Source organism: Jatropha curcas, chromosome 5 (genome assembly GCF_041381405.1).
Source record: "Jatropha curcas cultivar XTBG-Jc1 chromosome 5, XTBG_Jcur_1.0, whole genome shotgun sequence".
Taxonomy (NCBI): Eukaryota; Viridiplantae; Streptophyta; class Magnoliopsida; order Malpighiales; family Euphorbiaceae; genus Jatropha; species Jatropha curcas.
The window spans coordinates 18,533,270-18,677,448 of record NC_143155.1 but is presented as its reverse complement, the minus strand read 5'-3'; the positions used below and the strand labels follow the sequence as shown (position 1 = coordinate 18,677,448).

Sequence of the window (144,179 nt, the reverse complement as noted above, 5' to 3'; positions counted from 1 at the left end):
TGGCTACCGTTATATTGTTAGAAATTAGCCTACCAAGGATAAAAGCGCTATGAGAAGGGGAAAATATAGTAGATAAAATCACTTTTAAACGATGCGCTAGAGCCTTGGACATCACTTTGTACAAGACATTCCATAGCGATATAAGTTAGAGCTCTGCTATGGATTGAGAAATTTTCTTCTTTGGTATTAAAACAACGAATCTGATTAAGCCTTGTCGGAAAATACCATAGTTCAAAAAATCCAAAGAAGCTATGCTACATCACCAACCATAACATCCCAGAAAAACATTCACAAAAAATGGTTTCATTCCATCCGACCCAAGTGATTTGTTTGAGTGGATGGAAAATACTGCCTCTCTTATATCATCTAGAGTAGACATCTGTGAAAGAAGATTTGATTATGCTCATTAGTAACTTTACTCTCAACACAATTGAAAACAACTTGACCCTTAAAACCATCAGACATGAAAACTTTAAGAAATGTGCAAACTATTAAGACCTCTAAAACCCAATCCTCTCTTGCCAAATTCTGTCTTCATTTTGAATTTGTTATGATAAACTGCTCTCATACCACTTGTTATCGGAAACTCAACAACTTGCTATGATTAAATTATTTTCCAATAAATTCAACGTTGAGAAAATAAATTGTAACGCGGTCCGATAAATTGTCTACGTCCATGGATGACATTAATCTTTCCCTGTATGAGAATAAAATAATACATACAAATATTATAATTTTTCCTTGAGGTATGCCCATTCAAAAATCCCACAATATTTATATACCCTTCATATAAACTCTAAAGAATTGCTATCAAAACCTGAGAGTAAACTCACTCTTAAGCCCAGTGTTTAAGCCAACCTTAATGAAGCACTTGCCCTTTAAATCCTAGAGTAAATTATCCGGAATCCAATGTTTAAGCCAAATCCACTAAAGCAAACCACTCCCTAGAACCCCAGAGTAAAATACTCACATTAATCATATTACCAATTAATTGCATCGAGAGCAAATACCATACTCTATAAACCTATTTTCCTTATCCAGCTGAAATCACATGCACACACAAAGAATGACCAAATGCCCATTATTTATAAACTTCCATAATAAGCTTTGCACCCAAGCAGAGCAATGGAGGAGTTTTGCTTGAAGAAAAAGTCACAAAATTCAAGGCCCTGATCAACAAATCTCCACTTGACTTGAATTTTTCCTTTCGTCGCGTTTCTCAAGACTCTTGAGCTTCTTGTGCTTGGTCCATTGTCAAAATATCCTTTCCAGTAAGCTCGTCCTATTTTACATCTATCATTTTCTCAGGCTTTCCTATCTCTTTACCTTTCAACACTTTTGTTAGACCTTGTTCAATAAGGAGATCCTTCACTCTTATTTGCCAAAGAATGAAACTAGTTTTCCTGTCAAACTTTTCCACTGAGATAAGTGATGAACCGCTTCCCATCCTATTGAATTTAATTTTTTCCACCAAGTTGTAAATACCCGTTGCCCTATCGAACCAACGACTTTGATATCACTTGTTATTAGAAACTGGGTAACTCACCACGATTAACTAATTGTCCAATAAATTCAATAAGATCAAATAAAAAATATTGATGAGAAAATGATAGTAGACATGAGATTTTAATGTGGTTCAACAAATTGCCTATATCCAAAAATAACATTAAGTCTTTCACTGTGTGAGAATAAAATAGCACATATAAATACGATAATTTTTCCTTGAATTATGCCCACTAAAAAATCTCACAATATTTGTCTAACGCTCATACAAAGGATTGCTATCAAACCCGAGAATAAACTCACTCTCTAGTGTTTAAGCCAATCCCACTGAAACACTCATCCTCTAGAACTCTAAAGTAAATTCGAAATTCAGTGTTTAAGTCAACCTCACTTAAGCAACCATGCTCTAGAAACCTAGAGTAAATACTAAATCCAATGGCCCACCCCACTGAAGCAACCACCCTCCAGAATCCTAGAGTGAATTATTCAGAATTCAATGTTTAAGGCAACCCCATTGAAGTATCTTATTCTTTTTAGTATATATATAAATGTAAATGAAATGAAATCGATCCGGAATGTAACTGTGTTTCAATTAGGTTCATGCATTATGAAACCATTTGCAATGAATGAATTAGCATAATTGTAAAACAAAAATTTATATTGTTATATGTACTTTTCCTATATATATATATATATATATATATATATATATATATATGTGTGTGTTAAAATGGAAGGAGTTTTTGACCCTACTTCTAAGTAATGCTTTTGAAAATAAATTAGCTAATAAAAATATGAATTGAAATTATTTTATTTAATTCCCATGTAGTACATTTATTGAGTTCTTATATACAGTAAGTTCTTAATAAGCATATTGTGGAGTAAGGTGTGACAAAGTCAGTGGTGTTGAGTTTTTGTTGAGTTTTATGAACCATATGGAACCTATTTAGTTAAAAATATTGCATGTACCATGTTCGTATAATTAAACGTGTTACATGGCATTTCAAAACAAAAGCTCGATTTTCAAAATTGACGTTTGTAGCTTTTGTCGTTTGGGTTATCCTTCGTTGAGATAGAGTTTGAGCATTTGAATGAACCACATTAGAAGCAATTTGTCTCGCTTGATTCCAAATTATTGTGATTTTTTCAAATAGTCCATGCTACTGAAATCACAATTGCAAAGTATTCTAAATTACATGCTTGCAATATTCATTCAAACCACTAAAGTATAGACAAAGCATGTCATCGAGCGCCAATAACTAACACCCAACATCTATTAGCAAAAGGAAAAGTCACCTAGTGTATGAAAAGACGATTTCGATAACTTCATGACAAACTCTCTAACTAAATTCTTTCATCTTGGGTGGGACATGAAGGCTGTATAACTGAAAACTGAAGAACTTGCTACTATTATAATTGTTAGGAGAGGAATCTCACATTGAATAATGAGAAAATAACAAAAAGAACTCAAAGAAGCTAATGATTCTATATTTTGTGCAAGTGGGTTTCAACTCTCATTAAAGTATATGTATATGTACACACACACACACACGAAAGACAGAGTTTGTTATCTCTCTACCATAGTTGCACGAAACATAGGTATTGACTAGTTTAATTAAAAGGCTATATCATAATTAGTTTGTAATGAAAAGTTCTTCATTAAATTGTAATATATACAATGATAATAGTAAAGGCTATACCACAGTTAAAATTACCAAAATAGTTGGCTTATAATGAGCTTGGATCATTCCCTTTCAATATTCATTTTATCTTGATCATTATTATTAAATTTTTCATTTTTCATTTTCATTTTCAGTGCACATGGCATTTACTTTTCAACCTTTCCTTCAACCAATTATATATATTTTAATTTTTTTCCCTCTAATATTAAAGTGAGAGTTTCAAGAGGAAAAAAAAATTTTAAATTTTAAAATGTTTAAACGTTCAGAACATGTAAATTGCTAAACTTTACTATTGATTTTAAAATTTTAACACCTTTCTTAATTTGTCATGTAATGTGGTGTCAAATGTTAATCTTGTAAAACTAATACATCATATATTAATTATAAAATAATGTATTTCCTATCAATAAGTTAATAAAATCGATTTAATATATTATATACAATGTAAATTATTAGATTCTAATTCCTCCCCCTTTCTATTTAGATAGAGAAAACTGAATTTTCACAAAGATTAAGGAGGTGATTTAACTGTAATTTTCCCCTTTTCTTTCCTAATTTACCCATAAAATACCAATAACTCCTGTCTAAATTTCTATGCAAGCCCACTCATGCATAAGGGATAAGGAGAAGAGAAATGCACTAAATTTTTAAAACAAAAAGAGTTCCATAAAACAACCTCATATAAATTAAGAAGAGCTCAACATTGTCCCTGCAAACGAAGAAGATGTGCCTATATATACCAATGTGTTCTTAGATATAAACTTTTTGCCCACTGCAGAATAATTGACTTCTATAAACAATCCAATTATATAACCCTCCAACAATTTTCCAAAAACAACAAGAAAGGGAAACTAAAGAAAAATACTACTTAAAAAGTTAAAAATATTCTTCGTAAAATATTGTTTGCTAACATTGAAAAGGGAGTGCCAAATGCATGCAGTATTAAACAAGTTGCAGACAATTTTTCTATTTCTATGAAGTTAGTTTCTCTATTGTTTATTTTTATCGTTTCAACTAGTTGTATGCATGTTGAGTGGATCGTGCTCATTTACGCAGCAATTTGACTTTAAAAATTAAAAACGTTAACCCTAGTGCACAAGTGTATCAAATATTCTTGTAATGTTTACGACGATTGTAACACCCCTTCCCGGTCCACCCGTAAACCCGAATAAACCGAGTCGAGACGTTACAAACTGGTTGACTGTATGGCCTGTCATGCTTAAATCATAATGTATGTTGAATATACTAGCATGCTGATACTGTTAACAAAAATAATGTAATTAATATTTACAAAACATGATACTAGTGTTAAAATGAAATGGGCCCAACTGTGTGCCCTGTACATGCCATGAAAAGGATAAACAAAAATACACATCCGTACGAGTAGCTACCCTGAAGACTGAGTCTTCTACAGATGAACTGCAGCAGTTGTAAGCCGACTCTCTACGGTCCAAACTCAAAACCTGCGAGTTAAACAGGTAACTCGCTGAGCAATAAAGCTCAGTGGATATCTCAACAGATAAAGAAACAATTAAACACATACATGTATAGAAAGAACCATGTAAATATATATGGCACACATAAACACACACATCATGGTACTTTCATGATACCTTGATTATCTCTTGTACTGTTTATAATACTGTATAATTCATGAAATGTTATGTCAAGATATCTGTATGGCTCCATAAGGTTATAGTGAAACCGAAGTGATAAGAAAACTGTATGAAACTGGATGAATACTGTATGCTTGGCTGCTATGGCCCATATATAATCATATCCACTCAACGGCCTGTAGCCGGAGTACCAAACTGTATGAGGTGCAGATCTGCTATCCTATGTCGCGACATAGCCTTATCTACATAGTTTCTACCTAACCTCAATGGAGCGTAATGTTGGTATGTCAATAATATAACACAACATCACATTAATAGTTCATAACTTCATAATTCATAATGTATATTTGATTTCACATCATTTGCATGCTTGAATGTTGTTTTGATACATGTTCTAATGTTGTATTTGATGTTAAAATGATTGGAGGCATATAAGTGAAGCAAAGGAATACAATTGCATTGAAAAAGAAGTCCAAAAATGCATGAAAACATAAGTCGCGAGCGCGCCTTGCAAGGTCGCGAGCGCGTAATGCACTAGATGAGAGACAGTGAGTTATCAGGCACAAGTCGCGACCGCGTACTTGAAAGTCGCGAGCGCGAGAAGTGCCAAATGAGAGACAGTAAGTTCTCAGGCTAAATTCGCGAGCTCGCGATGAAGGTCGCGAGCGTTTACAGGCCAAGGGCCGAGTACGCGAGCGCGAGATGTGCCAAATGAAAGTCAGAGAGTTTGCGAGCACAAGTCGCGAGCGCGTACTTGAAAGTCGCGAGCGCGAGATGTGCTAAATAAGAGTTAGAGAGTTTCAGGTAAAAGTCGCGAGCGCGCATGTGAAAATCGCGAGCGCGAGAAGGCAACGCGAGCATTCGCGCGCGCGCTTCCAGCCTGCACTGTCTGTACTCTTTTGGTCATATCTCTCAATATACAACTCCAATTTGGATGATTCAAAAACCCATGTAAAGCTAACACATAGAGGAACAAATAACTCTTGTATGACACTTCCTAATTCCATCACTAAATGGGGTCAAAATCAAGATGAAGTTACTGGTAAAATTTCCAGCAAAACCTGTTTCAACATAAACTCAATATTCACTTCATTTATTCAATACCTCCCCTGTTTTCCCCTGTTTTCTCACCATTACCAGTCCTCCCACTCAACATGAAGCAAGATTTGTCTCAATAGCAACACACCACACAATTCTCATGCAAAGAAAATGAAAAATAACAAGAGATATCAAACCTTTACTCCAAAAGCTTGAGCTCCTCTTTAGCTTCTTTTTTCTACACTCTTAGAACTCCCTTCACCTATAAATAAGAATTCTTATGAATTCTAAAATAATAGCACCAAATGATTCAATTATGAACTTCAAGAAGGTTTACTTACTTGGATAGAAGAAAAATTGAAGTTAAGGCTTGACTACCATTAAAATTGAAAGTAAGGTGGAAGAGGAAAGGAAGAAAAATGAAGAAGATGAAGATAAACATGAAAATGGGAAAGTGAAATGGGTATGCACGGGTAGGCCATCAAAAATCAAGGGATTTGTGTGTAAAAGTTCTAAATGGTACCTCAATTGTAAACAGGCTACAACTTAATACCCAAGCTCAATCTTTTAATGCAAATCACTCCTCACCCATGTGCTTGATCTTTTTCTCTCACTCAAATAAGTCCACTTATAATCTCATTCTACCCCAACCGGGTTTGGTTCAACTCGACTCAACTCGACTACTCAACACTATGCTAAGACTCGACTCGGAGTAGGATGTCACAATTCTCCCCTCCTAATTAAAAACTTCGTCCCGAAGTTTACCTGTTGTAAACAACTGCGGATACTGTTGTCGCATGGTGTCTTCAAATTCCCAAGATACTTCTTCTGTCTTATGATTCCTCCAAAGAACTTTTACCAATGCTATCTTCTTGTTCCGCAATTCCTTAGTTTCTCTGGCTAAGATCTGAATTGGTTCTTCTTCATAAGTGAGATCCGGCTGAATTTCAATCTCTTCTGCTGATAACACGTGTGATGGGTCTAATCTGTATCTCCTTAACATTGATACGTGAAAGACATTATGAATTCAATCTAAGGTTGAAGGTAACGCTAGGCGATAGGCTAATGGTCCTACGCGTTCAACAATCTCGTATGGACCTATGAACCTAGGGCTAAGCTTACCCTTTCGTCCAAACCTTAGGATCTTTTTCCATGGTGAAACTTTCAGAAATACCTTATCACCCACCGAGTACTCAATATCCTTTCTCTTTAAATCAGCATAAGACTTCTGTCGATCACTTGCTTCTTTCAGCCGTTTTCTGATGATTTCCACTTTCTCTTCTGTTTCTCTAACCAAATCTGGACCCAAAATCTTCTTTTCACTCAGTTCTGTCCAACACACAGGGGTCCTGCATGGTCTACCATAAAATGCTTCATATGGTGCCATCTTGATGCTTGATTGGTAGCTGTTGTTGTAGGCAAACTCCATGAGAGGTACATATCTGTCCCAACTGCCTTCAAATTCTATAACACATGATCTCATCATGTCTTCTAGAATTTGAATGACTCTCTCTGATTGGCCATCTGTTTGAGGATGAAATGCAGTACTGAAATGCAATCTCGTCCCTAATGCTTCCTGCAGTTTACCCCAAAACTTCGATGTAAACCTTGGATCACGATCAGATATAATGGATGATGGAACTCCATGTAGTCGAACTATTTTGCTCACATAAATGTCCGCTAACTTGTCCAGAGAATAGTCCATCCGAACTGGTAAAAAGTGTGCGGGCTTAGTTAATCTGTCCACGATCACCCATACTGCATCATGCTTCCGCTGCGTCTGAGGTAATCCAGTAACAAAATCCATCGTGATCTGATCCCACTTCCATGTTGGCACTGTTATTGGATGAAGTAACCCAGCTGGCAGTTGATGTTCTGCTTTTACTTGTTGACATGTTAAACATCTTGTTACAACATGTCCGATATCTTTCTTCATGCCCGGCCACCAATAGCCTTTCTTCAAATCTTGATACATCTTGGTACTACCTGGATGCATTGTATATGGACTGTTATGAGCTTCATGCAGAATCTTTTGTCTAAGCTCCCCTATCTGTGGTACAATAACTCTGTCTTCATAGAATAAGACTCTACTGTTATCCAATCTGAATTTCCCACCATGATCTTCCTGTACTTGTTTTACCCATAGTGCTGTTTGTGCATCTTTCTTCTGTGCCTCTGCAACTTCCTGAACCCAAGATGGCTGTACTTGCATCTGTGCTAGAATAACTCCCTGCTGTTGCAACTCCATACTAATTCTCATTGCTTTCAAAGCAAATAATGATTTCCGGCTAAGGGCATCAGCTACCACATTAGCTTTGCCCAGATGGTAATTAATAACATAATCATAATTAGCCAAAATCTGTATCCACTTCCGTTGTCTTGAATTCAAGTCCTTCTGTGTCGGTAAATACTTTAAACTCTGATGATCTGTGTAAACGTAACACTTTTCACCGTACAGATAATGCCGCCATACTTTGAATCCTAGAACAATGGCTGCCAACTCTAGATCATGGGTTGGATAATTCAATTCATGTGGCTTCAACTGTCTGGAGACATAAGCTACCACTTTTCTGTCTTGCATGAGTACACATCCTAACCCAATATGAGAGGCATCACTGTAAATCTCAAAGTCTTTACCTGACACTGGCTGAGTCAACACTGGTGCTTCAGTCAACTTTTTCTTCAAAGTGTCAAAACTCTGCTGACATCTATCATCCCATTGGAATACAACTGCTTTCTTCAATAATCTTGTTAAAGGTGATGCAATGATGGAGAATCCTTTTACGAACCTTCTGTAATAGCCGGCTAAACCCAGAAAACTTCGAACTTCTGTGACATTTCTGGGTGGTCTCCAATCAACAATAGCTTCAATCTTATGAGGATCCACTCTGATACCCTCCGATGACACCACATGTCCTAAGAAAGAAACTTCTTCCAGCCAAAACTCACACTTACTGAGCTTGGCATACAGCTGTTTAGCCCTCAGTGTCTGAAGTACAATCTGCAAATGTTTATCATGTTCGACCTTATCTTTGGAGTAGACCAAAATGTCATCTATAAACACCACCACAAACTAATCCAGATATGAATGAAACACACGGTTCATGAGATCCATGAAAACCGCTGGTGCATTTGTGAGACCGAATGGCATGACTAAAAATTCATAGTGACCATATCGGGTCCTGAATGCAGTCTTAGCGATATCTTCTTCCTTTATCCGCAACTGATGGTATCCCGACCTAAGGTCGATCTTAGAAAACATACCTGCACCTTTTAACTGATCAAACGAATCATCGATTCGAGGCAATGGATACTTATTCTTGATTGTCAGTTTGTTCAGCTGTCTGCAGTCAATGCACAGTCTGAATGATCCATCTTTCTTCTTTACAAATAATACCGGTGCTCCCCAAGGTGATACACTGGGTCTGATAAAGCCTTTATCCAATAACTCCTATAGCTGAATCTTTAACTCTTTTAACTCTGCTGGTGCCATTCTGTAAGGTGCAATTGATACTGGTGCTGCTCCAGGATAGACATCTATAGTAAACTCCACTTCCCTCCTTGGTGGTAACCCTGGTAACTGTTCTGGAAATACATCTGGATAATCACACACTGTTGGTATATCTTGCACTTCTGACTGTTCTTTCTCTGCTTGTAATGCACATACCAAGTATGCTTCACAACCCTTCTGAATTAATCTCTTTGCTGTCATGGCTGATATCACATTACCCAGAAACTCTCGCCGCTTCCCGACTACTGTAATCTCTTCCCCTGCTGTTGTATATAATGTCACCCTTTTCTTTGCACAATCAACTATAGCCTGATGTCTGGATAGCCAATCCATACCCAGAATAACATCAAATTCTCTAAATGGCAACTCCATAAGATCTCCTGGAAACTCTTTGCCATGAATAACAATTGGACATCCTTCGACCACTGTATGAGTTTTTACTACATCTCCTAATGGATTAGTAACTACCATACCCTGACTCACATATGCAACTTCTATCCCTTTAACCCAAGGTTTAGGTACACTAATGTATGAATGAGATGAGCCAGGATCAATTAAAGCATAAACTGTATGATCACATAAGGAAAACTCACCAACTATTACATCTGGAGCTTCCTCATCTTCTCTGGTTCGCATAGCATAAACCCTGGCTGGACCTCTTGTATCAGGTCTGTCCACAGTCTCTGACTGCTGTCTCTGCCCTCCGGAGCTCTCACCTCTACCTCTGCCTGCTATGAACTGTATAGGAACTTTTGCCCTCTTCGGACAATCCTTCTTCTGATGGTCTGATGCTCCGCATATCCAACATTTACCAGTCACCAACCAACAATCTCCACCATGCCGTCTGCCACAATGCTCACAAGGTGGAAAAGTATAACCGGCTGACTCTGCACCTCTACTGGTGCCTCTACCAATTCCTCTGCCTGAACCTCGACTACCACCAGCAGAACTAGCCACAACTGATACCGCTGGCACGTTAGCACCCCTAGCTGCGCCTTGGCTAAAGGAAGGTCTAGCACTAGCTGAACTACTAGCACCTCTGAATCTCTTGCTTTCTGACTGATAGGTACTGGGTGCACTCTGAGTTTGGTCTCTCCTCTGTTGAGACCACTGGCGTCTGGTACGCTGACTGGCCTGAATTCGCTCTATCTCCTGAGCTGCCTCTACCAAAGCTGAAAACTCTCTGAATCTGGAAGCTACCACTCCCATCTGAATCTCATCATTCAAGCCTTCTTGAAACTTTTTACACCTCTCGGCTTTTGTAGCCACTATCCCCTTACCATACCTGTTGAGTCTGGTAAACTCTCGCTCATATTCGGCAACTGACATTTTGTTCTGTCTCAGGTATAATAATTCTTTCCTTCTTGCATCTAAGTAAGCCTCTGTGATGAACTTTTTCTTGAATTCATCCAAGAAGAATTGCCATGTACGCTGTTCTGCTGATACCCGCTGCTGAACAGTAGTCCACCAGGTATATGCCTCATCTATGAGCAATGATGTGGCACAAACCAACTTGTCCTCTGGTGTACATTGTAATTGTTCCAGAACTCTCGATGTCCCATCTAACCAATACTCAGCTCTTTCTGGACTATCATCCTTGTTAGCACTGAATTCTTTCGCCCCATATTTCCGAAGCTTCTCTAGTGGGGGCTTTCTTTCCCTTTCTACTACTATTGGTGCTTGAGGCATCACCCCTGCAATCTGTCGAAAAGTATCTGCAAGTTGCTTTAACAACACCTCTTGACCTGGTGCTACTGGAGCCTCACCCTCCACTGCTCTGGAGGCGTGTGACTCGTTCTCACCTTCTTGTGACATCCTCCTAAAAGAACAACAACTGCTTAGTTCATCAGGGTAGACATAGCATGTACACTATACTGACTTATGCATGCAAGCCCGAGGAAACTAAACCTAGGGCTCTGATACCAAAATTTGTAACACCCCTTCCCGGTCCACCCGTAAACCCGAATAAACCGAGTCGAGACGTTACAAACTGGTTGACTGTATGGCCTGTCATGCTTAAATCATAATGTATGTTGAATATACTAGCATGCTGATACTGTTTACAAAAATAATGTAATTAATATTTACAAAACATGATACTAGTGTTAAAATGAAATGGGCCCAACTGTGTGCCCTGTACATGCCATGAAAAGGATAAACAAAAATACACATCCGTACGAGTAGCTACCCTGAAGACTGAGTCTTCTACAGATGAACTGCAGCAGTTGTAAGCCGACTCTCTACGGTCCAAACTCAAAACCTGCGAGTTAAACAGGTAACTCGCTGAGCAATAAAGCTCAGTGGATATCTCAACAGATAAAGAAACAATTAAACACATACATGTATAGAAAGAACCATGTAAACATATATGGCACACATAAGCACACACATCATGGTACTTTCATGATACCTTGATTATCTCTTGTACTATTTATAATACTGTATAATTCATGAAATGTTATGTCAAGATATCTGTATGGCTCCATAAGGTTATAGTGAAACCGAAGTGATAAGAAAAACTGTATGAAACTGGATGAATACTGTATGCTTGGCTGCTATGGCCCATATATAATCATATCCACTCAACGGCCTGTAGCCGGAGTACCAAACTGTATGAGGTGCAGATCTGCTATCCTATGTCGCGACATAGCCTTATCTACATAGTTTCTACCTAACCTCAATGGAGCGTAATGTTGGTATGTCAATAATATAACACAACATCACATTAATAGTTCATAACTTCATAATTCATAATGTATATTTGATTTCACATCATTTGCATGCTTGAATGTTGTTTTGATACATGTTCTAATGTTGTATTTGATGTTAAAATGATTGGAGGCATATAAGTGAAGCAAAAGAATACAATTGCATTGAAAAAAAAGTCCAAAAATGCATGAAAACATAAGTCGCGAGCGCGCCTTGCAAGGTCGCGAGCGCGTAATGCACTAGATGAGAGACAATGAGTTATCGGGCACAAGTCGCGACCGCGTACTTGAAAGTCGCGAGCGCGAGAAGTGCCAAATGAGAGACAGTAAGTTCTCAGGCTAAATTCGCGAGCGCGCGATGAAGGTCGCGAGCGTTTACAGGCCAAGGGCCGAGTACGCGAGCGCGCACTTTAAAGTCGCGAGCGCGAGATGTGCCAAATGAAAGTCAGAGAGTTTGCGAGCACAAGTCGCGAGCGCATACTTGAAAGTCGCGAGCGCGAGATGTGCTAAATAAGAGTCAGAGAGTTTCAGGTGAAAGTCGCGAGCGCGCATGTGAAAATCGCGAGCGCGAGAAGGCAACGCGAGCATTCGCGCGCGCGCTTCCAGCCTGCACTGTCTGTACTCTTTTGGTCATATCTCTCAATATACAACTCCAATTTGGATGATTCAAAAACCCATGTAAAGCTAACACATAGAGGAACAAATAACTCTTCTATGACATTTCCTAATTCCATCACTAAATGGGGTCAAAATCAAGATGAAGTTACTGGTAAAATTTCCAGCAAAACCTGTTTCAACATAAACTCAATATTCACTTCATTTATTCAATACCTCCCCTGTTTTCCCCTGTTTTCTCACCATTACTAGTCCTCCCACTCAACATGAAGCAAGATTTGTCTCAATAGCAACACACCACACAATTCTCATGCAAAGAAAATGAAAAATAACAAGAGATATCAAACCTTTACTCCAAAAGCTTGAGCTCCTCTTTAGCTTCTTTTTTCTACACTCTTAGAACTCCCTTCACCTATAAATAAGAATTCTTATGAATTCTAAAATAATAGCACCAAATGATTCAATTATGAACTTCAAGAAGGTTTACTTACTTGGATAGAAGAAAAATTGAAGTTAAGGCTTGACTACCATTAAAATTGAAAGTAAGGTGGAAGAGGAAAGGAAGAAAAATGAAGAAGATGAAGATAAACATGAAAATGGGAAAGTGAAATGGGTATGCACGGGTAGGCCATCAAAAATCAAGGGATTTGTGTGTAAAAGTTCTAAATGGTACCTCAATTGTAAACAGGCTACAACTTAATACCCAAGCTCAATCTTTTAATGCAAATCACTCCTCACCCATGTGTTTGATCTTTTTCTCTCACTCAAATAAGTCCACTTATAATCTCATTCTACCCCAACCGGGTTTGGTTCAACTCGACTCAACTCGACTACTCAACACTATGCTAAGACTCGACTCGGAGTAGGATGTCACAACGATTCCTAAAAAGTGTGAATGAATATAAATTTTTGCAACCATTTGAAATTGTTATCCCAATTATATCGATAATCATACTACAAAATAATGCACGTTTACTGATCAATATTCCAAGATAGTGCACGTTTACTAATCGAGAGGGATTGAAATTATACACAAATGTTCTTCGATATTATAAGTGCATTAAATAATTATCCAATTTTTTATTTACCACTACCTTGTGATTCTTCCACACTTAAAAAAGCTTTACTCAAAAACTAAATAGAACACCTAAACAAGAAAGTTTCTCTATTTAAATAGAATGGAGGGAGTATTAGTATTATCATTAGATATTTACACTTTTTAGGATAATTAATGGTATTAGTTTGATGAGTCTCCGCTTTCACTCATTGGAATTTAGACTTTAAAGTTTAGGGTTCGGGAATAATATTTGGAATTCCTATCAATAAAATCGAATGAATTCTTAAACAGTGACTTCTTTTTATCATTGCTGGAACTTGTACTAACATTTTCAACCAAGCATATACTTTCCAATACCAAATGCATTCAAACAGTGTGTTCTTTTTTTATCATTGCTGAAACTCCTAATCACTTTTCCAACTAAGCACATACTTTTGAATACTAAATGCGTTTAAGCGAGAATTTATTATTATCCAATAGTTCATTCCATCAACATTTGTTCTGTAACCAGTAATCACTAGAGCGTGCGTTAACGAGAGTTATTAGAAATAAGATAAAATTTAATAAAAATATAATAAATAATTTAAGAATTAACTATAATATAAAAAAGAAAAGTGGACAATATTTTGGGACAAACCAAAAAGAAAATATGGATTATCTTTTTGGAACGTAGGGAGTAATTTTTATGAAATAATGAAGTTATAAACTAATAAATTTAATGGATGATTTAATTATAATTAATATTTTTTTATATGTAATAAATACTAATTTTTATTAAATAGTTTTTATCTATAAAAAAAACTAATGAAGTTATAATAGAGTCCTAATTAATAAAAATGAATTAAATAATATAGTTATATTAACAAATAGAATTAAAATATTAATTTCAATTCACTAAAATTTTATTTCATTAAAATTAAATATTTTTATACCTCATATATAATTTGAATATAGGAGAATTTTAGAGAGAAAAAAATAATTAACTATATCAGTTTAATTATAATGATCTCTTACAATGATTAATTGTGCTAATTAATATTTCAGTGCATTACTTGAGAGTTTTAAAAAAAACTTATAATTTTACTTTTTATTTTTAATTAAAAATAATAAGTAAATTATTTAAATTAAAGCAGCATAAATATAACGCCCAATGACAAAAAAAAAAAAAAAACCCTGAACTTTGACCTTTTTTATCAATTTTAGCCAGTTCTTTTAATTTTATCAATCAATACCACGTACTTAATTTTCTGTATCAATTCTAGCCTCCGTTTGTCTTTCGTTGATTTCATGCTAATGTGGCTGTTATCTTTCATAAGTGGGCCCTACAACAGCCAATGTCAGCGCTAAGTCATATATTCACGTATACTTAGTGAAACACCCTGAATTTTTATTTTCAAAACTTTTAAATTTTTATTAAATCAAAAATCGCAAATTTTGGCCGCGTGGGTTGCAATTGTAACATAGTCCCAATTCGAGCCCAAATTTTCGAATTGGGCCTAAGCCCAAAACAATTCATTCGGGAATTTTCGATTTGAGGACAGTTAAAAATTTTCGAGAATAACGTGAAACACCAGGATTAATCTATTATATATATATATATATATATGAATTAATTATTCTAAATTAAAAATCATTACTATTAATACTTGTATTATTAAGTAAGTGGAGGAAAGGTTGCAAAACATAATAAAAATAATTAAAATAAATCAAACCGGACCTGGAAATTTAATCGATTTATCGAAAACCACACGAATAATAGGAAAAACACGAAAACCGAACAAATGAGATCAGATCACTAATCGGACCGAACCGGTTCGAATCGAACCGGAATGGCCCAGCCCACTTTCCTTCCTTCCTTTTCTTTTTCCTTTCTTTTCTCTCCTTCTTTTTCCCTTCTTCTTCCTCGCGCGCGCGACAGTCTCTCCTCTCCCTCTCCTTCGCGTTTCCGGCCACCGCTCAACAAGATGAAGGCGGCGATCGGTTCTTCTGGCGATGCTGGTCACGTTTCCAACTTCCCCTCGCTCCGATTGGACCTCCAGCGGCGCGAATCGAGACCATCTCCTCCGACAGTCATACTCTTCGATCTCCGGCGACTTCTCGCCATTTTCGACGGGCTCAAGGTGAACTGAAGGTCTCGATTGACTCCTCTCCTCCACGTGAACAATTCCCCTCCATTGGTACGTGATTTTGCTTGAGTTTTGATGAACCACCATGGATGGCGGCTTGAAGGTGGCTGTGGAGGTCGATCCGGCCAAACGAGCCACTGCCTCATCAAACCGATGGTAGATTTGGACTCCTCGCGAAAATTGGAGTCAGGTGGTGGTGACCTTGCAATTTTCTGGGCGGTTTAGCTTTTCCGGCCACCGTGCACGGCGGCCGGCCGGCGGCGGTCCGGTGACCGGCCGACGGCACTCCGGCGAGGCCCCGAGAGACAGAATCCTCTTCCCTTCGCGCTGATCATGGAATCGTCGCCCGATTCCCAATGGGTACGTTCTAAAACTCAGTTCTCAATTTTTATATATAAAGAATTAATTGAATTATTTAATAGACTAAATTGAATAACAAGAGATTAACTTATTGGATTAACTTGAAAATATATGAACATTTATAGTCTTTTGTAAATAAATTCTCAACCTTTTCTAGTATATTTCATGAATTTTGTGATTTAGTGGGTGATTTGGTGTTATTGAGGTAATTTTTATTTATAGGCTAAGAATTGGATAGATGGCAACAACTTGTGATTAGAGAAATTGTAGTTTTCGGTTTAATTAAGTTCATATATATGAATTTTTAATTACTGTTGAGGCAGCAGCTAGTTTAGTTATTTTGGTTAAATTTTGCTTAATGAGTAGCAAAGGCTATAGTGTATTGAGTTACAAATTCAATTCGTGCTAAGACTTGATTAGCTAGAGTATACCTATTTAGTTATGCTTAATAGATAATTTAAATAGGACGTTTCCTATAATCTTGCTTGGTGAGGATAGTGATTCACGGATTATTAAGTTGTTACATAAGATTCTAGTTAATGTTGGTCAAAGAAATATGAATCATAACTTGTATGATTATTGAAGGTATATATGATTGGATAGTTTAAAGAAGTAGAATGTGGAGATTAAACAAATAACCATTTTCATTTAATTGCGTATTTATTTACTTATTTGTTTAATCTTAGTAAAGCTATGAATATTTTTGTATTAGTAGTAAACTAATTTGTATCGATGTTGAAACCATGGATTAAGTAAAGCTAAGGTTTTGTATAGATGGTTAAATAATTATTTGTTACTTAGTTGGAGGAAGGGAGAATAAATTGATTGATTGCCCGACGGATGGGCTGTGTGCTTTAATTGATAAAGATATAATGATATTGTGATATGTGAGCAGGTAAATAGTCCAATTTTTAGGGGAGGTGCTGCCGAAATTTTGACAGAAATTAAACTAAATTTTAATTAACAACATAATTAATAAGTTTATTTAGATTAGTTCTATAATTTGGTACATAATAAATATAGTGCTCTGGTTGTTTATAATCTTTATTATTCATTTAACTATTTACATATTCATTTATTTATTTTATTATTGTTGTTAATTGCTAATACTATTTATTTATTTATTTATTTGCATTGATTTTGGATGTTTAATTGTGCATTGCATTACGATGTCTAATTGAATAATATGTCTGAATTTGAATGCAATGTTTGATTTATTGTGTTGTGATATTGCTGTGCTTTGTTTGTGTGGAATTGGGATGAAGTGGGTCACCATGGGTTTGTGAGACTGTTTCTGTTATACGGATCCTGATTCTGATTTCTGTTATATGGATCCTGATTCTGTTTCTGTTAGCCGGGTAAATGGGAGATCGGCGCCCCCGTGTGCACCTACTGTTACCGTTACTGTTAACCACAGGTTGGCTTCTTTATTGGGCGCACCGGATAATCTAGATTTGATCGCAGCCCGCAGGGTGGCCTCCTGTTGTGAGCGCCTGATGATCTAGATTTGATGGAGACGACCGGGTTGCCTCCTGTTGGTATGGAAAAGAAAAGAGAGAATGGAAAGAAAAATGAGAGGGCTGGTCAAGTGAGGATTAGACCGGTCGGCCAGTATGGGGGATCGGCTCCCTGGTGCACATGTGAGAGGATGAGCCATGCGGGAGGACGGCTCATCGGGGGTTCGGTGACTTCACTGACTAATTTCCACGTGATGTGATTATATGAAGATGTTAATAATTGTGAGTGCTGGTGATATGCCATTTGTGTGACTGGCTGTGTGAGCATATACCTAGTCGGATGACTAGGTTGATATATTTATACAATGGTGTGAATGCTTGTGTTGTGCAATAATTATTATTCATTAATAAACTCACATCTCTTTTGTTTAAATCTTTCAGGAAGTAGCATTTTCTAAATCCCAGCTATAACTCTGCTCTTCACTATAAAAAAAAGAAATTCGCTAATTTTCGTATTGATCAATTAAATAGATAAATGTCCGAAGACTTATATGTATACATCTGTCAATGAACTCCGCAGTTATAGAATTTGTATACTTTTAAGTTGTGTATTATTATAGATGGAATAATTCTGTGAGCCTGTTTTATTAAATATAGTGAAATTTGTAAATGTTTAAAATTATATTGAGATAGCAAATTTGTAGTGTTTCAGGCTTACTACGGGCCTCGGAGGCCTTAAGCCTACCTGGGCCCTAGTGCCGGTCCGGCCCATGGAAATGGGTCGTGACACTTAGAAAAAAAAAAAAACCTGAACTTTAACGTTTTTATCAAATCTAACTAGTTCTTTTAATTTTATCAATTAATATCGCATACTAATTAATCTCTATCAAATGATTTTGTTATTATATTGATATTTATTCAATTAAATATTTTATTAATTAACTATATATATTAAGTGTATAATGGGTTTAATAAATTAGAATTCAATTTTACTGAAAAGTCTTTTAAAAATGTTATTTAAATATACTAATCAATATACTTGCTCTCTTAACAATCGAAAACGAAAGATAACTTGAAAAAGATCACGATCTTAATGGGTATAACTAGTAGATATATTCTTATAGTAATTTTCTAAAACTTCTCTGATCAATATAAGAAGTTAAATTCTATATTGATTAGTATATTTAAAAATAACATTTTTAAAATATTTTAGTAATATATTTTTGTTAACATTTTAGTAATAGACATGCAACAATAATAAATTCAAAAAGCAAGTAGGAAATGTAAAAGTCATCTATAATTAGTTCCAAACCATACAAGCAAAATATAAATCTAGAATAAAAACAGGATTCTTCTATATCTGAATGCAGCACCATTAACTCATTTGATCTCCTTTAAAACAACTCTTGTTTCATTAATGCAGTTTGTTAAATTCCTTTATCTTGAAAACACAATTCAATTCATTTAATAATAGTTATCAATCTACCAAATTTATTTTCTTGAAGTGTATCACAATCATCACCAAACCCAAAATTGATGTTTGAATTGGGTGAACTTTGTATCTGAAATTAAAAAGAAAATATAATTAATTATTATATCAAATTAGATGAATTAAAACAACTAAATAAATAAATTAATTGATTTACCTCCTTGAACTCAGAACAACGATCTGATTTATTTTGGAATTCAATATTTTGATTTTACTGGATAAAAAATAAGACAAATCAAGATAAAAAAATAAAAAAAAAATATATGTACCATAAATTCATTACACTTATAAACACATCAAACGAGAGCCAATCATGAAGCTTTTGACGTAGAAATATACAATAATATTATTTAATTCAACTATATATAGCTAGATTTTAGGTTAAAAATTTAAAAGATAATGTTTTAATTGAATTAGATTAGATTTTTAAAAATGATGTTTTAATTGCATTAAATTAGGTTTTAACAATTATCATTACTATATATTAAATATTAAATTAGAGAAATAATTATGTTGGCCAATTAAAATACAGAAAATATTCAAAAAAAACGAAATGTGACAAAAAGAACGTTTGAAACTTTCTCCGGCATGTGCACGCACGTATATAGTTGTTTTAGTATATTGCATAAAGATGATTTTTGATTTGTAAAAACAAAATTTCATTACACATTTAATAAATTAAAAAATTTATTCTAAAGATAAATTTAGAATAGATATTCAATGGAGAATGAGTACAATATTTTTTTATTTATATCCAAAAGAAATATTATGTCGTATTATCAACTTTATTTTTTGATTTTTTTTATTAAAATTGTATATTTAATTATTTTTATAAGAAATTAAAATTCAAGCTTTTAATTTCATAGCTATTGTAAAGGCTGTAAAAATACATTCTCAAAATAAATTTCTATTACGAAAGTATAAAATAGTGGAATATAATAGCATTATTTTTAAATGAAAAATTTTACCAATCAATTAGCTAACTGAAAATCGGAGTACTTTAAATGTTAATAACTAAGATCATTTAACGTTTGACATCTTAATGAACCAATTGTGGAAAAGTATATAATTATTTTTATAATTATTAAAACAAATTATTAATATTTTCAAGAATGATTCTAAGAATTTAAAAAATAGTTCAATTTTATAATTTGGATCATTAATTATCACTCAAATTTGAATTAATTATTGTATTATAGATAAAAATTACATTTTATATATATATATATATATATATATATATATATATATATATATATATATGAAAAATCAAAAACTGGATGCTGGAAAACAAGTTGCAGGATGCCGTAACAATGGGTGGACAGCAAAGCCGAAACAGAGCCACCATGCATAGCCCTGATACTGCCATCTGTCAAAGTGCATGTAATTCCATCAACAAACGACACCTCATTCAACACCCGAGACGATAACGTTAACCAGACAAATAGTTTCTGTCGTTTTCGAATTTGTCCAAATTACGCGGCACTCCGCTGTTGCAATCCGCACCCCCTCCTCCTTAATTTGCGTGTCCAAACACCCTATCTTTTTTTATATCAAACAAAGCTTTCTTTTTTAATAAAATATCGAGTAAGTTGTTTAGATGTAAAAAGCAATACAATTTTAATTCTAGTAATCATCAAATTAACAGGTTTTCGAGTAAAACAAACCTTTGCCAATGAATCTTGGATTAGTCAATCCATTGATGTATTTGTTTATAATAAGAATAAATTAAAAATCGAATGGCCAATGATATTGTTTTTATGCAGCGCTAATTGTATAATTGACAAATTCTAGCAATATTAAAATCTTTTTTATACTTATAGGGCTTTTAGGTCTTTATTCTTTCTCTTCATTTTTCTAAATCATTTAAGATTTTTATATAATGACTTATGAAACTATTAGGTTGTGCAACTATTTGTGACTCAGATGGCAATAGAGGCTGTGCAAATAGGAAGAATTCTCCGATTCGATCCCCACTAAACGCACCTGCCAAAAATGGAGAGGAGTTTTAACCGTGACTAAATTTTGAACCGGATTAAGTGGTCCCTAGTAAGAGAGTCCGGATACTCGTAGTTTACACAAAAAAATAATCTAAATTATATTAAAATATTATTTAGTTTGATTATATTTCTCCTTATTTTATCCAATTGAGATAAAAGTAAGACTAAAAAAAACAGTTAATACTCGTTTTATCTTCTAAAAAAATAATTTTAAACAAAACAATTTCTAAAAGGACAAATAAAACTAAATTAAATAAAAATTATTACACTATTTAATAATTTTTGAAAAATTAAAATTTCACTCGGTAATTTTAAATTATTTAATAACACTTATTTCCGTATCACTTGAAACTAATAAAAAATTAAAAATTATTTAGATTTTAAAATTTACACTAAGGCTTATATAAAAAACATTTATGACATCAAATGTATGTAAAATTTAATTATTTAATATGAAAATTAGATATTTTTATAACTAATCAAGGTTATAAGATATTATATTTTTGTTGTTCAAATGGGATTATAAGATATTATATTAAAAAGAGAGTTTAATTTAAAAAAATATATTATATGTTTTGTGGACCCACCCCATCCGCGACATTGTTAAGACTCACGGCTCCGTGAGGCCTCACATTTTCCTTATAAATACACAACGAAACACCATCATCACAACATATGATACAGTACAAGAAACAGAAAAGAGAAATGGCAAAAATTGTTGAGCTTCTTCTTCTTCTGGCCTCTGCATTTCTCTTTGTTTCCTTAGCAAATGGTTACAGAGGAATGGTTGGAGGCAGAACGGAAGTGAAGGACGTAGAGACTAATCAAGAGGTGCAAGATCTGGGCAAATTCTCCGTCGAGGAGTTCAACGAGCAGATTCACCGCCACGGCAACGGCGGAGAAGAACTAATATTCTCGGAAGTAGTGGAGGCGCAGAGGCAGGTAGTTTCTGGAATAAAATATTATCTGAAAATTGAGGCCGCAACAAAAGTTAATGGAGAAATGAAGGTTTTTGATTCTGTTGTTGTTGTTAAGGCTTGGCTGGAATCCAAGGAGTTGATTTCATTTGAGCCTGATGTAAAATTGAGGGTTAGAAAATAGAAAAAGGGAATTAAAACGTTTTGTCGTACGATCAATTTTGGCAGTGTAGTACCGGTAGGTGTTTTCTTTCTCCCTTGTCTATCATTATCAAATAATAGAAAAAAATAAAATCAAGTGGAAATGTATGCAAATCCATATATAAATAAAATTATATATATATAAGACTTGAATGTATAGTTGCATAGTAAGATCCGTTAGTAAATTCAGTTCGAATTTAAAATTTTCAATAATTAGAAAATAGAGTATTACTTCCTTTTCTTTATTCTTTTTTTAAATTTCGGATTTAAATCCAAATTATGAAATCATTAGTCTAGCTAAGATGCCTTTACTCTATCAGCAACGACAGCAACCACAGATAATACGTTCTTTCTATAATGTTTTTAAAACGATGACATGTTATAACGTTATTTTTTAGTACAACTTATCAATCATTTTGTTTTTTAAATTTAAGAACTTCCTTAATCAGTATTTTAATTTAGAAACACTCATTGGAGAATTTGTTGTATAAATATTTTAAAAATAATATAATTATATATAACGCAAGTTTCAGTCTTTAATATCTCAAGTATGTCTCATCTTGTCCAACTCTAAATTGGTTTATCCTTAGATGTCCTAACGACAGCGAATGTATAAATCGTTTTTCTGAACTTTTACTATTTGTAATAATTGCATGCTGACGCACTGTAGAGAGGGTGATGGAGAAAGAAGTGTGTAGCATGGACTCCGCCATAACATATATTTTTTAATCTCTTTCTCAGAATTGAAAATTGAAAAATGAAAAATGATAGATGTGTATAACTCGACCAAAGCAATCTGGTGATAACTCACTGAGTCAATCGGATGAGTCTGCCACAGATAATGCTCACAAAACCAAACAACATCAAACAATCAAATCCCTCATTTATCAGGTACTTCCAAAATCTAAAACCCTCACTCTGTTCTAGATTCCATAATTCAAGTTCTAATTATCGTTTTCCTTTTTTAAATGTTTTGTGGCACTGAAGGCCTACGGAGCATACAGACACTATAATCCATGCACCGGACCAACAACTCAGATCCCATTGAGGAATAATTCAAACGAGTCTGACGTATAATTGAAGAGGTTCTGGTGGTCGTTACAACGGGCTCGACGGCACAAGCTGGTGGTCCTCCTCCACTTTTCTTTATCGTTGGTCTTTTCCATTTTCTCTGCTCTTCTTTTTATATCAATTTCTTGTGATTTTTCCTTCTTAGTTTCTTTTGCCTGTCTTGTGAATCATGCACGAGGTAAAGTGAAGAAGGATTGGCTTTGGGTTCGTCTCCCTTTGTTGCTTTCTCGGGTTTCTTGGCTTTTGTTCTTTGTTCTAATCATGACTGAGAGAAGCGGTAGTGCTTGAAGAAGGGATAAAGATGAAGATGGCGGTGTTGGTGTTGATGATAGGGTAGGTGAATGGTAGAGATGAGATGATGTGGCAAAATTAATTGCCATTTGGAATAATAATTTTCCACGTCATCACACGTGTATTCCACCATGCATTTTTTACTATAGGGAGGAGTGTTAGTAGTATAAATAGTAAAGTTTAGTGTATAATTATTACAAGAAGTAAAATTTAAGGGGTTTTAAGGTCATTTGAAAAGTTGAAAGAATCATAAAGTTTTTTTATGAAAGTTGAGGGAGCAATTTATGCGTTCGCTTATAATAAATCAACATAACAAATGTGACAAAAAATATTTATCTTTTTTTTTTCTAATTTTAAGATTATGATTTCTAATTAAATTCAAATATAGCCCATTATTATTGAAATTCCTAATCGAGTAATATTTATTATTTTTTAATTTTAATATTAAATCTAAATATTAGCCATAAACATAATTATAATATATTATGGATATGAATTTGAATTTAAATATTAGTCATTTAATATTATAATATTAAATTATCAAAGATAAGTAAAAAATAAAATGTATCTTACAATATTATTTCTATTCTGTTTGTTTTTTCAAGATTCTATCATATTTTAATATAGAACGCCTTTTTATTAGATCTATCAAATCATTCTTTTTTTTTTTTTGCAATCCCAACAAACAATTTAAGAACACAAATAAAAGAAAGATTAAAACCTTGTTTGAGCAAATGAATTTCACTACATTTATTTATAAATCTATATTTTTATGTTTAGAATAAAAAAAATGTAAATTTCAATTTTATGAAAATGAATATAACTACACGAAATTTCACAAAAATAGATGAAATTTCCAAATAAATTTCACGAAACTAAAGAATTCAATTTTTATGACAAAACTAACATTCTCCTTCTACAGATAATTTTTTTTTACTTATTTAAGTTATTTACTTTATAAAAAATTGGCCAAAATCATTTAAAAAGATTATTTTTTAGAAAAATATTTTCTTATTATCGTATTTTTTATTTTAATATTTTATTTTAGTATTTTAATATTTTTTTATTATTGAGGAGAGAGATTTAAGTTAATTGTACATTATCACTAAATTAATGTAATCATTTTATTAATATTATTTTTGTTTATATATTTTATTTTAATAAAAATATAAAATATTATATAGCAATAATATAAATATAATTGGTATAAATATAAATATAATTTATATAGCAATAATATAAACTCAATATTTTAAATTCATCTATAACAAATTAACGAAGCATAAAAAACGAAGCATAAAAGATCAAAATATAAAATATTCTATATTTTTTAACACTGACGAACAAATCAAGAGCACAAATCAAAGAGATTAAAGAATCAAAATAAAAATTTATAATAAAAACTCTACTTCCAGTTGAAGTAAGAGTGTAGCTAATCCCAGGGGAATTTACATAAAGCATCTATATAATTTCCAAGATTAATTAGGATATTCAACTAGAGCTCCTCTTAGGATTTTCATCTTCCTAAATAGAGGATGACTTGCCTCCTAAGAAAAGACTCTATATATACATATTAACTCTTTAAAATGGGGGATCAAACCCTAGACATAAAATTTTTACTTTTTAATAATCTTAGAAATTTTGGAAGCTATCATTTGGTGCAGTGAGCGTGGATACATCTTATTTTTCTATTTTTACAAATAAAAAACCTTTAATCTTCATAAACATCAACAAATTCTCAATTCATATTCAACTTAAATGTAAACTATCATCATACCAAATTTCTAAGAGCAATCGTGGGCTAACTCTCCTCACAGTGAGAGATCAGAAGCTGCAAGTCACGATTATTCAATCTGGATTATTTAACCTATTTCAAATATCTTATTCCCTATAATGAACAAGTTCCAAATTAAGGAGGAACCACAGGCTACACATCATGTAAAGACCTGAGATGAATTCATATTAGTTATATGCCTTGTAGACCAATTTAATTGGTTATATTTTGGATATAATATTTTATGTAATAAATATTTTATTATTAATAAAAAATATTTATTTATCTTTTATATTCTATTTATTGAATTTCAGTAGAAGATAAAGTTCATAAGACAATATTGTTTTGCAAAGTAAATATGGTTATAATTATGAGTGTTTTTTGCATGATAATGTCTCTAAATATTTCTGATCAATGTTCCTCATTATTGGATGATGATTAGACTTGTTGAAACTGGTACATATTATGTTATTTCCTTAAAGAAGCAGTTGTTCTCATAAACTGAGATGTATGTGATATCTAGAACTAATATATAAGTACTTGTAATTTGAACAAGTCTACTGTAATACCCCGAATTTTTATTTTCAAAACCTTCGAATTTTTTTTAAATCAAAAATCGCAAATTTTGGCCGTGTGGGCTGTAAATGTAAAACAGGCTCAATTCGAGCCCAAATTTTCAAATTGGGCCCAAGCCCAAAAATCGAAAACCACAAGAATAATTCAAAAACCAATTGAAAAACTTGAAAATCGAGCAAAAATCGAGCCGAATCATTAAATTAGACCAAACCGGTTCGAATCGAACCGGAATGGTCTAGAAGCCCCAAGATTTTTTTTCTTTTTTCTTTTTTTCTTTTTCTTTTTCCTTTTCTTTTACTTTTCTTTTTTCCCTTCTTCTTCCTTGCGCTAGCACCAAGCGCGCGACCTCCTCTCCCCCTTTCCTCCTCCGTTTCCGGCCACCTGAGCCGACCGAACCTCCATCGTGCCACCATCGAACGGCAGCGACCTCACTGCCTCTCCTCTTCCCGTTTTTCTGCGGCGCAGCGACCTCACTGCCTCTCCTCCTCTCGTTTTTGTCCGACCACCAGAACCAGCGCCACCTCGCCGTCGCGTCACCGCCGCAGATGCTCAAGCCTCCTTCTCCTCCTCTCTGGCGAGCGCAACGATGGCAGAAGTCGCAGTTCTGCTCCACCGCCAGATCGCGTCTCCTGCTCGATTTCCAGCGACCTCATCGTTTTTCGGCGATCCACGTTAGCAAGGTGAGTCCCAAAATGCCTTCTCGTTATCTTTAGATAAATAATTAATGGACAAATTGAATTTGAATGAGCCACTTGAGATGATTGAAGATTTAGGTTTTGTCAATTGATAAAATTTGGGGTTTTAGTAATTAATTGCCATATTCTGTAGATATTGATCTCAAAATCGAACTTACAGGAAGCATTCTTTATTTTCAGTATACTGTTATTTGATCTCAGGCCTGCTGGCCGTCGGGCCACCGTGGCTTGTGGCGACGGTTGATGTTTCCGGTAACCGGAAAGTGCTAAATAGGCAGAATTTTGCACTCAACCAGTAGAGTATGACTATAATGTTAGATTTGTAATCTAACATTGATTGATATTCAAACTATTGTTTGACTTGAATTTATAATTAGGCTTAGAAAGTATAAGACTGCAGAAAATTTGTTAATTAAGGATATTAGCTACATAATTACATGAATAATACCTAAGAATGAATTAGTTATACAAAAGTAATGTTTAAGATAGGAATCTATCTCCTTGTGGATCTGTTAGTTATTAAGCTTCAATATATTAGTTAATAGTAATCTTTAGTAATCAAAGCTGAAGTAATGCTTAATTCTATTAGAAAATGGCTTAAGTCAATTTGATCTGGGTCTGAATTTATTTGTGATTATTTTCTTGTTTGAATTTTATAGCTTTATATGGATTTTTAATGTTTTCTAAGCATGAAAATTGACATGAATTGGGATAAGAGGGGTTTTAATTTTATGTTGAAAATAGGAGTGATCGAATAGGCCTAGTTAAAATTATTATGATTCTTGTTAGAGAACCTTGATAGGTAAATACATTTAATTCTGAACTCATGAATGCGAAACATTCAGAATGATTATTATGAATCCAAACGCGAAAGATAAACTGAAACATTTGAAATAGTAGGTTTAATTCTCGCTAGGAATAGTTAATCGATATATTTTAAGCTGTAAGTTAAATCTCTTAGTATATGTATTCTTTAGATTTTAATTTAATAAAAGCATTTGTTCGTATTGGCTAATATAAAATTTAACAAAGGTATAAATATGTGGCTATTATCTTTAAGCAAGAATGAAGAAATGAAAGATTGATAAAGAGTACTATAATAGTTAGACACTACGAAACTATCTAGTGAAAGTAATTGAAATTAACTTAATGATATTGTTGTTATGGAAGGAGGATGGGATTTTAAATTGATTGATTGCCCGACGGATGGGCTGTGTGCATTGATTGATAAAGATATAATGATATTGTGATATGTGAGCAGGTAGATAGTTCAATTTTTAGGGGAGGTGCTGTCGAAATTTTGATAAAAATTAGACTAAATTTTTATTTAACAACATAATTAATAAGTTTATTTAGATTAGTTCTATAATTTGGTATATAATAAATATAGTGCTCTGATTATTTACTATCTTTATTATTCATTTAATTATTTACATATTTATTTATTTATTTTCATTATTATTGTTAATATTGTTATTTATTTTATTATTGTTGATTATTGTTAATACTATTTATTTATTTATTTGCATTGATTTTGGATGTTTAATTGTGCATTGCATTATGATGTTTAATTGATTAATATGCTTGCATTTAATTGCAATACTTGATTAATTGTGTTGTGATATTGCTGTGTTTTGTTTGTGTGGAATTGGGATGAAGTGGGTCACCATGGGTTTGTGAGACCGTTACCGTTATATGGATCCAATATGATTACCGTTAGCCGGGTAAATGGGAGATCGGCGCCCCCGTGTGCACCTACCGTTACCGTTACCGTTAACCACGGGTTGGCTTCTCGTCGTTGCGCACCGGACAGTCTAGATTTGATCGCAGCCCGCAGGGTGGCCTCCTGTTGTGAGCGCTTGATGATCTAGATTGGATGGAGACCACCGGGTTGCCTCCTGTTGGTATGAAAAAGAAAAGAGAGGATAGAAAAACAATGAGAGGGCTGGTCAAGTGAGGATTAGACCGGTCGGCCAGTATGGGGGATCGGCTCCCTGGTGCACATGTGAGAGGATGAGCCATGTGGGAGGACGGCTCATCGGGGGTTCGGTGACTCCACTGACTAATTTCCACGTGATGTGATTATATGAAGATGTTAATGATTGTGAGTGCTGGTGATGTGCCATTGTGTGACTGGCTGCGTGAGCATAAAACTAGTCGGATGACTAGATTGATATGTTTACACATTTGTGTGACTGTGTGTGTTGTGCAATAATTATTACTCCTTAGAAAATTCACATGTCTTGTTTAATTTTTCAAGAAGTAAGTTTCTCTTTAATTCGAGTTAGGTTACGTTTCTTTGACGCAGGGCACTAAAGAAATTTTCCCTAGTTCCATAATTATTTTACTATGTAACTGTATGTATAAAAGGCTATGTATATCAAACAATTAGTGACTCTGCAGTTGTAGAATTTACTTACATTTAGTCGTGTATTATCATAGACGAGATGATTTTGTGAGCCCATATTAGAAACGTGATGTATTGTAAATTGGGCCTGAACTGTGGAATTTTGTAAAAGATAAATTTGGGCCGAGATGTAATAAAATCTTGAGGTTTGTTTTTTTTTTAGTAATATGGGCTGAATATTTGAAATTTATATTGAGATAGCAAATTTTAGTGTTTCAGGCTTACTACGGGCCTCGGGAGCCTTAAGCTTACCTGGGCCCTAGTGCCGGTCCGGCCCATGGAAACGGGTCGTGACAAAGTTGGTATCAGAGCTTAGGTTAGAAATTTTAGGACACAACTGCGGAGCATAGGAAATTTCTTTATGTTGGGATCGGCCGTAACCAACATAAGGAAGGAAACTTTGTGATTTTCCTCCCTAGGGATGGTGGACGCACTAGACCCTATGAGGTGGGAAAATATCACACTTATTATGTAGATTGTTAGACTATAGAGGTTCGAAGTGAAAGTTGGGAACAATAGGATAAGTCTATCACAATACTTACAGGGGCCTGAGCTAATATCAATCTTTAGGTTAGGGAATAGAGTAATACCTGGATGGTAGTGGATTGGCCTGATCACCCAGTGCACTACTTTTCATGTGAGCTCTATTCCTATCAGTGAATAGGTTAGTGTAGAGAATAAATAGGTTTTTCATTTGTATGGTGGATTGATGAACTTTGGGTGGTTAGGAATCGGTATTTTAGCATTCAGCTCAGCTACTGACTTTCTTTAGAATTTATTCAAAAAAAAAAAAAAAAAAAATCTTTTTAACCGTTTTACTTACTTGATATTTGATATTTGATATTTAAAACCCCATTTTGATTTGAATTTAAATTATGTTATGACAAATAATCTGAAATTGATTAATTATGTAAAAAGTTATTTTCGTAAGTTGTCTATTTTTATCACAGGGCCAGTTAGGTGAAATAACAAGGTGAGTCGATCATGAGTGTGGTTAGAACTTAAAAAGAATGTTTTGAGAAGAACAAGATAAAAGGTAGTAATAAGAAATGGTGGTAATTAGTAGTTGAATTAAGGACACAAACGTTGGAAAAGTTTGAGGAGACAACTTTAGTTTAGAAGCTAGGTTGCAAAATAAATGGAAAGAATAACATTAGGAATGGACTTGAATGGTTTAAGGATATAGAAATGGTATATATAACAAAGTGTAATATATGTTAGGAGCAAGTGGTAGACAAATTAGAGTAATTTATAAATATCTTACTCAACTTGAATAAGAGAATATTGATTGATTAAGGACAAATGAGATAGGAAAGTTAAATATAAAGTCGACTCAAGTTAGTGATAGGTAGATGTATGGCTAATTAAGACTTTTAAATAAATGTTTAAGACTATAGTTTAGAAAATTCTAGTCCATGAGAGAGAGAAGTTGTTAGTATATATGCATTAGGCGATAAGATGCTAATGAGATTGATTTGATGTGATATTTGGGTGTTAAGATAGCATTAGGTCAGGACTTAAGAAAATTTTTGTAGGAATGAGATAGCTAAGGGCTGTCGTGATCTAGGAGCTATATAACATATGAACTAGTCTATGGTAAAGATATTATAGGGACAATCGAATTTGTATAGATGAGAAACAAAGACAGTTATTTCGAAGTGCCCTATGATATAATAGACAACGGAAGTCGCAGACGATTTTTCTTAAAGTTTTGAATTAAAGTAATAAGTTTTTGAATTTTTAATCAATAAGAGTTTTAGTAAGTCTATATGTAAATTAAATGAGATAATTCTTATCACTATAAAAAAAATCAAATTTCAATTAATCGCTTTTTGTAAAATTATATGCTTGGTTTTCATGAAGGAATGTTTAAATTTTCAAATGAATCATATAATCTTGAATATATATATATATATACATATACACCTATAAATGTGCAACTTATTGCTAAACCAGTTTTAAGATAAAATATTATTCAAAGAAAGATTTCCTAAAGATTTCAGTAGCTGTCTAAAGATAGTAATTGGAGATTAAGGCAATAAACGCGAGTTTCTTATAAGTTTCAGTCAGGTGGCACTAAGTAGGATGATTGACGGTAGAAGTACTATCAGAACGCCCTAACTATTCCCTTTACTCGGTCTATCTTATTCTCTTTTGAGCAGACTTTTTAGTATTTGGAATATCACTTCTGACTTTAGAATCACCTATTCTTCTGTTCTTATTACCCCTGTTAGATTTCAATTCGAGGACGAATTGTCTTAAGGAGGGGAGATTGTAATACCCCGAATTTTTATTTTCAAAACCTTCGAATTTTTTTTAAATCAAAAATCGCAAATTTTGGCCGTGTGGGCTGTAAATGTAAAACAGGCTCAATTCGAGCCCAAATTTTCAAATTGGGCCCAAGCCCAAAAATCGAAAACCACAAGAATAATTCAAAAACCAATTGAAAAACTTGAAAATCGAGCAAAAATCGAGCCGAATCATTAAATTAGACCAAACCGGTTCGAATCGAACCGGAATGGTCTAGAAGCCCCAAGATTTTTTTTCTTTTTTCTTTTTTTCTTTTTCTTTTTCCTTTTCTTTTACTTTTCTTTTTTCCCTTCTTCTTCCTTGCGCTAGCACCAAGCGCGCGACCTCCTCTCCCCCTTTCCTCCTCCGTTTCCGGCCACCTGAGCCGACCGAACCTCCATCGTGCCACCATCGAACGGCAGCGACCTCACTGCCTCTCCTCTTCCCGTTTTTCTGCGGCGCAGCGACCTCACTGCCTCTCCTCCTCTCGTTTTTGTCCGACCACCAGAACCAGCGCCACCTCGCCGTCGCGTCACCGCCGCAGATGCTCAAGCCTCCTTCTCCTCCTCTCTGGCGAGCGCAACGATGGCAGAAGTCGCAGTTCTGCTCCACCGCCAGATCGCGTCTCCTGCTCGATTTCCAGCGACCTCATCGTTTTTCGGCGATCCACGTTAGCAAGGTGAGTCCCAAAATGCCTTCTCGTTATCTTTAGATAAATAATTAATGGACAAATTGAATTTGAATGAGCCACTTGAGATGATTGAAGATTTAGGTTTTGTCAATTGATAAAATTTGGGGTTTTAGTAATTAATTGCCATATTCTGTAGATATTGATCTCAAAATCGAACTTACAGGAAGCATTCTTTATTTTCAGTATACTGTTATTTGATCTCAGGCCTGCTGGCCGTCGGGCCACCGTGGCTTGTGGCGACGGTTGATGTTTCCGGTAACCGGAAAGTGCTAAATAGGCAGAATTTTGCACTCAACCAGTAGAGTATGACTATAATGTTAGATTTGTAATCTAACATTGATTGATATTCAAACTATTGTTTGACTTGAATTTATAATTAGGCTTAGAAAGTATAAGACTGCAGAAAATTTGTTAATTAAGGATATTAGCTACATAATTACATGAATAATACCTAAGAATGAATTAGTTATACAAAAGTAATGTTTAAGATAGGAATCTATCTCCTTGTGGATCTGTTAGTTATTAAGCTTCAATATATTAGTTAATAGTAATCTTTAGTAATCAAAGCTGAAGTAATGCTTAATTCTATTAGAAAATGGCTTAAGTCAATTTGATCTGGGTCTGAATTTATTTGTGATTATTTTCTTGTTTGAATTTTATAGCTTTATATGGATTTTTAATGTTTTCTAAGCATGAAAATTGACATGAATTGGGATAAGAGGGGTTTTAATTTTATGTTGAAAATAGGAGTGATCGAATAGGCCTAGTTAAAATTATTATGATTCTTGTTAGAGAACCTTGATAGGTAAATACATTTAATTCTGAACTCATGAATGCGAAACATTCAGAATGATTATTATGAATCCAAACGCGAAAGATAAACTGAAACATTTGAAATAGTAGGTTTAATTCTCGCTAGGAATAGTTAATCGATATATTTTAAGCTGTAAGTTAAATCTCTTAGTATATGTATTCTTTAGATTTTAATTTAATAAAAGCATTTGTTCGTATTGGCTAATATAAAATTTAACAAAGGTATAAATATGTGGCTATTATCTTTAAGCAAGAATGAAGAAATGAAAGATTGATAAAGAGTACTATAATAGTTAGACACTACGAAACTATCTAGTGAAAGTAATTGAAATTAACTTAATGATATTGTTGTTATGGAAGGAGGATGGGATTTTAAATTGATTGATTGCCCGACGGATGGGCTGTGTGCATTGATTGATAAAGATATAATGATATTGTGATATGTGAGCAGGTAGATAGTTCAATTTTTAGGGGAGGTGCTGTCGAAATTTTGATAAAAATTAGACTAAATTTTTATTTAACAACATAATTAATAAGTTTATTTAGATTAGTTCTATAATTTGGTATATAATAAATATAGTGCTCTGATTATTTACTATCTTTATTATTCATTTAATTATTTACATATTTATTTATTTATTTTCATTATTATTGTTAATATTGTTATTTATTTTATTATTGTTGATTATTGTTAATACTATTTATTTATTTATTTGCATTGATTTTGGATGTTTAATTGTGCATTGCATTATGATGTTTAATTGATTAATATGCTTGCATTTAATTGCAATACTTGATTAATTGTGTTGTGATATTGCTGTGTTTTGTTTGTGTGGAATTGGGATGAAGTGGGTCACCATGGGTTTGTGAGACCGTTACCGTTATATGGATCCAATATGATTACCGTTAGCCGGGTAAATGGGAGATCGGCGCCCCCGTGTGCACCTACCGTTACCGTTACCGTTAACCACGGGTTGGCTTCTCGTCGTTGCGCACCGGACAGTCTAGATTTGATCGCAGCCCGCAGGGTGGCCTCCTGTTGTGAGCGCTTGATGATCTAGATTGGATGGAGACCACCGGGTTGCCTCCTGTTGGTATGAAAAAGAAAAGAGAGGATAGAAAAACAATGAGAGGGCTGGTCAAGTGAGGATTAGACCGGTCGGCCAGTATGGGGGATCGGCTCCCTGGTGCACATGTGAGAGGATGAGCCATGTGGGAGGACGGCTCATCGGGGGTTCGGTGACTCCACTGACTAATTTCCACGTGATGTGATTATATGAAGATGTTAATGATTGTGAGTGCTGGTGATGTGCCATTGTGTGACTGGCTGCGTGAGCATAAAACTAGTCGGATGACTAGATTGATATGTTTACACATTTGTGTGACTGTGTGTGTTGTGCAATAATTATTACTCCTTAGAAAATTCACATGTCTTGTTTAATTTTTCAAGAAGTAAGTTTCTCTTTAATTCGAGTTAGGTTACGTTTCTTTGACGCAGGGCACTAAAGAAATTTTCCCTAGTTCCATAATTATTTTACTATGTAACTGTATGTATAAAAGGCTATGTATATCAAACAATTAGTGACTCTGCAGTTGTAGAATTTACTTACATTTAGTCGTGTATTATCATAGACGAGATGATTTTGTGAGCCCATATTAGAAACGTGATGTATTGTAAATTGGGCCTGAACTGTGGAATTTTGTAAAAGATAAATTTGGGCCGAGATGTAATAAAATCTTGAGGTTTGTTTTTTTTTTAGTAATATGGGCTGAATATTTGAAATTTATATTGAGATAGCAAATTTTAGTGTTTCAGGCTTACTACGGGCCTCGGGAGCCTTAAGCTTACCTGGGCCCTAGTGCCGGTCCGGCCCATGGAAACGGGTCGTGACATCTACTGAATTGACTCGCATGAAAATTTCATATAGAGAGTTACCGGTGTTTATGGAATATTCAAGTCATGGTTATGTAAGTGATCCTTTAAATTGAAATTACTAAACTATCTTATATGAGGATGATTATATTTTGATTTTTTATTCACATTATTTATTTATGAATTATAAGCAATGATTAAATGGACATAGTAAGAACTGTACAAATATACTTGTCTAATTAAGATAGGATTCATTATCCAAGGTAAATTAGGAAAAATGTTCTAATTGTTCTCTATAGGTATTGATTAAGAAATCCTTATGTAAGGTAAAATGAAATTAGCAAATCAGATTTGATATTTCATTGAAATGACCAATAGTTAAGATTAAGAGAATTAACATAATTTAGTAAAACAGACACACTACATGCCTAATTACTAAATCAGAACGTTAATGATGAATGAATATTAATTACACTGATAAATCATGCACTGAAAGGTTAAATTAAACAACTTTGACTTTTCAAATATTTGCATAGTCATGACATATTGCAAGACAATATACTTGACATTCAAATATTAATTAATCATAACTTGTCCTGCATTCGTGCAGCCTATCTCCTGATATCTAAAACTACTCCATATACCAAGATAATCATTAAAATAAGAAATTAAGTATTTCTTATTTTATAGCTTGAGTTATTTATATTTTAATTAAATTTTAATTTAATTCAATGTATTATCTCGATGAATATAACTAAGAAATATTATCATAATAAAGACATTATTTAAAAATATAAAATAATTTATCTTCATGCAATTGCTATTATTACATTTATTTTTTTACAAATATGCTAAATAATTTATTGTCCTCTTCATACTGGTAATTTCAAAGACTTACACTTGATTTATATATATATATATATATATATATATATATATATATATATAATTGAATTCTCAATTATATAACAATTTAGGCAAAATAAGAAAATGTATACATATAAAATACATAATTTAAATTTTACTTACAAATTATACTTGCAAACTGAGGATAATTGCCTTTTCTTTATACATACAAACCTAGGTTAATTATATTTTCTTTTTGAATATTGTATTTCTTTTTGAATATTAGGGAGAGAAATTCAAATCTGAATCTATTATTAGGCATTCTATTTTAATAAATGAATAGATAATTTTAACCGCAAACAAATTTACAACCAAGTGTATTGTGCTTTGATAGACAGTCAGAAAATCACGCCAGAAGGGTTGAATTCCATATTTTTATTTGATTTTTGCTAAATGAACACAAGCACGCCACATCAGCCTCTATTGTTTCAAATGACTTATTTGGCCCCCTTTCTTTCCGATTTGGTGTCAAACAGACCGTCTAATTTAAGCACCCATTATTCCATTACTGTTAACAACTGGAAAGTGAATCTCCATTTTCTATACCACCTAACGAGTCAAACATGTCCAAAAGAATCAAGTAGAACAATTTGTCTGCTGAAAATGAGAATGAAAAACATGCTTCTGAAAAATCAAATGCAACCTGCCATGCCATGCCATCATGACTCTCCAATTAAGCACAAAATACACTTAGTCTTATCATACAATACTATTAGGGACCTTGTTACACTGGTTAGTCCTATCAATTGTTCTACATAATTATATGTTACTCAACAATCTAATATTAATAATTAACAAAAAAATAAATAAAATAAAAAGAATTTGGTACGAAAATACCCTTATAGCTTGTTTGAATAAAAACTCCATAAACTATAAAATTATTGACCCGGTCTGGTAAACTTGTGATCTTCACAAGTAAATCATAAGCCATGAACACTTAGAGGTTGAGAAGAGCACTGAAGGAGTATAATTACAGAATCCAGGCCTCCGCTATCACAAATACAAATTACTCCTCTTACCCTTTGTTTTTAAGGGATTTCTATTTAATCTTGGTAGTGTAGTTTTGAGCTCCAATAGAGAATAGAGAGAAAGTGAGACACATATTATATCCTACTTTAATTTGTTGTAAGATTTCTTATTCATTTGTTGTTTTTTATAATGCAAACAAGAGACCTATGAAGGATACTGAGGAGAAAAGCAGAAACAAACAAAGCATACATACTAACAGACTCGAGATTTTACAAAATGGTTATCTTATTACATGCCTTCCCTTCAGGAAGCAATATACAGGACTTCAGAACACAACCCATTACATATTCAATACATGATTCTCTTCTACTGAGTTCGTAAGACGGAGAGGAAGTGAATAAGCAGAAGCTAACCTTGCCTCAAGCCTTGCTGTCTACTGCCATTGGCATTGGATCCTGCTTGCCAGTCCCGTTCTGCATTTCAATAATCAAAATGGAGAATCAGAAGGGAAATACATCAGTAAACAACATCACAAAGGCAATTTTTCTTTTACAAAAAGTTCCAGATTCTGCCAACTTACAGCTGATTTTGTTTGCTCCAATTTACTTATCTTTGAAAATATGTTGCTATAAAATTGTGCATCCTTCTTGTTGTACTCCCTTACTTTTTCCTTCAAAATTTTGTACTCCAGCTTCACATCCCTGATCAAAATAATAAAAGAAAAATCAGCAATGAACAGAAAGGAGAAAACTTAATTTTCTGCCAACACAATGGTAGACAAAAAGCTAACTCTCCAATGTTATGATTTTTAACAAGGAGTTGTTTCACCAAGTTCAAACTGGATGACTTACCGATTGTCAGGATCAATCTCGAGCGCCTTCTTGATGTCCATCTCTGCTAAGTCTAAGTCAACAAGTTGTATATATGCTTGTGCTCTTCTATACAAAGCTTTCACATTTCTGATATCCAGTTCCAACACCTACATAGTCAAATCCCATTTCATGTTAGCATATGGAAGCTGGTATAAAAAGAAAATTTAGTAGATCTTGAATTCAAAGAGCTCAAACCTTGGTGCATAGCTTCACCGCCTCCTTGTAGTCTTTAAGCTTAAGTTTGCATGCTGCATTATTGAGCTTGCACGTAATTTTGAGTGCCTTAGTTTGCTTCTTCTCTTCATCACTGAAAGAGGAGTCGTACTCAATAAAGCTGACAGCCTGCCATACCATTACAAAACGTGTCAAATGAACAACTTTATAAGCGCAATATATGATTCGAGATTGATTGTGGAGTAATATACCTTTTCATATCTCCTCGAGGCTCTTTCGTACTTGCCAGCCTTGAATAGTGCATTTCCTTCTTCCTTCTTTTTCCCTGCTGCTTCAATCTTTTCTTGTGTATTCATTTCCCATGATTCCTTTTCCTGCAGCCAATTAATTAGCAATTAAGCTTTATAAAACTTGTACATACTGAACAAAAAAAAGTACTTTAAGGAGCAAGTATTCAACACCAACCTTGGTGAAAGATATCATTTCAACTTCATAGTATAAAGTTGAGTTGGCAGGAATTGAAGCCAATTCTTGACGTGATTCGAATTGACCGAATGCATATTCTGGCTGAATTATCACCAGTGCAACTTCCCCTTTCTTCATGCTCTTCACAGCTTTATCAAGTCCATCAATAACTTGTTCTACACACAAACCATTGCAAATGTAGTTAGTTTTCGAAAAGATTACAGAATTAAAACAATGTCCGCCACTAAAGAAATAGGATATCAACATGCACGTGCGTAGCATCCAAACTATAACCAAAAAATTAATACCTTCATCTATCTTGAATTCTAATGGTGGCTCCTCATCATGGCCCTTCTTCACAAAAATGGTTCCATCATGCAGCTTCCCAATTAGTTTCACTGAAACAAACGACTATTGTGAGAAAATATGTTCCAACTTCCAAGCATATCTAAGGAAAAAAAGCATTTCTGATGTTATTACCTTGAACAATAGTTCCATCATTTGGCCGTTCATATCCCTCTCCTTCCTTCAAGATCTTTTTCAGAACCTTTTTGTCCTTCGTAACATCAGTTACAGTCTTCCATGAAACTAACTCGAGCATAATCTCAAGTGTAGCGTTTGGAGGAACAGCACCTTCACTACCAAGTGCTGGCCTGCCATTCTCTCCAAATCCATCTGCAAAACCCAACTAACAGTAAATAAACAATTGAATTAATCAGAAAAATAAAAGGAAGAAAAAAAGAGTTGAACTGACATTGTGGCTTCACTGTCAATAGCACTTTCTCTCCCTTTTTCATCGTTTTAACAGCTTTTGCCAAGGCGGGACAGAAATAGCCTGCACAAGAGATAAATCATTAATTTCCTTGAACAATGGATTGAGGAGAACAAATCACATATTTTAGAGGTAAGAAACAAACCATCTCCAACAGTGAACTCAACTCCATCAGACTTTGAGATTACAGTTCCATGTTCCAGCCGAGCTTCGTACTTGACTGCATCAAAATCATGAGAAAGCATTAGGTAAAAATGACAAATGTCACCACTGCCGTCTAATTAACAGCCAGTAGGTAGCATACCAAGCACTTCATCAAGGTCTTTGGGATTATCCCATTTCTCGCCTTCAACAAGTATTTTCTTGAAAATCCCTCCATCTTTACAGATGTCCTTGACACTTGTCCAAGACAGCAACTCCACATTGAATTGAAGAGTTGCATTAGCAGGAATTGTTGGAGGAGATCCAGATTCACCATATGCTAATTCTGGAGGTATAGTGAAAATGGCATTCTCACCCTTCTTCATAGTCTTGATGCCTTCATCCCATCCCTTAATTACTTGTCCTGTAATAAGATTGCCCACATTTAGGCAGCTGAATCATCAACAAGAACAACCTTTGGAAGCACCCAGTGTGCTTCTCCTAATCAAATAGCCAAACCAGCATAAGAAGCAAAAGAATAGATACATGATTAAGGATGATATTTGTTCATTTCCAGTTAAACCGTAACTCACTCATAAAGGCCTGAGAGAACTCGCCCCTAGAAGCTATTTATTTAGAGGATAGCACCTAAGACAATTATATCCACCTCAAACACTCCAGAATACTAGCATATTTCTACTCAAGATTGTTCCTGCTAGAATATCTTTTTGTTAATAAAGAATTCTGAAGAAGATGAGCCTCTCGCATTAAATGTCTTAATAAATTCCCATCCTTTTAGGAAATCGTTAAAAAGTACACTCCTCTTTAAATGAACTTCGTGCTAATTAGAATTTAGCTAGCTTACCACCCTTGTATTCGTTTGTAAATTTGATATTTAGTCAGTGTGAGATTCTTAACATATCTAAAAGTCAAAAAAAAAAAAAAAAAAAAAAAAAAAAAAGATTTTGCTCCCTTCCAGAAGTCATGAAGAGCATTAAAACAAATTCCACGGCTCTCAATTCTCGAGTGTAAGTTAACAAATTGGAGAACGTACAAATGCACTTTAGCAATCATTCTCATAAAATTAAATTCAAATTTCAGTAACATGGGAAAAAGATACCTTGGCCAAGCTTGAATTTGAAGGGCGTTCCCCTATCACGACTTGAATCGAACTGTGTCCCATCAAGCAAAGTCCCAGTATAATGCACTGGAATTAAGAAGATAAAATCAATTCCAAAACAACAAATCAATTTCATAATCAGCGAAAACTATGACCAAAGTCCATCTAATACCCAATTAATCAGGAACCAAAAAAAATAATTACCTTCAACTTCATCACCGATACCAGGAGTCTCCCATCCTTCACCCTCTTTAATTAGCTTCTTCTTAAGCCCATTCTTTCCAATCTCTTTCTCCTCACCAACCTTAACAACTGGAGCAACTGGATCCTCCTCTTCTGGAACATCCATCACATCATCATCCTCCATCTTGTTGTTTGCAGTTGGGAACTCAAAATCGTCCTCCATTTCTCAAAAACACAGATAGGATTTGTTTTCTTAAAAAGAAAATCGAAGCAAGTTTTGGAATTTGCGAGCTCAGAGACTGATTTCTTCACGATATCCATGGTAGATGCAAACTAGGGTTTTATATAGCAATGGCGTGAAAGGATTAGTGAACGATGAAGTGTAGTCTAGAGAGTTCTAAAATGTGACACAGTCCCGATTGTTCCAGAAATGACTCCCTTTTTTCAGTTATTATATTAACCGTTTTAGAGGTTTTCAAGATCTAATTGCGCCATTGTTCCGCGTGGCAAATGTTTGGTAATACAGTTATACTTTAAAAGTAAATAAATAAAATAAAAGTAAGAAGGATAAAGAAAATAAAATAAAAGAGAAATTAAAAAAAAAAAAGTTTTCTTTTAGAAAAATGTTTATATGAATCGCATCCATGACCATATTTATGGATTAAATCAATAAAATTAAGAATTTTATTGAAAATGGAGTATTTTTAACTACACACTTATAAAAAAAAAAGATAAAATTGAAAAACTTTTTAAAAAATATTTAGACCATGTTTGGTTTGATGTAATACAATGTAATAAAAAGTGTAATGTAATAGAATGTAATTAAGATTTTATTACTATGTTGAATAATATAATTGAAAAAGTTTGTAGAATGTAATCATCATTCAATTTTTATGTTTATTTGTAAATATGTAATGTAATAAGTACACCACCGCTACCATCACCACCATCGCTACAACTGCAACTCTACCACCACCACCATAACTATCACATTATTATTAATAAAAAAAAATATTTAAATCAAAAGTTATTCATTATATCAAGCTATTAAAGACTATTTAGATCTATAAACTATTTGGACTAGAAAATTAAAAAAAAAAAAGTTAAGCCAAAATAATGGATGTTAAAAAAAAATAAAAGTTAAAGTCATTGAAAATTAATTTTCTTTTTACACAATTTTGTATATTTTTATTGAATAAATTAAATTACAATATAAAATTATGGTATTTTGATCTTTTTATTGATTTTTCATTCCATTCTTCCTATTCCTATAACAATACAAATGAATAATTAACAACGATGCGATAGTTGTAGTGGTGGTGGTGATGGAGCGATGGTTGAGGTGGGGGTGGTGGCGGTGGTTGCAGTGATGTTGGTGGTAGAGTGGTGGTGGTGGTGATGATGGTGATTGTGGTGGAGTGGTGGTGATATGCGCCGGTGGTGATTGCAATGGTGGAGTGATGGTTGCGATGATGGTGGTGGTTAAGTGGTGTGGTATAATGGTGGTTGAAAATAGGGATGACCTTTGAGAAATGCAATGGGTTATATATAGATTTTTTTATGTAATGAACATTACATCAATTTAAGTAATAAAGATTATATGTGTAATCACAATTATATTACAAGGTTAAAAAAGAGTCTATCCAAATAATATAATGAATTATGTAATGTAATTCTCATTTCATTACATGGTTGATTACATCATACCAAACATATATCCAAATAATATAATGAACTATGTAATGTAATTCTCATTTCATTATATGGTTGATTACATCATACCAAACATAGTTTTAGTTTCTTTATTTAGTCGCACACTAAGATATAGTCTAGTGGTAAGTACATGTATGATTTGACAATAGATTTATGTTCAAATTTCCTCTCCAATATACCAAAAAAAAAAGTTTCTTCATTTAGTCCTTAAATACGGCGATGGCCAGGTCCAAGCAATTTTTTTCCGTTCTTTTATGTAAGAGGAAAATATAATTATCTTTTTATTTGAAAATTTTCTCTTTAAATTACTAATAAAAGAAATAACATTTATTTTCTTTCCCTTTTTATTCTCCTTCTAAATAAAAGAAAATAGTATTTCCTCATCAATTTTTTCCTTTATTTTACCACCATCTAAATATACCTTAGAGGATAAAGTAAAATAAAGCCAACAGATTAAAATCACTATTTTATTTTATTTTAAACTAACCCGGTTCCATGGACCAGATTCACACTAGCATCCAGTTAATTTAAAACCATCGAGCCAAATAGTAAACCTAAAGATAACTAAGCCTAATCATCAAGCCCATATGTGAATTTTCGTAGCAAGCCCAAAGTATACATATGAATAACATTACAAATTCACATATGTAATTAATTTTACTTTTACAAATAAATCATGCTCACAAACATGGGGGTGTGCAAAATAACTTTTCGGTTTGATTCGATCAGTCTGCTCAAATGGAATTTGGTCTAGTTGGTTTGCAATTGGTAGTCCGGTTCAATTTTACAGAAACTAATATCCATATTTATTATCCAACTCATCATGAAACACATTAGAGGATTTTAATAGCTAAATAATGCTTTACCAAGTATAAGTTTATTTTATTCAACCTATCCATTCAACAACTCATAATCTAGTTTTGTCAAAATTTCTACAACAGTATAAATAATTTCTCTAACCATTCTAACATGTCAAATACTTTATAATATAACTACTTAGCACTTTAAAATACTAATTTCTATGATTATACATTTATTTCCATGAATCCTTATATTTGAGCTATTACAAAAAATAAATTTCCTGCCATAAAACCTAATTACTACCTAACTATCAAGCTTTTAATATTCTAATTATGCTATTAAAATGTGCCATTAATATAAAATTTTAAAACCAAAAATTCTAGAGAAAATGAACACCATGGTCAAACCTCCATAGAACATGATTTAGGATTTTTACTCAAATTTTCATCAACACTATAAACCTTAGTTTATTCCACAATTTTTTACATCGTAATTCAAGTTTAACCACTTAATCTAGGCTTAATACCTAAACCATATAAAATTCCCAACTAGGAGCTTTTTAATCCAAAAACATTAGTATTTGATGTAATTTCTTTGCAATGATCCAACTTAATAGGTAATAAGTGTTAAACCAACAATATTATCTTAGTGTAGATTGCAAATTTGAATTTAGAACCTTGTATATAATCTCTTTTAAATTCAAATGTATAGTTTCAATGTAGGAAGTGGTAGTAACAAACACGCTCTGTAAATTCTATATATGGGTTCAGCAACTTAATAAAATTATTCACTTCTTCTGCTAATAAAATCTTCTCAATCTCTTTATGGTATCAGAGCGTTAAGCTCTTGAGCTTAACGATCCAAAGAATTTCTTTTCTAAAATGGCTTCTTCAAATATCACCCATCCTTCTAGAAAAATTTGAATTGTTATTGACGCATCTCAACTTCCATTAAAACTCACTCCTCATAATTATCCTACTTGGCGAGCACAAATTACTCCCGTTCTTCACGCTATAATTTGATTGGCTATATGGATAGAACGGCTCCACCCCTCCTACTATAATTCATAAAGATGGCCAGGATGTGGCTAATCTTGATTATGAATTTTGTTATTATCAAGACTAGTTGATTTTGGAGACCATAATTACTTCCCCTAGTTTCTCGGCTATGCACATTATTGCTTCGGTAAAAACCTTTGCAGAAGCTTGGGTAAAAAATTCGAGTATCTTTTGCTAATAAGTCCTTAATAAGAATTCTTTCTCTCCATGAGAAACTTTTTGATGCTAAACGACAGACAAAACAGTATCGGAGTACCTGTAATTTATTAAAACTGTGGCTGATGATCTTGCTCTTTATGGTAGCCCTATCTCTAATGTTGATATGGTAGTTCATGTTTTGAATGGCGTTGGTGCTCAGTTTTGAGATATTGCGGTGGCAGTCCGTGCTCGAGATACCATGATCATGTTTGAAGAGCTTCAAAATAAGCTTTTAGCACATGGTTATATCTTTAAAAAGGTGATCCTTCTTATGATCCTATTCCAAGGACCGCAAATCAAGTTTAAAAGGGGCTCTCTAATAAACAGAAATTTCAGAGCTCCGGTTTAGGTAACTCCAGCTTCTCTATGCATTCTACTGTCATGTCTTCTTCTCAAGTGTTTAGAAATTCTGACAATAATTTTGGTTCTGCTCCATCCAAGAAAGGGTCTTTTTCTACAAAGGTCCAATGTTTTTCTGACAAAGTTGGGCATAATGCTCGTCAATGTTTTCAAGCTAAGGATTATTTCAAAAATAATTTTCCATATCTACGTGCAAATTATGTGAATGCAAATGGCTCTTCTGATCCAAATTGGGTTCTTGATACAGGTGCTTTGTATCATGTTACTAATGATCTTCAAAATCTCTCGCTCCATGCACCATACGATGGCTTAGACGAACTTCATCTCACTGATGGTTCAAGTTTGAGGATCACTCATGTTGGCTCAAAATTTCTTTCTTTTCATGTCATCTTGTTCTTTCACTGATGTTTTGTGTTCCTTGTGCTAAAGAAAATCTTATGTTTGTTTCTCAATTTTGTTGTGTCAATAATATTTCTATTGAATTCTTTTTTATGTTTTTGTTGTTAAGGACCTGTCCACGGAGGAGATAATCATAAGGGGGCAATTGAGGTCTCTCTTTATCATTTATCATCTTCTATTCTACCCTCTCATCCAATTGCTCATCTTAGTGTTTATACTTCTTCTACCTTTTGGCATCAGCGTTTAGGGCATCCGACTGCTAAAGTTTTTAATTATGTCTTGTCTTGATTTAAATTACCAGTATCTTCTATTCAAAATTTAGTTCGTGATTCCTATCGTTGTGATAAAAGTCATAGACTTGCATTGATATTTCTTCATTGTCAAATACTCATCCTTTGGAATTATTGTACTCTGATTTATAGGGACTAGCTCTCATCCAATCTATTAATGGGTTTAAATATTACCTCGTAATTATTGATCATTATACCAAGTATATTTGGTTTTATCCTTTGAAGGCTAAATCTAATGTTTTCTTTGTCTTTCCAATATTTCAAAAATTGGTTAAAAATACATTTCGCTCTAAAATTGTTTCTGTTTATAAAGATGGGGGTGGTGAATTTCAAACTCTTAAAACATTTTTCTGCTCCCATGGTATTAATCATTTACAAACACCACCACACACTCTGCAACATAATGGTGCTGCTGAGCGTCGACACTATCATTTGGTCGAAACTAGTTTAACCCTTCTTCAAACAGACTCCTTACTTTGCACATATTGGTCTTATGCTTTTCAGGCTATAGCATATCTTTTTAATCATTTACCTACTCTTGTTCTTCAGTATTCTTCTCAATTTTTTAAGCTTTTTCAAAAAACCCCCTCATTATACGATTCTTCGTGTGTTTGATTGTTTGTTTTATCCATGTCTTCACATTTATAGTAAAAATAAGTTTGATGCCAAGTCTGTCCCGTGTTTCTTTTTAGGCTATTCCTTAAATCAAAGTGCTTATTTATGTTATGATCTTACTCGACGACAATTATATATTTCTCGTCATGTGGTTTTCATTGAGGATCAATTTCCTAACGTCTTTGACTCCATCTCTACCTCTACTTCTAATTATAGTTCTTGGTATGATTTCTCTAGCGATAATTCTAATACTATTCATTCGATGGTCCCATTCCAGTTTATTGCTTCATCTGTGTCACGTTCAAATGAATCATTCCCATCTTCTCTACCCCTTTAAGCTTTGTCTTCACATGTCCTTTTGTTTCGATTTCAATTTTGTCTCAAACCTCTCTTATTTCAGTTTCATCCCAATCACGTCTTCTTCCTTTAACATCGTGCCTTCTGGTGTTCCCTCAGTGCCTGCTCCTCATGCTCGTACTCATCCAATGCCTATTAGGTCTCAAAGTAATATTTTCAAGCTAAAAGTTCATCATGTCATAAAACATCCTCTTCCTTCTCTTTTTGAGTTGACGTGTGTGACCCAGGCTATGTGCCTTCCTAAATGGCATTCTACCATGTCGGATGAATATAATGCTTTGATAAAGAATGGTACTTGGATCCTTGTTCCACTTACTTTGGATCAAAATTTGGTTGGGTGTAAATGGATAGTTTGAATCAAACAGAAAACAAATGATTTAGTTGACAAGTATAAAGTCCGGTTAGTTGTGAAAGGCTAAAATCAACGACTTAGGGTATATTATGGATATACTTTTAGTCCTGTTTTAAAGCTTGTTACTATTTGTGTGGTGTTAACTCTTGCTGTAACATATCATTAGCCTATATTTCAATTGGATGTAAATAATGCTTTCTTATATAGCCCCTTGCAGGAACATGTTTTCATGAGGCACCCCCCTAAGTTTATTGATCAAGCTAAACCTGATTATGTGTGTAAGCTTGTTAAAGCGTTATATGGCCTTCATTAGGCTCCTGGGCTTGCTATCATGCTCTACAGAATTGTGCATTACATCTTGGTTTTATGTAAGCTAACAATGATTATTCCTTATTTTTTTATCAACAGGCTTTTATGGTTTGTTATTTTTTGGTATATGTTGATGATCTTCTTCTCACAGGCAATGATAAACTGTTTATTGATAAGTTCATTATCGATTGGCCTAACATTTTTCTCTAAAAGACCCATAACCGCTTCATTTGTTTCTTAGTAGTAATGTTCATTCTAGCTCTAAAGTCTTGTTTCTATCTCAACATCATTATATTTGCAAGCTCCTAGATAAAAATCACATGGATGGAGCCAAGCTAGTATTAATTCCATTTGCTTCAGCGACTTTTCCTTGCACACACTCTGGCTTTGTCTATTGACGCTACTGCTTACTGTCAAACCGTTGGTGAGCTTCAGTATTTAACTTGGACTTAGCCGAACATATGTTTCTCTGTGAACAAGTTGTTTCAATTTATGTAACATCCCACACAACTCACTGGGATGCTTTGAATAGGTTGTTGTGGTATCTCAAATCTGTTATTGACTATGGTATTTTTATATCTCCTCAATCTTTTTTGTTTTTTCATGCTTTTTCGGATGCCGATTGGGCATGGGACCTTACTGATCGCACTTCTACTTCTGGGTATATTCTCTACCTTGGTGTTGTCCCTATCTTTTGGTCTTTTCGCAAACAAAAATTTGTTGCTTGAATCCTCCACTAAGGCCGAATATAGGGCTATGGCTTCTACTGTATCTGAAGTTATGTGGGTCAAGTCTCTTTTACATGAGCTTGGTGTTAACATGGGATCTTTCAATCCGCCTATTTACTGTGATAATATTTCTACCACCCATACTTGTCAAAATCTAGCATTTCATTCGAAGATGAAATGCATATAGATTGATGTGCATTTTGTTCGCGATCTTGTTCAAAAGGGAAAACTTCAGGCATCTCATGTTTTCTCTAAAGATCAACTAGCAGATCTTCTTACCAAGCCTTTGTCCAAGAAATTATTTGTGGTCAATCGTCTCAAGATTGGTGTTAATGGCAGTGCCCCAATCTTGCGGGGGAGTGTTAAACCAATTGTATCTTCTTAGCATAGATTGCAAGTTTGAATTTAAAACCTTGTATATAATCTCTTTTGTATTCAAATGTATAGCTTCAATGTAGGAAGTGGTTGTAACAAACACCCTCTGTAAAGTCTATATATGGGGTTCAACAACTTATTGAAATTATTCACTTCTTCTTCTGCTAATATAATCTTCTGCATCTCTTTAATAAGAAGATGATTTATTATTCATTTGCTTAAGGAAAATCAATGAGTTGAAAAATCCATAATTTCTGTAGGCATTCAAAGAGAGAAATCTCTACCATTTATTGCACCAAATGCAAGAAATCACAAGAGGGAGAGAGAGTGTTGGCCAGACAGAATTGGTTGGTGGTGGTTAGCCGATGAAGAGGTGGAGAGCGAGAGGAACGAGGAAAAGAAAAATAAAAAAATGGGAGGGGAGGGGAAGAGAAAATTGGCATAGAACTTTAGCTTTGTTATTTTTTCATTATTTGCTTTATCGTTTAATGGATTAATTGCGTGTGAAGATGGTTTAGGTTCAATAGGTTTGATACAAATCAACTTAGTAAGTCTTTAATTTTCATTTGGTTCAACTAAAATTAAATCAATGGAATTTATGGATCCTTGAAATAGTTGAATCTGGAGAAAAACTATTTTCATGGCATTTTGATTTAATTTTAAGTGAGAAATAAAAAAACCTTCCTAAATTATAGTTGTGACATCCTACCGAGTCGAGTCTTAGCATAGAGTTGAGTAGTCGAGTTGAGTCGAGTTGAACCAAACCCGGTTGGGGTAGAATGGGTTATTAAGTGGAGTTACTTGAGTGAGAGAAAAAGATCAAGCACATGGGTGAGGAGTGATTTGCATTAAAAGATTGAGTTTGGGTATCAAGTGATAGCCTTTTGCCAATTGAGGTACCATTTAGGAAGTTTTACATAACATCCCTTGATTTTTGATGGCCTACCCGTAATACTCATTTTCACTTTCCCATTTTTCATCTTTATCTTCATCTTCTTCATTTTCTTCCTTTCCTCTTCCACCTTACTTTCAATTTTAATGGTAGTTAAGCCTTAACTTCAACTTTTCTTCTATCCAAGTAAGTAAACCTTCTTGAGGTTCATGATTGAATCATTTGGTGTTATTATTTTAGAATTCATAAGAATTCTTATTTATAGGTGAAGGGAGTTCAAGGAGTGTAGAAAAGAAGCTAAAGAGGAGCTCAAGCTTTTGGAGTAAAGGTTTGATATCTCTTGTTATTTTCCATTTTCTTTGCATGAGAATTGTGTGGTGTGTTGCTAGTGAGACAATATATTGCTTCATGTTGAGTGGGAGGACTGGTAATGGTGAGAAACAGGGGAGAACAGGGGAGGTATTGAATAAATGAAGTAAATATTGAGTTTATGTTGACACAGATTTTGCTGGAAATTTTACCAGTAACTTCGTCTTGATTTTGACCCCATTTATTGATGGAATTAGGAAGTGTCATAGAAGAGTTATTTGTTCCTCTATGTGTTAGCTTTACATGGGTTTTGAATCATTCAAATCGGAGTTGTATATTGAGAGATATGCCCAAAAGAGTACAGACAGTGCAGGCTGGAAAACGCGAAGCGCGCGCGCGAATTGCATGAAGAGTTCGCGTTGCACACCTCGCGCTCGCGATTTTCAAATGCGCGCTCGCGACTTTCACCTGAAACTCTCTGACTCTTATTTGGCACATCTCGCGCTCGCGACTTGTGCTCGCAACCTCTCTGACTCTCATTTGGCATTTCTCGCGCTCACGATTTGCAAGTGCGCGCTCGCGTACTTGGCCTTTGGCCTGTAAGCGCTCGCGACCTTCATCGCGCGCTCGCGCATTTGGCCTGGGAACTCACTGTCTCTCATTTTGCATTCTACGCGCTCGCGACTTTGAAGTACGCGCTCGCGACTTGTGCCCGATAACTCACTGTCTCTCATCTGATGCTTTACGCGCTCGCGACCTTGCAAGGCGCGCTCGCGACTTGTGTTTTCATGCATTTTTGGACTTTATTTTCAATGCAATTGTATTCCTTTGCTTCACTTATATGCCTCCAATCATCTTCATACCAAAATACAACATTAAATCATGTATTAAAACAACATTCAAGCATGCAAATGATGTGAAATCAAATGAACATTATGAATTATGAAGTTATGACCTATTACTATGATGTTGTGTTATATTATTGACATACCAACATTATGCTCCATTGAGGTTAGGTAGAAACCATGTAGATAAGGCTATGTCGCGACATAGGATAGCAGATCTGCGCCCTATACAGTTTGGTACTCCGGCTACAGGCCGTTGAGTGGATATGATTATACAGGCCATAGCAGCCAAGCATATAGTTTCATCCAGTTTCATACAATTTCCCTTATCACCTCGGTTTCACTATAACCTTATGGAGCCATACAGATATCTTGACATAACATTTCATGAATTATACAGTATATTATAAACAGTACAAAAGATAACCAAGGTATCATGAAAGTATCATGATGTGCGTGCTTATATGTGCCATATGTGTTTACATGGTTCTTTCCATACATGTATGTGCTTAATTGTTTCTTTATATGTTGAGATATCCACTGAGCTTTATTGCTCAGCGAGTTACCTGTTTAACTCGCAGGTTTTGAGATTGGACCGTAGAGGGTCGGCTTACAACTGCTGCAGTTCATCTGTAGAAGACTCAGTCTTCAGGGTAGCTACTCATTTGGATATGTATCTTTGTCTACCCTTTTTATGGCATGTACAGGGCACTCAGTTGGGCCCATTTCATTTTGACATTAGTATTATGTTTTGTAAATATAAATTACATTATTTTTGTATACAACATCAGCATGTTATTATATTCAATATACATTATGACTTCAGCATGTCAGGCCATACAGTCAACCAGTTTGTAACATCTCGGTTCGGTTCATTCGGGTTTACGGGTGGACCGGGAAGGGGTGTTACAATAGTGAAAAAAATACATGCGACCTTCAACATTTGGACACTAACTCAAGTCTATCTAAATTAATATTCCGTCACGTAATCACCTCCCTCCATCCAAAATCATCCCAATTTTCATTGGATGACTAAGGAAATGACTATACTAACCCTTGATTATAAATAAAATTGCTATTAGTTTCTGGACATTTGATTAACAATAATTAGCAAATTAAAATAAATAAAAAGTAAAAGAAAAAAAGAGCTTGTCATTGCTCTTTCAACTTCACACACGACACACCTATGAAAATAATAATAAAAAAATCTCAACACAAAACATGAAAGAAAATAAACAAAAAAAAAAAACGGAAACTAGATCGCAAAAGAGAATAAACAAAAAAAAATTAAAAAATTAAAATCAACAAAAAGGAAAGAAAGAGAGTCGTAGATGGCTCTTTCAACTCCAATGCCATGGAAACCAGATTGCAAAAATCTCATGCAGCAACCATCAAATAGGAAAAAAAAAAATTCCTTCCTTTCTCTCTCGCTCCTTCCTTTTGCCTCCAACGCCCATGGAACCCCAGATCGAAAAAACTCAATCCATCAACACCCATTCATAATCTCAACCTATATCAAGCCCAAGTCTCCATCCTAGAACCACCACAACCTCCGCCACAACAACCCAAACCTCTTGTTCTCGCAAAATTTGATAGGCAACAATAATATACAGTTTTCGTGTCAGATTTCAAGAATCTTTACTTCATTTGTTCACAAAGGATCCATTCCTCTTGGTCTTCAAGCTGTCAAATTTCTTCTTCTCCATATTTTCCATCTTAGAATTCAACTGGGTTTTGGATGAGTAAGAAATTATGAATATTTGCTCTTCTATCTTCGAATGCGCAATACATGGAAGCTGAGCCCACCATTTGCTTTTGATTGTCTAATTTGGGTTTGATTTTTGTTATGTGCTTGTCAAAACAAAAGATCAAAAGAAATTTTACTTGTGAAAGTATGGATTGATTTAGAAGTGCATGAACTAATTTAAATTCTCAAAGGGCATTGCTTTGTCTTTTTAAACTCTTTCTCTCTCCTCTTACCTTAATTTCCTTAGTCATTTGAAGGAAACAAGTATGATTTTGGACGGAAGTTGTAATTATGTAATTGGAATGTTAATAGAGGGAGGTTTGAGTTAGTGTCCAAACGTTAAAGTCGCATGCGTTATTTTCACTATAATTTAGGGAGATGTTTTTATTTCTCCCTAATTTTAGTTCTAAGGGTTTTATTTTAAAACTTCAACTTGTTTTAATCTTTTCCCTTTAAGAAAATTTATCCTCAAATTTTTGTAGAACAAGCCAAAAATGATAAGAACCAAAGTCAAATCAAAGAACATGTCAAAGAAGAAATAGACTCATAATCAATTGCGTTATAAAAACGGATATGACTCAAAATCAAAAGAAGAAAAGAGTTGTGGATGTATCTCTTTCATCTCGGCCTCTAGATCCCAAGTACCACTCCTTAATTAAATGGTTATCTTAACCATATGATCTCTTTTGGATCAGAGCTTAGCATTTTGGAATTTTAAAATATCAACTAGTACATCTTCAAAAGTCAAGTCCTCGAACACTTGGATATCCTATGACACTATCGTGTGGGTAGGATTGGAAATGTATCCCCTTAACATAAATACGTGGAACATAAGATGTATATGAGAATATTTATTTGGTAGATTCAACCGATATGCTAATTTCCTAATCCATTTGATGGTGGTAAATGGATTGATATAATATAGAGCCAAGTTTCCTTATTTACCTAAACATAGGACGTCCTTCATAAATGACGACTTTAAAAGCACTTGGTGCCCACCTAGAAGGTCACATCTCTATGTTTAGGATCAATGTAGCTTTTATTTCTATCAAAGGTGACCTTAATCCTCTCTGATGATTGGTACTCTTTCTAAAGTAACCCATATTAGGTTTTGTCTTACTAACCGCTTATCTCCTACTTCATTTGAATATATTGGAGGTCTATACTTTCTTCTATATAATTTCTTATAAGAAACATTCCTATACTAGTTTAATAACTATTTGGTAAGCAAATCCAACTAATAATAGGTATGAATCCCAATATCATTTTGGGTCCAATGCACACATTTTAAGCATGTCTTTTAATATCTAGATGATCCTTTCAGATTGTCTATCCATCTGAGGATGAACAATAATACTAAAATCAAATCTGGTGCCCAAAGATGCGTGTAAGGCTTTTCACAACCTAGAGGTAAATTGTGGTCCTTTATCAAAGATGATAGAAATAAGAAATCCATGTAATTTCACTATCTGGAGATGTAGAGTTCCAGTAATTCATCAACTAAGTACTTGGCTTTGATGGATTGAAATAAGTTGACTTAGTAAGATGATCCACTATAACTCATATTGAATCATACCCTTTCAGGGTCTTTGGCAATCCTACAATAAAGTCGTCCTCTCCCATTTTCACTATGATAAAGGTAACTCTTGCATCGGTCAAGGACGTCTCTAATGTTTTGCCTTTACTTATTGATAAGTTTTGCATCTAAATGCAAAACTCAGTTACATCTTTCTTCATTACATACCACCAATAGTTATTCTTCAGTCCTTGATATACCTTGATGGTTCTCAAATGTGCATTCTAACAACATAATGGGATTCATCCATAATTTCCTTTCTAATTATCTCATCCACATCTAGTAAACACAATCTAATTCTTTTTCTAAGAATTCCATCACCACCAATCTCAAAATCACTAGATCCACTTGTAGCTACTTCCTTCATAATTGTAATTATGGATCACAAGATTGCGCAATTTTGATCTTATCAAGCAATAATGGCCTAATCCTAAAATTAGATAGGTAAGTATTAGAAGGAGAAACTTTTAGCTTAAGGCCTTTATCAAATATTTAATCTAATTCTTATAGTAAAAGCCTTCTCTTTATATAAATACTATTCAAACTCAGCATGGACTTTCGACTCAAAGTATCTGCCACTATGTCGGCCTTTCCTAAATGGTATTGGATTGTGCAATCATGATCTTTAAGATACTCCATCTAATTTCTTTGCCTCAAATTCAAAACTTGCTGGTCAAAATATGTCAAGCTCTTGTGTTTAATGAAGATCTCACATGTGACACCATACAAATAGTGTCTCCATAATTTAAGAGCAAAAATATTACTACCATTTAAAGTCATAAGCAGAATAGTTTTACTCATGTTTCTTCAACTGCCTTGAAGCACAAGTGATGCCCTATCAAGTTGCATCAACACATAACCCAATCCTATTATAGAAGCATCACAGAATACTACATAGCCTTTTAAACTTGAAGGTAAGGCTAACACCGAGTAGTGTTTAGATATACCTTAAGTATCCGGAAACTTGCTTTACATGCATTAATCCAATTAAACTTCGCATTCTTCTATATCAACTTAGTCAAAAGGAGCTGCAACTTGCACAAATCCCTGGTTGTAACCGGCTAGACTAAGAGATCTATGCACTTTTAGGGCCAAGAGGGCCTTGGGCCTGATACCCATAAAATGTAAATATTGAATAATGTATAAGACATTTTTGGATTTTTACATAGCTTTTCTTGAAGATGCACCTTACTTGAAGGACACTCTTACAACCCCTAAAAATAGGGGAAGCTAACATTGAAAAAAAAAAAAAACATGCAAATCGATATAAACATAGCACGATTGCCTCGTACATTCAAGTTAACTTGTGTCTCCCTTTTTTTTTTTCCCAATCCCCTAATTTCTTATATTTCTCTCCAGTCCCTTTCATCTTTGCTTTTCCTTCTTCTGAACTTTTCTTATTCTTATTTCCTTCTTTGGAACCAAACAGGCTTCGACCCGTTTGTCCATCTATCCCAAAGCACTCTTGATAAACACAGACCCAACGAACCATAACTAATTTTAGAGCGAGCAGTACACAAATGAATTCCATGATTGGTGCTTAAATTAATCTTGTGGACTCAATGAAACTTTGTGAATTCCATTGTCTATTTATCTCAACATCAATATGGTGATTAGAATAAGAAGGTAAGACGATTACTAACTTAGTGACCACATCAAACTCAAACCTCCCTTTCTCCATGAAATTATTTCATTATCAAATATCAATGTCATTTGCAAAACGAATTTATCTCTAACTTTATTCAAACTTCGCTACTAATAACTCTGTTCCATATGGAAAACAAAGTTGGGATCCTCAAGCTGCATAAGTTTCTTAAGAGATCGAATTGTTTGAAAATTATTAAGCCTCCTAAAATCCCAAACTAAAGCACTCATTGCTTCTGGTAGGACTACAAAATACTCTCTGCCTGGCCCCACCATCTTTTATTTTTTCTGAACTTTCACTATCCCCCAAGCTATCCACCTCCATATAACTACCATCTCTTTGACAAGCTATTAGACTTTCTATTCAATTAACATATCAATTTTAGTATATTTTTGATATAATAAGTTTTTTTAAATAGTTGTTAACCGAACACATAAACTATTTAAAAATAACTTTTAAATATTTAACCAAAATCTTTTTTTTAAATCAACTTATAAGTTAAAAAAAATACATACTTCATCGGCTAAATATAAAAATTTAATCCTAAATTTTATTACTTTAACATTATGGCACTCTTAAGATTTAATTTGATTTATTAAACACTTCAACTTCTAAAATTATATCTGAAAACACTTCAATTTGCATAATTATTTTTATTGTTAACTTGCAAAATTAGATAAATTAAACACTTTTATATAGTTAAAAAAAAATATGAAAATTATCGTTCCAAAAGTTAATGCTAATTACTGAACAAATTAATATTTTACATATAAAATCCAAAAATCCTAAAACTATTGTTATTAGCATAGAAATATGTGTAATACCAAAATTTACAAATTTATGTGTATGATAAATCATGCATAAAATTCAGAGTACCACAAAATTAAAATTACAAAGTTAATGCTGAATTCTTGTATTTGGCCATTTTAAATAAAAAGTTACAAATAAATAGCCAAATCAAATGATCAAAGGGTGTCAATATGTGTTGATGAGTCGTATTCGTATTAAATTGACTTGATGATCCTATGAAAAAACATATCACATGCAATTTAAACATTTTATATAAATATAACTTGCGTAACATGTTTAATTACAATGGTCATATACATAGATCATAAAATGCAAAACAACCCACTTAACATTGCTAAATTTGTCTTCTGAGCAGTATTAGACATATATCATATCAAACTGACTATTTTTATTCTTAATATTATACGAGTTAATATATTATGCAGTGACAAATTTAAAATTTAAATTTAAAGGGTGAAACTATACAATATAAGATTTAAAATTTGAAAACTTAAAAAATAAATGGTTAATTATATTTGTGGTGTTTGAATTTTTTATTTTTTTATTTTCAAAAAGAAAATTATATAAAATTTAGTATCCCGCAATTTTTTTTTTTTTTTTTTTTGCGTAAATTACACAAGTAAATTTATGTGTTTGGATAAAAAATCCTCGGCTTTTCAAACACAACACATTGTTAATTTGTCACCGTTCGCACACATGGGAAATAAACACGCATTCGATCAACCAGTTTTTAACGCCCAAATCGGCACTCTTTCCTTATAGAAAAACTCCCATACTCACTCACTGTCTCCTCATCTTTTCCTTTCTCTTTCCTTTCCTCTCTTTCCTGCGCTCTCTCTCTCCCTCCCTTTTGCGGTGACCCCTCTCTTCCCCTTTCTCCTGGGGTCGCCATACCTAAAAAAAAAAAACTCCAAAAAAATAAAAAACTCAAAAACTGAGAGGGAGACTGTTTTTTCAACTCAATTTTCGATTTCTTCTAAATTAAAACAACAAAAAAAAAAAATCTGAATTCTAATTATAATTAATAAAAAACAATCAAGCAGCTATGTCGGAGATGGCCAACACAGATCCAGAAGGAATCGACGGAGTTCGTATGACATGGAATGTCTGGCCACGCACGAAAGTCGAAGCCAGTAAGTGCGTTATCCCACTCGCCGCCTCGATCTCTCCGATCCGCCACCATCCTGACATTCCTACGCTTCCTTACTCTCCTCTCCGTTGCAAGACATGCTCCGCCGTCCTCAATTCCTTCGCCCGTGTCGATTTCACCGCTAAGATCTGGATCTGCCCTTTTTGTTTCCAGCGCAATCATTTCCCTCCTCACTATGCTATGATCTCTGAGACTAATCTCCCTGCTGAGCTTTATCCTCAGTATACAACGGTGCAATTCACGCTTCCGAACCCTGGCGTCAATCCTAGTAATCCAATGAACCCTGCAACTCCTGCACCGGCGGCTTCACCTGTTTTCTTATTCGTTCTGGATACGTGTATGATTGAGGAGGAATTTGGGTTTGTTAGATCAGCTCTCAAACGCGCGATCGGGTTGTTGCCGGAGAATGCTCTGGTTGGATTCGTGTCGTTTGGGACGCAGACGCAGGTTCATGAATTGGGATTTGCAGATATGTCAAAGGTTTATGTTTTTAGAGGCACTAAAGAGATTTCTAAAGATCAGATAATGGAGCAATTAGGACTTGGCGTTTCGGGCAGGAGAGCTCCTGCTGGATACCAACAGAAAGGGATGCAGAATGGATTTCCAAATACTGGTGTAACCCGCTTCTTGTTACCTGCATCAGAATGCGAATATACGCTCAATTCCGTACGTGCTTGGTTCTGCTTTCATCTTCTCATTTTGAATTTCAAATGCTAATGTGAGCTTTTTGTTGATCAAATGAAATTGGTGTTTAATTTTTATGTTTATAGCTTTTGGATGAGTTGCAAACGGATCAATGGCCGGTAGCACCTGGGAGTAGGGCTTCAAGGTGTACGGGAGTGGCCTTGAGTGTGGCTGCAGGGTTGCTTGGAGCTTGTTTGCCTGGGACTGGAGCCAGGATTATAGCTTTGGTTGGCGGTCCATGCACAGAAGGACCAGGCACGGTAATGCCTTTTGATTTCTGTGTTGTTTGTTATTATATTTTACTTTGATATAGAACTTCCCATTTTTCTTCTTTTTTTCTTCTATTCAATTTATGTAGTTAATTAAATTGGCTTAATTAAGTGGTTTCTGCAATTATTCTGTCTAGTGTCTGGCAATCAGCAGTATTTTTTAAAATGTATGCCAGAGTTTATGGCAAAACATTGAGAGTATAATGTAGCTTGCATTTTATTTTGAGAAGCAAGAAATGTTTGTATTGAATTTTTGTAGTTAAACATTAAGATTAACTGAGCGTTTTCTTCTTAGCTAAATAGAGTTTTTCCAAGAAGTGAAACCAATAATAGCCATGGCTCAAGTCGAGCCTTTTCTAATTAAAAGTTACTGTTCTCCCTCTCAATGTCTGTCCCTGATGGTTCACACATTGCAATGGGATCATGTTTTACCTGTGAAAATTAATTCTGAAACTTGGTTGACATGCCAATGAATATCATTTTTGCTGAACCAGTTTTTTATATTTTATAAATTGTGTTGATGAGAAACAGAAAAGAGAAATTCAATTGGCCTTTTCTCGGTAACTTGTAATGCCATTGAAGTATCTAGGCGAGATCATATTTAGAACAGTATGTGTAGATACAGGGTGGTTACTTGTTATTTGGGATTTATTTCATTCTTGCCTGATGCTGACTAAAAAGGGAACGAAATTTCTATTTGAAGGGAGGGAAATCATGAGCAGGGTAGTCAGCCCAAATTTATGGAATTTGTTTTTCCAAATTGTGAATTACTGCTGGTTTTCCTTTCTAACCCTTTCAGTAATGAAAACGTTGGTCTCTTTGTGCAGATTGTATCAAAAGACTTATCGGATCCAGTACGTTCCCACAAGGATCTTGACAAGGATGCAGCACCGTATTTTAAGAAAGCAGTAAAATTCTATGACAGTCTTGCGAAGCAGCTTGTTAGCCAGGGTCATGTTTTAGACCTTTTTGCATCTGCACTTGATCAGGTGTGTATCACTGAGCCTTTAAATTCTGTTATGGCATTTTTCTTTTGCAATAGGCCGTCTAGTACTTCTTTGAAAGTTAAATATATATCTTTAAGAGATTGGTCTTTATAAAATTGTGAAATAGAAAGTGTACATTTTCTCACATTCATGCCAATAATTTCTTTAATAAATATCCATTTACGCACAAAGTGCAAGCTCTACTTTCAGTTGAATATTTAATTATTTATCCTCTAGTAGACTATATATTTATCCAAGGGGGAGAAAAGAACAGCAAAATGAAAAGGTTGAATTTTAAAGGGAAGGTATTTAAAAAAAAAAAAAAGGAACACCAAAAGGTTGAAGTTTAAAGGGAAAGTAATATTGTAGATTTTGTTTGTCCTACATATTGTACTGGGCAATGTTGATAGATTGATGAGTACAACTTGGATCAAACTGGTTATCCATTCAATGTTTTTGAAACTACGTTGATCTTAACTAGTGCAAAAAATCAGGCCAAGTTTTGGACCTCAATCTAATTCTCAGATTAGGCTGGGTTCTCACATTGTCTAAATCTTTCGGGCCTAGGCTTATGTTCTCAGCATTGTTGGTGGACATAATGAAATGATCATTGATGGAATATCACTGTTTTGAAGATGTTTTTACTGGAAATAACCATCTAATTATTTCTCTATCCTGGTAAAGAATCATATTCTGTTACAGTTAGTTCTTTCAACTTATGGAAATTGCACTATTTAGGTGGGGGTTGCAGAAATGAAAGTTGCAGTTGAAAGGACTGGTGGTCTTGTTGTTCTAGCTGAAAGTTTTGGGCATTCAGTATTTAAGGACTCTTTTAAACGCGTATTTGAAGATGGAGAACAGTCTCTGGGTCTCTGTTTCAAGTGCGTTGCTTCTTTTACTTCTTCCATTCTTTTGTTCGCATTATTCATTTTGATACTGGTTGCTTTATCATCATTTAGATTTTTACCTTTGGTGGTTTGACAACCATATTATTAGCTGTATTGCAATGTTTACCTTATTTCCTTTTCAGTTGTGATGTAAACCCATATGGTTTTGTTTTCACTCATGTATGATTTTATCCAAAGGTCTTGCAGTTATATTCTTTACACTGATATATTGTTTGGTAAAGCTTTTTTACTCTCTCCTTGCTCTGTATCGATGTATGTTCATATATTCACACATGCCTTCATGTATGCATATGCATTTATATGTCAGCATGCATGCTACGCTGGTTATCTTCAGAGTTTTGCTGCAAGGACCCTTCTGTTTTGAATGCAGAATTATGACACTGAGGGAATTTTCCTTTTCCAAATTTTACATTCTAAATCTCTGCGTCGGTTATGTGAATTGTGTGTAAAGATCTGTGGCCGTCATGCTTGACCACTAAGGTTATAGAGGCACTTTATTTTTTATTGTTAGCTATCTATTATTTTGGAAACATGAGCCTAAGCACTAAGCCAAGTCAAATGGCTGCAGTATTTTTTGAATTTAATTTCGAAGAACCAACACTCAATTTCCTAGTGGTCACATCTGAGTTTTATGTGGGCAGTGGGCTAACCATTGGACTGGTATCTACATTTGTTAATTCTTCACATAAGCATGAGGCACATGTATGTGATATAATTTGCTTTTTTTCCTTCTAGCCATATAATTTCTCTTATTTCCTTGCAGTGGAATGCTGGAGATTAACTGTTCCAAGGACATTAAAATCCAAGGGGTGATTGGACCTTGCACATCTATGGAAAAGGTTGGATGAATACGTGATTAAATTTTTATTGAATTATTTCTTTTGGTGCTAAGTATTACAAGTCTTGCAGAAAGGACCTAATGTTGCTGATACAGTCATTGGGGAGGGGAATACTAGTGCTTGGAGGATGTGTGGTCTTGACAAGAGTACTTGTCTGACAGTCTTATTTGATCTTTCATCAAGTGAAAGGTCAAATGCTCCAGGAGCTATAAATCCACAGCTGTACATTCAGTTCCTTACAAGGTGTGCCGGATCATAAAACTTATTTTCCCCTTCCCTTCTCTTATTATTTTTTTTTTTCCTTTTGGTTCTTAATGTATATTTATGTTGTCATCACAATGATGGATTGTTTTTATTGCAGTTATCAAAACCCTGAAGGTCATACAATGCTTCGGGTTACAACTGTTACTAGAAGATGGATAGATAGTGCTGTTAGCTCAGAGGTTGGTAATGTTTCTATATCATTTTATTGTTTTAATCATGTAAAGCTAGTGTTCTGATGAAAGCCATAGCTATGATTATTGTGTCTGATTTGATCTGGGATGTAAAGATCAATTTATATTGGAGCTGCAGTGTGTACGTAATGCAGTTCATGTGATCTAAGGGACACTCAAATCCATAGAGAAAAGGGGGGTGCGGCATGGATACATGAAAAGAACTCCTTTTTCTTGCTTCATCATCTTCTTCTTATTGTTGTTTGTTGAAGGACCTCAAAAATAGTTATTCCAAAAATCTCCCACAAATAATTAGTCAATTGCTTTGATCTAGCAGATACTTATTGGTGTCTCAGTGATTTGTCGCAATGGTGCTGTAGTGTGGGGGTTAGTGTGGCAGTTTCATCCATTGTATCTGAAATGGGTTCATTATCTATCTACTGTTAATGGTAGAATTTTGGTTTAGTTGTTACTACTTTTGGAAGTTCAAGTGTTATAGTAGTTTTTTATGGAGCATTATTTGGGTTGCCAAGTGCCTTTGAGGGTCCCCTTGACAGCTGATTATAAAAAGATCTCCATGGTTAGACCACATAAAGATATTTTTTTTTTTGCTGGGCAGTTTGGGATCTGTCTCTGTTTATGGAGCCTTGTTCTGTCTGTTCTCCAATTTGTACTGTTTCTGTTAATGTCTGAAACAGTGTGAACTCCCTTGGATGGGAATATTTGAATGTTGAGAAAGGAAGAGGAATTATATTGTGAACGGTCCATGTCATTTCAGCATACAGTGTGAGACAGTCCAATTACCGATTCAGCTTTTCTTTTATTTAGTATACAGGAACTTCCCTAAAGAGAACCTATGGTGGAAGCCAAATGCGAAAACAACTAGATCATTTGCAAGTGAAGGATTCTACTAATAAAACAGTATCGACATCAACAAAAAAGTCTCTCATATATGAGTAAGGATTTTTAGATCACTTTTAAGAGCAAAGAGAGGTTTTGTTCTTCTCCATTAATGGTACCTTCCTTGTATGTGTCTTTTGATGTGCAAACTATTTGAAGAACTGTGATAGGGATGTGGGTGAGAAGTTTCCTATTATTATTGGTAAGGAAAAGTGAATCCCATTGTCTTCAATCATCCCAAATCAAACCTTTGATTCATGATGGTTGAACACCTGAATCTTAAGATTGATATCTTATCTGTCCTAGGATATATTTTGCTTCCTTACCTTTTCTCTATCCACAATTCGGTATATAAATTGTGTCAAGGATTTACAAAAATATAGTGAGTTAATTCTGAGTCTGGTGAGTACTCTTTGCAGGAATTGGTTCAAGGGTTTGACCAAGAGACTGCCGCTGTGGTAATGGCAAGAATAACATCCCTGAAAATGGAGACAGAGGTACTGATCAAATGTCTTCTCTTGGGTACCTTAGTTGTTCTTTGTAGTATATGCGCTATACCATCTCACTGTATCTCTTGCTTTTCGCAACCTAAATTTACTTGACCTTTGCAGTATATGTATGCACTTCACCATTTCATTGCATGTCTTGTTCTTGTAGAAACTCTTCTGAAATTTGGAACTTTCAACAGATGATCTTTGCTTTGTTAGGTGTGCATGGTCAGCTATTTCATATTTGCATGAATACGAGGATATTTATATTAATGTTGGAATTTTTCCAAGAATGATACGATCTCCTGAATTTTCTGGACATACTTTTCTTGTAATATCAGATCTTTGTTATCTTAGTTTCGGCAACAGTTTCATTGGTGCTCTGTGCCACTGCTCATAAGAAAACACAATATTTCTTTCCTCAATCCACATTGATTTCCCTGCTATGCAACCAGTTATTTTATTTCAGATTGTAAGATCTTGGATTTTTAGCATTGGTTACTTAACAAACTTACAATTTCTCTCTTTACCCCCCCTTTTCGTATTGGGGCGTGTATAACAGGAAGGATTTGATGCCACTCGGTGGTTAGATAGGAACCTCATCCGGCTCTGTTCCAAATTTGGTGATTATCGGAAAGATGATCCAGCATCTTTTACATTGAATCCTTCTTTTTCATTGTTCCCTCAGTTTATGTTTAATCTGCGACGATCTCAGTTTGTACAGGTAGATGATTACCAGTTTTCTTCTCACTTATATTTTTGTTTTTTGCTTAATCAAACTATTTCTATGTGTGTGCTTAATTTAATCTTGTATGTTTTTGGTTTTGGCAGGTCTTCAACAACAGTCCTGATGAGACAGCTTATTTCCGCATGTTGTTAAATCGGGAAAACATCACAAATGCTGCTGTCATGATTCAACCGTCATTAATATCATATTCATTTAACTCTCTGCCTCAACCTGCATTGTTGGATGTGGCTTCTATTGCGGCTGACCGTATTCTCTTATTGGATTCATATTTTAGCGTGGTCATTTTCCATGGTATGACAATAGCACAGTGGCGTAACATGGGTTACCAGAATCAACCTGAACACCAGGTATTTACGCATAATCTTCATGGTTCCTTTTCTTAAAAATTAAATAAATAAACTAAACATTTTCCAGTCATGAGAATTTCACAATGAAAATTGATAAGAGAAATAACACTTGCATTTCCTTTGGCTATTATATAAAGTATCTCCTTAGAAGTGTGCCAGGTACTTAGATCTTTAGCTGAGAACGTAGGGTGCTGACTTCATTAAACTCCATCAGTGTATAAATAACCTTTCAGTTCTGAAATTACCCCTTTAGCGTAACAATCCAGCACTATTGTAGACAAGCATGTCGGATCCGTATCTGAATGTATGGTTGAACTTCTCATGGGATTTTACTGTACATGCTCTTCCACATATCTCAAATGACTTCTGTTGGCATATGCCTATATTACTGGTGCTTTCTGGTCCGTTCCTTGTGTACTGGACGCTGCTGCTCTTTGGTCAAAAGAAACACATATCAACTTCCAGTGATATTGAGCTTTCATAGTTTCTTTTATGAATAAGTAGCTCTTAATTTAACTTTTGCCTTTTAGCTGTCGTCAGTCATCAAATCCTAGGCAATAGTTATCATCAATGATCTAGAACATAGTTACAAGAACATAGTTACATAAAACGCTACCCTCCCATTGGACCATGATCCGGCACACGTGTCCCTGTCTTTCCGGACACTGGATCATGCAAGTATGCAATCTGAATCTGTAAAATCAAAGTTCCCATTTCTGTTTTTGGGATTTGCATGTACTTTCAAATAGCAATTTGATGAGGTTGAAAGAGTATTCAATGATTTCATTTTGAATCTTTTGAAGTTGCAGAAACTTCTGTTTGTTTTTTGAAATTTTGGAAGAACATGAGAGGAAAAGAAGTAAGAAGAATAGAGAAAGAGAAGAGATGAGAATCAAGAGAGAGAAAGAGAGATAAGAAATGGAAGGGAAAGAGGGAGTGGGAGAAGATATTATCGAGAGTAAAATGGTTATTCAGCACAAAATTACATCAGCTGTTTATATATTACTGGAACTTCTCAACTGCGATATGCACAACTACAAAATAGAGCCTTATCAACTCGATTTCAATTACAAATAAACTCTTTGCATTTAAAATTGGGTCCTAACAATGGGGAGTAATATTTTGTTTATGATTACAACCCAATAAGTTAAACTCGAGAATAAATGAGTTTAGAGGACTTCTTATATTCTTTGAATTATTGAAGAGTTCCCAATACTTAAAAGAAGAAAATTATTTTGACACAAGCCTAGCAACCCAAATTCACATACCAAGTACCGAAATAGCGTATCAAGTCTACCCCTAGCATACTGTAATCTAGCTAAGTGGTGTACTATGTACCCATAACGTACTGCAAGCCAGAAACATACCACATCCCCGACAACTATGCTAGAAAGTGGTTATTTCTTGGTCTGCTTTGTTTTTTCCAAGGATTTTTCATGGAATTATTTGGGTAATACTTTTTGCTATTTTGGTACTGGCTAGTTGCTTCAACTATGCAGTTGGTACCCATTGTTGTATGATTGTCGTGAAATGTGTTTTGCACAACGCGGCTAACTACATTAATTTTACATGACAGGCATTTGCACAGCTATTGCAAGCACCACAAGAGGATGCTGCATTGATAATTAGGGATCGATTCCCCGTTCCTAGACTGGTGGTATGTGATCAGCATGGATCTCAGGTGAGTTATTGTTTTGGCTTTTTAGGTTTCTGAGGCTGTACTCCTGTTACTTCCTTGTATAAAAACCGGAATAAGACTAAGGATATAGCATGAATTCTTTGTGGCTTTTGCACTTCTGCATTTGGAACTGTTATTCTTATCCAAGACTGACTTTGATTTCACTGTCCATATCATGCCCGAACAGGCAAGGTTCTTATTGGCAAAGTTGAATCCATCAGCTACTTACAATAATGCCCATGAGATGGCTGCTGGGTCAGATGTAATTTTTACGGACGATGTGAGCCTTCAAGTGTTCTTTGAGCACCTTCAGAGGCTAGCTGTGCAGTCTTGATAGTAAAAACTTATCTTGTAGGTTTTTTCAACTTTTCTTCCCCGTGTGTGAATTTTGTATCCTCTCGTTTCTCATTCTGTTCCGTTCCATTGTTTTCCTTTCTTTTCTATCATCTTAATGGAGTGAAATCGGGCCCCACTTCATCGGGAACAATAAGGAGAGTCAAACATTATTCTTTAGTGGGGCTGCGGACCCTTGAAACAATTAAGGGACAGATTGGTAGAAAGTAGTGTTCATACAGAAAGAAAGGTATGTAGGAATGTGAATTAAGAGGGATACCTGCTTGAATAGTGAGGGCCAAGAGCAACGTATTTTGACAGTCGATTTTTCTTAATCCTTTTTGTATTCACCTGGGTCAGATGTGGTTTATGTATTAAGATTTTAAGTTAATACTGAAAGTGGGTAATGTTACTTAGGTTAAAAGTTGAGTCAGTCAGTTTGAACTATTTTTACATATTTTTTAGTTTTGTAACTCCTTTTTATATATACAATTTTCCTGTCATTGCAATTGTACTGTGTTAGTCGTTTTACTTCGAATCCTCTTTGAGCTTTAAGAAGGTACGTACAAGTGTATAATCAATTATTATCGTTACTCTCGTTTTTTTATGAATATACTTACTGTACTCTGATTTGAATATTTATGCATCTATTCGCGAGTTGTAATAAAATCAAATGTTTTTTTAAATAAATATTATATTATATTGGAAATAAATTTTACTTATGTTGCATTAACTCATTTTATGAGAAAAATACATTACTCTATCAAAATTATTGTGGCAAAAATTATAGTTTCATTTTTTCCGTACAAAGAATAAAATAAGTAATTAAATTAGTTTGAATATAATTTTTTTCTTATCTTTCCTTATATATCCTTAAAATAGAAAATGTTATATGATAAAAGTGTAATATAATAGTGAAAAAAAATGTCCAAAAATATAGATAGGACTATTACTTTGAGACGCCAAAACTTATAATTTTGGGATGGCAAGAGTTTATAGGAATAAAGATCAATTTGGTAAAAACTTATTAAGAAAGGTGTAGTGCATAAATTTGATCTTATACTTTCAGTAATTATTTTTGTGGTCCCTTGAACTTTATAAGAGACTCATCGTGACACTGTATTTTTATATTTCAGTAATAACTATGCTTCTTGAAGTAAAATGTTAAAATGCATGGTCATGATTGAATGCTTCAAATTTATTTCATTTTATGACATGCATAATTATTACTGAAATGTGAATGTGTATAATCAAGATTGAACGTTGCAAAGTTCAGGGATCATACGGAAAAGCAGCCAAAATTTAGAGTCAAATTTATGCATAGGTCAATAATAATTATATTTGAACTTTTGGGCTATTTAGCACAATAATTATAATGGTAAAAGGTGCAACTAATCCATTATTAAGATTGTTCAAAGAGTGCGAATTTCAGAACATATTTAAAACTCAATTTTATCATACACGCCACTTACAATTTGTGTCAACTCTTTCTCTCATTTTAATTTTTTTGTTCTCTCACTCTCTTATGCAACTCACCAAGGCAGCCATGGAGATGGAGGCTTGAAGATTCCAATGGGATCAATCACTAGAGCACGTTCCAATAAGTTCAAAGCTCAATTGCAAATCTTTATACGAGCTTTGATCTCACAATAATTCAAGAAGATATATTGAGCACGTTCCAATAAGTTCAAAGCTCAATTGCAAATCTTTATACGAGCTTTGATCTCACAATAATTCAAGAAGATATATTGATCAAGCCTGGAGAAGATCTTAAGGAGATGCCAAGATACTTATGCACATTGGAGCATACTTAGGCCGAATTCACAAGCACAAGCCTCATTCAATTGGCTTGGGCTTATTTATCTTTAATTAATCATGTGGACCCCTTTTAATGTGTTTTGGACCGCAATTGGACTTTCTTTAATGTTAATTGTAATTGGTCTTGGACCAAGTAGTTCAATTTGGATTTTTAAATTATTTTATTACTTATGTATGGGCCTAAAAGTGGTAGCCCATATACTTAGGCCTTAGGGCAACTCATTTTGTAACTCATCATTAGGGTTTGGTGCAAGAGAGGCATATAAATAGTATCCTCAGGTGAAAATACGAGATTAGATTTAAGTTTATGAATATTATGGTTGTTTGCCTTTTCTTTTAAGGAGAATTCAGATTCACGTTCGTTTTGCCTTAAAGATTGATTCAACTTATCAAGTAAGTTAACTTGTGGCGTTAATTCAATTCTCATGTCTTATTCAAACTTTTTGTCGTCAATTCCTTGCTGTTTTAGGGGATGGGCTTTATTAGATTGATTGAATTTAGGTTTGGAAACATTTATTGATTCAGAGGTGATTCTTGCATTGTTCTTGAATTGTTGCCGTATCACTCTCTTCTCTCATCTTTTACCAAAATCTAATCTCTCTCTCCTATCTAATTTGTATCAATCACCATTATTCACTCAGTCTAGTCTCTCCCTTTGATGCAAATGTTGCTATAGATTTTTGGTGTATTTTACTGGAGATAATTTTGCCAAAGTTAATTATGTTTTGTTGCACTGTTATCTTGTAAATCTCCATATCTTGTAATAGTTGAAGTTAAGTAGAAGTAGAGAAGAATGTATGGTGTAGTTTACTTTAAACTTTAGTTTTGAAGACAAACTTCCTTAATTTATGGAGGTTTGGCGAACAAACTTTAGACTAATTGTTGTATAAGTATTTTCTATATACTATAATAAAATTAATCTTTCTCCTCCACTCTCATATAATTATCTGCTAAATTTCTCTTTATCTTTCTTAAGTTTCTGCTCTTCAAACCAATAAAGGGTATCAAAGCAACCTTGATCTTAGCAGTATGTGTGTGTATTTGAGTGAAAACCTTAGAGAAAGTCACCAAATAAACCAGAGATCGTGAAGTTTTTGGTTTATTGTTTTCCTTTAAATGGCTTCTAGCAGCACTCCTCCTTCACCACCTCATTTTAATGGGAAAACTATCATGTTTGCGCTATGAGGATGAGAGCTTATCTCAAGGGAATTGGATTGTGACAGTATGTGAAGGAACATAGAGTACCACTACCTCTTAGATAAAATCCAACCTTCAATAGATTATACAACATGAAGAAGAGGTTGCTAAGGCTCTAAAAGCCTTATCCTATATCCATGTAGCTATTGCAAATCTTGTCTTCACCAAGATCATGGCATGTGAGACAACACATAAAGCTTGGGAGAATTTGAAGATTTAGAATCATGGATCTAATAAAACTAGACACAAATGGGTATATACTTTGAGAAAAGAATTTAAAATGTTAAAGATGAAAGACAATGAAAAGGTAAAAGATTATGTTGATAGAGTTATGAAAATTGTAAACCAAATTTGGTTGTAAGGAGAAGAGTTAGAGAGGAGAATTGTGGAGAAAGTTATGGTGGCTCTCCCTAAAAAGTTTGAAGCCAAGATTTCTTGAGCTTTCAAATGCTCTATAAGCTATAGAATAAAAAAAAGCCTGTAAGGAAGAAGAAACCATTATAGAGAAGGCTCTTGTAGCAACTCAGAGAATAAAAATGCAAGGAGGTTCAAGAGGTCAGTAAACTGACAAAGCAAAAATTAAGAAGAATTTCAAAAAAAAAAAAAAAAAATTGGAGGAAGGACAAATTTTCACCTTGTGCATATTGAAAAAAAAAATATATATATATCAAGAACTACTGCTGGTTCAAAGCATTTGTTAGCTCAGTTAACTTGATTTTAGATATGTCACAAGTGTCTTTAAGAGAGGAAATTTTTGCTTCTCTACAATTCTCTTTTCTTCTACCTCTTCTCTCAACAACCTAATCTGATTTATCACCTTCATAACTCTATCAATATAGTCATATATCTTCGCTGAATCTTTCATCTTCAATAGTTCAAATTCCTTCCTTTATAGACTTGCATCTGTCTTGTTTTTTTAGACCCTTGATATTTGTCTTTAACTTCTCCCAAGCTTCATGTGATAATTTACATTCCATGATCTTCATGTGTTAATTTACATTCCATGATCTTAGTGAAGATATGATTGCTGCATGAATATAGGATATGAATTTTGAAGCTTTGACAATTTTTTCTTCGTGTTTTAATCTGTTGAAGTATTGGATTTTGCCTCAAAGGAGGAACTGTTATTTCAACTTCTATATATTGCCATAATCCAAGACCTTGGAGGTAGGTCTTCATCTTTACTGCCCAAAAATGATAATTTTCATCACTGGAGTGAGGGGGTGACAGAAAAGTGCAGCTGGAAGCCATAAAAATGCAGCTACAAATAGAATAAATGGGTTTATTTGGTGGTTTTCTCACTTATTTTCTCTCATACACTCATATAGCCCTTCAAGATCAAAATGCTTTGATACACTTTTTGATATGAGTTAGAGAAAAAAGCATAATTTTCTAGACAAGAACTGAGTAATATGAGCAGAAAAAGGAAAGTTCTTTTCATTCATTAGAGCATAGACAATACTTATACATAATTTTAAACTAAAGTTTGTTAGCTAAACTTCCATGATTTCAAGAAGTTTGTCCATCAAACTTTTATACAATTTAAGTTCCTCCATATCTTTACAATAACTCTTAAGTAATCAAAGATATGGAAGATTAAAATCATAGCAAAAGATATAAAATACCAAAATAATAGCACATGCATCAATTTTAGTTCAATGAACAGTAACAGTAGCAACTGTTCTCAATAGATATACCTATAAAAGGAAGAATAGAGAATCAATGCCAAAATCCCTTATCAAATTTCTTGTATTCAGAATTTTTTTATTGTTATTTCCTGTTGCTGCCAATTCAATAATAAAATTGAGAATAAATCAAGTGTTTCCTATGCTAATTATATTCTAGCAAAAATTCAATTTTCAATAAAACACATTTCTTAATTTAAACGTAAGTTAATAAGATTTTTAACACCAATAATTATTCAACCTATGGCAAATAGAATATGAATTTCCACAAAAAGTATTTAACCTTTAAATAAGATGTTTAACAATATAAGTTCAACATTCCCATAGGTAAAATTAGTCATTTCTTCTCGACAATTGAAATGCATACAATTTAAAAGATCAAAAGGTCTTTATTTTAGGTTGTAATGGGGTTTTAGGAAAATAATCTTAGCTAAACAAAGAAAAACATATCATGGTAGACAAAACCACAAAGAATTAATAATATCAAGATTTTCATTTATATTAAAAACAAATTTTTATTTGTAAAGGAAGATTAACTTGAAATGCTTCACTAGCTCAAAATTAGAGATACTTTGGGCAAGGTCTCTTTATTACACTTTTGATAATTTCTTCCTTGCTTTAATTCTCAAAATATGAATTCTTGATTGATTGCTTCTTTTATGAGGTGTTTCTTTTTGAGTTTTTTCTACTAATTTCACTTGCTAGTATTAATGAAATTTTCTCGCTTTTGTTGCTATGTTTTAATAAAAATCAGATCTTTTAATTACACATTATTCCACTTAGGGTAGGAAATTAAGTTGATTTCATGGCTAGGTTTAATAAGGTGAACAATAAATTTTGGATATATGCTTCAAATTGGTTGCAAAAGGTCATACTTTAACTTAGGTGGCATAGGCTAAATATGAAGTTTAACAAAGAATGCCTATATCATCTCTTTCTAAATGTAACCATTTAAAATTTTTGTCTTGAAGAAAATTCTAATTTGTTCTAGGAATGCCAAGGTTAAATAAATTTTGATAAAAAAACACATCTATATATCATAGAATTCACAAAAAATTAGTGTTTATAATCTTAGAACAAATAGTTAAACTAAAGAATCATGTTAAGTCAAAAATTAAAATTTAAGCTAGAAATAATTAACTACGAAGAACAACTAAATTCATCGCAAGTCAATGAATTATGATAATTTTTAAACTTGCTCACAATTATTCTAACCATATTAAACTGATGAAACAAGAGAAAAATAAAAATTTTAACTAAAATTTCCCTTCCTCCAACTTAATCTGGCACATTGTCCCCAATGAGCTTTAAAGAAATTCCCCAAAATTATTTTATTATCAATAATGTAATAAAAGAATAAGAAAGTGTCGGAACCATTACCATCATTGTATTGAAAACTACAGTAAGATTGAAGGAAAAATACAATAAGAGCCGGGTGCTAGAAATTATCAAAGTTATAAAATAGAAAACACTAAAAACAAGAAAATATAATATCCAAAATACTTAATACACATAAAGATAAACAAAAATCAAAATAGAAAGCAAGAGAAAAAGAACAAAAAAAATAATCAATCTTCAGGTGGTGGAGGTGGATGTGGCTGCAGCAATTGAATCACTGTATGGAGTTGACTAGCAATTCCCTGATATTGGCCCTACATGGTGTCTATATGAGATTCGAGGCTCCCATGCATAATCTCTATTGACTGGAAATAGTAAGTAATCATGGACTCCATTCTATTAAGGCGAATATCAAACATGTCCATTCAGACATTATACGTGCAAGAACTTCATCGTTGGACAAGTTTGATGCTTCCTGAAAAGAAGGACCAGCTCTAGACGTACCTACACTAGAAGAAATACTAAAACCAAGGAAAAGATTCGGATTACCCTCTTCCATATTAGTGTCACCAGCATCCTCAACCTCCTCTTCATCAGAACTCTCTTCTCGGGTTCCCACAATACGTAATGAATCCCCTATCTTTTGTACCAACTTCATATGCATCATGACATCTAAGTCTAGGCTAGTGCCCTTTCCTCCTCCCACACTATCATAAACTGGCCGAGCAGGGTTCCAAACTCTCAAATAAGAGGCAATTTGGGTCACAAAACACCCCATCATAATAGCTCATTTATCTGCCCATGCAACTCTAGCCCATCGTAAACATAACCAATAACCAACATTGAGAAAAATCCCCTGATCGATCGCCCATATAAAATATAATTCATTGAGACTCAGCACTCCATCACTCTCGCTTCGTCCAAAAATAGTGTTGGCTAAGAATTTATGAATGTACCTCAAAGTTGGGTTTCTTAATTTTGACGCTTTTGAAAACCTAAGATTATAGTTATCTTCTCCAGTTAGTATTGTCCACGTGGTTCGATGTCTAAAATCCTTAGGTATTTGGTTAAGGGCATTTTTAGTTGGGACACCAAAGATGTGACTAACCTCGTTAACTGAAAGTTCAAAATTTCTCCCAAAAAGCTTGAATTTAATTTTGCTAGGAAACTCAACAGGCAACAGTCGAATAAAAGAAGAATATGAACTCAAAAACTCTAAAGTCATAGGCGCATAAACAAGGTTTTTCATTGCAATAAAATGTTCTCACCCAATACACTTAAGGGGTTCTAAAACAACAACTCTACTTGTGCTAACGCAAATTCATCAATAAAATGATTTGGAAAAATAGGGTGAAGAGAAAGTTTGTTGTACCTTTCCTGTTGTTCTGGTGAGCCAATCTCAAAACCGAGGAGGGACTAGAGCTGTAGGAGGAGGAACGGGTGGAGGAGGAACATTTGAAGAACGGACGATTGGTCGATTTCTTACAGCCACTGAAGATGCAGGTCTGCTGCGTTTATACCGTGGAGGCATGGTGAAGGAAGGAGAAAAGAAAAGAAGAAAATTGGTTTGCTAAACTTTAAGTTTGAGAGAAAAAGAGAGAAAAAGATGAAGAAGGAGAGGGGCGGCTAGGGCATGCTAAGAAGAAAAGAGAGGAGATGCAATTGTGGTTAGGGCGTGTGCTTTAAATAGAGGGAGGTGTGCGGTAACCGAAAGGCATGTTTTAGATACGCAGATTTGGAACATGGCACGGGCGTGCCACTCAACACGGTCAGGGCATGCTCGCTGCTGAGTCTTTGAGGCAGTGGCGGGCACAGGCGTGCTGACTAGCACAACTAGGCATGCTAGCCTCTGACTTGCAAGAGGAAAATTTGTCTTACCTGGCACGGGCGTGCGGATTGGCATGGCAAGGGCGTGCGAGCCTCTAACCTGCAAAAGCAAAATTTCATCTTACCGAGCACGGGCGTGCTGTGGAGCACGGCTGGGGCGTGCTAGCCTTTAAATTGCAAGACTAATCTTTGCTTTTAAAACAGGGGAGTGCTTCAGAGCACGTTTAGGGCATGCTAGAGTTTGACCCTCGAAGCAATTTCCCTTTTTTTGATGCACGGGAGTATTGATGAGCATGGCAAGGGCGTGCTAGAGCCTGTACCTCAACTTGTACCTGAAAGAACTTGACTGAAAATAGAAGAACAAACATGGTGAAAAATTTGGGAATAATTATAACAAAAATAAACTAAAAATAGGAAGGTTAAGGAAAAGAATATGTGTTGTCTCCCACAAGCGCTTTTGTTTAACGGCGTTAAGCTCGGCGCACTAAACCCAATTTAGGCTAGGCAAGACTTATAGTGGTTTTGACTGGATCAGAGTCTCTATTTTGGTAAACTTTCAAACGTTGAGCATTGACTTTGAAACTCCGATCACCATCCACTATTTCAACTACCCCATGTGGAAAAATTTCTTTGATCGTGAATGGTCCAGACCACCTAGAGCGCAATTTACTTGGAAAAAGACGAAGTCCAGAGTTATAGAGTAATACCTGTTGGCCTACCTTTAGATTCCTTAGGATAATATGTTTATCATGCCATTGTTTGGTGCGGTCTTTATAGATTTTGGCATTCTCATAAGCATGGAGTCTCATTTCATCTATCATATTCAATTGAAGCAACTTCTTTTGACCAACCTCCTTAGCATTAACGTTAAGAAACTGGATTGCCTAATATGCCTTGTGCTCTAACTCAACAGGGAGGTGACAAGCCTTGCCGTAGACAATTCGATATGGAGACATACAATTAGTGTTTTAAATGCAGTTTTATTCACCCAAAGAGCGTCATTGAGCATCTTGGACTAGTCCTTCCTTGATTGGCCAACTGTGGTCTCCAGTATCTTCTTGATTTCCCTATTAATGACTTCCACTTGTCCACTTGTTTAAGGGGTGATATGGGGTACCTACACGATGAGTAACACCATATTTTGAAAGAAGGGAATCCAAGTACTTGTTGTAAAAGTGCTTACCTCTGTTTATGATTATCGCTCTTGGAACCATGACATGTGAAAATATGTTTCTTGATGAAGTTCATTACACTCTTGGCATCATTATTGGGAAAGGCAACAGCTTCCGCCCATTTTGAGACATAATCCACTGCTGCTAGCATGTATTGGTTGGAATAAGAGGATGGGAATGGCCCCATGAAATCCAAGCCCCAAACATCAAAGATCTCCACTTCAAGGATATTGTTCAATGGCATCTCACGTCGCTTGGAGATATTACCTAACCTTTTACAACGATTACAAAGGCAAACAAAGTTAAAAGCATCCTTAAATAAGTTGGACCAATACAAACCGCTTTCTAAAATACGTGCTGCCGTCTTGCTTGCTCCAAAGTGTCCTCCACATTCCATTGAATGACAGAATCGAAGGACACTTTTCATTTCCTCTTTCGATATACATCGTCGAAAAAGATGTTCAATACAATACTTGAACAAAAAAGGCTCCTCCCAATATTTAAGATCATGAAAAAAATTTTTCTTTTGTTGACAAGAAAGATTGGAAGGAGTAATCTTGCAAGCAAGGTAGTTAACTATATCAGCATATCATGAGGCTTGTGCTTTAGCTAGAAGAAGAAGATGTTCATGGGGGAATTCTTCATTAATTTGCAATTCTGCTTGCTCTTCTTCCCCTAACTCAAGCCTGGATAAATGATCCGCTACAAGGTTCTCAGTTCCTTTTTTATCACGAATCTCTAAATCAAATTCCTGTAAAAGAAGAACCCAACGAATTAATCTAGGCTTTGCATCTTTCTTTTCTAATAAATACTTAAATAGCAGAATGATCAGTGTACACTATTGTTTTAGCTCCAATCAGATAAGCCCTAAATTTATCAAAAGCAAAAACAATAGCTAGAAGTTCTTTTTCAGTGGTGGCATAATTCAATTGTGCATCATTCAATGTGCGACTAGCATGATAAATGACATGCAATTTCTTTTCCTTTCTTTACCTAAGAACAGCTCCAATAGCATGATCACTAGCATCACACATAAGTTCAAAGGGAAGACTCCAATCTGGTGTAGCAATGATAGGTGCTGAAGTCAACTCTTTCTTCAACCTGTTAAAAGCATTCAAACACTTTTTGTCAAAATCAAAAGGAACATCTTTAACTAATAAATTACAAAGAGGTTTTGTTATTTTGGAGAAATCCTTGATAAATCTCCTATAAAATCTTGCATGGCCAAGAAAGCTTCTTACTCCTTTTACTGAATTTGGAGGAGGTAGATTTTCAATTACCTCAATCTTGGCTTTATCTACTTCAATCCCTTTTTGTGAGATTTTATGCCCTAAAACAATACCTTCACTAACCATAAAATGATATTTTTCCCAATTCAAAACAAGGTTAGTGTCCTCACATCGCTGCATTACTAAAGAGAGGTTATAAAGACAAGAATCAAAAGAAGAACCAAAAATAAAAAAATCATCCATAAATATTTCAATGAACTTCTCAACCATGTCAGAAAATATAGACATCATGCATCTTTGAAAGGTTGTCGGAGCATTGCACAACCCAAAAGGCATTCTCCTATAAGCGAAAGTATCATAAAGGCAAGTGAAAGTGGTTTTCTCTTGCTCCTCGGGAGCAATAAGTATTTGAAAATACCCTGAATAACCATCTAAAAAGCAATAATAGGGATAACATGTAAGTCTTTCAATCATTTGATAAATAAAAGCTAAAGGGAAGTGATCTTTGCGTGTTGCTTTGTTCAATTTCCTATAATCAATAAACACACGCCAACCTATGACAGTTCTAGTTGGAATTAACTCATTATTTTTGTTAGAAATAACTGTCATACCTCCTTTCTTTGGGACAACTTGAACAGGACTTACCCAACTACTATCGAAAATTGGATAGATAATGTCAGCATCCAAAAGTTTTATGATCTCAGCTTTGACTACCTCTTTTATGTTTGGGTTCAATCTTCTTTAATGCTCAATTGAAGGTTTGTAATCTTCTTCCATCAAGATCTTGTGCATTCACACACTTGGACTTATTCCCTGCAAATCTGAAATTGACCATCCTAGGGCTTTTTTTATGTTTTCATAGGACCTGCAATAACCTCTCCTCTTGATCAAGTGTTAAATGAAAAGAAATAATAACAGGAAAAGAATTATTCTCACCTAAGAATGCATGTTTTAAATGAGATGGAAGTTGTTTCAGTTCTTATTTTGGTGATTCACTTTCTTTTCATCTATGATGCTTGGATTATTAATGTCATTTTTATCTTTAATATACAAAGTGTCCTTAACACATTCATCAACAACATCAATCGTAAAACAATCATTCTAATCCATGGGAAGTTTACAAGATTTAAGAACATCAAAAACAACCTCCTCTTGACCTACCCTCAAGGTTAATTTACCTTAATATACATCAATCAATGCTCTTGCAGTTGCAAGAAAGGGCCTTCCAAGGATTAAGGATCCTTCTCTATCTTCATCAAGGTCAAGAATAGCAAAGTCAACTGGAAAGATAAATTTACCTACCTTGACGAGCACATCTTCTACAATTCCTCTTGGATATTTGATTGATCGATCTGCCAACTGCAGAGACATCATTGTTGGTTTTAGCTCTCTAATCCCTAGCATCTTAAAAACTTCATAAGACAAAAGATTAATGCTAGCACCTAAATCTGCTAATGCTTTTTCAAAATCAAGATTTCCAATATTACAAGGGATAGATTGCACTACACTCCTCTGTCAACATTACCATCCCTTGATCATCAATCTTCCTTTTCTTGCTCAGGATCTCTTTTAGGAATTTTGCATAGCTGGGCATTTGAGTAAGGGTTTCAGCAAAAGGTATGTTGATTTGAAGCTTTTTGAAGACATCAAGAAATTTGAGGAAACTCTTGTCATCTTGTGCTTTCTTTAACCTTTATGGGAAAGGAACAGGTGGAACATAGGGTGTCACTTCCTCTTTCTCTTCTAGGTCAATGATGGGGATTTTTTTTTTGCTCTTCCTTTTCTTTCTCCATCCTGGGTGGATCCTCCAATTTTTTTGCCACTCTTAAGGTGATAGCTTGTACCTGTTCTTTAGGAATTTTTTTAGTGTTACTAGGCAACGTACCTTAGGGTTGGGAGGCCATCATGTTTGCAAACTGCCCTAGTTGAATCTCTAAGTTCCTTATCACAACTTGTTGGATTTTATTGTTTTCTTGGGTTTCGTTCATGAAGTCCATGTGCGATATCGAGAGGGCAGTAAGGAGATCATCATGAGACTTTTTCTCTTGAGGTAGAAAACCTGTGGTGTGTACAAGACGTTGTTTGGATTCCCATACGAAAGATTAGGGTGATTCCTCAACCTGTTATCATAAGAGTTAGAGTACGGGTAATTCTTCCTTCCTTGATTCATCACATAGTTCACTTGCTCCAAAGTTTGTGGATTTAAAGAATCTAACATGCATTCTCCAATCCCATGTTGTCTATTACACCTGTCACAAGCTTGCATAATAGAATTAACCGAGTTAGCAGTCAATAAGTCCAACTTCCTTACCATATTGTCTACCTTGGCATTGAGTGCGGTGATGGCATCAATCTCATAAACTCCTGCAGTCTTCTTCCTTTCGGAGTTGCTTTGATAATGGCTATTGCTTGCCATCTCCTCCATCAAGTCATATGCCTCGTCAATTTCTTTTCTTTCAAAAGATCCACCTGCAGCTGCATCTAGAGTAATCTTAATGTTAGAAGATAATGCATTATAAAAAGTTTGTACCTTCAACCACTTAGGCAAGCTGTGATGTGGGCACTTTCTCAATAAGTCTTTAAATCTCTCTTAAGCTTCGTACAAACTCTCTTGACCATGGTGGACAAACGTCATTATCTCATTGCACAGTTTTGTGGACTCGGAAGATGGAAAGAATTTTGCTAAAAATTTTTGGGCTAATTCCTCCCATGTTGTAAAACTTCCAGCAAGGCATGATTGTAACCAGGATTGTGTTTTGTCCCTAAGAGTGAAAGGAAAGAGTCTTAATTTTATGGCATCCTCAGAAACTCCATTTTGTTTGAAAGTATCGCAAATTTCTAAGAAATTAATGATATGGGCATTAGGATCTTCACTAGGTAAACCTCCATATTGAATTGAGGTGGAAAGCATTTGGATAATCGCAGGTTTAATTTCAAAATTGTTAGCTTCCACCTTAGGTCTAGTGATACTTGAGGTTGTTCCATTGAGAGAAGGTGTCGTGTAATCTCGCAAGGTGCAAACATAAGGTTCAGGTTCGTTCTGAGGGTGAACTTCATCGCCCATGTTTGCTTGTTGTTCTGGTTTGTTCTCATGTTTTCTTCTAGCCGCGTTGTTCCAACAATAAGTCTTTTCGATTTCTGGATCAAAGATCAAGGGTTCAGTCCTACCTGATCTTCTTTGCATAAACTTTTTAAAAAATTAATTAAAAATAAAAATGAATGTCTAAATTAATAATTAGGTAATTAGTATTGATATTGGTAACGCCAATCCCCGGCAACGGTGCCAAAAAACTTAACAGTGATTTTTCGCAAGTATATGAAAATTGCAACAAGTAATATAGAATGAGTAGAGTATGGTTTCCACAGAGATTGTATACCAAGTACCAAAATTATGTTAACCTATTATTATTTAAACGGCAATAAGGGGAATTATTTTAAGAAATTAAATTAAACAGATAAAAGAGAACAAAAAGAAATCAAGCAACAATATTTGACGAAAAAAAATCAAGGATTTAAAAGCTACTAGGGATTGTGACTTCACTTAATTCTATCCAGTTTATTTTATTAGTTCATTAATCAATTTTAATTTTTCAAATAGGGGAAACAACCCTAAAATCACTAACAAGCTCTCTCGATGTATTGTTAGCTATTTTAACCCGGTCTAATTACCTATCTTCCAATAACGCAATCAAACATGAATTAAATCATTAAGTCTTATGGTTTGTTTTGTGAATTCATAACCTAAGGTCATTAACTTATGAAAACCCTCATGAGTCAAACCATATAGCTTCCGCATCAAGTTATTATTTTCATGTAACTTATTACATTTTTCATATCAAAAACCCTTCTCCCGATAGTGATTAATGAAATAAATCAATCTAGGGGAGAAACTCTGCCCGGAAGCATTAAGCTTAATAATAAATTATACTTTGAACGAAGAAAAACAAATCTAATATTATAAATTGGAAAAGAAATTAAGCTACATCAAATCCCTAGTATTAGAGTTTAATACGATATAGTAATTAAATAAAACTCAATAATACTTCATAAAAATTCTATAATAAATTAGAATAATGAAAGAATGAAACAAGATTAAGAGTTTAGAGATAAAAACTAGTTAACAATTAATTCTGGACTGCTTCCTTGAATCTTGGCACAAATCTTAAACACTTGATGTCTTGGAGAAAGAGAAGAACAATAGAACAAAAGTTATCAAAACTGAAGATGTCTTTACAATGAATGAGTTCTCTTTTTATATAGACTTCTTGGGAGAAAATCCGACTTCGTTTAGGAAATAGAGTCCTCATTAAGTAGAAATCTTTTTGGAAATAGGAAACTGTTTAGGCTTTGGATTTATTCTCAATTAGGACTCTTCCATCCGCCTAAATAGGATTAGAACTTGATTTGTACGTCAGGAAAGTATCTTAGGTGGGCCCATGTAAGTAATAGGGACAGGCTGGCGTTCTCGACTCAAAACAGAACTTGATTTGCAGCACGGGCGTGCTGTGCGGCACGGTCAGAGCATGTCGAAGCCTAAGTTCTAAGGATGGTTCAGCACGGGCGATGCTCAAGGGCATGTCTAGAGAAGAATATGTGGCACGGGAGCTCCATATAGCACGACTAGGGAGTGCTAGGCTTTGAGTCTCCAGGATGAAATGCAGCACGGGCCGTGCTTAGGCAAACACGCCTTTGGGTTGATGTCCTCTTTTGGCGCGGGCGTGCCATATAGTGCGGCTTGGGCATGCTAGAGTATATGTCTCCACTTGATTTTTCTTGAATCCAGTACGGGCATGCTGATGTGCACGGGCAGGGCATGCTAGAGCCTGAGTGTTTTGCTTTATTTTGCTCTTTTCTGTGCCAAAATCCTATGAATTTTATCAAGTGAATTATAATTCAAGGAAGCTTTGATCAAAAACATAAATAAAAACTAATTAGAGTAATTAAAAATACTAAAAATCCTAATAAAAACTATATTAAAAATACTAAAAAAACCACACCTATAAGAAATCATTCACATTTCCGTAATCATAATAATTCATACTTTAACCTTAATCCATTTACTACTCAAATCATAAATTGAGCAATTAAGCACCATATATTTCCACATTTCACCTTCTTACAGACACACACATATATAAAGCAAACTTTTTTTTTCCTAGAAAGTTGACACGTGGTATATCCATTTGGCATTTTAATTTGACATGTACCGTATTCCTCCAATTAGGCTTCCATTTGGCATGATTTGATTTGAATATATTTACAATTAGTGTTTCTAATTTGATTTGGTTTGATCATTCAATGTATTGTTTTGGTTTGAATTTATTTTTAATTAGTGTTTTTGATTTGGTTATTTAATGTATTAATGTCTTTCAGTAATTATTATTAATTATTAGTTTTTAAAAAATGATAAAGTTTAATAACAAACGTTTCCGTGTATTAATGGCTTCAAATTTGTGAAGTTACAAAAACATTTCAACGCTTTATTAGTGTATTAATGTTTTTAAAGTTTGATTTGGTTATTTGTGTAGTTCTATTAGTGTTTCCGTTTAATTTTTGTTTTAAATGGTGTAGTAATGCACTTTTTTTAAATTTTAAATTGTTCACTCTCAATAAACTCTTTAACTTTGTTAAAAATACTATATATATAAATTGTATCACTATATATTTTTTGACAAAAGTGTCTTGGTCCCTCCTTTTAAATATATTATTTGTTTTTTTCTTAAAAGTTTGTAATTTTTTGCATTTAAACTATTTCCACTAATAGGGTAAGTAGTTTTTACTCAATTTTTTTTTTCTCCCTTTTTAAATATTATTGCCTAAGTTATCAAATATAAGTGAAAAGTACGATATAATTGAAAATTTGAATACAAATAGAGATGATTGAAAAAAAAAAAAAAAAAAGTGAGGGTATAAGGAGTCTGCCATTAGGTGCTTTATAGCCATGTCTATGTTTTGAAGCTTGAAGAACTCATCTGCCATGTCTCTGGCCTTCTCAGCTGCCACCTTGGTCATATCCATGATACTTTGCCCAGTTCTTGATTCAAACATGATCGGAATTAAGAATTCAATCAAGAACCAGAAGAGGCACGACCAAGAGGAGGCACAAATCGATCTCTCAGAAAACTCAGAATCAGAGGAAGCCTATGGGGAAAGTGCCAAGAAGAAGGATCGGTTTGATGAGACTGAGCGAAATAGAGTTCCGGATTCAAACATGATCAGATTTCTCAGAAAACTCAATCAAGAACCAGAGGAAAATCGCACAGATCTCAGAATCAGAAGAAGCCAATGGCAGAGATGTCAAAAAGCGGAATCCTTGGTCATATCTATGATACTTTGCCCAGTTCTTGATTCAGACATGATCGGAATTCAAAAATTCAATCAAGAACCAGAGGAGGCACAAATCGATCTCTCAGGAAACTTAGAATCAGAGGAAGCCCATGGAGAAGATGCCAAGAAGAAGAATAGATGAGATTAAGCGACAATAGGGTTCCGGATTCAAACATTATCAGATTTCTTAGAAAATTCAATCAAGAACCAGAGGAAAATCGCACAGATCTCAGAATCAGAACAAGCCAATGGAGGAGACGTCAAAAAGCAGAATCAATTTGATGAGGTTCAGCGAAAACAAAGTGGGGGATTCAAATACAATCAAATTTCTCAGAAAACAATCAGGAAACAGAGGAGTCAAGAAGGATCGATTTGATGATATTGAGTGAAAACAAACCGCCTGTAAGGAATATCTTTAAGATTGTGATCAGGAGAAGATTTATAGGATGTTAAAGGAAACTTGGGTTGCGTTTTAAACAATAAACCCTCAGTTTCCGTTTAAGATTTCTCATTTCTGGCGGCAATCTATATCATATCTACCTATTATTATCTATTATAAATAATTGAGTTTGGAATATTCTAAACTAAATTTAGAATATCTATCTATTATTATATATGTATATATGTATTTATAATATCTATCTATATAGATTTATATATGTATATAAATACATATATATAATTAAATATTTCAAATTTTTAAATTTTTTTTAAATTTATTTTTAATAAATATATATGATAATGAGACTTTTTAAAATTTTTATATTCTATTGTGATGCTTACTTGTGCTCGCATTAAAGGCGTTTTATGAATTTTTTATGCAGTTTCACTTAGCATTTATTTCATTTGCAATGAATTTTATCGAAAGAAAATTCTTCAAAAATAAAATTTCATATTTGAATCTCCTTATAAATCTTAACAATTTTAATAGAATTTTGTTGAATATAACTAATTCAATGATGTAAAATTTCAAATGAAATATAAAAATTTGAAAGAAACTTTTATAAATTTTGAAGTGAATATATAATTAATGGACATATATGCTTTCATTACCTAATGGACACATTTAAGTCATTTTCGATTTCATCACTAAATCATAATATATATAGGCTTTTGAGAATTATGTTTCTTATTTTTAACGTCAAAAGTTGATAAAATGACTTGGCATATTTAAGCCAAATCATTTCCAATTTAAATTTTTTGAATGATATTCTTCAATTTAGGTTTTGGATAAACTTAAAATTATTTAAAACTCTTAGTTAGATAATTTTTAGAAAATTATATATTAACTGTTTAATCTCTCATCTCTACCAAAATGGAGCCCATGTGATTAAGTTTTTTTATTCATGAATATTATATATATAATTCGAGTAAATATTTATTTTTTAAAAATTATAAAGATCGGTGAATTTATCAATATTTAATGCTAAAATGCAAAATCCCTTTCAAAAAAAAAATGCTAAAATGCAAAGAATCACGCGAATTATTAGAAGTTAGTGTTATTTCATTAAAGAACCTAAATAATGCCGTTCGATCGTAATCATATGAAATTTATAATTATTTAATTTTAACATGGAGTATGAATAACTGTAATATTAAGCATAAGCATCTAAATGTAAAATAACCCTCAATAAATTAATTTAAATAATTTTTTTTAGAAAAAAATTTACATGAATTCATAAAACGTGTAAGTAGTCGGCGCTTCGACCAGTTATAAATTACAAACAGACAAAGTAATTCGCCTAAAATGCGGCCTTCATTTGTGCTGGTTTCATTATAGAGATAAATTTATCAAATCGATTCTAAATTGATAAAAAAATTAATTTTGAACTGAAAAATTTAAGAATTAAGTTGAATATTTATCCTAAATCAAATCAATCGTGGTATATTAATATTAAAATCTGAAAATTAATAAAAAAATCACAATAATTAATAAATTCAATTAATAAATCACAATATTAAAATCTGCAAATTTTTATTTTTCTTACCCCCAAATCTTTCAGCTTGATCCGACCCTGATCTTCTATATTTTAAAATATGTTTATAAAACAATACATAACTTTTAATCCCAATTAGGTAGAAGGATTTATAGAATGGGAATAATAAAGAAAAAAGAAAAAAAAAGAAACTCTACAATTCTTTATGAATAACAGAAAGAAAGATGCATTTCTGGGAATTCAATACATATTTTAAAATTCAAGAAATATTGCATTTCTGGGAATTCAATATTTTTTTTGTGAATGTTAATGTACATAAACATAAGTAATGGAAAGAAAGAAATATGACATTTGCTAGAGATATTTTTAGCAAATCAAAATTACATATAAAAAATAAAAAGTAAGAAAAAAACAAGAACATGAAAAGCATGGGAAAAACACGTACCATAGAATACTCCTATATACATTTTAGTTAAAGACCATCGAGCACTGGGTTTTTAAAACTATGGATTTTTTTATAGATTTTGTCGAAATTAAATTTCATTTTCAATTAGTTTTTTTAAAAAAATTAATTTGTATAATGAAAGCTTTCAATATTAAATTCAAGATTAATTCTTATATTTATCTCCCGTGGGTTTAAAATTTAAAAATATTTAAATATTAAAAAGTAACGAATATAAAGTTCTTGCAAAACTAACTGTCTGTTTATCCTTAATTTTTCATCTAAAAAGTTCAAAGTTACAATATTTAATTTTTTCAGTTATATAAACTTTAGTTCTGGGCTTTTTTTTAAAAAAATAAAAAAAAAATCTGAACTATTAGTACAAATATTCGAAAAGGAGATTAATTTGCAGCTGAATTAAAACCGACAGTTTATGTAAAGGGTTTTTATATCATTAGACAAAAAGAACTAAGTCCTAAAGTGATAGCATATAATTTTTCTGCAATAACAAATGTAAAAAAACGATTACATATAAATATTTAAAGTGATAGTTTTATTTTTAATTGGTTATGCAAAATAATAAAAATGTAAAATATTATATTTAACATTTTCATCGAGCAATATCATCTCTATACTCGTAAAATCTCCACTTTTGTTGAAAGACACATCCCACACTAGTTATACCCTCATTTTTATTTTTCAATCATCTCTATTGTATTCAAATTTTCAATTATATCTTTTCACTTCTATTTAATAATTTACGGCTGCAAAAACATGTTAAATAATCTTTAAAAAAAGGAGATAAAAAAGTTTGAATAAAAACTACTTACCCTGTTAGTGGAAATAGTTTAAATGCAAAAAATTATGAACTTTTAAGAAAAAACGAATAATATATTTAACAGGAGAGACCATTACACTTTTGTCAAAAATACATAAGAATATAGTGATGCAATTTATATATATATAGTATTTTTAATAAAGTTAAAGTGTTTCTTGAGAGTAAACAATTTAAAATTTAAAAAAATTGCATTACTCCACCATTTAAAAAAAAAATTAAATGGAAACACTAATAGAACTACACAAATAACCAAATCAAACGTTAAAAACATTAATACACTAATAAAGCGTTGAAATGTTTTTGTAACTTCACAAATTTGAAGTCATTAATACACGGAAACGTTTGCTATTAAACTTTATCAATTTTTAAAAACTAATAGTTAATAATAATTACTGAAAGACATTAATACATTAAATAACCAAACCAAACCAAACAAAAACACTAATTCAAAATAAATTCAAACCAAAACAATACATTGAATAACCAAACCAAATCAAATTAGAAACACTAATTGAAAATATATTCAAATCAAATCATGCCAAGTGGAAGCCCAATTGGAGGAATAAGCCACATGTCAAATTAAAATGTCAAATGGATATGCCACGTGTCAACTTTCTAGAGAAAAAAATGCTTGCTTTATATACATCAATTGAAACTATCAATTTGTTCCAAAAATTTTCAAATAACTCATTTTCAACTATTTGTAGGAGTGAACATAACTAAATTGATTTGGTTCAATCTAATCGATTTTTCCAGAAAAATCGAGACAATAATTGAATAAGATATGAATCAATCCATTTCTAACCGAACCAGCTTGGTCTTTTCAAACCGAAAAACCTATCTTGGGCATAAAAAAAAGCAGTTAGGCAAACAAAAAAGATATGCGGAGAAAAAATTAATCAATATTCTCTATCAAAATTAAATTACAACTAAATTTCTTAAATATAAAACTGAATCAAACCAATTAGATTTGATTTGCTTAGATTAGATTTTCAATCATATTAAATTATTGTTCACTCTTAGGTTATGTTTGGTTGGATGTAATGCAATCTAATGTAATGAAAAATGTAATGGAATGGAATGTAATTAAGATTGTATTACTTTGTTTGATAATGTAATTGAAAAAATTTGTGGAATGTAATCACCATTCCATTTTTATGTTTGTTTGTAAATATGTAATGTAATTAAAATACTACCATCACCAATCACACTGCCACCACCACCAATCACACTACCATCACCACTCCACCACCATCATCACCATCACAACTACCACTCTACCACCATCACCACCACAACCTCAAACACCACTCCACCACCATCACCATATCATTATTAATACAAAAGAAATATCTGAATTAAAAGTTATTCTTTATATTAAACTATTAAAAATCATTTAGATTTATAAATTTATTTGAACTAAAAAATTAAAAGAAGGTAAGCCGAAAAAAATGTAATGTAACAAAATAAATTAAATTACAATATAAAATTATGGGTATTTTGATCTTTTTAGTATTTTCATTTTATTCTTCTCATTCTTATAATAAAATAAAAGAATAAAATATAATTTTTATTCTATGTTATATATTAAACACTAGAATATAATTTTTATTATGTGGTGGTTATAGTGGTCGTAGTAGAGTGATTGACATGGTGGTGGTAGCGACGCAGAGTGATAGTTGTGGTGGTGGTGATAGAGTGGTGGTGGTGGTTGAGGTGGCGATCAGGGTGGTGGAGCAGTGGTGGTGGAGCGATGGTGGTGGTACTAGTAGTTGAGGTGGTGATGGTGGTTAAGCAGTGGTGGTAGTGGGATTGATGATGGTGGGGCGGTGATGTTGGTGGTGGTGAGGGTGGTGGGCGATGGTGGTAGTTGTGGCGCAGTGATGGTGGTGGTAAGGGTGGTGGAGCATTGGTTAAGTAGTGGCGATAGTGATTGCCGAGGTGGTGGTGGTGGTTGAGATGGTCGGGTAGTGGTGGTAGGGGTGGTGCTGTGATGGTGATAGAGTGGTTGAAGTGATGGTGGTGGTGGTGGTGGAACGGTGGTGGTGGTGGTGGAACAGTGATGGTGATTGTGGTGGTGAGGTAGTAGTGTTAAATAGTCTTAAATGGTAAAGTTTTTATTAGGGTAGTTTGGCCCGAATGCATAAAATTCCCCCTGAACTTTTTCATTTTAATCATTTGTCAACTTCAGCTTCAACTTCACGGGGAACCTACTAAGCCCCTTCACTTGATCTTTTTGTATCTTTTACACCCATGTTCAGTCACAGAATTAAGTGTGAGATACAATCGCTCTTACATGACATTTTTTTCAAACACGCCTGCATACTTTATTCCATGTGGCATTTATATTTGTTAAATCAATTTAAACCCATTAGAAATCTCCAAACTAGTTTAAAAAAACCAAGTAAAAACCCATGATTTAGGCCAAACCAGACCTTAATCAACCCAAATTAGCCCTAGCCTAAATCTATCTTCTTCCTTCTCCCTGATTGTGCAAAGCCCTCCCCCTCTGTTTTTATTTATTCATTTCAGATTATCTACTTGTGTCCGACCAACACTAACTCCTCCCTCTCCACTTTTCGATCAACCCAAACTTGTCGTCGTTGCCTTTCCCCAATTATCTCCCTCTCCATTTTCAACCTGTGTAGTGCAGCAATAGGGGAGGTGTTAAGTTGCGATTCTTGATTGAGACAGCCACCACCCTTCCGTTTCCTTAGTTTTTTGGCAAGACCAGCCCAGGACTGGCCGGTTAGACCTTCTCTTCATCCCTAGCAGCTTCTCCGAATGTTGTTCTTTTTGTTTTCCAATCTAATAGCGACATAGCAAGGAGATGGGAATGGAGCGACGTTTTTGTAGACGCTTAAATTTTGCCCCTAAAGGGTTTAGTGATGATATACCGTTTTTCGCATAAAATTGGATTGGGATTTCTGATTGCCCCGGTTCTCGGACCAATGGTCTGCGACTGAAATTATCTATGTTTTTAATCATTTTTCCTTTTTCAAGTCACTGTCCGTTTCGCGATGAAAGCGGACCTCGAAGCGCGTCGGGCCCACCTGACACATTTTTCTGTGCACCGTCTCATTTCGCGTGCCACCTGATTCAATTTCGTAAAGTGGACTCGGTCCTGTTGCGAGGCTTGACAGTGGCATTTTTGCCACGTCAAACCCTAAATGGGGCCACCTCACCCTCAAATGTCTATAAATAGGCATTTGTGGTGGACTTTAGGGGAGGAGTTTTTGGAAAACTAAGGGGAGACTCTTGCATTTTTAAAACTTAACCTAAAAATCCAAAGGCAACTAGTGTTAACCTAGGATCCAAGTTGAAATTTGTTGTTTAATCAATCACAAAATCTCCTGAGATCAATCTAAAATCCTAAAAACACATACTTTAATATTGAAACTCAGACTATTGGATTGAGAACCAAGGAGTTGGGTTTCTTCATCCATTTTTCATCTAATCTTTAAGTGAAACCATCAAATGTAGTTTCTGAGAATCTTTAATCTCTTTCCTCATCTTTTTTTTTCTTTTTCGGTGTTTAAAACAACTTTTTCGAGTCTAGTTGTGAGGGAAGCCTGGGATCAACAAAATAAGGGCTTCTGCACCATTGTGGCGTGTGGCCAATAGTAGTGGCATGTGCCATTACGTGTGGCGTGCGCCACTTTCCAGTGCCTCACGCCACTAGTGCCCAGATCCCATGTTCTTACCCTGTAAATTCCAGAAGCCTTTTTTATCTGGGAAACGCCCTGCGCCACTACGTGTGGTGTGCGCCATCAGCATGAGGCGCATGGAATAGCCCCTTGTGGCTCAAGGCCCTTCGATTCAGATGCTCTAAATGTACCAAAATCCAATAAATGTCCTGATTTGGAGATCCAGTGGCCTAGCTCTGACCTTAAATCGTGATGTGTACTTGGTCATATATTGATCAAATAAATAAATAAAACAAGATTGAGAACAATGATTGATGTGTTTGCCCATCTTTCAAAGATGAACATCAAGATCATGAGTTTAAATCTCATATAATCATTTAAATTCATGCACTTTAATTACTGTTCTTTAATTTACAAGAACTTTATTATTCTGCCCTTTAATTTTATGCCTTTAAATTCAATGCCTATTGTTCATTATTGTGCTAACTCCTTTATTCTTTATTCTTGTATTATGAACATGCATCATATTTCTATTATGTGAATGAATGATTGATTGTTGGTTAGTTTGTATGATTCTATGATTCTGAGAATAATGTTTATTTTGTATTTGTGTTGATTATGGATATTTTATTCTTATTATGCTTTAGTATTATATTATTGCAAAATGTAAAGGGTCCATAAGGATCCCTATTATTGCTTATATGTAATATTAATTGGGTTTGGAAAATTTGGAGGGGCAAGGGTAGATTATAATAATTAGGGTGGTTTATAACTCTTTTCTCATCCCTTTATTTGTGGATGCTTTATGTTTCATGTTTATTACGTTTGTTATAATTTGTCTGAATGATATGGTTTTCTAAAAATTGCATTAAAATTGTTTTACGTCTCAAATAAAAGTTGATCCCATTATTAATTATTGTGAATCTTTGGAAAACGTGGAGACTGATTTAGTCGGGCGAAATGGGTGCCTAACACCTTCCTATTTCGTACATAGCTCCCGAACTCGCCTCTAGTTTAAAACCAGATTAACCGATTCCAAAGAATTGATTAATTCGAGTATGTTTCCCTAATAAGGGTGGCGACTCCATAATAAAAATTTTATCAAAATAAAAGAGCCTTTTTCGAGAACTAAACGGGTTTAATAAAAAAAAAAACCAATTTGATAAATAAAATCAATCAAATCCGTTCGATTCGGTTCTTTTCAAATCCAAACTTTTGAAAAAATCATGCATCCTCAACTTTTCCAATTATTTTTGAGCAAAATTTTGTCATTAGTGCCACGTTGGATTAGAATGAAGCATTCACACTTTGAACATTGAATTCACGCCTATTATTCCAGCTTGGCAAGGGGCTCATAAATTACAAAAAAAATTAAGTTAAGGTGCTTATTAGGTCCCCCGCAAAGTCTAGGTTGACAAATGGTTAAAATGAAAAAATTCACGGGGGATTTTATGCATTCAGCTGGATAGTTTGATATAATTGGTATTAGATGTACTTATGTAACGGATAATACATGTGTTTTTTTATGTAATGAATATTACATCGATTTAAGTAATGAAGATTACATATGTAATCTTAATTACATTACATTGTTTAAAAAAGTCTAATCAAATAATGTAATTAGTCATATAATTTATTTTTTATTCTATTACATGGTTGATTACATCATACCAAACGTGACCTTAAAGTTCTAGTTGTTTGATTTTCATATTAAAATTTTTTTTAAAAATATGTATTAAAGGCAATGTGTTATGTATCTATTATTTAATTTATTTTTGAACAAAAATATTGTATAAGAATAGTTTCCTAAATCCAACCACTCATTTTCTATTTTATTTTATTTTCATATTTCTCATGAAAAATCTATCCGAATCAATAAATAAAAAAATCAAACTATTACTTATGTGTTATGATTTAGTTGGCAACGCAGACTTGACATATGAGAGAACTTTCGCTTCGATTTCCACTAAATACAGATGCATGTAAGACCATAAAATTTTAACTATGATTAAGCCTCGGGCCGAATTCGGAGACTGTGTGCAAGATTGTTAAAAAAAAAAAAAAAAAAAAATCAAACTATTGGCGCGAGAGGCACCATATAAAAAGTTGGAACGCCAATCACTCAGCGCGCTCAAAAATTTGAATTCAAACAACTCACTCCTGTTCTTTTCTGTGTCGCTCCACCGCCATGTTGTTGCCGGACTCGCAAGCTTCCGACCTAGATCTGGACGATTTCATCGACGAAGAATCAATTCTACCTCCACAATCCTTCACCAATTCTTCTCCTCATCAATGTTCAAAGGGCCACCGCTCCACTCTTTCTCTTCCGACCAACCACGGCGGCGCTATCTGCCTCCTCTGTCTTTCCAATCTCATCACCAACCCGCAGTCTCCTACTTACCATGTCTCCTATGCCCTTTCACAGCTCTCAATCGCTCTCTCTCATCCTTCTTTTCTCCATTCTCTTCTCTCTTTCCATCCTCAATTCCTCGTCTCCCCTCTCGTCTCCGCTCTCTCCTTGTTCGACGATGATCCCCTCGCTCGCCAGCTCATTGATCTTATCACCACTCTCTGTGGGTCCCGCGATAGATCTCTCTGTGATGAGTTTGTTTTGAGAGTGGCCGATCATATCTCCTCTGGAACTTTGGTGTGGAGTCGGCGGCAAGTGTATATGGTGAGTAACGTTGCGTTATTATTGAAACTAATTTTCTGTTTGCTTCCTTGGAAAATGAAGCAAAATTATTTCCGATTTAATGTTTTTTACTCATCCATTTTTTTATTGGATTGATAAAAGATGATGTTTAACTTACTTGGGGTTGGGAATAAGCTCAAACATTAATATAATTAAACAGTAATATTTGCTGGAACTTCAAACGGGGAGTGAAGCTTACTAGAGCTTTTGCGAGGGGGCTTAAAGATGCTTAATAACTAGTGGAGTTGTGAGGTTTAGCAAGAATGGTAAAATAATAATATTAGCTCCTAATGGTTAATCACTTATAATAGATATTAGGAAGAAATTATTGCAAGGATATAGCGCTGGTTCGTGTGTATGATGATTCAGGTTTTGTTCATCAAGTGATTGATTCAATCTTCAAAAGGATTATTATTACGAACATGAATGAGCTACTCTTTAATAATATTATCTCGTCAATAGTGCTATTCTACCGCTTTCAAACTAGAATCAGTTGATGCCTCTGGTACATACAAGAACTGATTGACATGCCAATTGGAGAAGATTTTTCTGGCTTAACTAGCAAAAATAGTTGGTGTTGATATAGAGTCTAAACTACTGAAGCTGGTTCGCACAGAGGGAAACCGTATCTCTTTGCTTCACGATAGAGTTTATATGTGTGAGAAATGGTAATTTCAAGCCCTATAGTTTGGATAATCTTGGATTGTAATAGCTTAGAGCATTTTGACATTGTATAATTGTTTCAATTTTGTATTTGCACGCTTTTGCTTTCTGTTCTTGGTTTTCATTTTATGCTGAAAAATGCTTTGCAGTTATGCTGGATTAGTAGTGTGCACATGCCCTAATCCAGAATAGGCATGTCCAAATTTTCTTTTCTTATGTCTTTGCTTATATTTTAAGTACCCATTTATTCAACCATGCAATGTGTGTCTGACTTGGGTGCATTAAAGTAAAGTGTGATCAGGTGAAGTAGCTGAGGTTTACAGACATACAGGGGAAAAAAAAGAGAGTATAGACGGTAGAAGACGGAAAGAGAGCTAGAGTGAGAAGACTTGTGCATTAGTTGATCATGATTGGGATCTTTAGTCTTTACCCTTCATCAGGGAGTAGTAATTACAGAATTTGGTCTGTAAGTTTAACAGCATGCATCAAGACTCGTTGAATTCTTTCAAATAAAGTGTTCTCTTGCCAATAATACGGTGAAAAATAAATACCTTCATTTATTAATCTCCACATGTGATCCCAAGTGCAGCTTCACTGCTTCGGGGCCCTCTTGAACTGTTCTATAAATGATCCTTACATTCAAATTAAAGACAGAGATGCTCTTTTATCCAATCTTGTTACAGGTCTTCAGTTGCCAAGGTAGCTACGAAGGACCCTCTACAATCATAATTTACTTTCACCATGCACCAACTGCATAATTTCACTTCTCTCCATGCTTTTTTGCTCCTTTGGTTCAGTGAAGAAATCCGGGGCGAGATCTTGTTTGTTCTGTACAAACTATCAATCCTCCAATGTCAGCATGAGAATGGTGATGTAGTTGACTCTCTTTTTGCCTTTTGTCCTAAGCTCTTGCATCTGTCCCTGGAAGCCCTTGTGAAGACCCAAGATGATACCGTCCGACTGAACTGCATAGGTAAGAGAGATTCTTCTAGACATTTCCTTTTTCAATCTTATTCTTTTTTGCATTTATTATTTCAGTTCCCATGCTGGATTCCTAGTATGACATGTTTATTGAAATCTTTTATAGAAAATGTCTTCGGAACTATGAGAATATGGCAATTTTACACTAGTTTGCACACGTTAGTGGCATGCATACCTTAATTCCTCATTACAGCTAGAGGAAGCTTAAAATTTATGATCTCTTTTTCTCAAGGACTGGATTTGATACAATTCAAGCGTTTTACCTGTGTTTATGATACTGCAAGGACCTGCTTACCTCATCTTCTCTTTCACCTTCTCTTAACTAAGAACTTTTTGTCCTTGGTCCTAGCATTTTTGACAACTGTTGCTCAGAAGGGGTTTTTTGAGAATGCATATGCAAATGACACAAGCAGCATGAGTTCTGATGAAGCCGATAACTTTATGCAAACAACAGACCATGGAGTGGATAGTCCTCCTCTGAATCTCTTATTTGCTGAGGCCATTAAAGGACCACTTCTTTCATCAGATAGGCAAATCCAAATCGGCACACTAGATCTAATCTTTCATTATTTGTCATGTGAAGGAGCTCCAGGAAGACAGATCCAACTTTTAGTGGAAGAAAACATTGTGGACTATGTTTTTGAAATACTGAGACTGTCAGGTAAGTGAACTTAGTGTGCACATTCACACATTGAAGTCGACACTTCGAAGTTCATTCTAGTACTAGGACACATTTTCTGAGCATTCAATTTGCAAATATTACACAGAATTTACACTTCCCAACCATCCGATATTGTGATTGCATTTTGCTTGAACTATTGCACATTCAATAAAGATAAGCATGCTATCTTGTCAAGGAATAACACATTCTCTTTTTCAATGTCAAAAGTGAAGTTCTTATTCTGCAAAATGTAGTTGTTGAGTGCATCAATTTCTATGTGGACAGAATGTAAGGATTCAGTTGTCAACTCTTGCCTACGCCTTCTTGATCTTTTCTCGAAAGTTGAGAAAGGTTTCACAGAAAGATTGCTCATTGGATTTCCAATTTTAATTCCAATTCTATCTCATGTATCTGAAGTTCCTTTTCATCCTGTTCAATATCAAACACTGAAGCTCATATGGAATAGCATTTCTGATTTCCCTGGAATCATATCTACTTCCCACATTGAGGAACTAGTCCTTGTTTTGGCAAAGATGTTTAAGAGGCATACTGTTGGAGAGATGGGCATGTCTACAGAGACATTCATAACAGTCTGCTCAATTTTTGTAGCTCTTTTAAAGTCTCCATCATTCCATGGAACTTCAGATATAGTATCAACAGTTAGAGAAGCAATAACTCATGCCATTTTAGCTTGTTTGAATATCTCTGAAAAAGATCCAAGTCAACTTTTGCATGCTTTATACCTGCTTAAGGAGGCATATGGATGCGGCAGCGAAGAAATATCCAGACACAAATCTACTATCACAGAATTACAAAGTTGTATTGTGGATATATGCACGTCACACATCTTACCTTGGATTGCAACAATCATCGATGAAGTGGATGAGGAAATTATCTTGGGGATACTAGAAACTTTTCATTCTATACTGCTTCAGGACTCTGATGTCCAAGCCATACAATTTGCACAGATATTGGTTAAATCATCTTGGTTCAGCTTATCATTTGGATATCTAGGGGTATTCCCTACAGAAAAAATGAAATTAAGAGTATATCTAATGCTCAGTTCACTTGTGGATGTTCTTCTGGGAAATGATACTGGTCAACCCATTAGAGATGCTGCTTCAAATCTTCCAACTGATCCTATTGATCTGTTATTTCTTCTTGGACAGAAGACCTCCCAAAATCCAGCATTGTCTAGTTGTCAATCTGCTGTTTTGCTGATTTTACATACCAGTTCTTTACATAATGACAGGTATCGCGCTCCATCCTTTAATCCTGGTTGATATGTTAATTTACACATAACATGAATAATTACTTGACTTCATTAAGGATCTATATCCATAACCTATCTATCTCATGTTTTTGAATTTTATTTCACAGGCTTGCAGATGAGAAATCTGTATTAGCTTCTCTTGAACAATATATTCTTGTCAACAGCAGTGAGGCCACCCATCCATTAACAATGGTGCAACTAGTAAATCTCTATGGTCTATATCGGAGTTTTGCCAAGATGAACTACCACAACTACTACAGTCCGGAAGCTGAGAAGATCCTGTTTCACTTACTGACTGAAACTGAATGGGATTTGCCTTCTTCAAGAATTCACTTGGTATCACTAAAATGGTTGTTTCAGCAAGAGAAACTCAAAAAGCCTTTGTCTTACCAAATCCTAAAATTTTGGAGGAGCAATTGCTCAAATGCCACCCAGATTGTTGTTAATGGGGAACATAGTCAAATTATAAATGAGCAAATAATTGCAGAATTGGCAACATCAGAAGACAGTTATGTAGCAAGGCTTTTGGTATGCCTATTGACGCAGCAGGTAGAGGAAATAAGCCAAGAGACCGACGTTATATCAATAGTAAATCTTTTGGCAACAATTATCAGCATCTCTCCAGCTGCATCAGAACAATTATGTATGAATGGATTTGGCAATGCAATCCGAAGTATCTACTATAACCCTAGTTATTTTTCTTCCCCATCAATGTTCAAAGCCACCTCGCTTTTAGTGTTTACTGTTCTACGTTCAGTACACCCTGAAGCACTTTGCGATGATGAGGCTTGGCTTGCAGTGACCATGAAGGTACTGAATCTCAACTTGAGCTCATGTATGTATCCTCATAATACCTTGAAACTGATTGGCTCTTTTTCCTTGTTTTATAGCTGATGGAATTCCTCAACCTAACCATTGATGCAAAAAGGTGGTCTACGGAAGGTCTACAAGTAATTGCCTGTTTGTCCTTGATTTTGCACCAATCTACCAGCAAAGTGTTGTTAGGAGCTTCAAAAGCCATCATCTTTAATACTTCTCTGGCATCTATGATAAACAACATCATCCATGAGGCCTGTTCAAAGGGACCTGCTTTGCTTGATTTCAATGAAGGAACAAGCATTGGTGAAGCACTGATATTTGTGCTTTTACTGTTGTGCTTCTCTTTAAGATGGTAAGCGCTCTATTAAGAACAACTATATCATTTCATGCTGTGAATCTAACTTCTCTCTATCTTAGTTTGCAAGTTCTCCTCCCTGGGGCAGTGGATTGGCAAATTCTACTTGATCCATCTAATGGGGAACAGCCATTTTCAATTCTCAGCATCAACTGCCATGACTTGTGTAGGCTGATGCATTTCGGTTCTCCTCTAGTAAAACTTGTTGCATCATATTGCTTGTTGGAGTTCATTACAAGAATATCAGAACAGATAAACAGAACAAAAGAGGAACTAAAATGTTCAATCGGTTACCTAATGTCCATGATAGCTATATTAGAAGGCCTAATATTTTACAGTGACATCCAAGTGGCCATAAACTGCAGCCTATGCCTATCAACAATCTCAAGATGGGAAAAGCTGAACATGAAGGAGACGAGGGTTACTGCAGATAATACCTGGTGCAGGCTGATTGTAGAAGAGATGGCACTTTCTTTGGCTGCTCCATGCTTACCATCAAAGTCATTCGCTAATTATCACAAGCCTGCAGTTCATGTAGCAGTCTCATTGCTAAAACTTCAAAAACGTCCCCAGTGGATGAGCACTGTGTTTGATGATCCCTGCATTTCTGGTATAATTAAAAACCTTGCAGCCAGTAACGTTAGCATTGAGATGGTGCTTTTATTTCGACAGCTGGTAAAATCTGAGTTCTTAAAGGCAGACCAAATTGCTTGTTTAAATAGGGTACTTCAGGTATGATATGGTTCTTCTGCTAATGTACAACTCAAGTCTTAAAGTGACCTCAGGCTGGTTTGATGCTGATTCTGGTTTATGGTCTCCCTGAGCTGTAATTGAATCTGCTGGAACTGGAATTGGGTCGGCTTTAGCAATTGCATTTTTAGTAAATACATATATATATATACACACATACACTTCAGAACCTGATGATTTCCAGTCAGTTCCAGCCAGTAAGACCGGTTCCTTGGTTCCTCCCCAAGAGGAACTGATCCATCTGATTCAGTCTGGTTCTGAACCATGGGACCATGGTTCAGTCCATTCCTGAACAGGCCCTTGGCCACACCTGCTTTAGGGATAGCACTGTAACATTTAGAAACATAATACATAATATTATATTCATTATATGCGTTTTCATTACTTTGCAGGAATGCAGGAAGCATATATCCACTGGAGATGTTCAAAATAACAGTACAGAAGAGCATACGGAGAAAAGGGTGCCCATAACAGATGAATTAGGAGAAGTTTGTGAGTATCTCATTCACTTGATATCATCTGACATGCATCTAGATGATGATTCCGTCAGTTTAGGAACTGGGAAAAAGAGATTGTTAGAAGAAATAGAAATGTTCTTTAGGACTTTGACAGTACAAGATGACAACTAAAGGAATCCATGCATCAACAGTGCTTTTAATCATTTTTTTAAGTTACTATTCAAATTGGTAGCTGTTATCTGTAGTTCTGTACATCTTGAGGATTACGCTTTGTACAGCTTCGGCCTCTGAAAAATCCCTGGGTTCTGGAAAGGCCTTGGACTGTTTCTTGGAATGCTAGTATAGCTTTGCTATAAACTGTACAAGGTTGACAAAGGTCGGCATATTAATATTAGTTTTTGTTTGTAGCTTCCTAATGCAACTCAGTCATTTTTTTTTTTGACTCGGTAGTCATTCAGCTAAGCAATACTGTTGGTCCATTTCATTAATTGTAGTTTAGTTTGTTAAGTATGTTGAAACTGTTACTTCTTTATTGAATATAAATACACGTTTGGGATTTGAATAGAACTATGAAGTTGAATCTTGATTCATTCTGTCCTTTCTTCATTCTATCTTTCTTTCTTTCTTCATGTTTGAAACATTTAGTGGGTTTTATCCTCTTTAGTGAATATATGTAACAGATTCAAATACCATTTTAGTTCAGATTTTCTGATTCTTTGGGGACTTGTTTGTTTCACTTTGGAACTGGAATATGAATATGTCAAAATTCAAAAAATGTGATTCCAAATTTATTTTTTAAATAAGCAAAATGAATTTGTTGAGTTATATTAAGAATAATTTCAATATAAATTCAACTGATGCAAAAATAAAATATTATAAAAATTAAAAAATAAAATCATATACTCTAAAAATTGGATTTCGTTCGCAATTTCAAAGTGAAAGTGAACCAAACATGACTTTACACTACCCTAAGAAAAGTAAGTAATTATAATACTAAGAGACCATTTTTAAAAGATATGTAGAAGAAAAAATTCGTAGAGACCTGAATCAAAAGGATTTAAAACCCAAAACGAATCTAATTCAAATCAAAAACCAACCAACCCAACATTTCTAGTCAATGATCTATAAGTTGGTTTCAAGATGTGTCAAACCAAAATGAATTACACTACATAACCTTTTAATAAAAAGAAAATAACACATAAATTAAATCCTCCCCACAAGCCGTAGATGCTCCCAATTAATACTCAACTCCCTTCTTTGTATATACTAATTTAATTGATATCACAAAATAAAAACCAAGCAGAGTCATTGTTCCATGAAGAAACGAATCCACCCAGTTTAAGGTTTTTTCTAATCTTGGTATCAAATGATGCAAACAATTAAGTATTAGGCAATATCAAGAAAACATGTCATGCTTCTCTATAGAATGAAGTGATGCTTTTAGTTAGTAACACAAGCAAGTAAAGCTTTATGATCTAAAGTACTGTATGCTAATTGAGTCAGCGCATCTTGATTCTTGGTTTCACTCATCTACCTTCAATTGAGGTTGCTCCTTTCTATTATTCTTTGCCACTAAATCAATCATATCAGAATAAGTCCACTTCTTTTCTCTAGCATTAGGTTCGAGAGAGGCGTATGCCTCTTCACAACTTCTAAGGAACTTGCCCTTTCCAAATGCAGTGAGAACCAGGGGATCTGTTTCCATTTCCACGCATCTGTAAAGAATGCCCATCCTTCTCCATGAATTTAAAATTCCAATCCCATGAAACCCTAAGTCATACGCATCAAATAGAATTCCAACAGTCACCATATCAGGTTCCACACGAAGGTTTGTTAACTCAGAGAATAATATCTTCAAGCGCGAGAAGTCTTTCATCTTCAGGTAGGCTAGCAAAACAATATTTACAAATGTTACATTCCAAGAAACTTTTGATTCCTTTAACCCTCTAATTAGAGATTCCATGCCTTGTTTGCTCAAAGAACAAGCATTAGAAAGGAGGCGTAAACACCAAACAAGATCTGTGTTACCAATTCTTGAAGAAAGATTGTCTCCCAGGTCATTCAATTTCGAGAACATGAAATTTTCAATGTAAATCTTGGCTATTTTCCTAATTAAATCTTCCTTCAAATTAGCTTTTGATTTCCAAACCCTTTTTAAAATCTTCTCCATCTTTTCAACCATACCAAACTTCACATAAGCCTCAAGCATGGCAATCAAAGTAGAAGATTGAGAATTCATCTTCTTTGTTCTCATGGATTGATATAGCTTTTCCATTCTTGCAAGCAAACCAGCTCTTGAAAATTCTTGGATAAGCAAATTATAAGTGATACGGTCTGCGGAACACCCATCCATCTCCATCTTCTTCAAGCACATACCCATCTCATCATACATTTTGTACTTACCATAAGCTTGAATCAACCCATCATAGGTATAACTTTCCAAAGACAAATTCATTTCTTTTATTTGACTAAGGTAAAATAGGGCATCATCAAACTTCCCACTTTTAGCATAACCATGAATTAAAGAATTGTAAATTTGCTTAGAAGGACTCAGACCAAAACTCTTCATTTCATTAAACGCCAAAGATGCATCTTCCATCAGACCTTCTTCACCTAATAACCCTATAATCTTCTCATAGTTAAGTTCATTAATTCTTGATTTTTCTCTGTCCTTCCAAACATTATACACCTGTCCAAAAATACATAAGTTTGAACTTTGAAGTACAAAACCAAGAATCTAAAACCAGAAATTGAAATCAATTTCCGGTTTTTTTTTTTTTTTTTTTTTTGTTAATTAAGCTAAAACTGAATTCCAACTCATAAACAAATTAGGCTAAAATACGAACTAAACCAAAGATCATTAATAAAATAAATTCCCTATCTTTTTTAATAAGAATATTAGTATTGTATCTAAAATTCTCACATCTTTCAATTAATCATTGAACAAATTAAGAACTAGAAGCAGAAACCCAAAAAACATATAAAAAAGACTTGGAACTCCAAATCATAAATATTTCAAGAGAGAATACCTGGAGCACCTCCTCGGATCTGAAGGAATGTTTAAGGAATCTGATGGTAAACCAGAACTGGTCTTTGGACCAATCTCCATCATCATGAAGAATCTGCAAAGGGCAAGAGCCTTTCATGTTGAGCTTAGCAAGCAAGATTTTGAGCTTCTGGTGTTCATGGTAGCTCTCCATAAGAAGGGTTTTGTGCTTTGTGGAATCATCATCTTGGGGAATTGCCTGCAATGGAGCTGATATGTGGAGATTCATAATGGGTTTACAGAATTCTCAAAAAAAATTTTCTCCAATTTTCCTAATTAAACAGAATTCTCAGTTTCCCTTAATCTTATTTACAAAAATCCCATCCACCAAGTAATTCCAAGAGAAACTGAGTGGTCTAATTATTTACATGCACCCAAGTCTAACTCTAATTACCCTTTTCACTTTACTCATTGTTTAACCAACATCAAATTTAATCAGCACCATACAAGAGGAGCAAGAAAGGACACTGCTTGAAATGTCAAATATGCTCCTAGAATAAACGAAATAGAAGAAATAACAGTAGTTGGAGAAGTTTACTTACAGAAGCAGCAGGCAAATGAGACGCAGATTTTTCAACAAAAGCAGCAGGTAAAGCTATTGATATCCTAGAATGCTTTCCACTGCGGTTGTTCAGGAAGCAAGAAATGCAAAAAGGAGCAGTATAGAGTCTAAGCGGCAAGCGAAGCCGCTGTACCGGGTTGAGCCGACGGTTTCTTGGATAACCGCCGTCACTTGGACCCAGACATGTACGGATTTGGGTAACGCTCGTCAAGAGAGAGGATGAAGCAGCCGTTGAGGTTGGTGCAGTCATTGAAGTACTGAAAGTAAAAGTCATATCATATCATTTATCAAAAGAATTAAGGTAGATTTACAAAATAAGAAAGGGAACCAGAAAGAAGAAATTTTCTGGCTCTCATGTTAGCCGAATACAATCGATTGATTCAGCCCTCTTCCTCTCTTTATTGCCACTTCACTGAACCCTTGATTCCAGTTCAGGGTGTGGGATTTATGTAGACCTGTTCATTCGTCTAGAATTGTATTTTGAATGAGAAAGGGTAGAATTGTATTTGATTCTATTCAGCCCTCAACGTTTGTAATTGAATGGGCTAAATTAAGGGTGGCCACGGTTCCGGTTCCAAAAAAACTGGAACCGGAACCGAACCGAAAAGTTTCGGTTCCGGTTCTGGTTTGGAACCGAACGGTTCCGGTTTTGATTCCGGTACGGTGATAAAATCGATATTTCCGATCGGTTTTCTGACGAATCGCATAATTTTAAATTTTAAATTTTGAAGACCGGTTTTCAAAATTTAATAAATTTGTGAAAGTTATTTGTAAAAAAAATACAACTAAAAAATTAAAAAATACTTCAATTAAATTTATTTTTTTTAAAAAAATTCCTCAACTGAATTTATTTTTTGTTCAAAAAAGTTTGAACATAATTTAAAAAAAAAAAGGCTTGAACTTAATTTTTTAAAAAAAAAAAAATTAAGTTGCCTACGTATCCTCTTGGGATTTAGAGGAATCAAAGTCCACGTAGTTCTTACTTACCTTATACCAATTTCACCCCTTTTACCTTAATCGCTATTTGCACCACCGGTTGATGTTCCCGTTGAGGACCTATCGTATAAATCATATAAATCTTCATTTTCTTTTAGATTTTCTTGTGCTCTTAGTTCGGCTTTGCTCTAATTATCCACGCATAATTGTGCTTCTAATGAATCGGGTGTCATACGAGATCGTGTTTCATCAAGTTGTTTCTTCCTTGACTAAAAGTTTGTTCAACCGCAACAGTGGAGACCGGAGCTGCTAAAACTTGTTTTGCAATTAAAGAAAGTATTGGAAAAGTATTGGTGTGACGACTCCACCAATCTAAAATTGGAAAATCAGTATCTGCATAATCATCACCAAACTCAAAAGAAGTGGTTAGATAATTATCAAATTCAGAAAAAGAACTAGATTCCCTTGGTCTTTTTTGTCTTTTGTAGTAAAACTTGTTGAGCAACACCAACACCACTTACCCTTTGTGTTGAAAATTGTTGAATATTAGATTGAGAAGAATTAGAAGTAGATGAACTAGAAAATTGAACAAATTCATTATATAATTGCTTAATATTTTGTTTAACTTCATGCAATACTATATTTATATTAACATTATCTTCTATATCAAGATTTAATACTTCATAAGAAATAGTTAAATATTCACATAAAACATCAATTTTACATCTAGGATCAAATACAATAGCAACAAAATAAAGGAGTGGTATATTTTTAAAATAAGATAACCATTTTTTTTCATTGAAAAAATATAATCTTTTAATATACAATCATTTTCAAATTCTTGGAGTGCACTAACAATATTAATACACATAGGTAAAAATAAATGAGATGTGAGATAATAAACCCCACTAAATTTATAGGTAGCATCATTAAAAATTTTTAAAATATCTAAAATTTTTGCACAAATATCTCAATTTTGTGGATATAAATTAATATCTTCAATATTATTAGTAACAAAAAAGCATAATAATTCTTTATAAGAAAAAGACTCGTTTAGTAATTCATATGTTGAATTCCAACGAGTTGGGACATCCCTTGGAAAACGTTTTGGTCTTTTATTATTTTCTTTACAAAATTTAGCCCAACTTTTCATCACTTGAGGATGTCCCCATAAATATGAAATAACTTTTTTAATTGGAGAAATAAAAGATTTAAGAATTTTTAAACCATCTTGTACACATAAATTTAAAACATGGCATGCACATCTTATATGAAAAAATTTTTCACCAATATTTTTAAGTTCAATAATTAATTTAGTATTAGCAGGAGCATTATCAAATGAAATTGGAAAATTTTTTTTTGTCAACTTATATTCATCTAAAATTGAAACAATTATTCTATAAATATTATTTGCAGTATATTTATCATCAAAAACACGAAATGCTATAATTCTTTTTTGAATTTTCTAATTATCATCAATCCAATGACATGTAATGCCCATATAAGAATGCATTTGCCAATAATCACTCCAAATATCACAACAAATTGAAACATGAATTTTCATTTGAGAAAATAAAAGCTCTAACTCTTTTTTTCCTTTATTATATAAAGAAATAATAGTTCGTTTTACAGTATTTCTTGGCACTCTTTTAGCAGAAAGATTTAAAGCTTTTTGACAATAATTATTAAAACCTACTTTTTCACCAAAACTAAAAGCTAAATGTTCCATAGAAATCATTTTTGCTAATTCTTCTTTTTGTATTTTTTCAGAATATTGAAATAAAGAAAAGTTAGAAGATGCGTACCCGAAAATTTGTGTTTGAGACCGATCAACTCCTATTTTTGTTGGATGTTTTGTCTCCAAATGTTTCCAAAATGATCCATAGCCGCCCGCTTATTTAAATTTATAAGATTTTCCACAATAATTGCAAATTACATCGTACATTTTCTCACCTTTGAATTTTTTCGTGAAATGAATGGCGAATATGTCGGAACTTTGTCTTGCTCTTCCAACAATTTGTGCTCTTTGCTCTTGCTCTTGCTCTTCCTCTTCTTGTAATTACTCATTAAATTCAGATTCTTGAGTTGGAATTTCCAAATTTTCATTTGGATATCCCTCAAAATTAAATTGGTTGGGAGTGAAATCATAGATGTCGTTTGTAGGGATAGATGAATATTGTGTTTCTCCAATTTTTCCTTTGCCCTTACCCGAATTTGAGTTTCCTCCACTTGCCATTATATGATAATAAGATATAATTTGGAAAATTGAATAAAAAAAATTAGAGAGAATAATAACTTAATAAGAGAGATTGTAGAGTAGAGAAGAATAATATAGAGTAGAGTGTAGTATATTGTAGAGAGAGTAAGTAGAGAGAGTAGAGATTTTTTTGTAATGAATATGTAAATGAAATGAGGTATTTATAATAAATCCAAAAAATTATTTTTCCAAAAATACCCTTGAAACTAGCCGTTATGTAGCCGTTTATGGCTGTTGGGAGGGGTAATTAAGAGATTTCACAATAAAATTTAAAAAAAAAAAACACAACTGACAGTTTATAACGGTTAGAACTGCCGGTTCGAACCGCCGACCGGCGGTTCTAACCGGCCGGAGAACCGGCGTTTCCAATCCGGTTCCGACCGATTTTGTGGAACCGCCGGTTTCGGTTCCAAATTTTTGGAACCGAAATCGAACCAGAATCTCCTATTCTGGTTCGAACCTATTCCGGTTCTCACCGGTTTCGGTTACGGTTTGGGACTGATTTGAACCAACGGTTCTGGTTCCCGAAACCGTAATATAGCCACCCTTAGGCTGAATGCATAATTTGCTCCATGTTGAAAAAAGCGGAATATATATATTCACCTCCCAACTTCCTGCAACTACTGAATTTATAAATTTTTTAATATTGTATACATTTTCATACTAATCAGTAATATTTTTTAGAATTTTTTTATTTTTTATATATTAAATATTAATTGATGTATTATAACTTTTGGAGCAATAATTTTCATATTTTTTTAAAAATTAAATAGGTGTTTAATTGATATAATTTTACAAGTTAAAATATTCAATAAATTATTTTAATGGTTGAAGTGTTTAATAGGTGTAATTTTACAAGTTAAAGTGTTTAATTAATCAAAATAAAAGTAGAAAGTGTCACAAAAATAAACTAACATTATATGAAAATTTATGGATTTGACATATTTGAATGGAAAAAAGTATAACCGTATGAATACTCAATAATAAATGAGAAAATAGTAGAATTGTAATTTGCCACAACCACTTTATTTGGCAATACCTTTATACTTGACCCTATCTACAATATTAATTGTTTTAATAGTTATTAGTTATTGTTGTTGTTCTTTTTTTTTACTAACAGTTAGTGGACAATTGTTTATATAATGATTTAAAGCAAAAATGTTCCATAAAAATAATTATTTGATTTAGTTGTTAAATATAAAATAATTTTTAAAAGTTCAATTAATTATTGTCAAATGCTAAATATTAGGAGGGAATGTTTCATAAAGCACCCTTCAACATCTAACCACTACTATAAATATTACATATTGAACAATATAATTAGTAGATGTAATGTTTTGACGTTAACCAAAAAACTAATTGTTGCATTAAAAGTTGTCTCAAATAAAGTGTTTGTTTGGTGCGTTTTGACTAGGTTAAAATACTATTTGTTAATTATATTATTTAATAATATAATATTTATAATAGCAATTTTAGCGTTGAAGGATTTCATGAAACACTATTCAATAATTAATTGAGTTTTTTTATATCACTTTATAGCTCATCAAACCATTATTTTTATTTAACATTTCTATTTTAAATCATTATATAATCCACTAATAACTAACTACTAGTAGAACCACTAATATTGTTGAACAATTTCTTCATTTCATGGTATTAGGCGCACGGTTTTGACAAGTTGATTTTTCTCTCTTCAAGGATGAATCAATTCATTTCTCTCATCGTTTCTCTTTATTTTATCTCTTAATTCTCATGAATGTCTTTTTGAATCTTTTGTTTCTCAATCTTTTAACTCAAAATTTATTTTATTAGTTCAATTCCCATTTTGTTAAGTGTCGTAGCATGGGATCTCATCATAGGTCTTCCAATGGAGAAATCTTCTAAGGCCAAGGCCTTGGCCTTGGAATTGCCCTTATTCTTGTTTCTGCCTATGATGGAGAAAGAAATAAGAACTCGTTAGAAAGAGTCCTCCGCCTCAAGACTCATTAGAGTTTTATCTCATTAATTAATAGAAATCTTGCTTGAGTTCTTTATTGAATTAAAGTGTGCCTCTTATATAAGAGAGGCTTATAGTAGAAAAGGAATTACAATAAAAATAGAATTTCTTGCTAATTAAGAATCCTACTACTAAAAGGAATTATAATTAAATTAAGAGTTCCTACTAATAAGGATCCTTCTTATAGAAAGAAACTAACTCAAGCAATAATAATAACATAAAAATACTAAATAGTAAAAAATTACTGCATCAATTCTATATTTCATGTGCTACACGTCTTGTATATTTTCTATCCACAAATGCGTCTATAACATCACTCCCCTCCTAAAGAAAGAGCTTGTCCTCAAGCTCACAAGATGGATAGGCTGCCTGGAAATTGGAAATAGTCTACCAAGTTACATTAGTTGCTGGTAAACCCATACAATGAATAAGAATTTCTCATGTACCCCGATTTAGATGAGCACAAAGTACCTTATCAGGCATAGGTGCTGCACAACCCTTTAATGTTGGCAGAAGAGTGGGCTAAACAACAGGTATATCACCTTTGAAGGGCTTCAACAAGGACATATGGAACATATAATGAATGCGGTTGGTAGAAGGAAGCTCAAGATGATATCTACATCCCCAATGCGATGAAGAACCTTGGAAGTCTCGTAAAAATGAGGTGCCAATATGGAATTAAGCTTGTTGGTCACTGTTAAGCGATGAAAAGGGTATAGCGTAACTAAACAAAGTCGCGAGGTTCAAAGTGCAAATCATGGTGACCTTTGTCATAATATTCATTCATGCGAAACTAGGCTTGCTGAAGTCAAAACTGAAATTCTGTGAGCACCATATCTCTTTCAAGCCTTACGAGAAGAACTCACTACATAAGATAATAAGTAAGGAGGAGCATGTCCATAAACAACCTAAAATGGAGATGTTTTAAATGCATAATGAAAAGAGGTATTATAACAAAATTATGCTCATGGAAACCAGTCCATCCAACTTTTAGGCTTGTCCAAAGCATCGTAGATACATCTCAATCATGCGATTTACTGCTTTTGTCTAGCCATCTGGTTGAGGATGGTAGGCAGAGGACAAAGTAAGGTTAGTATTCACGCTAAAAATCATTAGTGAAAACAACGTCTCTATCATTAATAATAGTTTTAGGAATATCATATAAGCGAAAGACGTGAGGAAACAATACATGAGCCAAACTCACAATAGTATAAGGATGAGAAAGTGGAGTGAAATGAACATATTTAGAAAAGCAATCGACAACCACCAACAACACAAATTTTCCATTGACATTTAGTAGACCCTCCACAAAATCCATAGGAATATTAGACCAAATTTGAGTGGGAAGCATGAAAGGTTGTGAGAGACCCATAACATGAAGATTGAAAGTCTTGTTCCATTGGCAAACTACAAAATTGAACAAAATTCTGAATAATAGTCTTCATGCCCTTCTAATAGAAATCACTTTGAATCTGCTATAATAATTTTTGAACCTACTCGTGCATGACATTATGAAACTCAGCAATAATAGTATCAAATAAAGGTGAACTTGGTAAAAGATAACTTGCCCTCTGAAAAGAATTAGTCCCTCATAAAGTCACGATTCAGGTCCCAATTCTCGTTTTTCAATTTGTTGTCGTATGATCGAGAGAGATTCAAAATTTTGAATTTCATTCCGAACAACATCAAACAATAGAACTACAGGTTATGAAATTGCCAGTAAGATACAATCCTCCTCGTCACGCTTAGAGAGAACGCCTACCACTTTGCTTATGATGACTCGCCTTATGTTCCACATGAAAATTAAGGCCCAACAATTTACTAATCCAATATTGTTGAGGGGAGGTTGACAGACGTTGTATTAAGATATTTGAGACTGTAATGATCAGTCTTAATGAGAAAGTGCCTCCCCCACAGATATGGACTACAATATCGAAACGCTTTGGCCAATCAAATAAGTTCTCTTTCATAAGGAGGTAGCTTATAGTGTCTGTTTGCAAACTTACGACTAAAGAAGGCAATCGGATGGCAATCCTGATGAAGGATAACTCCAATACCACTACCTGATGCATCACATTCTACCACAAATTGGACATCAGAATTTGACAATTGTAACACATGTGCTTCGAAGAGGGCTTGTTTTAATTGAATAAATGAAATAAGTGCATCATTGTTCCAATGGAAGCCACTATGCTTTGACAAGTTCATGAGTGGTCCAATTGTAAGCCCATAATTCTGAACAAATTTGTGATAATATCCTGTCAATCCCAAGAATCCTCTAAGTCCCTTATCGAGTGAGGGATAAGCCACTCTATCACTGCCTTGATTTTATTAGCATCAACAGAGACACATGTATCATCAATATTATGACCCAAATAGGCTACTTGGCATGAGCCAAAAGAGCATTTGGGTTTTTTAAAAAACAAATTATGAAATCACAGTAGTTGAAAAATAGTCAGAATGTGAAGGAGGTGTTTGTCCCATTTTTCCTATAAATAAGAATATAATCAAAGAAAACAAGAATAAACTTACATAGATAAGGATGGAAGACCTCATTCATCAATTCTTGAAAAGATAGATGGTGCATTAGTGAGACCGAAGGCATCATTAGGAATTCAAAATGCCCATAGTGTGTTCGGAAGGTCATTTTTTAAATATCTGTAGCCTCCATACAAACTTGATGGCAACAAAACGCAAATCCAGTTTAGTAAAATATTTTGTCCCGTGGAGCTCATCCAATAACTCATCAAAAACAGGGATTGGAAATTTATCTTTCACTGTATGATTGTTCAATTCTCTATAATCAACACAAAATCGCCATGAACCATCTTGTTTTTGTAGAAGGAGAATAGGAGAAGAAAAAGTAGATTGACTAGGGTGATTGGTTCCTTGGCATAACATCTCATCACATTGCCTTTCTATTTCATCTTTCTGCAACTGAGGGTATCGATATGGATGCACCACTACGGGGGTCGAACCATGCAACAAACAAATTCGGTGGTCGCAAGATCGAATTGGTGACAAACCTATTGGTTCTTGGAATAATTCAGTGAACTCATCAAGCAATCTATCCAACTCCCTTTTTGGCATTTCAACATCCTGTAACAAATTAATATGGGAGTCTTGTTCATGTTGGATGCCTTGTAGAGCAATTTGATGTTGAGCCAATTCGAAACGCATAGTTAGCTTATCAAAATCCCACCATATTTGCCCCAGCATTTGCAACTAATAGATACCTAATACCACATCAAATCCATCCAAGGGAAATGACATAAAATTCAATAGAAAAGAATTCACCTATAATTATAAGGACCTCATAGCAAGTACTGGTACTTAGAATTAGTTGCCCATTTTCTATAATAAGCCGAAGTCCTTTCTTTTGCATTAATTTCACACCTAATTATTATGATGCAATTTTTACTAATGAAGTTATGTGCTGCTCGAATCCACTAAAACAGTTATAGGGCATCCCTTAACCTCAGCCACTAACATGGTGCGAAAATTCTAAAGTTTAGTAATCTCATGTAATGAAATTGCTGGCTCACCCATTGTCATGCAATCCTCCGTACTAGGTTCTTCATTATCATCCATTTCAAGTCAAAATAATGTCTTACATTGATGACCAAAAGTATATAGTTCATCACAATTGTTACAAAGCCCTTTTACCCTTCTCTCCGCTATCTCTACTCAGGATAATTTCTTAATGAAAGAGGTTGTAACACTACCGCTACTATTAGTGTTTGAAATGCGTTGGCATTTTATCACGAAGGTCCCTTATACCCAAATGTTGTGGCAAGTATAGTAGATGATTTTGAGGGAACCCACGAGCTCCTCTTAGTGCCTCCAATGCGACTCACTTGTTGTTTCCTCTTAAAGGCCCTTTGCTAAGTTCATAGTAGTCACTAAATTGGGTGGATTCTGTATCTTATCATCCAACCTTATGTCTTCTAACAACCTAGTGGTGAAAAAATCCATTTATAAGTCAACTCTTACTAAAGTGGCATGAGTTAAAAATGCTTGGAAGTATCATTGGTACTCCTCAATTGTCCCTCAGTGTGTTAAGTTAACTAACTTCCCTAAGGGATTGCCTCTTAATGGTGGCCTAAACCGCAGATTGCAATAAACTTTGAATTTTTCTTATGTCAACCTTGGCTCCTCTTACTCTAACCTTTAAAACAATAATTGTGCCTCACCTATGGAAACCTACCTATTTAACCTTATCAGATTCCTGTGTTTTCGAATTAATGAAAAATCGATCACACGGATATAACTAGCTCAATGGATCTATTGTCCCATCAAATGTTGAAAAGTCCATTTTAGTATAGGCTCCTACTCATGTTTAAAATTCGTAATGGTCGCCTACCCTACCATCAAAATTAGAACTATTGTTGCATGTTTCAACATCTGCATCCTTGCTTTTTTTTTTTTCTTCACAACATTAAGGAATTCTTGCAGTTGTCTCGACAGTTCTACAATTGGTTCTCTGTATGTGCTATTGTTGCTTCTATGCATGATTCTAATTGAGCAATTCTGATGTCATTCTATGCTTGTGCCTCCCCTAAAATAGCCTTCAGATCATCCCTTGCGTTTGTCGATTCAACCATTACATCTAGCTCTGATACCAAATTTTTAAGTGTCCTAGCATAGGATCTTGTCACAAGTCTTCCAATGGAGAAATCTTCTAAGGTTGAGGCCTTGGAATTGCTCTTATTCTTGTTTCTTCCTATAATGGATAAAAAAGATAAAAACTCATTAGAGTGAGTTCTCCACCTCAAGACTCATTAGGGTAAAGCGAGAGTCTTTATCTCGTTGATTAATAGAAATCTTGCTTGGGTTCTTTATTAAATCAAAGTGTACCTCTTATTTAAGAGAGGCTTACAGTAGAAAATGAATTATAATAGAATTAGAAGTTTCTACTAAATAGGAATCCTACTATTAAAAGGAATTATAATAAAATTAAGAGTTTAATTCCTACTAATAAGGATCCTTTAAATATTATGTGTTTTCGTTGCGACTTGAGGTAACTAAAATTGAATTAGTTTGTTGAATATTGTTTTGGAGTTATACGACTAAAAAACGCATTTTTAAAATAGATAATATATAAATTCATCCCTAATTTTGTTACTTTAATATTGTGGCACCCTCAACTTTTTTACTTTGATTGATCAAACATTTCAAGTTATAAATGACACCTATAAATTACTACAACTTATAAAAATTTTATTGAGCACACTAACTTATAAAAATAGATCAATTAAACACATATTAAATAGTTGAAAAATGTAAAAATTATTATTTCAAAAGTTATGTTAAATACATACCATATTAATATTTTGCATATAAAAGTCAAAGCAATCAAATTTTTGTGGTAAATTAAAGTTTTAAATGCATAATAATTTATTATAATTTAAAATATTTCATAATATTTTGTAAAAAATAATTATTTTTGTAAAATAAATATTTTCATCAGTATTTTGTAAATATTTTTTAATACTTTGTAAAAGATGGATATTTATTGTAAAAAGTGATGATTACAAAATGATAAGAATGATTGTAAATATATTGTAATATTTCAAATATCTTATAAAAAATAATCATTTTTTGTAAAGTTGCTAGATTGCTAATATTTTGTAATAATTTTCCATAATTTGTAAAAAAGTTATTGTTTGTTGTGAAGTTGTCATATTAAAAAAAAAAAAAAAAAGCTTTGATTGCTAATATTATAAAAAACGGTTTTTTTTTTTTTTTGTAAAATTACGAAATTATCAAATAATAAGTCAAGTTATCAATATTTTGAATACTTTCTTATACTTTGTAAAAAGTTTTTTTTTTTTTTTTTTTGTGAAATTGTTGAATTGCAAATAATAGTTACAATTTGTCAATATTTTTGTTATACTTCATAATATATTGTAAAAAGTGATCTTTTTTTTTTTTTTTTGTAAAAGTTGGTGGTTTATAAAATAATAGTTTCGATAGCCAATATTTGATATTTCTAAAAAATTTATAAAGCAATGTTATTTTCTGTAAAATAGTCAGATTACAAAATAATAGCTCTGGTTACCATTTATCAATATTTTATAATATCTTCAAGTATTTTGTGACAAATGGTTGTTTTTTATAAAATTGTTGAAATACAAATTAATAAATCTAAATTTCAATATTTTGTAAAAAGTAATAATTTTTTATAACTCAAACTAAAAGTTGGGAAATTTCCTTGAAGAAGGCATCATAGCAAGCTCCTTTTTTTTTTTTTGTCCTCTTCATTTTATTTACCATTTTAAAAATTTCTCCTAATAAAATTTACTTCCACAAACTTGCCCTTTCCTTTACTTTTCTCTTCAATCAATTTACGTCTACTAGTTTATGTAATATCAATTTTAAACTGATTATCAAATTATTAGCCAACCGTATGAAAATTGTTTTTCCTTCACTCATTTCAGCTACTCAGAGTAACTTTGCTCTTACAAAGTGGCTCCATGATAATGCTATTATCCTTCAGGAATTTATTCATTAAATGAATAATTTGTATGGACAAATTGGTTGGAAGATTTTGAAAAATGATTAAAGGAGGCTTATAGTCATCTGAAATGGAATTTTATTTTAGATTCTATGCAGTTTGTGGGCTTTTCAGATTCTTGGATAACTTTAATTAGAAAGTATCGTCAAACTTTGTTCAATGTAAATTTTATGGAATGATAATCCATATGAAAATTTTAAACCTACTCCATGTATACTTTAAGGTTATTCATCTTTCCCTATCTATTTGTTTTGGATATGGAGATGTTGGAACTATTGAGTTTCAATATCACAATACGCAACGGAATAAAATAATTATAGCAAAATAATTATTTCAAAAGGAATCCATTTAAACAATTAAAGCAACAAAATTGTTCAAAAGAATACATGTTTTGCTGATTCTTCAAAACTTCGATCTACGCAACTACTAGGTTGTCGCAAACTATAAGATGTCCAATTGTCCAACCTCTAGTAGTATCCATACGATCAGATAATTATAAAAACTCTAAAACTATTTTAGAGGGTTGAGAGGATAGAGAGTATGATGGTGCTGCCTTTCTTACGCTTTATGTTTACTTTGGTGGCTATCAATTTAACAACCGTTTAAACTGTCTCTTAAACCTTATATATTAAAATCCTAGGTCATAAGTAAATTAATTTTATTTATTTATTTAAATTATAACTAAAATGTGCTTATTTATTTATTTAAATAATTTAAATAAATAAATTATAATACATATATTATTATAATTAATTTTATTTATTTATTTTAACTATTTAGTAACTAAATCATAATGAATATATTAGGTTTATTCATAATCTAAAATTTATCTCAATAAATTTTAGACATAAATTAACTAAGTCAATACTTAATAATTTAGGTAAAAATTATAATTAAATATAAATTATAATTTTGCCTTTGATGTCCCAATATTTATTTGTAATCAAATCATACTTGATTCGATTTCTCGTTTTAACTTTTTCATATTCATTCTTATGTGTATGACCTATAGTCTCGGGTCTCTTGAATAGGTAGGCTCAGTACGCTAAGGAAGCTTGGTCTGCTTAGGGCGGTAGAACAGAGAATATAATTAGATGATTTTATCAACAATTTATTTGTGTAGGTGGAGATCCAGTATTTCTGAATCCTTATGTAAGGAATTACAAAAGAAATTCTTTAAAGAAAGACGTGAGTTAGGAAGGATTGCTCGATTAGGTTTCAAATATATTGGCAACAAATATAATTAACTAATTAATATTTAAAGGTCAAGAACATTATCTAGAAATATGTCATAACTATCCAAATATTTGGAAAGTCAATATGGTTTGACTTAACATTTTAGTGCATGATTTATCAGTGTAATTAATATACCTTCATCATTAATGTTCTGATTTAGTAATTAGGCATGGATTGTGTCTACTTTATTTTAATCATGTTAATTCTCTTAATCTTAGTCATTGATCATTTGAATGAAATTCAAAACCTAATTTGCTAATTTCATTCTATCTTACGCAAGGATTTCTTAATCAATATTAATAAAGAACAATTAAAATATTTTTCCAAATTTACCTAAGGTGATGAACCATCTCTTAATTACACAAGTATCTCCATATAAATCTTACTATGTCCAGTTAATCATTACTTATTATCCGTCAATGAATAATGTGAATGAAGAATCAAAACATAATCATCCCCCGACATGATAGCTTAGTAATTTCAAATCAAAAGATCACTTATACAACCATTACTTAAGTATTCTATAAACACAAGTAATTCTCCATATGTAATTTTTATGTAAGTCAATTCAGTGGATTTGTTTAATTAACAAGCACATGCATATTGGTTCTAGGTATCACATATATCTTAGCTTATGAGAATAATTGCTTCCCTTCACAAGGAAAAATACATAATATGTATTAGTCTCAACAGCTTTAATCATCCTCCATTAATCAGGAGAATATTGACTAGAAATATTTAGAGACATACTTTAATGAAAAATAAATTCATAATTATAACCATATTATAATTTATTTTACAAAACAATATTGTCTCATAAACTTTATCTTTGACCGAAATTCTTTCAGTAGAATATAAAAGATTAAAATATCTTTTATTCATAATTAAATATTTTATTACATAAAGCTAATAAGGAAACTTGGCATCCTCTCTCAGTTTCTCATCTGGGTCCGCTATTATCACATTTATTTTTTATTTGCCAAAGCTTCTTAGACCAAAATAATGTTATTAATAGTGGTTTGGGACTTTTGTCATAGCCCATATTATTTTTGCTTTTATTTCTTTTTAGATTTCTGTTGTACTATAATTACTATAAGTACCTCAAAATTTTATATCTGTCATTTTAGACCAATTTTGTTTCTCAAGTTGATAAATTCTATTTTATTTCAATATCCGATAAAATGTTACGTTATTATTATTATAAATAGTTTCAAAATAACATTGACTTGGAACATATATTTTTCTTTTGCATTATTTTAGTCCTAATACAAATTAGCAAGAGAAATAAATTTACTGGTTACAATTTTTAAAAAACAAATCCTCTAAAATTTTTAATATGCACAACGAGGCCTAAATTAAAAATAATAATTTATTATATTTGATAAAAATAAAATAATTAGACTAAATTAATCGTTTAAATAAAAAATTAAACTCATTTTGACGTTATTATTATGTAACAATAAATCTGGACCGTACAAGTAAAGCTAGCATACTAGTAATATACGCCTAGGATCCTTTCTCCTGCGCTCCAGATCCAACGAAATTTAAAATCGCTGTTCCCTCACCCTTGAATAAAACTAATACGCACACTCTGCTTCTTCATTATTATGAAACCAAATTCAAATTCTCCAACGGCTACATTTCTCTCTCCTCTCTCCCTCTTCTGCTCCTCTTCCTTCGCTGCCTTGCCCAAATCCTACTCTCTCTCTATCTCTCTCTCTCCCCTTCTCTGTTCTCTATAGATTTTTCAAAATGAAGCATTTTATGCAGCCAAGAAACGCCATCTTGAGAGAAGCGCACGCCAATGGAGAGTCATCGCCATTACAATCTGCAAACCCTAGCTGTCATAAATCGAAGCCATCACCACCTCCTCGGAGGCAGAAGTTGTCTAAAGAAAACGCGCCGCCGTCGGATCTGAACTCTACGTCAGTCCCGGAGCAAAAGCCCTCGCCGTCTCCGGCTGCCAAGATGAAGAGTCAGTTGCCGCCTAGGCCTCCTTCTTCTAATCCTCTCAAGAGAAAACTTAGCATGGAAACTGTCCCAGAGAATGCTGTACCTGATTCTGGCGTTAAGGTTGTTATTCATTTTTTTTAATTTAATATTTTAATGCTTTTTTTTGGCTGGTGAGGAAGTGGAAGAAACTAAGGGGGGAAAAGAGCTGATGAATTTTTATATCTTTGTCAATTTAAATTGAATTTTAGGTCTCGTCTTGATAAGCTAAGGGGGGACTGTTTTTTTCAGTTGACTTTTTCTTTCAGGTTTTGCTGTGAATTCTTTGTTATAAATGCTAGTTCAAATGGAATTTTAGGTTTTGTTGTAGTTGTGGAGAAAATTCTTCTTTGAATTCACTTATTTGCTTTGCCAGTACCACTACCTTGTTGTTTTCCTTATATTAGCAACTGGTTAAGAAGAGAAAAGCTCTATTGGTATTGTTCTGATTTCTGACAGCTGAAACTCTCTGCAAATATGAACTATGCTACTATTTCACATAAAAACTGAAATTAAATGAAAGTTTGTTTTTCAGAGAAACCAAGGACAATACTAATATCAGTATGATTTGAGGGGTTTATCTTCTGAAATCCATTTCTGAGATCAATTAGTTGTGGTCTCTTAGCATTAGAATCCTTGTTAATTGTTGTGTTTGTTTTTCTATTTCTTCTTGTTTCAAAAAATCTTAGGTAATTGTGCGAATGCGACCATTAAACAAGGATGAAGAGGAAGGGGAAATGATAGTTCAGAAGGTGTCTGACGATTCTTTGTCAATCAATGGCCAAACATTGACATTTGACTCTGTAGCTGATATAAAATCAACACAGGCAAGATTGCTGTCATTACGTCTCCTGGTAATGTATTGATTGAAGATTTATTTTGGTGAAATTCTCAAAACCCTTTTTGCTTTTCCTATCTTGTTTTCCACAGGTAGACATTTTTGATCTTGTAGGAGCCCCTCTAGTTGAAAATTGTCTGGCTGGATTTAACAGTTCAGTATTTGCCTATGGACAGGTATATTTCACTTTATATTGGTTAACAACTTCATTTTGCTTCACTTTGTCCATGACCGTTTATATTTCACTTTATATTGGTTAAAAACCTCATTTTGCTTCACTTTGTCCATGACCGTTCTCCTAACCTCTTTGGTAAATTGGAAAATTAACTTATTCAGACAGGGAGCGGAAAAACCTACACTATGTGGGGACCTGCGAATGCCCTCTTGGAAGAAAATTTATCCAGTGACCAACAAGGTTTAACCCCCCGTGTTTTTCAGAGACTCTTTGCCCGCATAAATGAGGTAAGGATCACTTTTACTTGTTGCCAGGGATGTTGAGAGTTATTATGTGTTGCAATTATAAATGCTCTTTTGTTTCCCCTCAGGAGCAAATTAAACATGCTGACAAACAACTCAAGTATCAGTGCCGCTGCTCTTTTCTGGAGGTTATGTGCTGTTTAGTTTTGGAGAATTCACTTGTTTAGCCTTAAATTCTGACCTCATGGTTCTTCATTGTTTTTGCAGATTTATAATGAACAAATAACAGATCTGCTGGATCCAAGCCAGCGAAACCTCCAGGTTAGGAAGATCAGATTGGGCATTATATTTCTTGAAATAAACTGGTTTTCTAAGATCCCTTTGTCTGCCACATTGTTGCAGATAAGAGAAGATGTGAAATCTGGTGTCTATGTTGAAAATCTCCGAGAGGAATATGTATTTACAATGAAAGATGTGACTCAGCTTTTGATAAAGGTTGGGTTTTTTACTTTGATTGTGCTATGAAAATCTCAGTTGTAAGTCGGTCTTTGGTGGTGCTGAAAACCGTATATAAGAGAACTTATATAGAGCATCTACAGAAATTTGTTTACCTTTTGTTTGAAATAAAAATACCGAGCTTGTTATGCATACCTTTGGTGATAAATTTAACGTTCCCAAAAAAAATATGTTTAGGTCAATCAGTGTTAACATTCCCATACATGAGTTTAGTGTCCTCATTTCTGTTGCGCAAACACACACACACATGAGTTTAGTTTCCTCATTTCTGTGTTACACACACACACACACACACACACACGGGTTTAGTTTACCTTTTTGTTGAACTAAACATACCGAGCTTGTATGCATATGCACATACGCTCAGGACAGAAGAAAAGAATGGGATCTAATATATTTGATGGCCTAACAGTTATTTGGTGATAAATTTAACATTTCCACAGAAAAAATGTTTAGGTCAGTCGGTGTTAAGAGCATACTCAAACACACGGGTGTTGCATCTCTTATGATGCTAATATATTTTACCTCAGTTTGAGTGTTTAAAGCTTCAAATAAACTCTACTTATATGCTTACAACTGCCAACAAATCACACAGGGTTTGTCGAACAGGAGGACTGGTGCAACTAGTATAAATGCTGAAAGTTCCCGGTCACACAGCGTTTTCACTTGTGTTGTTGAATCCCGATGCAAGGTAAATACTATATCCACATATGCAGTATATTATTTCTCCTTATTAAGCTTTTAAAAAAAAGGAAGGTTTGCCTTGGTTTTATTTCTTTCTAATAGAAGATTGTGAGTGCATTTGTGGGATTCAGTCTTTTACATGCCTCTCTCTCTCTCTCTCTCTCTCTCTCTATCCCCCTCTCCCTCCCTAGGAAGGGGATTCAGATCTGGATATGTATTATTTCAAAATAGGGATTCATTTGCTGCCTAAGCAATTTGGAATTTTTTGAAGTTTTCCTCTAATATTTATTCTTAGAATACTGAAATTAGAATGCGATCTCACAATGAAAATAACAATTTTAATAAATTCAACTTTTGTTCTATTGTTGGTTTCTGTGCTACATTCCTTGTAGAGCACAGCAGATGGCATAAGCAGCTTAAAAACCAGTAGAATAAATCTTGTTGATCTTGCTGGGTCAGAACGACAGAAGTTAACTGGTGCTGCTGGAGAACGGTTAAAAGAAGCGGGGAATATAAACCGATCTCTGTCGCAGCTTGGGTATGAATCACCTTTCCTTTATGTTTTTGTTTAAGCTTTCTTACAAATTACAGTTGGAAAATCTTCTAGTTTAGATGCAGTATGATGCCAATATTGCTATAAAAACATGTACTTTCCATCTTTCCCTCTATCTCTATTGCTAACTCAGTCTCCTTTGATTTACAATCCTGCGCTATCTTTTTTCCATTACACTAGCCCAGTCATTTTATTCATAACTTTGATATAATAGACATTTAAATCAAGAGATATTCATTTTATTCATTTGCAAGAGAACTTATCATGTAAGCCTTTTGTTCATCATAGAAAACATATGAACATATAAACCATACAGCAAACAATGAACTGAAATTGGCATTGTTTGATAATTACAGTTGTGTTGTGACCATGAATTATCATGAATATGAGTTGAAGTATATTGAAGAAACATTATACCAGAATTGTGAAAGCATAGACTATCAGTTCTTTTTGGTGTCTAAAAGTAATAGTTGTAACTTCTCCTATTCTTTCTGTCTGCTTTGTGATGTCTTCCTATTGATAATCAAAAAAAGGAGTTCAAGCTACTTCTTAGTTGCAATAAGTAGTATGAATAAATTCATATGACCTTGCATCAAAAGAGAGATATCTGTTAATTTTACCCAATTATCGGTGTTACAGGAACTTGATAAACATTCTTGCTGAAGTTTCTCAGACAGGAAAACAAAGACATATACCTTACAGAGATTCCAGGTTGACATTTTTGTTGCAAGAATCTCTTGGTGGCAATGCAAAGTTAGCAATGGTGTGTGCTGTTTCCCCAGCACAAAGGTAACACTGCTGGCCATGCCATCTTTTCACAACCTCCCTTAATCTCTCTTTTTCTCATAATGGCTGTTCTTGTCATCAATTATACAGTTGTAAGAGTGAAACTTTCAGTACACTGCGATTTGCACAGCGTGCAAAGGCAATCAAGAACAAGGCAGTTGTTAATGAAGAGATGGAGGATGATGTGAATCACTTGCGAGAAGTAATCCGGCAGCTAAGGGTAGACTCTTATTTTTGTTTACTGTTATTAATCAGATTGTTTCAACAATTTCAAATTTAAAACAGATTTATAAGAAAAAACGGATTATGAATGCTTCAGGATGAATTACATAGAGTGAAGGCCAATAGCAACAATTCAACAGGTTGGGATCCTCGTAAAAGTTTGAATATATTGAAAAGTCTTATTCATCCGCATTCACGACTACCTCAATTAGATGAGGATGGTGATGAGGAGATGGAAATTGATGAGGAAGCTGTTGAAAAACTCTGCATTGAAGTAGGATTGCCACCAGCAAGTGCTGGAGATTGCAATATTGTTGATGAAAGTAGGTGTACCATGGGACAGGGTCCTGAGGATACTGATGTTGATATGGAAGAAGGCATATCTGAACAAGCTGAGAAACATGAAATTATGACTGTTGATTGTGCTGACCCTGTTAAGAATGAATTTTGTTACAATGTTAATGACAAGGAACCAGATCATATACCTGTTGATCCAATTGATGCAGAGTCCTCTGGAAAATCCCCCAAGGAGAACAAGGATCTTAGCTCCTCAATCAGTAAATTGTTAACTGAAGAATCACAAAGCAAAATGGTGGATATTCGTACTTCATGCGTAGTGTCTGATTCTCAAACTGGACTTTCTACAGGAGTTGTAGTAGCAAGTGAAGCAAATGATTCTCAAAATGATGCAGTGAATGGTGTATCACCTTCTAACCTTAGTATAGTCCCATGTGAAATATCACCAGTTCTTAAATCTCCAACTCCAAGTGTTTCACCCAGGATTAGCAGCAGCAGGAAAAGTCTGCGGACTTCATCAATGTTAACAGCTTCTCAAAAAGATCTTAAGGATGAAAAATCAAACACAGAGGATGTACGCTTATCTTTTGCCAAGAAAAGAAGCTCCTCTAACGCTCTGGCTGCTCAGACTAGTAAAAGTTTTCTTGCACCAACAGAACATTTAGCAGCTAGCCTTCACCGGGGCTTGGAAATTATTGATATTCACCGCAAGAGTTCTGTATTCAGGCGATCATCCTTTAGGTTTTCTTGTAAACCTGCAGAATTGAAGCCAATTTCACTGGTTGAAAAAGTTGATGCTGGTGTGCAAACTTTTCTTCAAGATTATGACTTACAAGAAGAAGATGCAGGGGTATTTTTTTGTAAGAGTTGCAAGAACAAGAAAGCACTGGAGGAAAAAGACAACGATGACAGCTCAAACTTGCAGTTAGTACCTATTGATGGTTCAGAGTCTGCTGATAAATCCAAAAAACAAGTTCCCAAAGTAAGTTTGCTTGATATTTAGTTATGTGATCGGATATCTCTATTAATATTGTACCACGTACTTGACATTGTTGTTCATATTTCTAAACAGGCAGTGGAGAAAGTGTTGGCAGGAGCCATCCGTAGAGAAATGGCTTTGGAGGAGTTTTGTGCCAAACAAACTTCTGAGATAATGCAGCTTAACCGTTTGGTAGGTTGCTATTTTATCCAACAACCCAAAATGGATTTTAATTATCTTTAACAGATGTGCTGACTACCTGGCCTATATTTACAGGTGCAACAGTACAAGCATGAGAGGGAATGCAATGCCATAATAGGGGAGACAAGGGAGGACAAAATTCTTCGGCTTGAGAGCCTTATGGATGGTGTTTTGCCCACGGAGGAGTTCATGGAGGAAGAGCTAGCATCACTTATGCATGAACATAAGGTTTGAATTTGTTTCTTAAGCTTCCCCTGCTCACTAATTTCCAGTTTACATGTATCTAAAATGATTTTTTACAGCTTTTGAGGGAGAAATATGAGAATCATCCTGAAGTTCTAAGAACTAATATTGAGCTGAAAAGAGCTCAAGAGGAGTTAGAAAATTATCGAAATTTCTATGATTTGGGAGAAAGAGAAGTTTTGTTGGAAGAGATTCAAGATTTAAGAAACCAATTGCAGTACTATGTTGACTCTTCATCCGCGTCTGCATTAAAAAGAAATTCAATATTGAAATTGACCTATTCATGCGAGCCTACTGTGGCTCCTCTTCTTAGTACAATTCAAGAGGCAACTGAGGAGAGCCCAGAAGTAAAGTTTCAAGAAGAAAGAATGCGCTGGACTGAGGCAGAGAGCAAGTGGATTTCTCTTGCTGAAGAATTGAGAACAGAACTCGATGCTAGCAGGTTGCTAGCTGAAAAAAGGAGGCAGGAATTAGAGACAGAGAAGAAATGTGCAGAAGAGTTAAAGGAAGCAATGCAAATGGCCATGGAGGGACATGCACGCATGCTTGAGCAGTATGCAGATCTTGAGGAAAAACATATTCAATTACTTGCACGGCACAGGAAGATCCAGGATGGAATAGATGATGTCAAGAAAGCTGCTTCTAGAGCTGGTGTCAGGGGTGCTGAGTCTAAGTTTATAAATGCCCTCGCTGCGGAAATTTCAGCATTGAAAGTGGAAAGAGAGAAAGAGAGGCGATATCTTAGAGATGAAAATAAAGCTCTTCAGTCTCAGTTGAGGGATACTGCCGAGGCTGTACAAGCTGCAAGCGAATTACTAGTGAGGCTGAAAGAAGCAGAAGAAGCCGTTGCTGTTGCACAGGTTGGTTATTTCATAATTGTCCTAGTTTTGATTCCATGTAATGTTAGTTTGAACTGAAGAAGTTTGGTAATTGTTTCTGTTACATATTGCAAGTCCTGTATACTCATAGCATTCATTTGTGAGTATATTTGATTAAAGAGAAAGATGGGGGAAGGGAAACTGGAAGGGTTGGAAAGTAGGTGAGGAGTCATTTTACTTTGTCTGGAAAGTGCAGAGAAAATGAGAGGAAATGAGAACCGAGAGAATAGTTATCCAAGTTTTAATTCCTTGTTATTTTGGTTTGATCTGAAGAAGTCGGTGATTGTTTCAGTTACATATTGCAAGTCCTGTATACTCATAGCATTCATTTGTGAGTATTATATGTGATTAAAGGGAAAGTTGGGGGGAACTGGAGGATGGAAAGTAGGTGAGGAAAGTCATTTTACTTTGTCTGGAAAGTGCAGAGAAAATGAGAGGGAAATGAGAACCCAGAGAATAATTCAAAATTCTTGTTGGCTTACCTCTAAAATGTAATTTCAAAAATTTTCTCCAGCTTCTTTCCTTTTAGTTTTTCTCTTACCAATTTTCTACCCTCGTTTTTTCTCCTCAGATTCTTGCAAGTTGTTAATTACAAAATCAACACTTGGCTGTCAATTATTGGTGCATGTTGGTTATGTTGTTTATTCTCATTTCCCTTTACTTAATATTCTTACTTTATATATTTACTTGTTTTTGTAGAAGCGAGCAATGGATGCAGAAAGAGCATCTGCAAAGGCATATAAACAGATTGATGAATTGAAGAAAAAACATGAAATTGCAATAAACACCCGTAATGAGCTCCTTGCAGAGTCTCGTCTACCCAAAGAAGCAATACGACCTGCTTACAGTGACGATGAAACAGCCAAGTATGATGCAGGTGAACCGCTGAGTGAAGGCGAGCGATGGAGAGAAGAATTTGAGCCATTTTATAACAATGGCGAATATAGTGAGTTGTCAAAACTTGCAGAACCATCTTCGTGGTTTTCTGGGTATGATAGATGCAACATATAGAGAGATGAACACTTAGCATCAATATTGTGTATGTATTTACTAACAATTCTGTGAAATAGCTCTGGAGGTGTAGCTTTTTTGCTGTTTTATCTAAGGCGATAATAGTTCTCACCATTTGTCAGGACCAATCTCTTTGGTTCTCTTTTTGAGTCTTGTATTCAAATTCTGATTGTTGCAGTTCATAAGAGTTGAATGAATTATATTCTTTTATTCATGCCTACTTGCACGAATCAAAACTTCGATCTCTCAGCTATTCCCCCCAACCCACTGCCTTTTCTCCCCATTTTGATGTAGCCATTGTTTTCTTAGCAAACAAATGGATCATGCAGGTATATTTGAAAATTCGTGGATAAGCCACAAAACATTATGATAGCTATCGCAGGTTTCGCGTTATATATGTTAGTTTTGAAAAGGCATATGTACATTTTAAGTTGCAGAGAAGGATATGGACATTTTAGTGCAACTGTGTCCATGTAGTGAAAATGTAATAATCAAGATTAATAAAGGGTGATCTCATGCACGAAGCAGTCATATTTATGGCATGAGATGAGGATTGAAATACACAATCTTCTCATGTTTTTATAAAGAAACTGTTTCCATGGCTCAAACTCATCACCTCCAAATAATAAATAGAGTAACTTTATCGTAATATTAAAATCTAGATAAAAAATGATGCTATGTGATTATATTTAGAAAAATTACAGTATCTATTATGCTAATGTTTCACTTTGCATCAATTCATTATTATGATTATGTTGATTCTCTACATTAAAGCCTATATTTATATATTAGGACCATGGTCCATACTTGAGCACATGCACAAGACACTAGCATTGACACATTACATACCCATATACCATACATTTGATGTTAGGTTGGGAATAGAAGAAAAGGAGGAGAAGTACTATTTTGAATAAAGGGTGTTTGGATGTAGTAATGGATATGGTGGACCCACTTGTATAAAAGACAATGGTCCTAAAGAAAAAGATCTGAAGGAAGTAATGGAGATGTATTGAAGTTTAGATCATTTATTTGTTTGGTTTGGGTGTTAAGAGGATAGGAAGCAATCTTCAAGTGGATCAGAGAAGTATGTCTATGGACCATCTAAGTTGTAATTCAGACAGTCCACAAGTTGTTTGGCAGCCTTCTATCTTAGAAAATAAGTCTATCATTTTTTGGAGACCATAAAACATGAAGCTTGTGGTCTTGTCTTCTTTGCCTTGAATTTGTACATGCTCATTGGACCATTTGTAATTACTGAGGCATTTCTATTTAGAGTTATTGTTGGCTTTATATTTGAGGTTGAAACTTTTTTTTATTTTTGGTGCAAAAAACTACTATTTTAATCAAATTATTCTAGAAAAAAAATTTGGGAAAGTTGGTTTAAAGTTTTATGCAAAATTAAGCTTGAAAATAAACTTTGGTAGGCACATTCTGTATGCATCGAGGAATAACAAATGATGCACGTTAGATAGGGATATATTAAGAATTCAATAACAAATGATCTTTAAAAAAAAAAATAAATACTACATTAAATGTACGTTAAAAGGCACATCCTTTAAATCTTAGATGTACATTAAATATGAGTATATTAAAAATTCAATAAAAAATGATCTTTAAAATATATATATATATATATATATTTGAAAACAGACGAAAAAGGAAATTAAATTGCAAAATAACTTCATAGTATCATTTAAAAGATCATAAAAGAAATTAATTCACATAAGCCGAGAGACAGTGAAACTTATAAGTCAGTCGTCACAAAATAGCTTCATAGTAAATATAAGAAATTTAAGTATTTTTCTAAGTCTGAAAAAGTGTTGACTTCAAAATAAATTTCAATATCTTTGATAAATATTTTTAACACAATGTTTTCTCATAAGCAAATTAAGTAGCAATGTCAAACATACTCTTAATCAGAAGATAAAATTAAAACTAGCAGTCATTACATACAATTTTAGAAGAGGGAAAAGGGTTAGAAAGTGACACTTTTAGAGGCAATACAAGTGGGAAAGAAACAGGAAGAGGTACCATTTCTGTTTGGCTACTTGGAAAACAAAAACTAGGACTAAAGAATTTCTAAAACATCTGAATGGCTTCAACAAACTTGACTTTGAAAATTTGAGTTTGAGTGAGTCAATTCTATTCACTGTGAAAACTTTTTAGGTATCCTCAAAAGTAGCTTTGAATTGAAGGATTGTATAACATAGAGAAAATAGGTGTAGTGAAACAAAATGATGCACAAGTACTTGATAGCTTATGTTTTAATTTCTACTAAAAAGTTAATTGTTCTTGAAGTGAAAGACAGACATATAGAGAGAGAGAGAGAGAGAGAGAGAGAGCAGTTAGAAACAAGAGAGTAGAAAGAAAGAGTGACAGCCTGGTAATTGGACCCCCTTCTAATCATCATTAATTATAACCCTACAATGCAAACATATTCCATCAATCTCTCCTAATCACATATCCTAACTGTGGGTCCCGGCCCATTTCATCGTCATTACCGGAGTTACTCATGGAAGATCTTCTTCTTCTTCTTCTTCTTCTTCTTCTTCTAGATGAAATGAAATGAAATGAAACAGAAACTCCTATGATTTTTTACCTTCTACTTTTTACCTTTTATATGGTAGCTTTGCTTCAAATTGGGTTTGTTACTTTTACATTTTTTACTGCTCATGTAAAAATGGAGAAGAATGTCATAATCACTCTTTTGGTAATAGTCTTTCAAAAGTTAAGAATATGACAGGAATAGCAAAGGGTCACTTCGTTGATTAAAATTTTCAAGATTTTGATTTCAAGTTTCAATCTTTTGTTCTTTTATATATATATATATATATATATATATATATAAAATATTACTATAACTTAACTTTTAGCAGTTAATGTCAACATAATTAGCAGTAAAATTATTTTGGTACTTGGTGGTTGTTGCTGACAGTTAATAGCTAGTTGTTAAATAATTAAATACATATCATTTAGTAAAAATTTTTAGCAATGTCCCTCATCAAATGTAAAATCACCATCTTGTTACCAAAAATTCTTAAAAGTGTCATTTCAGTTTGTCTCAGGACCTCCATCAGAGATACACTAATCGATCTCCATTACCAATACTTCTCTAATTTAAGTGTTAATAAGTTGAATTTAGCAATAAAAATCTAAAAATTTCAATCGAATCTAATTAAATCAAATCAAACCGTTTTGATTTTGATTTAAAATTTTAGAAGATTAAAGTTTTTTGGATTGAGTTTTGTCAAAGCATATAATAATTTAATTTTGACTAAATAAAGAGGAAATATTTGGATTTAATTGGATCTGACAATTTGGTGTATCCAATCAGATTGCTAAGACATCACTTTCTATGAGATACGCCCGATAATTCAGGCACAAATTTACAAAACTCTTTTTTTTTTTTTTTTATTCCTACTAATTACATTTCACTATTTAATATACAAAACTCATTTTTGGCTATTTCTCCATCAATGGAGCTATTTGCCTATTCCCCAATAAAGCTGAAGAAGCCATTTTTTCTTTTTTTTTTTCTTTTTTTTGGCAATTTAACAAATGTTATATATGAAATTTCAATTTTAATAAAATATCAGAAAAAAAAATACATAGAGTATATTATATCACTGTATACCTTGACCGATGATTCATAAATACGTACTAATTTGAATATTTTTAAAACTGATTTTTATTATTGGGTTATCAGCTATGATACCCATGCATTTTGCACATTGAACGGATTAAATTTACTACATATTTTATAAATTTACTGTGTTAAAAGAAATGATGTTTTTATGGATTTTAAACTTCTATTTTTAAATATTAGAAAATTTTGATATGAGTGTTTTTTTAGTACAGAACAAGAAAGGATAAAAGTTACTCCAGTTAATTAACTTAATTTATTAATTTGTAAAAAATCAAGACAAGTTTAGGGATTAAATTAGCTCAAAATATCAAATTTTGACATTTTCAATTATTTTAAATAAGTTTAAGGGCTAAATTGACCGCAAATGTCAAATCTAACCTCAACCTTTTTATTCCTGTGAAACAAATTCAAGAGTCAAATTGGGGTTTATTCCTTTATAAAATTATGCATATTCTATACTTTTAAGTGTTGAATTATAAAATTGTATTTATTGAACATGGCTTTTAATATTTTTCAATTACCTAATAGAAATTTAGTACATGTAATTCTTTATGTATTTTTGAACATTAATTATTAAATAACTATCTTCATTTGTTTTTTAATTATCTGATAAACATTTAATTGCTGCAATTTTATAAATTAAAATATTTAATAAAATAATTTTATTAGTAAAAATAATCAAATCAAAAGTAAAAATAAAGGATATCATTAAACTTTTTGTATATAGAATTCAGTCACCAATTAATATATTTGACCAAAAAAATTTCATTTCCTGATTTATTATTTTTAAAAATTTTCCATTTTCAATCGTTTGCTTTCATTATCTAAAGAAAAACAAAAGTTGTTTAAAAGGTTTAAAACTTGGATTTTGTTCATAAAAAAGTTGTCTATAGATAATCTATCTACATTTGACTTCCACTACTTTATTCTTCCACTTATCCACTACTATATATATATATATATTTATTTATTTATTTATTTATTTATTTATCAAACTCACATACATAAAGTGGATGGGGTCATTCTTAAGTTCACTACTCCACTAATGCCAACATGCGCATTTGATGCTCTCCAAATTACAATGTAATTGCATATATTCAAATTTTAGTTAAAAAAAAGTAAAATATTGAAAAATATTTTGATAATGTTATTATTAGAAAAATTGAAAAACTAAAATTAAAAAGAAAAAATAATAATCATGCCATAATTTAAAATAGAGGCTTTTGGTAAGAATTTTAATCAACAACTCATAGTAGATAAAGTTTCAATTAGCTGCATTTTGGAGTTTTTTTTTTTTATGAGCAACCGATTAATTTGTATTTGTATTATATTTAGAAGATGTTTGATTTAGCTTATTTATACAGCTGATAGTTAATTTATATCTAACAATTAAGTTGTAAATATTTAATAAACTTTTTAGTTAGCTGCTGAAAGCTTATAAAAATCTCAATCGATTGTTGATTGTATTTAGAGTTGTTTCGTATCAGCTGGTAATTGATTTATATTTCTATAATATTTTTGACTTTATTAACCTCATAAAAATAATTATTAATAGTTTTTTTGTTTAAAATAATATTTTTTATAATCAGTTTATTTATATTTATTTAAAAATAAAAATTATTAAATACAATTTAAAATTTTTAATTAATATTCTTATTTACATAATACATTAAAAGAAAAAATAATATAATCGCCTTAAATATATATATATATTACACATCATAATATATAAAAATAATTATGTTTTTAATAACTATTTCACATTTTAACAGTAACTGCTACTAAAACTTTACTAAACATGATTATTTATCAGCTAACAGCTATCAGTCAACAGTCACCAGCTATCCGTTATAGTTAATATGAACCGTCAAACCAAATGGGTCTTTAAACTCTATTAACATTATAAAATCAATAATTACTAAAACTATATCTTTTTCAAATCAATAATTTTATATGATTATTCTATATATAATTATTGAAAAGTAACAAATAATAGTTTTTATTTATATAATACTTAAAATAAAAAATAATATATTTACCTTAAAAATAAAAGTATATATAATATATAATAATTTATGAAAATAATTATACCCTTAATAATTATTTTACATATCAATAGTTGCCACTAAAATTTTACCAAACAACTAGCATTCATTAGTTATTAGCTATCAGCCACCAATTATCAACAAATACCGTCAGTCATCAACCATCAGCTACTAATCAAACAAGCTCTTAGATTTTACCATATTCCATATACATATAAGGATTGTTTGAAAAATTATTAATTAAACAAAGGCTCTGTTCGACAAGAGTGTTTAGAGTTTTGACTACGTCAAAATACTATTTTGATGTATTACATTGTTCGGTGAAGTAATTTATAAAATAGGTTTTAGTGAATAATATAGCGTTTAGTAAAACGTTATCCCACCTAACATTTAGCATTTTATTTTTTTTTTTTTATTGAAAATTTATTGAAGTCTTACTCTTAATTTAAAACTCTTTTTGTTATTTCAACTGTCTCATTTTCCAACTATATGCATCAATCCCTTCCTCAATTAGCTACATATCAAGGAGTAATTAAACTATTCAAAACCTGGTTGTTATACTACTGTAACGATACCTTCTTTTATTCTCATTCCTATAATATTTCTCCTGCCATAAATGTTAAAATCTCATTTATTTTCATTCCTATAATATTTCTCTTACCATAACACATCACATAATCATCTCTTTTTTTATTATATTGAGTTCACTTCTATAGTTATATAACTTAAAAATTCGAATTCAATATTCAAATGTCCTTATTGTCATTTAAATTTAGCAACTAATCAAACAGCTATTTTTATTGAACACTTTTGCTCTAAACAGCCCAAACAGCTATTAAAACAACTAACAGCTAATATTGTCGAACATGCCCAAATTCATTTCACTTTCTTATAATAGTTTTATTTCACAAAAATATAATAATTCAGTACTTCTAAACTAATAATTTTCATGAAAAATTACTTTTTTAAGAAAGTAATTTTTATATAAGAATTTTGAATTTAATAATCAAACATTTTACAAGTGTTCTGAAAATAAAAATAGTAAATAAACCTAATGGAAAATTGGATCGGTGGAAGTGAATTATATATCTAGGCCAATTTTACCTGGATTTCACGTCAACTTTATAGTTTTTTTTGCAATTTCACTCTATTTTGATATTTTTATCAAGTTTACTCCAATTTGACTTTTTGTAGCAGTAGCACCCTCATTCTAATCAAGACCGAATTGCAAAAGAAAAAAAAAAAAAGAAGTATTCTCATGCTTTTTAAAAAAAATAATAATAATAAAAATAAAATTTTAAATATCAAATTATATTCACATTTAGTTGATATCACATTTATTGATTTAGAAATATTGAAGAATTAATATTTTTTAAATAAACAATAATTTTTCCGTGTTATCAATCCAAAAAATTACTATAATTAAGATTTTTCATCCTTGAAATATAGACGATATAAAATAAAATACATAAATAAAAATTATATTTTATTAATTTAATTTTTATGTCATGCTTGAAATTTTGAGTAATAGAAACTTATATTATTAAATTATTATTTAGTTGTGCAATATTATTTGTTCAGAATAATGAAATTTTTTCAAATTTTTCAATATTTAAAATTTTATAAAAATCATTTGATGATTTTGAATAGTGAAAATACTTTATTATTTGCAATTTCGTATTTAATTGAGTGGATTTGGTAAATAAGTAGTGAAATGCATTCCAGCTAAAATTATGAAGAGAGAAAAGTGTCCCCACTTAACAGCTGGTTGCAAGTAAGAATCTATTTTCCCACAACTCACGCGATTTTATGTTAATTTACATATTAATATATAATATATCATTATCATTCAAATTACATGGCCCCACCACCTTTTTTTTTTCCAGCTATTTTCGAAAGCAATGTTTAGATCCATCATTTTCACTTTCTGTCCCTCTTTTTCTCTCAATCAATCACTATAATTTCTAGTTAACCGTTGCTTATTTTATTATTTGCTATACAAAATATCCAAACTTTTTTGGTTCGATTTGGTTTGATTTTTAAGGATTCGATTAGGTTCTAATTTTAATGGAAATAAAAGTTTAATTATTTATTCAAGTTTGATTTGAACTGAATTGACAAAACACTCCCTCTTAATTTTATTTTTCAAGTTGTAAACACAAGGTTAAAGCAAGAAGATAAAAGAAAAATAATAATAGTAATTATTATAAATATCAAATATTAATATTAGTTGCAAATTGCAATTAGTTGTAGATTTTACAATGTGGTTCTTTGTAATAAGAATTTCTCCAAAGAATTAGTTGCATGAATCACATAGAGATAAATTTTAAATAGTAAAAACTGAAAAAAATTAAAAAAGAAAAAAGAAAAATCTACTCTTTCTTCAAATCTAAGAGATTAATCCAAACTACAACTTGGATGATGTATATACAGAGCCCTCTGTTGTTTCATAATATCATAGCTCAACTTTCATATGACCTGCTGCACAAAAACCAATAGAGGATTTTAGAAAACTTTCATCAAAGGGCATGTTTGGTTTGCTCCATAATTGGAAATGAGATGCAGATCAACCAAACAAATCCCAAGTTTATACTCTCTAACTTCAATTTTCATACTCACCATGTTGATTCTGGGAAAATCCCATTTGCACAAAACTCTGGAGATCATCCTCCCAAAATGGTGATACCTGAAAATAAAAATGCAAGTAGCAAATTTTCAATTTTCCATTTTAAAAGAATAAATTTCAACCTCAATGCCAGACATATGAATATAGCATTTGCTTTGTCAATTACCTGGCAAGTTCCATCACCAAATCCATCAAGTGGAGGCAACTGCACACTTTGATTTAGCCGCAACGCAGAAACATTTAAAGGGTTCATTGAGAATTGAGTTTCTGCATTACTAGACATGATGCCGCTGGAATTGGGTAGGGCTACTCCTTGCTGGGATTGGTAACCATAAGGCAATCCTAAAGCAGCAGAGGAATCCAATGGATGAACACTATGTGACATAGATCCTCGCGATTGAAAAATCTGCATAATTTCATGATTTTGGTTGGTTTTAAGATTTTCTGACGAAAACAACTTCAACAGAACAAATACAAACTATGGAAAAATGTCTATAACTTCCCCACCAGGACCTAATCAATATATTCTCTAGTCATGGATTTTAGCTCAGTAGTTTACACTAAAAATTCTTTTGATTACATTACGTTACATTCTGTTAAGGCTTGAAAACCATAATATAAGGTATCAGAATTCCATAACTAATTAGTCAAAGCCAAATTGGAAAAAAACAATTATAAAAAGAAAAAACTTACATCCTTGGACAAAATAGCTTCCATGTTAAAATCCATTCTTGGATTGACAGTAGCCAACTTCATTGATAGAAACTACAAATGACATCAATAAATAGAATTTCAATTCCAATTCCAAGTTAAAACTAATAAAGAGAATGGTTTGGCAAATTCTGAAAATTACCTCAACTTGGCGCTGCAATGACTGCACATAATTTATGATCTCATCAAGCATAACAGCTTTCCCTGTCACCTTATTGCAACCAGGAACAAGATCCTGAAGGAATTTCATTCTTTCACTAATTTTCTCTCGCCGAACCTAAACGAAAAAGAATTGAACAGTAAGGAAATGCAAATACTAAAAATAGAAAAAGACAGACACAATTTGATGAAATGAAAATCCTTACTCTTTCAGCTAGGCTATGGCTATCAGTAGCCTGACCTCTCCTTGCTCTAACATGGATATAATCCTTTGGTGGCTCTGCTGCTTTTGGATTTGGATTTTCCTTATTATTACTATTCTGCTTCTGCTTCCCATTTTCTTCTTCTTCTTTAGCCTTTGCACACCCATTTCCTTCCTCTGATTTGCTTCTTTTTGCACTTTGTTCTTCCTTCTCTGCAACGACAACCTGAAATTCAAAACAGAATACTTTATTTTACTAATTCTCCAACAGGAATGTATTTTTCTTTATTTATTTATTTCCCCTGCTTTACCTTAGCTTCAGAAGGAGGAGGAGTTTCTTTAGCTTTTCCTTTAGGGATTGCTTTCCTTTTCCTAGCATTGGAATTGGAATCGTTATTCTGGGATTTCATTCGCAATTCCCCACCTGGGATTTGCTCAGATAAAGAAGATTCCTCTCTAGAATCTCCAAAATCTGCATTATCAGAATTTGAATTCCCATCCACCTTAAACCCATTACCCTTCATTTGCTCATTTAGGGCTCCTCCAAAGAAAGAAAACTTAGCCGCCCTCTCTACAAATCCAGGGTCAGCTGGGAATTGAGCTAAACTTGGATGATTTCCTAACAATGAAGAAATATTAAGTTTTGGAGGTGAATTCAATGGGGTAGTATAACATGAAGTATTAGTACTATTATTATTATTGTTAATATAAGATTGTGGAGAAGAAATTTCTCCAGAATTACAAATATTTCCTAATCTTCCGATCAATTCTCTTATCATAACTTGGTCCCCATTACTGGTAGGAATTGAAGTTGTCACAGGAGATGATACAATAGAACTCAAAGCAGACTCAAAGGGATCGCTCTGATCCATTGAATTTTCCCAATTGGGATTTAAAAAACAATTGGGTTGGATTTCAATTCCAAAATTGCAAGAATTCCAGGTTGCTGCTGCTGCTGTTGTGCTGTTTGGTTCTTTACTAGTGAAGAGAAATTCCTTTTCCATGAGAAATGAATCAAGAAGAGAGAAAAGAAATCCTGGAGTGAATCTAAGAAAAGTTGGGGACCCAAATGGAGAATTGAAGTTAGAAACAAGAATCAAGAAAGAAAGTTAAAAGGAAAAAAAATTTAAGTCTGTTGAGTAATTGGTTTCTTGTTATAGAACATATAAGGTAGCAAAGATTATAGAAAGAGCTAAAGCCAAAAGGGACATGTAATTATTATGGTAGAGTTCTTGGATTTTACTCAATTGAAAATTTTTTTTATTAAATAAAAATTATAAAAGAAAAAGAAAAGTTAAATAATAAAAAGGAGGAAAGGAAAAGAAAAAGAAAATGGAGGAAAGTAGAGAGGAAGCAAGAGAGAGAGAGATGGAAATGTCTGTTTGACCTTTTTTTTTTTATAAACTTAATTAATAAATTTTTTGTAAATTACAAAATTAAATATTCGTATATCATTATTAGAAAATTCTGTGCCTTGAACTCCGCAAAAGACGGTGGTAATGCCGGGCCTTCAACGTCAAACTAGCTTCGTGTCTCCTCTCTAGTCCTGAGTCATGACCTGAGTGAGACTGACTGACTTTCTTTTTTTTTTAAATCGAAATTAATTTTTTGTGTAAAAACTAAAAAAGGGAAAATCAGCCAACAAGAGAAGTTACCCTCCCTTATTTTTAAAATAATAATTTAAATATTTCAAGATGGATATGGGACTATACATATTTAAAATAACCAGTCACCTATCCGGAGATGTATTATTTTTTATTTTTTAATTAAATTGAATGTGATTTTTAAAAAATTTATTATTATTTATATTCATGTTGTTTTAATTTAAATAACTTATTTATTTATTTTTAATTAAAAAATAAAAAGTAAGATTGTAATTTTTTTTTTAAATTCTCAAATAATAAATTAAAATATTAATTAGCATAATTAATTATTATGAATAAATTATTATAATTCAACTGATATAGTTAATTAATTTTTTTTCTTTAGAATTTAGTGTATTCAAATTAGATGAAGTATAAGAATAATTAATTTTAGTGAAATAAATTTTAGTGCATGAAAATTAATATTTTAATTCTATTTATTAATGTAAGTATATTATTTAATTAATTTTTATTAACTGTGACTCTATTATAATTTCATTAGTTTTTTTATAAAAAGACTATTTAATAAAAATTTAATATTTATTAAACTAAAAAATATTAATTATAATCAAACCATCTATTAGATTTATTAGTTTGTAACTCCATTATTGTAAAAAATTTAATTTTTAATAAATGCAAAAGATATTAATTATAAAGAAAATAAATGCCACGTCATCAGTTTTATATCTAATATGGTGTCCATATTTAGGCCTTAGAAATCATATATATATATATATGATAATTTTATAAAGATTTTACATTTAATATTATATAAGTTGACTTGAAAATATTAATTATAAATACTTAAAAAGAATAAAAAATAAAATTTAGGTCATACAGATTATATAACATAATCTCATACCTCAAACTATTAAAAGAAATTTTACACACCAACATATAGCCTAATAATAAATGTATATATCACTCAACATTATATTCAGGTTCAAATCTCCGTTTTCCAACACTAAAAAAAAAAAATCACTTAAAAATATAGTCAGTTAAAGTTTATTTATTTATATTTTTTTTCAATTTTTAAGTGTGTCGTTATGAGATAGTTAGAATAAATATTTAAATATCAATTGAACTTAGATGGGAGCTTTTGTTTTTCATCAATCAAAATTGGAATTTATGTCAGATTCCTCCAGAGAATTCAACTTCAATTTACATGAGTTGATTTGAAATATATTAAAGAATTATTTTATTTTATTTTGGTTCATATCTTAAAGAATTATTCAATACTATAAATATAAAGATAATATAAATAGTGTAATTGGAAAAGAAAATTTAGAATGTAATTTTATATTTATAAGATGGTGCTAAAAGGAAAAAGCACAGTAAGATGAAAGATGGCAGTTTGTGGACTCAGTTGGCACAAAACACTGGCACTGTTTTTGTTGTCATATGATATTTGCTCATCAATGATTAGGGTGAAATAGATTTTCTAATCTTATTTAATATTATGGTTTTTTTTTTTAAATCCTTTCCCCCCAAGTAGTTGTTAGGTCTAATGTGAAATGATGATGCCTCCAGATCTAAAATTATTTTAAAATGGTTATTCCCTTTTAAAATAATAATAATTTATATATATAATAATAATTTATTATCATATAATCTAATAGTAAGTGCATACGATAGATTTAAATTTGAATTGACTGTCTACCGTTAACAAAAATATAATAATTTAATAAAAAAATAAATTGTATTATTTTCTAATATTTATATTATGTTGGATCGGGTAAGGTTTCCCAATTACTTATACAGGCCCATTAACCCAACTCTTGTTGCTGTTTGCACATTTAGACTTAAGCCCTTTGCTACAATTAATTATTACAAATTATTATTAGTGTGAATTTTTGCTTTAATTCCTATAACCTTTAGAAGTAAAATGATTAAGAGAATAAATTTTACGTATATTATGATTGAGATTTTTCTAAATAAGAAAAATTATTATTTATGGTTGGATTTTAAAAATTAAATTCAGTCAATAAAAATAGAAAATAAATTTATTCATCAACTGAGTTAATTTTTAAGATTATAATTTAACATGCACAGTTAAAAAAAATTAAAACTTTTCCATAATAGACTCGAGAATTTTAATTTTAAGTGAAATTTAAATTTATGTACTAAATTCTATTTCATTCTTGCCTCATACGGTTTAAAATTGAAATAGGTCAAAGTTTTTTTATTTGGATAATTTTAATAAAAAAAAAAAAAAAACCTAAAGTTATTTGTGGAAATTAGATCGATCTGGTTGGAATCCGTATTGAAACTCCATTGAGATTAGAATCAAAACATCCGGTTCCAAGCCCTACCAACGTGGAACTATTTATTCATCAAAGTAACCATGTTATACTGTAGAATTGGTATATCCCTAGCAAAAATATACATATTAGAATTTAGAAATCGTTGAATGAATACCGATATAATTTTAAAATTCAAATTAGACTCTGTAGTTACTTATCTTTATAATGAACTCAAAAGTGAATTAGGAATAGAATTCCTAATTGATTTCTCTACCGTAATAAAACAGTAATTAAAATAATTATTTATCTAGAAATTAGGACTCAAATTGATAACCCTTCCTTTCACGAATTGGATGGAAAAAATCTGTGTCCTTGTACAAGTTTGAACCTACCTCAAGTTTTCATTTTTTTTTTTTTTTTTTTTTATGAGCTTATTTACGTGAGAGATTCTTGCTCATTGGCGTGTGCCAGAGAGAGAGAAAGAAGCCTCTAATAGGTTAAAAGAACTTGGTTTAGAAATGTCCTTTTCCTTCTTTCTTGTCTTAAACGAGGAATATATATATATGATTTCTTATTTCAGAAAAAAAAAAAAAAATCTACTATACCTATTCTATAGTTGAATTGGAGATCTTGATGAATTTGTAATTATAAAATGCCAAATATATATGATTAAAAAATTTCATTTCCAAAAAAAAAAAAAAAAAAAAAAAAAAACCTAAATTTCCAATCCACTTAATTTCCAAACCATGTTACACTCTCTTTTTTCTTTGAATTTTTTTATTAAATATGTTTAAGGTAATGTGGCCTCATACTTGCTAAGATGATAAACTTCTTTTTTCTTCCTCATTAAAAAAATTATTTTGTGTAATAAGAATTAACTTGCCTAGACCGGATTTATAGCCTCACTTATGGACTAAACTAATAAAAATGTGAATTTTTATTGAAACGATAGTATTTTTTAACATATATTAAAAAAAGAATAAAATAAGAACAATTTAAAAAAAAATTATTTTCACTCAGTTTGGTCCTAGGTAGAGCTATGGATCCATTTTGATTTCATAAAACGTTTAAAGCTAAATGTTACATTAATTAACATTTCATAAAACGCTACCTTAAACTTTAAAAACTAATTCAAATGTTATGTTATCGAATACTATAAAAAACAACGTTTAACATTTTAATTAATCAAAATGCTAAAAACTACTTAAAAAGTTATCACCAAACACAATCATAATCACTCTAAAAAAGTTTACAACTGTATTCTCATTGAAATGAGACCGTCAATCAAACTGATGGTTTCAATATGCTATATTAAAACACTTAAATCACAAAATTAACAAGCAATTTCATTATTGGATTTTGATTTGTATCTAAAAATTATAATTAAGTTAAGTCTGGTTAAATTGCAACACTTTCAATCTAGTGCAGATGGTAATACCCTTCCTTATAAATAATAACCAATGGCAAAAAAAGTAAAAAAGCAATTTCATTACATCTACAAATACTTATTGCCTGCGGCATGAAAAGACTCTGCACATAAAATTATGCACAAAGTTTAACTAATGGATTGACGCGCGTCAAGATACATCCTATTGGTTAATGCATAATGATCTAATAGATTTAGATTTGAATCATCTTTTTCTAATACTGAAAAATAAAATAATGGATTAAAAATTGCATTATTTTTATAAAATATTTACAAATCAAATTATATAGGTAAAAAATTTTATTCCAGCCATTATTTTGGTCATAACTCCGAGAATTATGATAATTATTGTTGATATTAAATAGAGCTATTTGCAATATTTTATAGTGAAACTCTTTTAGAATATATATGTATATAATAGTCAACGACAAGTAGTAAGAGTTGGGTTTGGTTCCTTGAAAGACAAAGATTAAGTTAAGATAACTCATATAAAAAGGTAAAGTACTGTTAACGAAGGTGGCATTTGGTAGAAACTAATTAGGACATGCATGCATCAACCCACAATTACAAAGTAGTAATAAATAATTAATTATTTTTGAGGTCAAATTAAAAATATTATCCAAATTTCAATTAAAGACACCAACTTTTACTATTTCATCCTTTCTTTTCAATGCCTCCACCAAAAGTACCTGATGCTTAACATGCCTATACATAAGGCTTCCTCAAAATCCAAACATGCCTATAATAAGGTTGTTATCATAGCCTACCTGTATGCATTCACTTGATAAGGACAAGGAAAATGGCCCAATTCGAAGTTCCCATGGAATTTGATTTGCATTTCAGCCGTCAAATTTTATTAATGAAAATTTCAAAATTTTAATGGGTTTTCTACTATACAGAATGTGTGATTTCATGGACTTTTGTTCATGAAATTTTTGTCCAAAACAAGTCAAAAAAGACAAAGGTTATGATCGGTAAAATTAGTTGTTTTTGTAGCTATTCTAGTCGTTTAGATATTAGTTGTTTGAATAACTTTTCATAAAACGTTAAAAACTAAACGGTAGATGAGTTAACTTTTTATAAAACAATACCTTAACTAAAAGTTAATTCAAACGTCATGTTACCAAATAATATAAAAATGGCGTTTAATGTTAAAGTTACTTAAAAAACTACTGTCGAACACAGCCGAAAACAAGTGTATGCTTAGTTAGTAATAAGTTAACTGCCCAAAAGTTAATCCAATTGATGAATTTTAAGCTAGTAAAGTTGATAAATTTAGAATCAAAACTTTGTCTAATTTTTTATATAAATCTTTGAATCTCATTTGTTATCAATCAATTTAGTGATAATTAAGTGTATTTAATTGAAATTTCTTGTCGAAAAATAAAAATAACTATCTTACTCAATTCTTCACCGTAAGAGGGAATAAATTTAATATTAAAGTTACCTTTAGTCTTTTTCATGAAAATGAAGATGACTCAAGAAATTATTATTTATTAAATGTTTCATTATCAAAAAATAAATATAAAAATTTTTAAATGTTTCATTGTCATATATATTTATTAAAAATAAATTAAATAAATTTTACAAGATAAAATTTAAAATTTTATAATACTTAATTATCTATATGTATTTATTTAAAAAAATTTAATAAATTAAATTCAATCAATTAATAGAATATAATTTTTAAGTAGCCATAATTAAAGTATTTTATTATTGAAGAATTTTATCTATTCGCTGCAATTTACAGATATTTTGATTATGTTTTATTAAAATATTTTCTTCATATGTTATAATTTACTCTATTATGTAAATTTTGATAAAGGTCCGTGTCTTTATAATTATTTTCAAATTAAAATAAATTCGAATTTGGCTTTTAAACTCGTATGAAGTTCTTTTAACAAACCAAATCTATTTTGTCATACGTATCCTACCTTCAAAGTTTTTTTTTTTTTTTTTTTTTTTTTTTGAAATATACCTTCAAAGCTTTTATTATGTAAGATTTTTTAAAATTTTTATAATTTTATAACCAATTTAATTTCGAGAAAATTTAGATTTAAATTTATTGATATACCAAAACTAGCATTTTTCCGTATCAAGTAATGTTATTAAGCTTAAAATTATAAAATATATTATAATAACTTTCACATGCCATATGATCAAAGGCATTAATCCATAACTTACGGGTTGTGGCTCAATCGACAACACAAACTGGTTATGTGGAAAACGCTCTTAGGTTCGATCCCCACTAAATACATCTATATGGAGGGGCAAAGAGCTTTAACTGTGACTAAACAGTCCTTAGTAACATGGTCTGACTATCGGTGGTTTACATATTAATCCATATTCATGATTGATTTCATAAAAATTTAAGTTGTCATATAATTTATAAAATTAAAAATTTTATATTGCAAAATTATATAAATAATTTCAATTATATAAAAAATAAATGCAATTGATTAAATTATTTTTCTATCAATTTTCTAAATAATTATAATTGACAAAAAAAAAAACAAAGATAAAAGTTGAAAAAAAGATAAAAAATGGAAAAAAATTGAAAGTATGATCCTTTTAATTTACATTACATCATGCTTATATTTAAATCAGAGTAATATTTAATTAATGGCGACTTTAAATTCCCAAGGTGACTAAGTAGCTTTTCTTAATTATATTTTAAAAATTGAAAATTAAAATAAAATAAGAAAATCCATTTAATCAAAATCAAAACTTACATCCTTAAAAGTGATTAGTATATGTATTATAATGTTTTCCTATTTTCTTAAAGTAAATATTAATAATTTAAAATTCAAAATTTAACTAAATTTTGCATATTCGTTATTCACATATCAAGATGCCTCTCAATGTCGGCGAACAAGTCGTTAATTTATTTATTTTATATTATTATTATACAAAACAACTAACGTGACCTTCAATCATTGATGCACACATTCTTATGCATCTCCTATTTTCTATTTTTAATTTTTTTTACCAAATTATTTTTAGGTTTTTCAGAGACACGTTTTGCTTTTCAATTGGTCTAAAGGTCCAAATTTCGAGGTAGACTTTTTAATTCCACAATTAAAAAAATTAATATTCCTGACATATGTTTTATTTAATTATTTTCTTCCTAGTATGACAAGTTAAATTAATTTTCTTTAAGAATATTAATTTATAAAAATCTTCCATAAAACAGCAATCTCTTCCAATCAAAGCTAGTAAGGAATCATTAATCACAGAGGAGGTCTTTAATGATTAGGGTTTACTCTTATTTTTTAATTACGCAGCATTTTTTGTCAGATATTTATTAATTGTTCCGATACGTATATTCAAATTTGGGTTTTACTTCTATTTTATTATATTTTATTCAATTTCATTAATTTATTTCCGTTAATTTTTGTTATTAGATCGGCTTTATATAAAAATAAATTTGTCAATTATTAAATTTAAATTTATAATAGAATGAATGCAAGTATTATTAATGTATTTATTTTTGTTTAAATGTAATTTCAAATTTAATAAGTGATAAATTTATTTTTATTCGAGATCGAGTTTATAATACCTTTTACCTTTTATAGAAATTTTATTTATATTTTTATTGGTGTGTAACAATGATGTTTGGATTTCATTGTTCAACATTAATTATTATTTGGAAAATGAGGAAATGAGAGAAAAGAAAAGAAAAATTAAGAGGAAGAGTTAATTGTTATTTTCCATTATTTTTCTTTTTTTTTTTGGCATCCTCTACAGTACTAACACTTGCTTTCATTTAAATAATATATGTATAAAAAATCATTAATTATTTAAAAAAAATAAAAAAAGAATAAAAGCATTCAACGATGAAAAAATTACAGCCTGTGGGCGGGAATTTTGTTTCCTTCCACTTGTCCGTGGATGAAGGTGTAATTGTGGGCGTATGTGAACTTTTGCACAAAGATCAACGAAGCTTTTGTTTGTGTTTACGTTCTGTTACTTATTTTATTTTATTTTGTGCCAACTACTATACCTTGCTACTCAAAGATACACTTTATTTAGTCCGAGAGGGTCGAAAATGAGGAAGAAAATTGGGTAGGATTTGAAATAAAAAATTTATTTTTTTAGGATAAGAACAATGTTAATTTTCTTTTTTTTATTCTGATATAGAAAGAAAATAAAATTATTTTTCTTTCTGTTAGTATATTATTATAATTTTCTTCAAGATTTTCAAACGCTAACCCAATCATTGACTTAATAAAAGCAAAAAGTCAAGAGTTAATGGATCACTAAATTACCAATTGAAGTGGTCGGGTTGATCAATTTTCAATTGTAGAGGGATTTAGACTTAATTGACCCGGTCAAACTCTCCATTTTTAGTTTTACCGTTTGAATTAGTTGAACCGAGTAGGTCTAGATCTTAAAATACTACTCCTTTCGTTTTATTTATTTAGACAAAACTTGCTTTGTACATAAATTAAGGAATTTTTTTTCCTAATTTACCCTCAGCATTACATTAACTACATCATTCTTCACCTAAATCAATTAATGACTCAAAAGCAAAAGTAATGGATTATAAGTAAAATTTTTGAGAAGAAACAATGATTAAGGTAATATATACATGCACTGTGTATTAAATTACTCACATTTTGTGTTGTTTGGACTTATATGAATGAGTAAAATGTGTGCACCAATTTTTTGAAGATGAGCACTATACATTTTTGCAGTGAAGTTTAATATATACACAATTGGACTTAATATATATATATATATATTGTTTTCCTTATATAATTATGGTATGATTTTCAATTTCAAAATATTTAAATTAAAACTGAAAATCGTCGAGTTAAGGTTTGAAATGGGTACTATTTTAGTTTGTGCATTGTTGTTTGAAGAGAATTATAAAAATCGTGCAGAGAACTAAAACGATGTTCATAAAATGAATTTTTCCTGCATTTTTTAATCAAAGTGGATAGAGAAAGGGATAAAAGCATTACTTTGTAAATGTAGCCACATTCAAATAGATTTCTATACTTTGCTGCCACTATCTCGACATTTTCACATATTAATGCAATAAAGAAACTATATAAAGGCAATATGGACTTTATACCTTATTTTTTTACTAAAATTAGTAACTTTGTCTAAATAAATATGTCACCCTAAATAAAAAGTTTGTCCAAATAAAAAAAAGAAAGTATTTTTTTTTTTATTATTTCTCTAATTTTACCACGATCTCTTACCTCGGGCTGGATTGAAATTAAGACTTATGAAAGCGTAAGGTTTGTAGAGCACATAATAAGCCTTTGTCCTATTGGTGAAACATACACTTTACACTCTAAATACCCGAACCAGACTTGAAAATTTGGTCAAACTAGAGGCAAATTGGTCGAACTAAAGTTGACATGAAATATGAATACATTTTCCCACTCATCTTACACTTGGAATTTGAAAAAAATTCCCAGTGACATTCAAAACTAGACAATAATTAGCTTTCCAATAGTATATAACATGTCAAAATTCAAATTGAAATGAGCCATAAACTAGGCAAATCAAAAGAATGCCGAATCAGACCAGACCAGACTTAAGAATCTCCTTAAGCCTTACACAGTCATCACGCGATTTGCCTATAACACCAATTCTATAGCAATTTCACATCAAGAAACACACTCCTTTCACTCCTCAGCCTTCTCCTATAAATATAAGGCTCAAAGGCACACCGGAAAAGCC

General features: G+C 32.9%; 7 protein-coding genes, 2 long non-coding RNA genes and 1 other non-coding gene across 12 annotated transcripts; 6 read left to right on the top strand and 4 right to left on the bottom strand.

Moving 5' to 3' along the window:
- The first annotated feature begins 15,514 nt into the window (after nt 1-15,514).
- On the top strand, nt 15,515-18,325 carry LOC149496324 (uncharacterized). The gene is made up of 2 exons (XR_016320825.1): nt 15,515-16,216; nt 18,115-18,325. It is a non-coding gene; the product is annotated as an uncharacterized LOC149496324 (long non-coding RNA).
- Nucleotides 18,326-21,832: 3,507 nt separating this feature from the next.
- Nucleotides 21,833-22,437, top strand: LOC105639102 (cysteine proteinase inhibitor B). The gene has a single exon (XM_012223047.4). It carries the CDS (start codon nt 21,838-21,840, stop codon nt 22,261-22,263), a length of 426 nt encoding a protein of 141 aa, XP_012078437.2. The 5' UTR covers nt 21,833-21,837; the 3' UTR covers nt 22,264-22,437.
- A 14,465-nt stretch (nt 22,438-36,902) lies between these two features.
- On the bottom strand, nt 36,903-40,729 carry LOC105639101 (70 kDa peptidyl-prolyl isomerase). Its single transcript, XM_012223046.4, has 13 exons — nt 40,384-40,729; nt 40,180-40,266; nt 39,223-39,483; nt 39,064-39,138; nt 38,901-38,981; nt 38,627-38,821; nt 38,455-38,544; nt 38,147-38,322; nt 37,933-38,055; nt 37,703-37,849; nt 37,487-37,614; nt 37,216-37,336; nt 36,903-37,108 (listed from the first exon to the last, which is right to left on the bottom strand). Exons 1-13 carry the CDS (start codon nt 40,583-40,585, stop codon nt 37,055-37,057), a joined length of 1,740 nt encoding a protein of 579 aa, XP_012078436.1. The 5' UTR covers nt 40,586-40,729; the 3' UTR covers nt 36,903-37,054.
- Nucleotides 40,730-56,463: 15,734 nt separating this feature from the next.
- On the top strand, nt 56,464-66,014 carry LOC105639100 (protein transport protein SEC23 E). The gene is made up of 12 exons (XM_012223045.4): nt 56,464-57,557; nt 57,662-57,835; nt 58,672-58,833; nt 59,569-59,711; nt 60,502-60,577; nt 60,648-60,820; nt 60,939-61,020; nt 62,331-62,408; nt 62,962-63,123; nt 63,231-63,494; nt 65,071-65,175; nt 65,360-66,014. The coding sequence occupies exons 1-12, from the start codon at nt 56,787-56,789 to the stop codon at nt 65,504-65,506; spliced, it is 2,337 nt and encodes a 778-aa protein (XP_012078435.1). The 5' UTR covers nt 56,464-56,786; the 3' UTR covers nt 65,507-66,014.
- Nucleotides 66,015-78,317: 12,303 nt separating this feature from the next.
- Nucleotides 78,318-78,424, top strand: LOC149496323 (small nucleolar RNA R71). The gene has a single exon (XR_016321059.1). It is a non-coding gene; the product is annotated as a small nucleolar RNA R71 (small nucleolar RNA).
- Nucleotides 78,425-91,071: 12,647 nt separating this feature from the next.
- PRD1 (putative recombination initiation defect 1) lies at nt 91,072-98,181 on the top strand. Of its 2 annotated transcripts, XM_012223133.4 has the most exons (9): nt 91,072-91,636; nt 92,907-93,016; nt 93,115-93,290; nt 93,648-93,959; nt 94,245-95,211; nt 95,340-96,042; nt 96,123-96,403; nt 96,469-97,138; nt 97,549-98,181. In XM_012223133.4, the coding sequence occupies exons 1-9, from the start codon at nt 91,151-91,153 to the stop codon at nt 97,783-97,785; spliced, it is 3,942 nt and encodes a 1,313-aa protein (XP_012078523.1). In that variant the 5' UTR covers nt 91,072-91,150; the 3' UTR covers nt 97,786-98,181. The 2 variants fall into 2 exon arrangements, with proteins under 2 accessions (XP_012078523.1, XP_037492422.1); XM_037636494.2 differs by having other exon boundaries at nt 91,518-91,636; nt 93,001-93,290.
- A 540-nt stretch (nt 98,182-98,721) lies between these two features.
- Nucleotides 98,722-101,732, bottom strand: LOC105639098 (Pentatricopeptide repeat (PPR) superfamily protein). Its single transcript, XM_012223041.4, has 3 exons — nt 101,203-101,732; nt 100,644-100,859; nt 98,722-100,303 (listed from the first exon to the last, which is right to left on the bottom strand). The coding sequence occupies exons 1-3, from the start codon at nt 101,494-101,496 to the stop codon at nt 99,137-99,139; spliced, it is 1,677 nt and encodes a 558-aa protein (XP_012078431.1). The 5' UTR covers nt 101,497-101,732; the 3' UTR covers nt 98,722-99,136.
- Nucleotides 101,733-115,754: 14,022 nt separating this feature from the next.
- On the top strand, nt 115,755-123,992 carry LOC105639097 (kinesin-like protein KIN-12B). The gene is made up of 16 exons (XM_012223040.3): nt 115,755-116,237; nt 116,843-116,980; nt 117,084-117,167; nt 117,328-117,453; nt 117,537-117,596; nt 117,676-117,729; nt 117,811-117,903; nt 118,520-118,615; nt 119,001-119,146; nt 119,801-119,950; nt 120,038-120,167; nt 120,267-121,448; nt 121,539-121,637; nt 121,722-121,874; nt 121,949-122,749; nt 123,467-123,992. Exons 1-16 carry the CDS (start codon nt 115,917-115,919, stop codon nt 123,776-123,778), a joined length of 3,945 nt encoding a protein of 1,314 aa, XP_012078430.1. The 5' UTR covers nt 115,755-115,916; the 3' UTR covers nt 123,779-123,992.
- LOC149496322 (uncharacterized) lies at nt 119,749-120,773 on the bottom strand. The gene is made up of 2 exons (XR_016320947.1): nt 120,655-120,773; nt 119,749-120,561 (listed from the first exon to the last, which is right to left on the bottom strand). It is a non-coding gene; the product is annotated as an uncharacterized LOC149496322 (long non-coding RNA).
- A 7,658-nt stretch (nt 123,993-131,650) lies between the features above and the next one.
- LOC105639096 (basic helix-loop-helix (bHLH) DNA-binding superfamily protein) lies at nt 131,651-134,433 on the bottom strand. Of its 2 annotated transcripts, none has more exons than XM_012223038.4 (7): nt 133,482-134,433; nt 133,175-133,396; nt 132,952-133,086; nt 132,792-132,863; nt 132,265-132,504; nt 132,092-132,158; nt 131,651-131,953 (listed from the first exon to the last, which is right to left on the bottom strand). In XM_012223038.4, exons 1-7 carry the CDS (start codon nt 134,172-134,174, stop codon nt 131,928-131,930), a joined length of 1,455 nt encoding a protein of 484 aa, XP_012078428.1. In that variant the 5' UTR covers nt 134,175-134,433; the 3' UTR covers nt 131,651-131,927. The 2 variants fall into 2 exon arrangements, with proteins under 2 accessions (XP_012078428.1, XP_012078429.1); XM_012223039.4 differs by having other exon boundaries at nt 131,651-131,950.
- Between the last annotated feature and the right edge of the window lie 9,746 nt (nt 134,434-144,179).

Excerpts from the sequence above, each read along its gene's own strand:
- LOC105639102 (XM_012223047.4), top strand. The coding sequence starts at position 21,838 with ATGATACAGTACAAGAAACAGAAAAGAGAAATGGCAAAAATTGTTGAG.
- LOC105639101 (XM_012223046.4), bottom strand. The coding sequence starts at position 40,585 with ATGGAGGACGATTTTGAGTTCCCAACTGCAAACAACAAGATGGAGGAT. Across the intron at positions 39,139-39,222 it reads AGACCTTGATGAAGTGCTTG|TCAAGTACGAAGCTCGGCTG; the intron begins GTATGCTACCTA and ends ATTTTGATGCAG. Across the intron at positions 38,323-38,454 it reads AGAATTCAAGATAGATGAAG|AACAAGTTATTGATGGACTT; the intron begins GTATTAATTTTT and ends GTTTGTGTGTAG.
- LOC105639100 (XM_012223045.4), top strand. The coding sequence starts at position 56,787 with ATGTCGGAGATGGCCAACACAGATCCAGAAGGAATCGACGGAGTTCGT. Across the intron at positions 57,558-57,661 it reads GCGAATATACGCTCAATTCC|CTTTTGGATGAGTTGCAAAC; the intron begins GTACGTGCTTGG and ends TTATGTTTATAG. Across the intron at positions 59,712-60,501 it reads TCTCTGGGTCTCTGTTTCAA|TGGAATGCTGGAGATTAACT; the intron begins GTGCGTTGCTTC and ends ATTTCCTTGCAG.
- PRD1 (XM_012223133.4), top strand. The coding sequence starts at position 91,151 with ATGTTGTTGCCGGACTCGCAAGCTTCCGACCTAGATCTGGACGATTTC. Across the intron at positions 93,017-93,114 it reads ACAGGTCTTCAGTTGCCAAG|TGAAGAAATCCGGGGCGAGA; the intron begins GTAGCTACGAAG and ends CCTTTGGTTCAG. Across the intron at positions 97,139-97,548 it reads GTTTAAATAGGGTACTTCAG|GAATGCAGGAAGCATATATC; the intron begins GTATGATATGGT and ends ATTACTTTGCAG.
- LOC105639098 (XM_012223041.4), bottom strand. The coding sequence starts at position 101,496 with ATGACTTTTACTTTCAGTACTTCAATGACTGCACCAACCTCAACGGCT. Across the intron at positions 100,860-101,202 it reads CTCATTTGCCTGCTGCTTCT|GCAATTCCCCAAGATGATGA; the intron begins GTAAGTAAACTT and ends GCTCCATTGCAG. Across the intron at positions 100,304-100,643 it reads GATCCGAGGAGGTGCTCCAG|GTGTATAATGTTTGGAAGGA; the intron begins GTATTCTCTCTT and ends ATTTTTGGACAG.
- LOC105639097 (XM_012223040.3), top strand. The coding sequence starts at position 115,917 with ATGAAGCATTTTATGCAGCCAAGAAACGCCATCTTGAGAGAAGCGCAC. Across the intron at positions 119,147-119,800 it reads CGATCTCTGTCGCAGCTTGG|GAACTTGATAAACATTCTTG; the intron begins GTATGAATCACC and ends TCGGTGTTACAG. Across the intron at positions 122,750-123,466 it reads AAGCCGTTGCTGTTGCACAG|AAGCGAGCAATGGATGCAGA; the intron begins GTTGGTTATTTC and ends TTGTTTTTGTAG.
- LOC105639096 (XM_012223038.4), bottom strand. The coding sequence starts at position 134,174 with ATGGAAAAGGAATTTCTCTTCACTAGTAAAGAACCAAACAGCACAACA. Across the intron at positions 133,087-133,174 it reads GCCATAGCCTAGCTGAAAGA|GTTCGGCGAGAGAAAATTAG; the intron begins GTAAGGATTTTC and ends TTTTTCGTTTAG. Across the intron at positions 131,954-132,091 it reads ATTTTCCCAGAATCAACATG|CAGGTCATATGAAAGTTGAG; the intron begins GTGAGTATGAAA and ends GTTTTTGTGCAG.